The sequence below is a fragment of the Scophthalmus maximus genome, chromosome 18 (genome assembly GCF_022379125.1).
Source record: "Scophthalmus maximus strain ysfricsl-2021 chromosome 18, ASM2237912v1, whole genome shotgun sequence".
Lineage (NCBI taxonomy): Eukaryota > Metazoa > Chordata > Actinopteri > Pleuronectiformes > Scophthalmidae > Scophthalmus > Scophthalmus maximus.
The window spans coordinates 13128143-13254659 of NC_061532.1; the positions used below are offsets into that span (position 1 = coordinate 13128143).

Consider the following 126517-nt stretch of genomic DNA (forward strand, 5'->3'; position numbering starts at 1 on the left):
CTGCGAGATTTGCTGAGCAAATCTCCTAAAGAAGCGTGAATCAACCTTTAAGTGTAGTGTAATCACAATTATTTATTATCAGGACTGCCCGAAGCCTCGGGAGTGGCGTCAATACAAAAGGGCTGAACTTTAACACCCAAGAGAGCTTTATTTCATCGTCTTGCTGACAGGTTTGAGACAGACAATGACCCCCTGCTATTGTAAAAATGTTCGCCTTTTAATTCCACCAGAGCAACACCACAAGGTGTTGTTTGACACGAGACCATAGGATACAGTGTGTGCGGCTGTTACCACGGAGTGCACTTTCACTTTGAAGGGCGATTTTCATGATTGGTATAAGCTGGCGGTGGCACGCAGGGCAACATGCGGCAGGGAGTGCTGGCTGAGGCATGTTGAATGTCAGGGAAGGGGGCTTTGGCTCTGTATGATAGGATTAGGAGCCCGATAATAAGGCCTCTTTGTGTGATACGGCATTCTCTGAGACATGACCTCATCCCCCGCCTTAGGCCTGGCCAGTGCACTGCAGTCGCAGCACACGCTGCTGCCAGCCTTGCCCAGATGGGTACCCAAATCTAATAGAGAGCCATTTGGAGCTATAAAGCTCTGGCTTATTGGAGAAAAAAGAACCCAATGGATGTCTAATCTCCCCTATCTTTATATCTCATCCAACTCATCATATTAATCTGTCATGCTGTGTCTATTTCTACTTGCAGTCAGTCTACTTCTGGTTTGGCTATCGCTGTGATTCACACGGTGTGTCTCTGCCCAATGCCCCTTTTTATTGTTCCTTGTAAAACTAAGAGCAGTGCTGCCCCAAAAAAAAAAAAAAATCAGACGTAACGCTAATCAAGAAGAGGAAGTCTTTAAACCTATGCCCTTGAATCATAAACTGATCTTATCTCTCGGGACCTATCTTTGTCAGCAACAAGTTATATAAACATTGCGTGTTAACTCGGCTTGTGAGGGAGGAGGGTGTGCTGTGGGGCGAGAGCCCAGATTTCCTGTTAAAGTGTTTTATGGTCTGCCACCCCCCCCATAGCCCTAGATGCCCCACCCGATCGATAGGCGGATGGATTGTAACGACAGCCCCCGACCTCACGCCTAGAGTTATGCCCCTCGTGCTGACACACGGCTGATGAGGTCGGCAGAAAAAAAACGGAACTTTTAGCCTCTCTGTACTGTGGAGGTGTAAAAGCTGACACATGAAAGTAATGACAGATAGAGGCGGTTGTCGTTGGGAACGAAGGCTGCCAAGAAGCTGCGGATTTATCTGCGACCAAGATATTGTGTACAATAAAGTATATGAGGGCTTGAAATGGGGTCGAGTGTCTCAAGTTGAAGAATTAGTCCCTTCCAGTATTTGGTGACACCATCGCTGGTCTAACTGGCCACATGTATTCAGCTCTTATCACCGGTGGCCTCATATATTCTGAAAGGTTTTGGCTCTGGATCAAGTGTAAAAAGGGTTTTGAAAACTTTTTTGCTTCGTAAAATGTTCATGGGTATTGTACTTTTGTTGAAATTTGAAGAACAATCCAGGTTTTTCAGCGTCGAGAATCCTCCCTAGAAATGGAAATGTGTGTGTTGTCCGAGTAAAGATGATTAAAAGTGTATTGCCCTTTAAATGCTGTGTTCCCTAATACTACAGATGTAAATAACCCTGTAGTAGCAGTGGATTACACAAAGTAACTTACCCTTGATTTGAGCTTTATCTCATTGGAATCCCTGTACAATGTAAAGTAATTAAAACCTTAATGAAATCAGCCTTACTGAGGTATTTGGTTCTAATTTTCAGTTTCCAGCAGTCTGGATGAGTTACGGACCAAAGCAGCACACAAAAAGACATTAGAAACTCTATGAATAAGCCATGTAAAGAGAGAGCAGAGAAAGCAAAAAAGGGGGCAGAGGAGGATCTAATGAAAGACAAAAAACGGGAGGCACAAACTCCATCTTGTAATGGCTACCGCTTCAACCTCTGTGTACCAATAAATCCTCAACTCATTGTCGGACTGTCACTTTAGTCAAAAAGGAGGGAGGCGGGAGAGGGTGGGAGGGCAGAAGAGAGAGAAGGGGCAGTCCTGGGACAGAAAGCGTTACCTTTCACTTGCTGTTCTGTGTGGGCCGGGTTTGTGGGGACCACCGTGGACCTTGGTGTGGTCCGTGCCGGGGTGTCGTTTTGCAGATGGCTGCTTTTGTTCCGGGCCTTGGTTTATTCTTTCTGTCACTGGCACACAGAAAGGATGTGGCAAGTTATGTACAGGTTGCTGCTGTGAGCCGTTGTGTCATTTCTCCGACTTTCACCGGCCGAAAGTGCAAGTCCCACTCATCCATACACAATCACACACATTTGCCTACATCATTTGTGTGCAGGTAAAAGAAATTCAGTCAAACTCCATTGTATATCTCATCGCCGTTAATAGCAGAGCCGCTTTGCAGGGAATTAAGGGTTTGAGAGGGAGAAAAAGCAGAGAGTCATTTCCCCCTCAAAACCGCAGGCGTAAATTAAGCTTTTCTCCGAGCTGAACAACAGAGCATGTAAATCAGGTGTAATGTCAGCATGTGAATGGCTCTATTCATTTCCTTTTGGAGAAAAGCTGCTTTCGCAAGAGTTTGAATGATGCAATGACTTAAATTAATGGTGCGCTGTTTTCTCTCTCTTTTGATCTATTTAACAAATGCACCTTCTATTAGAAGCATTTTGTTATGAGCACAAAATGGATGAACATCTTATAATAGTTACTTTACTATGTGTCATACATTCAATAACTATATACTTTCTCTGTTATCTACCACACAGGGTTTTCTCAATTGATCCAGACATTGGTGTCCCCCCCCCCCCCCCCCCCCCCCCCCCCCCCCCCCCCCCCCCTTGCCCTTACCATCGGTGTTTCCCTCTAAAGGAGGCAATGTGGGGAGAGATCCAGTCCTGAGGAGTCGAACCCGTGCCTGTACCCCTGCCCCTGCTGACCCCCTCTTCACATTCAGTGGGTCTGCGGGGGGTTTAGGAACGGCTTTGCATGCATCCCCAGTGCCACAGCGGCCCGGGAACTTTGGCTTCTGGTACAGCGCAAACATATCAGTGGTTGATGGTGTGAACTATGAGCCTTTTTCCTTGTCTTTTATTTCACATATCAGCATTATAATCCCACTAAATAAGACCAGATAAATTACATTTAACCAACACAAATTTAATCTGGATGGATTCCTATTTCGACTACAATACATAGCGTGCAGTTATGTATGAAGGGACTTACGTGTTCCAGTGGAGAGAGACGAGTCCCTGAACCTGGCCTCGAATCAGGAGCATCGAAATTTTGAGCATCAAGACTGTGACGTGGAGAAAAAAATGGCTGATTACATTTACACGTCAATCTTGGAGCCTGACGAACTGATAAAAGGATTTGAGGTTGAGTTAGGGACCAACCTAAAGGTAGATTGAGGTCTGTTGACATGATCTCCACGAACAGAGCTGTTTCCAAAGAGTTGCCTGTGTCCATCTCTGGGAGTAAATGGGCGCTGGGTGGTCTGAACACGCAGGGATTGTCTGGCTTCAGAGACAATCTCTGCACTTGTTTTCCTCGAAGAGTTGCGCTGTGGAATGAGGGGGCTGCAAATCTCACGTTTCCTCTCCATAGAAGCCATTTAGGCCTGTGTGACATTTGCCAAAACGGACTGCAGATGACCTCAGTGGTTTGACTTCATTATGGTTACAGGATGTATCACTTATGAGAAAAAAAAAATGTGGACAATGCCACAAGAGAAAATTAACATTTGGTGAGATATACGGACACTTTCCCCTTTAAAATTAGCATCCCCACAATGTAAAATCACTTTAATACAAGTTACAAGTCTTGTATTCAATATGAAATAACATAACATTTAATCAATGCTGTCTACATGTGCCTACTAACAATTCCCCCTTTAAATATTTCCAATGAAATGAGGATTGGGGAACAATCATTTTTAGTGGTGAATGTAGACTAGACACGTATTTTACATAAAGCACTATTTCAATGTGATGTGTTCATCTTCTCTGGATTTAAATGACAAAGAAAGAAGGAAAACATCAAGTCACAAGGGAGGCAAGAAATCGTAATAATCCTATCCTCCCACCGGCCTGTGGAGAATAATAACTGATAATTTGGTGTGGAGCTTTAGGGTTTTGCATTGGAGTTTTAACATCACAGGTTTTTTTTAACTGGGAGGTACTAGGTGAGTTATGACTTTATTAGATTATATTTGGGTTGTTTATTTGTTTGTTCTTTACAAACCCACAATTTTGATATTCATAAGGTGAGATCATTTATCAAACATGGTTCTAAAAAACCCTATGACACATTTTTCTAAGCAATGATGCCAAACTTTGACTGGCTCCTACTTCTCAAATGTAGATGACTTGATATTTACTTGTTGTATAAACCTATTCCATTCAGGCTTCAAACTGCTGGTCGAATTGAAGCAAGTCCGGGAATATATATCAATCAATTTCCCAATATAATATGGGAAATTTATTTTTTTAGAAATTATTACAGATTTTATTGGCAAAAGTGATCAACTGCAAAAAAATTGTTGCAGGCCCAACTGTCAGATGACTGTAGTGGAGTATAACATTTTCTCTCTGAAAGTTGGGTATTAAGTGGCATAAACTTGAGATTAAAGTTTAAAGTAGTGCTAAATTTCACATATAGTTGATAAATATAACACCAATGTATTCATTCTTTGGTCACAGGTTTCCTGATGGATTTTAAAAACAAGTCCAAAATGCAGCCTAATAATGATTCCGATGTTGATTAATTCACTGTGGTAAAAAAAAAAAGCAACGTAATCTAAAAGATAATATTCCTGTTTTCTTTAGGTTAAAAGTTACATTTGGTTGATTTGTGAGCGGACGAGAGATAAAGTCCCCGTGCGCGTTCACGCTCCGTCTCCATGGCGACCAAATGCCGCGGCTGTAGCTTGGGCAACAAACCCCGACAAAATCAACGAGAGTAACCCCATCGGAAGGCGAGCTGAAGAGTTTATAATGAACATATTAACAACATGCAGGTTAACGACCGATCTGTAGTAAGTGTGCGCAACGTTGACATGAGGAGAGGGAGAGGAGCTGGGACACAGAGAGAGCTCTGAAGGAGAGGCTGCCCACCAAGTCGACAGGAGACCACGACAATCTGCAAACTTACCGAGTACACACACCGACTGGGTTGACAATAGTCTGGAACAGCTCTTACTCGAATATTTCCACACGGATTCACGGGCGTCCACACGGAAACGGAACATGTAGACATGTGTTCAGTCGCTGCTCGATTCAACCAACCAGTGCCTGCCGGGAAATTTGAAGTGGGGGCGGGGTGACATCGCTACTCACTTTGAGAGTCTGTGTATTAAATAAATACATATAGTGCAATTTCGTTCAGGTTGTTGCCAAGTGTCGTCTCGACTCCTGCCGTGGCTGACGACGTTACAGCGCGAGATCAAAGCAGCCACTCAGAGGAGGCTGGGGGAAATTAGCCAATCAGAAATAAGTTCCTTGCTGTTGTCAGGTAGAATTCTGTATCTCTACCAGCAGAAGAAAAAAAAAACTTTTCCACCAATCAGAGCCGGTGATAGCTTTTGCTCTGATTCTGATTCTGATATCATTGACCATTTTCATCAACAAGATCACGCCGAGTTAAACAAACAAACAAAAAATTATGAGTCATTTCATACAAATCGTACATAACTACCATGGTTAGCTCGCACTTCCATGTTTCTCATGAGACCGACTTTGACCATCCTGAGGAAATTACTCTTTAAAATACTGTAAGACTTTGACCAATCCCTGCCATAAAATGTGGCTGTATCAAACCATGATCCTATGTCCACACTGAAAAGTAATATTTTGAAAATTGCTACTGTTTATTTTAACCCTCAAACCATGTTTTCCTATTTCTGGTTGGCCATGTCACCTCGTGTAATAATGCTTGTCAAACCTCAACCCTGTAATGAACAGTCAAGTTATATCATATTTTTTTCAGGACAACCTAGGGTACCAGAATATCACATGAATGTTTAAATAGTTATATGACCATAAAGACAAAAGAAAAACAAAATGGAAATTGAATCTCAGAGACATTCATTATAATGACACACCAAACAACAATGATGAAGATTTTTCCCTCTTGAAATCTGCTCTTTGAAGCCTTGGCTTTGAGGGAAAACAATCTAAAACATCCTTACTAATGCAAATCAAAAGTTATGTACATTTTTCTACAAATCAGTCCTTTGGGTTTTTTTAACCCCAAAAGTCACTTGCTCCATTCTGCAAAGCAGTTCCTGTTTGGAGTGTTAATAGTAGTAGTATGAGTGAATAGGAGGAGTGAGAGGTCCTGTTTTCAGTGTAAAATCTTTGTTTTTTCTACCAGTCGACAACACAGCGTCTGATTGGTACAAGTTTGTAACAAAGTCTCTGATTGGTCAAGGGAATCTAAAACGGACGGCTAGATGTCCGCTAACAACAGCAGAAGCCTTTTACGTCTTGAAAGACGGGATTAAAATGATCATTAAAGTCACTCAATGTTGGATTTATCATCATGGACGTGGTGTACAAAGTCTCTGCAAAGACACTGAAGTTCCAGGCCGCACGACAAATCTTCTGAAAGAGCCACGATCGAACGGAAGCCCTGTGTGGAACGGCGCAAGTGTTAGCTTCCCACCAAAACAAACCGTAAGTTGCATAAACTGATCAAATGTTATGAGGACATTTCATAACATGACACATTTTCTGTCGCATACGACAGGTTCGGGCTCAGACAGTTAATAATCTTGACACCCCAAAATGCTGAATAATCACATATTTAATGTCTCTTCCACTCTTAGTAACATTCACTGATCAAGAAAAAGTGTGTAACTCCCAAAAAGTAAATGAATCTAAAGTACAACAAACACACATTAGTGAGCATTTTCCAACTCAAAAGGTCACCTTTTTTCACTGTGTATTTATCTCACATTACTGACAAATGATTTTAGTGAGAGAATGCACCACATACTGTTGGTATTTGAGAGAATAACATGATGTTTGACATAATTTGTTGGTTGAGAGGAAAAAATCTGAGAAATGGGGAAAGTTATTTCTTTATTTGCTGTAATGTCTGCGGCAACATGCTTTCATACACTTCAGACGTCTGCAAGAAAACTATTGATAACAGGCTATTGATGATTGATTGCAGAAAAAATTACAACGATGGTTTCATGTGAAAATATTTGTTCTTCCTCACATTGCTCTTCAGCAGCAGCTTGAAACAAAACGTAACTGTCAGTAATTCCAATTCCAATCCAGATTTATTTGTCACTTCCATACTACACACTCAAGCAAACACGGGAGTGAAATACCATTCTCCATGGACCGTTGTGTACATGGCGTACATTTTTAAAATCACAGACACGTAAGACCACATTAAAATAATAGTAAAAACACAGACACATAAAATGAGCGGCATTAGATAAAAAGTGCTGATTCATGTGCTTACACCTAAGAAGACAGTTAAAAGAAAGTGCTGATGCATTTGAACATGCTAAGTGTACAGTAAGTCATCAGTGTTAAACTTCTAATAAACCTGACACACATCAAAAGACTCCACAGAGGAACGGAGAGAGATATCAAGCAAATATTTATTGTGCATCTCCAATCGTTTTACTGACCCTATATTTTAGGGTTTATTAAGTTCTGAGTCCTGTCACCCTATACGACTTTCCAACCGCCATACGCTTGCAGTCAGTATAGTTCAGTTGTTTTCATATACTATTGTTGGGAGCAGCAGTCGTAGCTGTAGTCTGTTTTCACCTCCTCTAATTCATGAAAGAAATGCATAAAAAACATACCAGGTCGTCCTCCTTAATCCTGTGAGCCATTACAAAATGAGTGACCTCAGTCAAACACTGGCCGAAAATGTGCTCCAACAAAAGATACAGAAAAAAGTTCATCATTAATTATGTTAGTTTCATATTAGCAGGATACACACAAAATTACGATCAGCTAGAATATGACAAGTTAAATATTCACTCGGCATTCAGGTTCGCCCGCCATTTTGTAGCTGCACAAAGTGTGACGTTGTTTTTGAATGGGCACAAAATGGCCACAGACTTACGTTGCGTTCGTCGGCGAGTTTCACTATTGGTAGTTGCGGTCCACTGCAAGTTGGTCTTTGATGCAACATCCCTGCTCCGCATGAAACATCAATAGTGGCTCCCCCCCTCCCCTCCCCCCGACACATACTGTAGCTGTACAGGAGAAATGAAGACCTCCGGCTTTTACTTCCTCCGTCCATTCGACGTAACCGTCCCCGCTCTCCTCAAGCCCGGTGCAATGCAACTCAGTTGTAATCGCAGCAAAGTAGTAGAGTTTTGATCGATATTCATGGATACACTCAGAGTTCATGATGCAGAAGTTCATTCATTCAACTCACGCTTCTCTATAACTCGTCTAGATGGGACGACCACTTCAAACACCAATCTGCTCTGTCTGGATTTGCTTATTCGTCCACTCGTAAACCCCTTCCCCCCTGGCTTTTTTATTTTTTACACTGTGAAATATACATCTGAACAATCTTCTGAGTCTCTGGTTGGATTTAAATAGCCTTACATGCTTCAGTCTCTTGGATACAGTGAACCTGATTGGCCAGGAGTGCATGCCGGGCATGCCCAATCACAGGGCATCACCATAGAGCTTACCAGCCAATGGGAGGAGGAAGGTGGTCCCTGGGATTTCATTGTCACTAAGGGGAGGGGGAGACATACTACCCTGCCAGGACAGGTGGCACTAACATGCTAAGCAGTGGACTCTGTAGTCATCAGTGTGTGTGTGTGTGTGTGTGTGTGTGTGTGTGTGTGTGTGTGTGTGTGTGTGTGTGTGTGTGTGTGTGTGTGTGTGTGTGTGTGTGTGTGTGTGTGTGTGTGTGTGTGTGTGTGTGTGTGTGTGTGTGTGTGTGTGTGTGTGTGTGTGTGTGTGTGTGTGTGTGTGTGTGTGTGTTTGAGATAACCTGTGGAATCTGAGGAAAGAGAAGCACAAGGTGAGATGAGGCTCCTCTGACAAAGAGCTACACAGTCCCATTGCACACGAGCGCATTGTGCACCCACGTCACCGTTATCGAAGGTGCCCACGTCACAGGAATGACTGGGGGTTGATTTGTGAGAGCCATCGTCCTGCTTGAAGGTGCTGTGTCTCCCTGGCAACCGGCTCCATCCCTGGCCAGAAGCTTAGACTGATCTAGAGCACTCAGCTCACAGGACAGGGGCTCCTCCTCGCTACTTTCACTTCATCGCCATTCAGTCCTGGTTTGACCTCTGCCAGGGTGCTACGTTTTCCTCTCTCCTTCTGTCTTCAATTGTTTCCTTTAACCTAATTTACCCCCAAAGTAGTGATTTCTTTCCCTCTAATCATTTATATTTCTCTTTGCCAAACCTTAATTTTTTTGATGGTTCATACATACATACATGCATATTTACATACAGCGATTGAATCCTTAAACCCCTTTAATGTAGTGCTGCATTATCAACTCTAGATTATTTTCTTGACTAATGTATAGTGTAAGGCTTCCACTCTCAAATTTGATTTTCAAAAAATACGTGACAGCAGATTCTTGAACATGAAAATAATAGTTTGTAAAAAAACAAACAAATCTTAACACAAGGTCTACTTGTTGGGTTTTTCCAGATCACTATGACAACCAAGAAAACTCCATCCACTAATGAAAGCCCATAAGATGTGACTGAAAATGCCACAGAATTCCTGGAAGGGGAATCTTGCTCTTGCTCATTTTTTTGTCTAATAATTAGATATCTTTATTTTTTGCTCAGATTTGAATACTCTTCGTAACTTAAATATAATTTCATAGTGAGTTTTTGTTTTTTTATACATAGGCAATGGGGGGGGGGGGTCGTTTTACAAAATAAGATTCTGTCTGCTGGCTCTTGTACTGTACAAGGCCAGAGATATTCTAATGGGACAGAGGTTATTCTGTTTTCCTTCACATGTCTTATCTCCTCATTTGCAACATGCAGACTTTTTACAACTCTTCAGTCAGCTTTTCCAACAGTGACACAATAAACAGCCTGAGTAAAGCAGAGCAAAGTTTTAATGAGCCAGCAGGTTGACGTTAGAACATGACATGAATCATCGATGAGTCGATCTTGGCTTTTGCTCGCAGTCAGCATGTAGTCTGCTTGTTTCTGACTGACACACGGTGCAGTGTGCGCTGACATGAAAAATCAAAGTGCGCACTTTCCTTGCAGATGCAACTTTTCTACTAAGTCAGAGAACCTGTGATGAAATAAGGCTGTTCAAAGGAAGTAATCAGAAGAGTTGTCTCGTACAGGAAGGACAGGAAAGAACATTGTGTATTCTGCATATTTTGTGCAGATAAAAAGATGATACAGTAACTTCTCATTTGTGACAGCAAGCAACTTTCTTTCACTTGATCAGTGGTGGCTGTCAGTTTAATTAGAGAAGTAAAGGCAAAAGGGAATATAGAATCACTTCAAATTATAGACAACATTTTCTTTGGCAGTAATTTTTTTTTTTTAAATGTCAGGCAGTTCATGTCATGAAGTTGAAGCATTTCTGCAGACTCTTTAGTCGGAGGCAGAAGTGGGAACAGAGCCAGACTCTCCCGCTGTCTGTAAAGACTAAGAGTTAACTGACACTGTACACAGACATTTAAATAAGGCACACATGCCGCACAGACAGCCGCTGTCATATCATTTGTCTGTGTGCTTAGAAGAGCAACATATGGCGGTGCAAGTGCACACTGCTGCATCACAAAATAGAATGTAAAAAAAAACGGAAGATCAAGTTATAAATCAATAACAGCTATTTTAATTTCTTCTCCTCTCTATTGCCTGTTCACCAGTGCAACACTGATTATCCCATTGAACTTTTTTCCATTTATTTTTATCAATATTTATCAGAGGGACAATTCTCAAAGTGAGAATCCTTTGCATCACTATGTTTTACTTATGAGCAAACATTAGCTAGTTAGTAAGTAAGCAGGTGGTTTGTCTGGATGGAGCATGTACCTTGAAGAAGGCAGATGAGATTGTCAGTAAAACTTTAATCCACAGGCAGTGTTTGCTTTGACAGAACTTTTAAATTATCACCTGAATTCAGAAATAAAATGTAAATTATATTTTTACCGATGTTCCACAAAAAAGCTTGTGTCCAATCTGTATGTACAATGATAAGTTCAACAGCTGCTACCTGTAGCTTTATCCTACAGACAACAGAGTGGTATCATTGTCATCTAACTCTTAGAAAATAATAATACAATAAGCGTGTTTCCCAAAATGCTTCACTCACCATGATACTCTATGCATTAAAACATTTTTCATCCAGCGTTATTATCTCATAAAGATTCTATTGCGGAGTAAAATTTGACATTGGCCCAGAGACAGACTGCTTTGTGTTTCCCCTGAGATTGCCATCACCCTGACGGATCCCAGTGAGGCGTATCCATCTCATTTTGAATGCTCATCAAAATGCAGGCAACTCAGCCCAATCTTGATGGAGCCTATGTCTGTTTCTATGAATAGATATGTGGGCGTGTGTCCTGACCTGTCTGACCTGTGCGTGTGTTTCGCTGCGTTCCTCCCCTGCATCAGTCCTCCCGGCGCTTTATTCGCAAAGGCCATCTGACCAGACATAAACGACCTCAAGACACACATATTCCCCCGCCAACTCGTTACACGTCTTTTATTTATCTGATTCTCACACAAGAAAAACGATTAAAATATTTTTAAAAAGTGAATATCAGCATCTGTGTCCTGCGCTCTCACAAGAGGCTGTTCTCAACAAGTACATGAGGGAGCTGGTGAAGGCCATCGGCGCCCGTCTCCGCTCTTTTTCAGGCTGGGTTGTGTTTATCAGGGTCACACTTCAGTGAGTGCTCGCGAGTGTCTTTTTGCAAATGCACGACAATAACCAACCTTCTACAGTTACTTCAATGCCTTTTTGCTCTTTTCGTTGTTATACAACCAATGGTGCAATCACGCTCTTTTATTATGAGCAAATACATGGTGTGTGTTAACGTTCATAGCATCATGGCCATTCATCATATAGGAAAAATAGATGTTGGTTTTTTTTACCATAAACTATTATAATTCATTATTCTCATGATCGATTAATCTGTTGATAATCTGTTGATTATTCTTGAATTGCAGATTAACGGTTTTGTCTTTAAAATAAAACATCGGAATATCCTGAACATGCCCATCATACTTCCCCATTTGCCTGGTTTGGCTTCTTCCTATTTCTTGTTTTGTTCAACCAACAGTAGGAAAACCTGAAGATATTCAGTTTATTATCGTATATGACAAGTAAAAGCAACAAATTGTCACAACCAAAAGGCTCATATTGAACAAATTTTTGGCAATTTTTTTCCCTCCAAAAAAACAATGATTTGTTCAATCTAGAACGAATCTAGATTTGCTGTCCTGTTGCCATTGATGCACAGGTATCACTATGAATATTCATTGATAAATTATTCATTTCATCCTTCCTACATCTCTGGAATACACTTTTTACTTTTAATTGTAAAATGCACTTGGCTAATGAGAGACAGAGCTGTCGTGGTGACACAATGTTCTGGTAATAAACCTGTGAGCTGCTCCCTGCGTGCTTGGTGATTACTGCTGTCATTGTGGAATGTTGTTATAAACATATTTACATCAGTGCCTCAGGGCAACAACTGAGACAGATGCCAATATAGACTTGTGTTTCAAAGAGCGCTGGTGCATGCTGAACCGGGTTGTGCAACTCTAAAACATAACCTCTTGACCCCCGCACTCACAAACACACACACACACACACGCACACACAGAAAGACGGCCTGCTGTACAGTATCTACTGCATGTCATTCTGCAGGGGCGTTTTATGGAGCTCCACAGTCACCTGCACTATATGAACTGCCAACTGTGCTCTATATCACCGTCATCGCTTAGGTCTCCTTGTCCTGCCGACTCCCCTCCCCCAGACCTCATCTCCTTTGTTCCACCGTGAGGATCATCCATCCCTCTCGGGTGATATCTGCCAATGAACGAAGACACCATCACAACTGCCCATGTCACTGTAGCCTTACATTAAAACCTTCTCTTTTGTTCTCTCGGTTTTTCTCCTGCTGTATTTCTCTCCTTCCTAAATTGTGTCACGATCTCCCCCTGATTGATGGTGATGGGGACTTCTCTGTGTCTGCTCACACACTCTTATCTTGCACGCAAACAGGCAAAAAAACAAACATACACACGCTCCAGATCAAACATTTAATCAGTTAACAATCTGCTAAGATCTTTGAGTTGAGAGACGACTGCAGCAGCATTCATTCCTAACCATAAATATTCAAAAACACATAAACCACAAAGCGTTGACGGTTGTGTGCAAGCTCACATATTTTGCTCTCATGCAAGGGGCTCCGCACTCTTGGTAAACAAAGTCAGAGACCAAAGCCACAAGTTTTACATGGACACACACATGAAGATATAAAAACATAGCTGTACAAAGCCAGAACGCACACCCACACTCATAAACACATATGTAGCACATATGGGAAAGAGGCCTTTATAAGAGGAGGGTGTTGGAATCAGTCACAGTCACATAAGCTTAAACACGTCAACATGTGCACGCAGACACAAGCACGCTGTCGCACATATGCCGAGACTTTGGGACATAAGATGGACAGGACACAAAATGCTAATTAGAATCATTTCTCAGAGCAGACTGAAAAGAGCAAGGCAGTGTTTGGTGTGTTAGGTAGTGTGCTGATCACATGTGACAAGTTAACACAGGCCGTGTTGGTGTCGTTTTATATTAACGTCTGATCTACGCAGGGTATTGCCACATAAGCCATTTAGATGTTTCTGAATTTTGAAGGAAACACATTAATGATTGATAAGAATTCACAATGGTAGATTTATGTCACATTGGGCGCTGACTTCTCCGCCCTAACGGCTCATTCTTTATGGTAGATTAGTTCCTCTTTGTCTCGCCAGCCAACTCACCATCACCACCATTACTTAACATGTGGAGAAAAACAGGGGAGGGATGGAGGGAAAGATTGAGACGGGGAGTAATGAAGCTATGTATGTGCTTTCCCTGGTGGATTTAATGGTGAGTGCGGGCCGTAATTCACCCCGGACACGCACGCGAGCACAAATGAGTGCACACCCATACATGTTTGTGCACATACACACACACCCACCCACACACACACACACACACACACACACACACACACACACACACACACACACAGACGCCTAGAGCAATACTTTTCTCTCTCTATTTCTTTGAGTCTTTGTGTGGGTCCGACCCTTCATTTAGGCCAGTGCAAAGAAGATATATGGATGTGTGGAGTGGAGTGACCTTGACATTGTGTGTGTGTGTGTGTGTGGGTTGGGGGTGGGAGAGGGTGGAAACTGACTGTGCACCAAATGGACCCATCTATGAATCATTAGATGAGTGCACCAGCGCATCGGCTTTTAAAAAAAAAACTGTCAACAATAACAGCAAAGCGTCCATATAATACATTAACATTACCACAACGGCAATCGCTAGTCATGGAGTGATATTTAGAATATGTAGCTATAAATTGAGGAATGTCTGTCCGTCAGTCTGTCCGTCTGTCTGTCTATTTCCTTGTCAGCTGCTCATCTGAATGGCCTCCACCTTTGCAGGTGTATTGCTAAGTGCCTAAGTGGACAAGTTCCCCCTCAAGTACAGTGCCTTCAGTTAGTCTGATGTAATTTCAAAACACCTAATGTTTTACAGCTAGATTTAAAACAGGAACATTTAGAACAAAGTGGGAATTCAACACAGTTCCAGCTGAATTTCACTGGTGAAAATGATAAAACAAAGTTGGACCTAATCAACTCACCTAGAACAAGCAGAAAACATAGACATGAGTTATGGGACCGCTGGAGTTCTGCAGGCCTGTAGTGGAAGTTACCCACTGTATGTTTTTAAAAATGTCTAACTTCAGCAACTCCTAGTGGCAGAATCATACAGGGCTGTGTTTGACCGCAGGGCACTGTTTCACATTGGATAATTTAATTCTTCCGTGAATAGAGAACAACCACAACAACAACAACAACCACTCCTTGTGTCATGTGTTCACTATACAAATCTGGGCCCAGCACCTAATTGAGTTTAACACTCATCAACACAATTTTGCCTTTGACTAATCTGAATATGACATGTATTTTCTTCTCTCTGTCTGCAGCGGCGTGAAGCTTGTGAGAAGGTTCCTACTTTAAAGGGGGAGAAGAATTCTGCCGTATTATTCAATGGAGGCAAACCAATGAGGAACAGAAGTAATGTACACACACACACACACACACACACACACACACACACACACACGGGATGGTCATTAATCTAAAGTAATGAGCACACACTCTGCAAGATAACACATCTCCATGTAGGTCAGTAGTGGATGATGCAAGACACAGTATAACACATGTACATATAGACACTTCTCACTGTATTTTTATAATCTCCACACTACTCGAAGTCAGCCCTTTCACCATAACGAAGAATTGTTTGCCATAAAAATACAGTGCTGTTATCGCGCTCCGTGACCCGATGCACAGACATGTAATGTAGTCACATGCAGCCACATACTACAGCGGGTGGTAATGCTCTCAACCTCTAGAGGGTGGTGGGGGATGGGAACACGATGGGGGTTAGTGGGCTTAAACAGCAAATGGATGGAGAGCAAGCTGAGCATGATGCCCGCTCACATGAGGAAATAACACAGTAGGGTGTGTGTGTGTTTGTGTGAGGGAGCGTCTACTGTCCTGATGTAAAGGAGCAGATGAGGGTTGGACAGGCAGCTTTTCTATTTCCCTGCCTGATTGTTCCACCTCATCTCCCTCTCTACTTCCAGCCCCAGCATCAACCTCCTCCTTTCTGTGTGTCGGGCAGTTATTGAAGTAAAGTGGGGTTGACAGCGGAGAAGTAGGGAGAGAACATACGCAGAGAATTATATAAGAAAAAGTGGTGTGAGAACGGAAGAGGTGAAGGAGGCGGGAAACGGAGCAGAAGCTTAGCAAATGACAGGAAAAGAGATCACATGCATATAGATCGTTTGATATGCATATTTTGATTTCTACGTGTTCTCACAGAATCGACCAACAGATGTAACGAGATGAAATTACATCACATCAGATTTCAAATTACATCACTCCTTCAAACCTCTCACAAGTTCAAAACAAATCAATGGGACATATGAAGAGCATCAATCAACACAATGATTTCCCCTCCTCTAACAGTCCACTCCTGGCGCATGAGGTTATCCAGTTCAACCCCATCAACGGTCAAACCCCCATCGATTGAGATGGAAAGAGTGAAATCGTTTCAAATCCACGGCGGTGCTTCACCGAGGGTCGTAACCAGAAAGAGCGGGAATTTTCCGTCAACCTATTCGGCTGTTCTTCATCCTCCATCCTCCCAAGTTTTAGATGAAGATTTCATTCACACTTGTTTTCTCATGTTTTTTTTCCCCCTCAAAAGGTGCCTGTGGAGCGACAGAGCGTGAGAGGCTCACGCTCCGCAGCATCCACATGCGATTTTCTTCCCCCTTCACTTTCAGTTATCACGGTATTTGATGTGAGAGAGAGAGAGAGAGAGAGGTGGAAAGCTACAGAGAGATCAGGCAGGGGATTCAACAACACAAGATGAAGCAGTGTATTGTATCGCAACGGAGACGCCACCATCCACTCACATAGCGCCGAAGAATCTTTTTGATATTTGATGTGTCATCACAATGAAACTGAAGAAAACACCTACACCAAGAATATTGCAACTGATTTGTGAAAGTAAAACTCAATTTGGGAAGACACATTTCAGTCACTGGGGAAAAAAAAGGGAAATACAGATTGATATTGTCGAAGCACTCAGCTTCAATTTGTTGGGTATTTAAGAGATCACACATTAAACATGGAACAGTTAAACATTACCTTGATTAGAGATTACCATGAATTGAATTGAGAATTGAGATGACCTTGTTTTCTTAGACTATCTGACAGCAATGATATTAATCCTTATCCTTTTTATTTCTTATTTTTTGCTCTGCTTTTCCATCATCTCACTGTTCACTGGAACAGCTTTGATTTTGTACAATTTAAAAATCAGTAAAAGAGAAGATGAAAAACAGTGAGCCCACAGAACCACATAATTAACAGAAACAGAGAACGATCTTAGAACTGGACTGGAGGACAACATTTTCCTCAGATCGTCACAGACAAATGCAAACTGGGAGAATAACAGCAGTCAGTGGAAATGAAGAACAGTACAGTAGGGGCATGACGCCACACACTGCTCCTGTCCTTAAAAGACCTGATTGTCTCTCTCTGCTATCGTATGGGTTCGGTTTTAGAATTTGCTCTTGAGTTTCACCAACTGGCCATGAAATTGTGACAAGGCTCAGTTTAAAAACAATCACTGGGAGCTGAGTTATGAACATAATTCTTAACCTAGCACAATGATGGGCATTATTTGTAGATTCCAAATGAAGTGAAAACGTCTTTATATGCAGCAAAATAAGTTGCCAGCTTGTTTCTGTCCCATGTCTCGTTGGTTGGTTTCATGTCGTTTCATGTTTGTTTGCCAACCAGCCTCATCTCAACCCACATTTTCAGGGGTTTTTTATTCGCCCCTGCCTTGTTCCATGTCAGTGGGTCCCTATTTGTAAATGTCATCTTTGTTTTAATGCGGCAAGCAATTAACCTGTGCACCTAAAGTACATATTTAAAAGTCTATGGATGTAGATTTTGTCATTTTTAAAATATTCCAGTTTCAACACCCCTGCTGCCCCTGAGTCTTCTGTCTCTTCCCTTTTTTATAAACCCAGCTTCGTTCTCACTTACCCTCCTTTTTCTATTCCTGTCCTTTCATCGCACCTCACTTCAGCCTATCATTTTTCACACCGATATCGTGGCTCACATCCTCACACATTCGAACTTGTGATGTGCCCATATGGATGCGCGTACTGTAAATCCCAAAGGGAAAGGAAGAGAGGGAACATAGCAGGCCTGTGATTGTGTTGGTATAAATTCTTCCCTAGATATTTTTCTTTTCCCCCCACATCATTGCATGCAATGTGTGTAAATACATGTTCGATGATTGATTGTTTTTAATCTGCCGGTACATGCCTGTGTGTGAATCTGTAAAGACAAAAGGGCTGCGTGAAGCACTGTGAAGCGATCTGACATGTTCTGAGTCTGAGCCGTAATCTGCCATGATGACGCCGATCACAGCCTGTGAATGGAGGTGCTGCGGGACAATGCTCAGCCGCTCTGTGCCAGTGTGCCATTACAGAGATGACATCATTCCACTGCAGCACTTAGCGCCTGCCTTGCGCGCACACACACACACACGCGCGCGCACACACGCACACGTACAGAAGTATCATGCTCACTCCTCAGCTCTCAGGTCTTTCCACTGTCATGGATCTGTCCTTGTGCGGCCAGCAGCAATTAGCATGTGTGTGTGTGTCTGTGTGTGTGTGTGTGTGTGTGTGCATGTAAAGTATATACGTACATGTATATGTACAGGTGAGGTATCAAGATCAGACAAGAGGCGAGCAATCAAAATTAATATCGTCAACATGTCAATGCCGGGGGAGGAGCAGCCCACTAATGGCCATATCCCAACAGATCCATCACGGCTCACATCTTGTTTACACTTTGAACCCCACACCACATATTGATGACTCATTGCTCATTAGCCAGCTCAGTCCCTGTGTGTGTGTGCGTGGCATCGAGTGTCTCCGTTTCAGTGTGTATGTGGTGAGAAAAAGGTAGGGATAACAAGTATAGATAGATAGATAGATAGATAGATAGATGATATGAATGAAAAAAAATACGGTATTGAAGCATGTGAAGGCCTGGCATGAGAGCACACAGACATCATACATGTCACCTGTTATGCTGTATCGAGCTTGTTTTATCTCCACGTCAGAGCCGACTCGTCGTCCAACCTGTCATCATGACTAACGGCACTGGAAGCCATAAGCCACAGTGATTTCCTCATCCTCTGGTCTGGCCCAGGCAGTATTGTCTCTCCTTTTTTTTTTTTTTTTTGCTTGCTTCAAATGGCAGAGTTATTAATGCTGAAGGCCCTTGTTATGGTTTAAACAGAGTTTGCTGGATGTGCTGTCTGACCGCATCAAACAGGTCACGTGGGTCATATACCTTTTTTAAATAGGTGGGGCGAAATACTGTCCGTCAGCGCATGGAATGGGATTAGGAGACAGAATTTAGTCATAGGTCGCGTGGAATCAGAGAGGATTAGAGACGGACGTATTACAAGGTACTACAGTGATTAATATGGTGGATGGCTATACTTTGCATAGCTTCTTATGTTTATTTCATTTATTATCAATGTTCTCAGTAAATGTTCCAAAAAATGAACACTTAGGCGAGCACTTGTAGATGCTTTGTAGTCTCCTCACCTTATGTATTTGAGCTCCGAGTGGTTTCATTGCTATTACTGCAAGCTTTTAACGTATAATGGTGCTTTCTCACGATATTATACGCTGTATGAACATAAAAAATATACAAAGACTCATGTCTGTGTGGAAAGACTCACTCTTTGCGTTATTTAACCACACTGTCGTCCTGTGTCTCTGTCAGGCAAAAGCAAGCCGACATGTAAATACGTGACCTAATGCATTCACCTATGCATATTGTTATTATTTTGTATAGACTTTCTATTTTATCTCTCTTTTTTTTTACTCTAGACTCCGTCTTCTATTCTTATTGTATTTATTATTCTGTGTCAATTTTGAATTTCCTCGACAGGAATCAATAGAGGTTCATCTTATCTCATCTCATCATATTGCTGTCATGTAAAAACTGGTGTTCGTTCCTGATACTCAAACAGCTTGAATTTATGAGGACACCGGTGATATTCAAACACAAATATAAAAACACGTTCTCAAACAGTATGCTGTCACACACGACGTGCACCCACTCATTCATTCGCACGAAGAACATTGCTCGGTTATATCATCCAAGTGTTGACATCTGGGGGAGGCGCGCAGTGCACTCCGAGCACAGGTTAATTGCTTGCCGCATTAAAACAAAGATGACATTTACAAATAGGAACCCACTGACAGCGAACAAGGCAGGGGCGAATAAAAATAACCTGAAAATGTGGGTTGAGATGAGGCTGGTTGGCAAACAAACATGATACGACATGAAACCAACCAACGAGACAAGGGACAGAAACAAGCTGGATACTTATTTTGCTGCATATAAAGACGTTTTCATTTCATTTGGAATCTCCAAATAATGCCCATCATTGTGCTAGGTTAAGAATTATGTTCATAACTCAGCTCCCAGTGACTGTTTTTGAAGAGGTTGAGCAAGAACGGAAAATGAGCTGAGGCTCTGAGGAGTTTCCAGCCAGTCATCCAGTAACCTTACTGACCTCGCACAGACTTGTGTGACTGCAGCCAGGCCAGACGTGTAGTCAGTCAGGTGACCATGCCGACTGGGAACTGCTGTTGAAATGTGGCTTGGGTCTTTGTAGTTGTGGTGAGCCTGCTCTCTCAGCCATAAAGCATGTTTGAATATTTTGAGTTTGCAGTCAACCCTATAAGCCTGGCATTGCCAGTTGAAAGGAACTGGTTCCAGTTTGTTCATCCTTTCTAAGATCTCCTCTTCCTTAAAGACTGCTTGAAGATAACAAACAAAACAGAGAGGACTTTTTGTTTGTCTGAGTTTCTGAGGCTTGTATATCCGAGCACCAATGAAAAGGCCACATTGGTAAACCATAAATACCTGTTGCATGTCCTGGGTTCTGTAACAATGACAGTGTGGTTATGAATGTACCATACTGTATATGACAACAAGGAGTTGTGTTTCACAAATCATTGTGCTGTGACTATACAATGATGCGTTTCTGTAATTGTAGTCCCATAGTAGAGGCTCTAAGTGAATGTGAATTATTTCCTGCAGCTACTTCTACTTTTGAAAAAGGCAAATGTATGTTTTGCAGCTTTGGTATAACCTTTTACAGTGTAGAATATGGCAACATATCATATTCTTCACATACACAAGTTTGCAACAATGATTAAACATTAAGTCTTGATTAGCAGATCAACAGCCGGGATTTGAGAAACACTTGTCACTCAACACCCTGTCATTAGTTTGAATTGCCTCAGCAATTTATCTTTTTATTTGTGTGCCAAGAAACTGTCATATTTAGATGATAAGGCATATCAGTATCAGCCTTTAAACCCTCCCACTATGTGAAATACGCAGAACTTAAATTCTTCCTCGATAAATTCCCCAGAAGTCCCAGGAAGCATTTTGAAGACATGACCTCAGTGTCGTCAGTGGGAGCAGCGTTCCTGCTTATTAAAAGTACATGAACTCCTCATGAACAATGAAAAGTACATGCTGTGCGAAGATCATCAGGCAGAGTGATGAATGTTTTATTTTATCTTGTGTTTCTACCAAACGTTGCAGAAGGAACCGTTGAGTGAAGATGACCGATCACCTTGCTGCCCGTGTTAAACTGTTGAAATTACAAGCGCAGAAATCTGCCTAGATAATGGTGGCGATAATGTGTTAATGGGACAAATATTTTGGTTGATAGCCTGTTGTTTTTTTTATGCGGATCATGAGATTTCATTGACACAGTTGGGATTTGTATATTTTGCCTCAAAAGATAAAACAGATGTTTCCATAAAAGGGTGCAAACTGAAGATTTCCTTGAAGGTAAAGTGGTCGTGCGTTGGTTGTTTTGGAACAGGGGAGATTGAGGCAAGGAGAGGAGCGGCCCAGCCAGGGTTTTGGCGCAGTGGCCTGTAGGAAGTTTCAGACACGCAAGTAAAAGGCTTTGTAGGCAAGCCTGACATCACCCCATTTTCTGACTGTTCCCCCGCTCTCCCTTTCGCAACAAGCAAGAAGAGCCCAGCCCAGTGTCAGGTATCAGGGGGTTGCTGTGTGTCTGCTCTCGTTTAATTCTGCCTCGCACAAAACAAACATTGTGCAAGAGGACTTCTAGGAACTTGGAAAAAAGAACATGGTGTTGTTTAGCTGTTTGCATCCCTCCAGACTGACAGGAGAGAGAGAATTATGCTTTAGAGGGAGTGTGAGGTTAGATATGTTCAGCACAAGCGTTCTGAAACACACACCGTTTTGGAAAAAACAGTTGGCAAGCTAACTTGTGAATTAACAGCACATGTAAGGCGGACCGACGCTGTAACAGTTTCCTTTGCTGGGCTGGAAATTCCTCTTCTTCTACTTCTACCAGTTCTAATACTTTTGTTATTTTCTTTTACCGCAATAAAATGAGTTAAGACAAGGACACGGAGAAGGGTGTGTAGCCTCACCAAGCTTTATTTACATGCGCACCATTTCTTATACAAACTAGATTACAATTCAAAATGGAATACACAGGAAAAATACCCACTAACATCAAGTCGAGAAGAGGCAAGATTAATAAAGGGGCAAAGTTCAGAGGGCGTATGGATGGGAGCTGGACTGGGCCTCTTAACAAGGATGGAAATGGTTCAAGATGAAATAATGAAAAGTAATGAAAAGGAAATGTCCAAAAGGTGATTAAGGTATCTAGTGGTATGTCTTGTCTATATATTTTTTTGCTTTTCTTAACATTAAAATGCACGTGTCGTGCTGCAGGTGTGTGTGTTGAGCACAAGAAGAGAAAAAAAATCTGTTCTTCGATGAAGTAGTAGCACTGACAGACCGTGTGGAAGGCCTGCTCCACCATGACTAGGCATAACCCCCCGAAAAGCCACAACATTTGAAACTGAATGTACAAAATGTTAACAAACACAATCCTGTGATTGAGATCCCCTTTGCAGTTTATCAGGGATCAATAACCCCCTCTTTAAATAGAAGGGATTACAGCATTCCCTGGATTCACCTTGTCAGTCTTCACAGGAGGATTAAAGTAATATTCAGTACAGTCAGTGCCGTTGAATTCCAATGCTTAGCAGTTTGGGTGATGGCTCAGGATTCCCCCTGCCACCCCCCCCCCCCAAAAAAAAAAATAGATGGACATTTTATATGTGACATGATGTAGGAAATTCCAGCTCATTGCCAGATGACGCTTCAACCACGTTGTCAAAGTCATAACTTACCGCTCACTTAAAGCACCGGGACGTGAGCCTACTCTACTCCACGTGGAATAAAACAGGTGTGAAGTCAAGGAACGTCCGTTAATGAGGCTTTCCCCTGTGTCTGCGTCAATGTACACACACTGGTAAGAACATGCCCCTTAACGCAGGAGGATGGTTCAAGTGCTGATCTGTAAGCTCGCTTTTTTTCTTTTTAGAAAATCCAACAGAGTGTGCGTTTTGAGTGCTGAAGATACAGGGTTCCTCTCTGTATTACAATTTCTGTCGAGGGACGGCACCATTGGCAGGGTCGAGGGGGCACAGCTATGTCATGCACTAAACCCCAGGTAGCACGGTAGATCATTCTAGCCAACCATGCACGCGCGCTCCTCTCCCTTGGCCTCAGTGTGATGGACACTCATCTGTACACTTTATACACCGCTGGGCGTACACTTCATGTCACCACCCCAGACAGAGAAGGGGTACCAGTGTCTCCTGATGCTACAACAATGGTGTGTTCCAACATTAAAAAAAAAAATCCGGTTCAACAATTAAACCACTGGTAACAGTGTTCCCTTCTACCTGGCGCACAAAACGTTGTTCATTATTTCTTCAACTCTACCTTTAGAGGTATCACAAAATCCAAGGGTCAAGTACTACACGAGTAGCCTATATAAAGACATACAGCGAGTATATATGCATTTCACACAATTCATAATGCATAAATACATAAATGCATACGTGTGCTGTATGCACCATGAGGGATAGTGAGGGATAGCACATTCTTGTGAGATTAATTCAACAGAAATACACGTGACAGACGCGCGCACGCACACACACACATTCACTCAGGAGTTGCAGGAAGTCACCTGCAGAAGCACCAGGCGTGTCCACGAGGGGATGTGTGTATGTGTGCCACAAGTCCGACATGAGGAGAAAACAGCCAAGACAGCAAAACCAAAAATAACAGGCTGCGTGATGTCCGACGTTTGTCTCGCTTCCTCCGCTCCATCTTGACGACCAAAAGGTTCACAGGTTACAAGTTCACAAACACAAAGCACTACTGTTCTTTTTTTTTTTTTATCACGAAATGTTAAAATACCATTAGAATGTGACTTGATGTTACTTAAATGGGAAGCCTCCCTTTCCCCCCCTGAGTGATTCTATATATATGCATAACAAGCCCCACAAGCTCATTTCAAGAAAACAGCAGAGCTTAACACAGATCCCTGGTATTATTGTTTTCTATCTATTTGTGTAATGTGTTGTGTTGTGTGTGTGTGTGTGTGTGTGTGTGTGCGCGTGTGTGCGTGCTGTGATTTGGCTGCCAGCATATCCTACTGTTTGTTTCAAGTAATTTGGCAATATACAGAGTTAGCTTATTGTTTTACTCGAGAAACAAATGGCTTCCGGAGGAATGAGCCTAAAACCCCGCTCTCCCCGCCGTCTACTAGTTCAACCGTGCCGTGCTACAAGTGGCTGCAGCTTTGGGCTTCTGCAGGTCGTGGGTATAAACAGAACAACAGATGAAAAACAAAAAAAAATGCACGGCTTGCTCTTAGGACAGGATTCAACACTGTTTACATAGCACCTGTTATGGTGTGGAAATGTTCACAACACTCGGAGACAGGTATTCATTTTGGCTACATCATATGCTGTGATAAACTACCTCACCAGAAGTTAAGAACACTAAGGAAAGACTGACCATACCCCCCACCCCCCCTCGTTCTTGAACTTCCCACTGCCCTGCGCTTTACAAATATCCATGAGGTTTTCTTCCTATAGTCTTTTTTCATTTTATTTTTACATTTAGATATACGCAAAAAGATAACAAATTAATTTTGTAGTATTGAGCTAATTGTGATCTAACCCTCAGTATGCTTATAGTTTAAGTTAAATTCAAGCAATTTGAAAGAACTAAACAAGTCGTGCATGGCGTCATGTCAAGTCATTTTAACGACTACGGTTCTGGGGTCTTGCACACTGGGCCTTGTCTGTGTACGTCTACATGTATTGGATGCGTGGCTGCTCAGTGAGTAACATACTCCATTTCCATCTTTTCAGTTTATCAATACACCGGTTCTTTTGGTACAGACAGATGTTTGATGCAGAAACAGTTATGATAAAACAGAAAAATCCCAAAAACAAACACTGAACATTTAAAATCACTAAGTGAAAACAGAGGGATTTTTTTTGTCGACATAACACATCCCAGGATACCCCGGGATCAGATTTACACCACATCACTTCTTGATATTTTTTCTCCACTTTACACATATCTTTTTTTGTCTTCGACAGGAACAACTGCACTGTGCACTCCTTCCCTCTTTGCTTGATATTTAGTCCTTGTATTCCACCTGAAACCCCTTCTGATAAGCAGAGTCTCTTTGATATCGACAGACTGGGTGTCAAAGGAAAAATTGCATAACTCTAAGGTTTGTGACTTTGTTGTGATTGTTTGACGTAGCTTTCTTTCCTTTTGTCGTGGTTGTTTCACAGGAGGCTTTCGGGGCTTATGTGCAGCACCTCTAGAGTCTGTCGGAGAGCTCACGGTTCACCAGTGTGGGCGCAAAGGTACAGCTCTCGAGAGGAAGTCTTCTTCTGTAAACATAGGGTTTGTATTTTACGTTGTGCTGATGGCAGGTTTGGCAAAAAGGATGTTTATGTCTGATCTTCTCTTGCACTACATAGTTCAGACCTGGAGAGAAAAAAAGAGATATGACAATAATACGTGAGTATTTGTGCATCCTGCTCAGTAGATGCACTTTTTTCTAGGGATATCACGTTGAAACCTTGCATGGACCGAATCCATTTTATTAGATGTCGAACAAAGCTTGCTAAATGAGAAATAAACTATTAGCAACTGGAGGAAAATTATAGGAAAGGCTATGTTGTTTGGTGAATAGATGGAGAAACACATAATTTTGTTCTTAGTGGTCTTTTTTATGTAAACAGGACAGTGAGAGTAGTTTATGTACTGGACAAAAATGTGATGGCGTGTCTGTAGTTATTAGACATATCCAATATGACATGCCATTTCATAACAATTACAACACAGAGAAGCCTAGACAGCATGTCAGTGTATGAATGTTTCCCCTTATTGTTAAAAAGTCTGTATTATACTCTCATGTCAGTGTACACACATTGTATTCAGTTCTTCACAGAGAACTTTGCAAATCGGTATAGGATGCGGCCTGGATCGGTGCATCCCAAGTTCCTACATCCAAAACATTGATGGAACCTTTTTTCAAATGCCACATGATTTAACCATATATGCACACTCAAACATACACACCTGCTCTGCTCCTTCCCAGCCCGATGTTCTCAGCCAGGTACCCAGCTCTGAGAGGTCTGCTTGGTGAAGTTGCCGACTCCGTTCATGTTGGCCAGAGAGTCAAAGTTAAAGTCCAGACCGTCTGCGTCCATCAGCTCATTCCTGATGATGGAGTCCATGTCACACTCCAGGCTGCCACTGAACATGTCCAAGTCCAGATCTGTGGGGAAACGGTCCGGACAGATGCCCCCACTGCTGCCGACTGTTCCATTCAGGAAGATCGAGGTGTCGATCTGCATAGAGGAAGACCCATTTCCTCCCAAGGGTGAGAGCAAGAGCTGCTGCTTAGCATTAGCCAGAGTGTTAGCCTCATTGGCTAGGTTCAGGCCTCCGTTTAAGGATCTCAGGGAGCTTTGGTTATGGTTGTTACTCTGCAGCATCTCACCTTGGCTGCCCTGAATTCCTCCAGTGGTCCCAAATGTCATTACAGGATCACTGCGGAGCATTAGGCCGCGGCGGGAGTTCTGTGAGATGACGGCAGCCGCGCTGGCCTGTGACATCAGTGGGTCAGACTGGGTCATCATGACATCACTGTGGCTGAGACTGTCAGAGTTGAGCAGGTCTTGTAATGTCTGGTTGCCAAAGCGAGACATGCTGATGCTGGAGAAGGAGGTCTGCTTGTTCTCCTGGATGGTCTGCATGGGGGACGGACGCAGAGAGGAACTTGTTGTGTGGGGGCCAAAGATGGAGTTACTGTAGCCATTCCCTACAGCGTTAGAAGAAGTGTTGGAGGATGGAGAGGAGGTGGAGGAAGGTGAGACTAGCCCGCTAGGTTTGGACCCAAAACTGAACCCTGGGGAACCGTTTGGAGAGGTCTGGCTGGAAGTGGTTGGCACCAGGTTGATGTTGTCCAGCAACTCATCCATCAGGTCATCCGTGAGTCCATCCGTGAGTCCATCATTCAGGTTCATCGTACCTGCCAGGTCTGCCAGGCGGGGAAGCTCAGCCGGCACGGCTTTCCCATTGGTTGTGGTGTTGCCTGGAGACAGTGCTCTGCCAGGACTGGAGTAGAACATAGGCGAGAGAGGGGGCTCATCATCAGGCACCTCATCTAACTCTGGGTTGGCCAGAATTGGTGAGAGACGACCGCTCAGAGTGCTGGCATTGGAGTTAGTGCGGGAGCGGAAGTCTGTCCAGGCATCAAGGTCCTCACTGCTGCGTGACGTCGGGCTTCCGGGCCACTTAGAGAGACCTGAAGGACTGTCCCCACTGCCTTCACCACCTGCAGCGGCTGCAGCTTGCAGGGCGGCCTTTTTCTTGGCAGCACGGCCACGGGCGGACTTGGTGTACTTGTTGCTGTTGTCCATGGAGACGGCGCGGCGGCGAGGAGCCTTGCCACCCTTCCCACCCTCAGGGTTGATCATCCACCAGGAACTTTTCCCTGTTCCTTCATTCTGGACGCGTATGAAGCGGCTGTGGAGGGATAGGTTGTGTCGGATGGAGTTCTGTAACACAAGAGAGAAATTGGGGTGAGCAATGTGTGCAAAGCGCTTTTGAAGCAATTACTCAAACAAAGACTGTTGTCATTATTGATCTGTTGTATTCTTTCTTTCCTGTTGCCAATGAAACACAAATATGCCTCATCAACTCCCAACAACACTGATCCATGAACCACCCACTACCTCCGATTCTACAGCAGTGTAAACAGTCGCTCTTGGTGACTAGACACACAAACAAAGCAAAAGGCCCATTGATTCAATTCATCCACAAAATATTGACAGTAACTTGCAGCAGCATTTAGTGGTGATGCCTGCATTGTTCCCACTGTTGCTTTTGTCTTGTGAGTTATAAAAGAGAAAAGAGCAATAGCATTCTATCATCAAGCGTCTGCCCGATTATGAATGATAAATACAAAGAGCCAGTGTTGCATAAGAAGCACATTCTATGTCAGATTACGTGCGTTTGTGCATGCCTGTGTGTGTGACTCATCGCTGGTGCGTATTGATCAACTCTGAGCTCCTTCGCTGTGCGAGCCCAAGTGGCTCATTCTAGGGGAACTGGTGCACATGACAGCCCCTGGTAATGATCAAGAGTTTGACTCACAACACAGAGCTCAGCTGTACATACACACTGAAGGTCAAAACTGCGATAAAATAACCCTGTTGAATCCTTCGTTGCCTCACTGATGGATTTGTTTGCATGCAGAGCTATCAGAAGGATGATCTTTAATATTCTACACACATATTTAGCATTTTTGACACACATAAGTCCTGCTAGCAGCATAGCTCTAGGGAAGGCAACTACTTGATGCATTTCATTTTGCACAGGACTTCATGGTACCTAGAGGGTGAAGCCTACTGACTTTGGTGATATACAATTGTTCCTCTTGCACTTGAGGTAGACATTTGTGGTTGGAATGAAATGTCTCAACAGCTACTTGCCTTGAAACTTAACACATATTCATGTTCACTTCAGGATGGTGGTTTGGTTCATGACCAAATATCTCCAACTGATGACTTCCCATCAGCCTCGGTTGTACTTAATGCTAATTAGTGTGTTGGCATGCGAAAGCACAGAACTAAGATGGCACAGATGATACCTGCTTTACACCAGCATGTCATTTCTGTCATGTTGTGTGCATGTTAACATGCTAATGTCAGCATTCAACTCAAACACCACAGTGGCTATGTGCAGCCTCACAGAGCTGCTAGGATGGCTTAAGACTTGTTGAGTTGTATTGAGCAAAGGGCGATTGCTAAAGAGGCAGATTGTCATACACAAACCACACTCTTGAGTATGAGTTATGTGAATATGTAGGAAGCCACATTACATTGCATTCTTAGCTGGCATAACAGCTGTTAGGAAAACAATGGGGTTTGTCTTGTTTTGAGGAGTCAGTCGGGACCAAGCAGATATTGCAGTTTGATGTCACTAAATCGGGTTATATAATAAAACCACAATAAAAGACACAATTACTGTTTCATGAAGCACTATTTAAACAATAGTAGGACTTGTAACTTTTATTGTCGTGCAATTATTAAGGGTTTCCATTTGCACAATATAAACATTATTCACATGACATGTTTACACATTTCAGTCACTAGTCTTCTTCAATAAATGATTAGTGCAAGTTAAATGCGGAACTGTATGTTGTGAGCACTGGATTTTACTTTTTTTTTTAAAGTGTTGAAATTCCAACTTTATATCTGTAAATAACACCCGTGCACATGGTCATCTGGTCCACGCCCCTTCACACACACCGACACCCATAGCAACACACACACACACACACACACACACACACACACACACACACACACTTTCAGCCATCTGGTTACTCAAGACTACTCTCTCTTTTGCGTCCTCCTTCTTGTGCCCCACAAGCCACTGAAGACATTGTTGGATTCATTATTTTGCCTCAGTCTCCTTCACTTTCCATACCCCCTCCCCCCTTCCACAGTTTCTGTTGTATCACAAACACATAGCTCTTATGGGTCCAGAGGGACTCTGGGGCTATGCTATATCCTCTCATATAAACAACCCGACCGCCATCCACAACATGCATGCAATTCCTTGTCTGTTTTCCTGCTATGTATATTTTTACTCCCTAAAACAGAACAGATTTCAGGGTTCAAAACAGCGAGGGCCAACATTTTCTCGTTTTTTGTGGGTATCACAATATTGTTTTCCGCGAAGCAGTCCCGTCTTTCCCGGGCAACAGTTTAGAGACAATTTGGTCTGGATTGTTATTTTGGTCAAAAGCAGTTCAATCAGAGAGGAGACAGAGTGGGTTTGAGTTACATTTCTGAACGCCAAGTTGGCAAGTTTGATCTCTGGGACAAAACTGAACCTCTGACCCGCTAATGTGAGTGTGTGTGTGTGTGTGTGTGGTGTGTGTGTGCGTGTGCGTGTGCGTGTGCGTGCGTGCGTGCGTGCGTGCGTGCGCGTGCGTGCGTGCGTGCGTGTGTGTGTGTGTGTGTGTGTGTAGTTCAGCATATACAGTGCGTGTGTGAGTTTATTTGTATAGTTATATGGAAATTCAGTTTTGAATTTGTAGCCTCTTGATGCTTTTGCATTTGAAAATGCAAAAGTCGTTTCTGCAGGACTTTGTGCTGTGAATTAGCAAATCCATAAAAAGTTGCATGTAATTGTGAATGGTGTGTCTATGTGAATGCACGTTTTCAAAGTGAGTGAATGTGTGTGTGTGTGTGTGTGCGTGCATGTTCTGTGAAATGAGGTAAGATGAGAATAGATACCAGGGAGACCAGTGTTTATCCTCTGCCAGCATCTCTTGAGGCATGACGTAATGCTGCTTTATTACTAAATATTTTACAAACACGCACGCATGCACACACACACGCACGCCCGCACACTAGCTAAATGTTCCCAGCTGCCAGGGAGATGTAAATAACGGACAGACTTTGTAAAGGAAAGAAGAGAACTTCTGGTGGGATGAATGAGAGCAGAATGAATGGAATGTGCGTTTCCTTCTCCTGCTGCTGTAAACATTTACCTGCCAGAACCTGACACTTCATCAATCCTTCTCGCTCGCTTTCGTCCTGCACACTCTTTATCCAAGCATCCCGACCACGCTCCCCTCCTCCAACAGAGCCACTTGTTTAATCTGTCTCTTTTCCGTGCCACTGCTCGTCTCCTTCAAATGTCAGGTGAGATAATTGTAACTCGATGTGATGGAGCAGCGATAAAAGGAAGCGGGACATGTGCAACTGAAGCACAGGCAGTTATAAAGAGAAGAGGAAAAAAAAGGTGGCAAGTAAAAGTGTGAGTGAGAGATGGTGAGAAAGAGGGTGAGATGTGGATGATTGCAAGATGAAAGAAGGAAACGTGTGTGCTATAAATCAGTTTATTTCAGATCCTCCGACTCACTTGCTCACAAACCCTGTAATGTTTATTCCCATTAGTCTGGATAAAACATTTTCCAAGATATGTTTTCTGGAAATACACATTTTTCAACCGTATTTTAATTTTTTTTTAAATGTTGAGCACTGGTATGGAGCAGAATGAATGTATGCCCTGTATGGGTTTGTGTGAGTACATTGCACCTCTCTGTGTGACACTGTGTGCTTACTACTGTACTGTGGCTCCTCTAGGGTATTCCCAAAGCCCATTAATAAAAAACAGCTCCCAGAGACAGCAGCTCTGATTCATAACTCCTACTATGCAGCCACAAGAGCTAAATAACACACATGCGCTGCTACAGCTCGCAGTGAGAGCTTCCCAAGGGATAATTACGCTATTCACGCTGCCCGGCAAGTTTTTTCTCTTTTTTCTTCCTCTTGACCTTATATTTCCCTCCATTTTTTCTACCAATCCTCCTTTTTTTATCTAATATGACTGTTTTACCGCTGAGACAAAAATCAACACATCTGGTCTGGCTTCCATGCAGCCCCCGAGCTCTGGTGGAACATTTCACTGTTGTGTCATAACAAGCCTTTAAAGAATCTACTAGAATATTATGTACAACTTACAGCGTATTCCCTCATCATAATATTCAAGATGATAGAAGAAAACATAGTAGTCATCAGTTTTTCTCTTAAATCAACTTTTAAAGCAGAATACTTATAGTAGTTGGCACATCAATTGCTTTATAAAAATAATTAAATTTTTTACAGTTTGAGCTGAACTAATCCATCCTATCTGATATGAAATGAAGGGGCCTACTGATGTTTTCTGTGACTGTTAAGAAACTATAAACTGCACTGTGCTGGTCTAAATCCCCCCCATGAGACTGGTTATCCAAGTTCACCAGGGTTACATTTTCTGAAGCCAACTAACTCAAACTAGCCTGACGAAGCTGAACTTGCTTTGTGAGATGGGCCCCAGCTGTGTGTGTGTGTGTGTGTGTGTGTGTGTGTGTGTGTGTGTGTGTGTGTGTGTGTGTGTGTGTGTGTGTGTGTGTGTGTGTGTGTGTGTGTGTGTGTGTGTGTGTGTGTGTGTGTGTGTGTGTGTGTGTGTGTGTGTGTGCGTGTACGTGCATGCGTGCGTATACACCAGCTGCAGCCAGAGCTCAGGAACACAGAGGCCTTTTTGTCCATCGGCAACATGTGGGAACAATTAATCACTGTCAGCAACCACGCTAGGAACTCTCTCTCTCTCCTTTGTCTCATTATTCTCATTTTTGAAGGTGCGTAGGTGGGAACTCATATGTTTGCATTTATGTAAATGAGAATGTAGTAGGTGTGCGTACGAAATTTTAAGGAGGTGTTTTAAAGAGACTTTTAGTCGGCTCCAGGGGATTTAGATCAAATTATTACCACAGATGCATGTTGTAAATGTATAGAAATTAACACCCCCTGGGTGATTTAGAAGCAAATTCCCCTGATTGGTCCAGACGGTTCTAAGGATGCGTTCTAATTGGTTGTAACTGTGCAAGATTCAGCGGCGGTGATTGGTGGATGTGAATTGGTTTGCGTCGCCAGGCAGTGCACAGAGTGGAGGATCCAGACTGTGTTGCAAGTGTATTTCATCACCCAGCTACAGCAACTGAACTGAAATGTATGAAGTGGCTCAGATTCACCCTGTCAGGTTATTTAAGTTTGTGCGAGCTTGAAAGAAACATTTGTTTTTTTTTACTGGTCAGCCCATACCTGACACGACCTTCCCCCGCCTCTCGGAGTAAGGAAATACACACTTGAACACAAAACGCAGCGCACAGCTCTGGTGCCGTGCTGCAGGTCAGAGGGTTACAGTGTCATGGAGTCAGGAGATAACTCGGAGTCAAAGGTCATAGCGCTTTGAGGTTGCAGCTCTCGCCTCATACACGCCTAGACCCTCCCCTTTTAACCCCGTTTCACTGCTTTGATTGGACAAACTCTGTGACCTGAGCCTCACACCTCTGGTGTACTTAACCACCCGCTGACACCATGTGCATGTGTGTGTGTATGTGTGTGTGTGTGTGAGTCCTGGCCAAACATAACCACACTTTATCAGCCATTATGTAAACCAGCACTAATTTGAGTCTAATGTCAACAGTGACCGCTGCCGGGTCAAGCAGACAACTTTGCGCAACATTAGTTACCATTTAAGACGAAGAACCGTCAGTGGGCGCAGTCAGAATAACGCTTGTCCGTCACTTAAGTGTTCTTTGTTTTAAGCAAATGCAAATAAGATTAACTTTGTGCAAACAGGTGACAGGTAGCGCCCTGGCAAATGAAAAACAAATAAATGACGACTAGAAAATGTTCTCAAGGCAAACATAATGGCCAGACAAAGACAAAAATATATAGATAAATATTAGAGAAAAACAGTTGTGATTTTCAAACAACAAGAGCACAATATTTTTTTTAAAGATTTAACAGGTTGCATTTGGAAAAACGCCTTTTCTCTCAAAAATGTATCTAACAATAAACAAACAAACAGAAAAAGAGCTTGTGGTATCTTGAGCGGCAAATGCACAAACACTGAAAACGGAAAAAGTTTTCATTTATCTAGGGAACACAATTGAGTATATGAGGATGTGTAACTGGTCTTTATTTGAAAAAATCATCTCATGAAAATTGAAATATGCTTCTGGACTTTTTGTGATATGCTCGAGGTTAGTTAAGGGGAAGCATATTGAACATTTGGCTATTGTCTCAATGTATGCCTTCGAAGATTGTGATAATAACTGTGGCAACAGGTGTGTATGTAATGCATACAGTACGTGCACGCAGAGACGAGCTGCATCTGTGCATTTCACGGAGGAGGGGCAATGAAAGTTTTGCGAGGGGTGAGGTGGAGGCACAGACAACATGCAGGTCTTTGACACGTATAAGGCAGTTTATAAATAAACAGTCCGGCTGGTCTTACCCTAACGCTGCTGAGAGAGGATGGTTACACACACACACACACACACACACACACACACACACACACACACACATTTGGTCTGGGTTCCAGCAGCCCTGAGCTCTGGACTGCAGACAGAACATTCCATTCTCCTCAATCATATGTGCGTTTCCCGGCCAGCGGCCGGGTGTCTCTCCCAGATTGTGTGTTTAACTTTATATTTATGTCTGTGTGCGTGTGTGTGTGTCTGTGTGTGTGTCTGTGTGTGTGTGTGCGTGTGTGTGTACGCTGGACGGGGATCTGGGGCTTGGCAGAAAGAATCCTGTTACACCTCATTCTGCTTTTATTTCTGCTTTTTACTCGCCCTCCGCTCTTCTTTTTTTGTGAATAGATTAGGGTTTTCGCGGTAGCGTGCACACACTCGCACACGCCTAAATGTCAAATCGATTCAGGGAGGATATTTTCTTGTTTTGTCATGAGAAGAGTCTCATATACAATTCATAAAATCTTAATGAGATTGATAAATCCATAATTATAGTGTGTACAGCAATATCAAGTTCTCGTTTTAGAGTTAAATTGCTGTTAATGTGAACACACGCACGCACGCAGGCACGCACACACACACGCACACGCACACACACACACACACACACACACACACACACACACACACACACACGCACGCACACGCAGCTTTCCAGGAGTTGTGACGTTGTTAAATCATAAAAAGCCTGCTCTTGTCATCGCCGAGACCTCTCCACTGCAATGTCAACCTCTACCTCTCTTTCTGTTTCCCATCTGTCTTCCTCTCTCCCTCTCTTCTCTCTTTCTTTGCCTGGCTCCAGTGTATCAAGTGTTGTGTAAAGCCACATGCTCAAACAGCTACTTATTTACTCTCTCATTTCCTCCAATCAGTTAGCCTGGGGTGGGGGAGATGGCTGACCCATCCCACCTCAGAGAGCCAATCAGTGTTTGTCTGCGCAGAGGCATGGTTAGTCACGTTATCCTGGGGAGGTTCCACTGGGTCAGTGTGTTTTGATCAGCGCTGGATGGTCACCTCAACTCCTACAGTGCTAAGTACAAAAACACACACAAACAAACAAACAGTGGACGGAGGCTTGGGGGATACGAAAAGCAAGAAACAGCACGTGAAATACAGTACATCACTAGATATTCTCATGATTTGGATTCAGGAAAAAAACCCAAAAATTGTCTTCCATGCAAAAATTGATGAGGTCATAAGGCAAACACGCGTATTCCACTACAGTTCAGCCCGGGACGTCTATGCTTTGCTTCGGGGACGACACGGAACATCCCTGCTGGGTTTTATCAACCCCGAGTTCCAGGACACAGAGTCCTGAAAGCTACGGAGGAACTGCTCCTGCCAAGAACACACACACACACACACGTGTGTACACTGAAAACAGATCTTAGCATCTCAGCCAAGACAAATGCGACTTATTCAGACACATGCTGATTAAGTTTGCAATACGTGGGTCAAATGTTCTGTCTTGGGACATGTCATAAACTTTAATGTTGCAGGAGCAGGCATCTGTTTCTATTTAGTAGTTTTGGATGATGCATTGCTGTAATGTGCTGTGTATTTAACTTCAGACTTAGGCAATCTAACACATAACGCCAATAATAATCACAACCATAATATTAACCTAGAAAAAAATAGAGCTCTAGTTTCAGTATCAGTATCAGTTTCAGTATCAGTATCGGTATCGGTATCAATACCCGAATTCATATCTTTTTTTAAAGCCACTTTAACCCGTCAAACCCTTTTGATGTGTTGTACAAATAAAAAAATATACCCAGGACATTTCTGCAACACAAAAAAACAAACCATCTGCCAGCCTATAAATACAACCAAAGGGAACATAAATATATATTTGGGGGATAAACTGCTGGTGGATTTAAAACCAATTCGCTGTGTGAACTGAATGTTGTTTGGGTTTTTGCCTTTGGGATTGGGTTTACAGATCCTCTGGCCCGACAGGATGATGACGATGGTGCCGAGGTGACTCGCAGCCTGCCCTTTTTAAGAACTTAAACTATTTCAACATCTGACATCTAAAAATAGAGACGGATCAGGGGGCAAGTCTGCACGCGGCGATTATCGTATTCATCCTGGTATATGAGGGCGCTGATGACGGACGCGCGGTGAGAATGAAGGCGCGGTGGCGTGGTGGTGCATAAGAAAGACAGACAAACCACCATACGACCCCACTGGTATGCATTACAGAGCTTTTCTGTGTGAACAGGTGATTAATGAGACCTTCAAACTGGAGAGAGAGAGAGATTGAGAGACAAAGTTAGATAAAAAAAAATACAGAGGAGAGAGAGAGAGAGAGAGAGAGAGAGAGAGAGAGAGAGAGAGAGAGAGAGAGAGAGAGAGAGAGAGAGAGAGAGAGAGAGAGAGAGAGAGAGAGAGAGAGAGAGAGAGAGAGAGAGAGAGAGAAAAAGAGGGCTCTCTTATTATTAGGATTAACAGGGTGACTACATGATTAATTACATCTCTGTGTGATACGAGAAGCACCGAGGGGAGGAGGGATAGAGGGAGAAGGGGGTAAGGGCACAATCATTCATAACTATATCAGGAAGGGGAATGCTGCTTTTCCTGTGGGATGACACGGTGCAGGTGACAAGGAGTACGTTTGGGAAATGAGCCTGCCAGCTACACTTCAACCCTCAGACCCGTTTCAAGGGCAATAGAACGGCAAAGTGGGGGGGGGGGGGGGTCAAGATTTGAAAGTAAAAGTCCTGTTCATAGACATCGTCAGGTGGTCGGAGTGTGTTCTACGCAGGAGCATTTCAAGGGACTTCGGGGGCCCCAGGTAAAAGGGATCTGAGGGGCCAAAGCGAACCGCTCCATCGAATGATTCTTTACTCTCAGACTGATCAACAAAGTTCATACTGTGCACGCAGCAGCCACCGGGGCTCATGGGCGCTGTAGTATTTACAGCTTGCTCAAGTGTTAAACTGATGCCCCAAAACTGAGCGTACCACTCCTCTGGTATAACCCCATGTGCAAAAGGTTTTGCCGAACGAAGAACTAATGGCCTTGTTCAGGGTAAATAAATAATTTACTCTATGTCTATGTGAGGGAACACTGAGAACCTTCAAAGTCACAATTTCCCCACTTTGCCACTCAATTTGCTTCAATAATGGAAGGGGAGGAGAGGAGAGGGTAGGTCGGGGGAAAGAGAAGTGTTGGGACACAGGGAGGAAGTGAGGATGGGGAAAAGAACATGCTGTTTTAATGGGTGTTGCTTGGGTCAAGGGTTGACTGAGGTTTATCGCCTCCCTTAACACCGCGCTGCCCTGTGCGCATGCTTTTGTTTCCACTGAGCACCGGATTGTGTTCTGCCAAGAACAGAATTACACTGGACGCATTGTAAGATACTGCGCTATCTCTGAAGTTACACAGGTATCAGAGAAGTAGAGCTGCAACAGAGAGATGTATCCCATCCCTCCTTGCAGGTTTTTCTTTGCCTCATAAATTCATGTCTGGTATCTGGTCTCTGGCTGTGAATCTCCTGCGCACACAGGAAATGACAAATCTCTTTCATGCTGACTGTTTTACATAAGATGCTTTTGCTTTTCTGATGTTTCCATTGTCTTCAGTTTTTGAAATACGCTAAATGGTAGAAATTTCTTATCAGTAAAATATCATTATAAAACTAATTATTAAAGTCAACATTTACAAACCAAAACTGTCTTTGAACCACCAAGAGAGCTTATTTTGCAATATTCACCAACAATGAAAAAAAAAACAAACATTCAGGGACATTAGTGTTTCCCATACTAGGGTCTGCATCCCGCTCAAGGAGTTTTAGATTTGAACCTTTTCTTGGCCCCTCAAAATACTTTAAATGGATATGGTTTAAACAGAACTCTTTCTGTTGAACTTATGTCCACAATAGATCCATAACGTCTGACACGCGGGCCCCAAGCGAGACGTTGCTTCATTTTAAGGGCTCATGAGGCAAAAAGGGTTGGGAATCGCTGCCTTACATAACCTCCAGGCAGTCGAATGTAAAAGATTACCTTGTGCTGATATGTGGGGCAGCAAACGAAAACTGCTTCTTGTTGCAGTCGTGGTGCAAGTTTATCGTATATATTTCTGAATGCCCACGACAACGAACAAGATCCTGTCCTCCACTCCTCATTCTCGGTGACTCGGAGAGACTCTCATTGCTGACAGGCTTATGCAACACAGCGACAGGTTGCGTCATTTTCAACTCGCACCGTCACATATTTGTGTCTATTTGCGTTGGCCAGTGCAAATGTGTGGCTGTTAACGTCTCTGCCTTGACTTTGCATGTTGAACGTGCCAAAATTAAAGCCAATGAAACATCCTTCAATTTATGTAACACAGAACAACTTGTTACAGTTAGCACTGCTGTGAAAGTGTATGAATATTCACAAGGAAGTCATGTCTTCGCTCCAAAAGACAGACACACACACACACACACTTTTGCCACTGACTCTCTCTCTGCGCGTTTTTGTGTGTTCATCTTTTATCATTACTCTTGTCAACTTGACCTGCCTTTGCTCTGTGTGCGTGTGTGTGTGCGTGTGTGTGTGTGTGTGTGTGTGTGTGTTTGTGTTTGCGTGCGTGCTGCCTCTCTGATCCGTTGTTTCCACAACACAGCCCGCTCAGTGGCTCGTCGATGTGTCCAGGTTACACCTAGAGGACGTTGTTTGGGTTGGAGAAGGGTCGACTTATTTTCGAGCTGTTGACGTATGCGGTTTAATAACCTCTCAAACCTTCAATTAACTCCGCTGAAGGTGAGCTATGATCTCATTGAAACAGATTACGGCGATAATAGCATTACACATAATCATGTTGGCTGACTAAACACTGGGCTACAAATCTAGTTTGAGCTCGATTGTTTGGGACCAGCGACACGCTTTTTCCCATTTTGTGTGTATTCATGTGCGTGTGTGTGTTTTGAGTTTTGGTGCAGCAGTGAAGTTCACATCTGGTCTGGATTAGTGTCGGGGCCCCACTGGTGTTCATGGGGCTCTTCACTCTAATGGTGCTAAAAGCAGATACAGTACACAGGGCGTGTGCGCACACACGCACACACACACACACACACACACACATACACACATACAGGCCACTGATTTTTACCATATGTTGTACCATGACACACACTTCAAGACTTATCCTGATTTATTACAATTTGTGTTTTATTTTCTGAGTTTTGGTGAACCTTTTTTTTTCTGCCAAACGCTCAACAGTGTGACATTGCACTGAAAACACATCTGACATGGCAACAAACACGAGCAGTCGGGCAATTTTTGAAAAGGAAAACGTTTTTAAAAAACAAACAAATTGTCCACCGTAAACATCGATATCGGTTTACAGATAGACAGACAGACAGAGCTTTTTTATAGACTGTAAAGTTAAGTCTAAGCTGCTGGTCATTTAAACTTATTATGGTGAATTATATCGCAGTCGTTTTTTGCGTTTAATCTTTCAGTATCATTTTGACCTTTGACTCTGCTGTTTTAACACTGAGCCATTGTAAGACAGGTGAGAAATGATTGTGAAGAAAGGTAGACATTGTTTTTATTTCAGTCCGTCTCTCGGGTTCAGAGTCAATAGGTCAGTTTAACTTGCCTGCCAAGCACCTCTGCACTGTAAAGTGTTTCTGTTTGACCGTGTGTGTGTGTGTGTGTGTGTGTGTGTGTGTGTGTGTGTGTGTGTGTGTGTGTGTGTGTGTGTGTGTGTGTGTGTGTGTGTGTGTGTGTGTGTGTGTGTGTGTGTGTGTGTGTGTGTGTGTGTGTGTGTGTGTGTGTGTGTGTGTGTGTGCGTGTGCGCGCGCCTCAAGCTCTGCTGATGTCAGCACTTCCAGGGCCCCTCGGCTCTCTTCCTCCTACACACCAGCTGAGCAGCTGGAAAGAGAGTCGGAGTTGGAGGTGTTGGTGGTGGTGGTGGTGGTGGAGGTTTTTGAACTCATCCACACTGACACAGTGTTTCTGTGTCCTTTACGTGTTTGTTTTAGCACCGGGCGAGATCTTAACCTTTTGCGAGGCAAACACCCGATGGCTGAGACAGGCGCACCCAGACATACTGTCGAAACACACATCCACCGCACACACACGCACACACACACACACACACACACACACACACACACCTTGGGAGATTTTTCTCCCAGCAACAGCGAGCCTCTTCCTCAGCTCCCCGAGACCCTGCCCCTCTGAGGAGTCACATGACTTCCTGCTCTGAGACAAAAGAGAGCAGCAGTTCGACTTCACTCTCCCTCGCCTCTTTTAACCTGAGTTTGACCATTTCTTCACACGCACTTCACATTTTGTTTTGAGGACTGTCACAAAAAGTTGGTCTGACTGTAACCGACACTTTAACCTTAGCATGTTTCCTGGAGACACATCTACCAGACGTCACTCTTTCTAACAGCGGTGTAAAAATAATTCACGACAAAACAACTGAAATCGCGAGAGCCGAATCCCAACTCCTCCGCTCTCACTCACTCTGTCTGTTTCCCCACTCGTTTTATTGCATCACTTCCTGTCAATCTGGTCTCACTCTGTTGTGCTGACAGAAGAAGAGGATCCTTTTCACGAAATCCTGGTTTCTAGAGCGACGCTATTGTTTCATGGCGGCGTAGCCCAGTTCGCCCGTCTCTGTGCGAGCCCATGCGTTTTGTCGTGTCCAATATAATTATGCCTGGTGACACGTGTGCGCTGCTGCACGGGAGTTTGCATGTCCCCGTGGTTGTGCACGGACAAAAAGTGAGTGCCCCGAGCTTTTGTTTATGCAGGTCGACTTGTGTGCGCGTTAAGCTCATTAATCAATGCCCTAGGAGATGATGACGATGACGATGATGATGATGGTGGTGGTGATGATGACATGGTCATGTTCCCAAATTGGACACTGTTGTGTCGGCTCACTTCTTCACGTCCTCCTCACTCTGGTTCAGCCATCGGTGTACTGTACTGTGCATGTGTGTGTGTGGGGGTTTTTTTCTGCTCACACTGTGCCGCTTTTCAAGTTGACATTATGCAGGCTTTTTTCTGCACTTGACTTCTTTTCATACAAGGTTCTTAAAAACAGTCATGCTATCGAATGAAGACTTAGATCTCAACCTCCTGGATTCAATGAAATGTTTAGTGACTTAAACCGCTATCTGTGTGTGTGTGTGTGTGTGTGTGTGTGTGTGTGTGTGTGTGTGTGTGTGTGTGTGTGTGTGTGTGTGTGTGTGTGTGTGTGTGTGTGTGTGTGGTTGTTAAGAGAAAGGACATGAACTCTAAACAAAATTTCAAACCGCAGACGTAGGAGGACGCGCTGAGGAGCACATACTGTAACTTGCCCGCGCTCTTCGGTGCCTCGTGGCTGTTTTTCTACTTCACTTTCTCACATCTACCTCTTAAATAACAGAAAGCACCAGTTTTTAGACTGCTTGTATGACAATTCGGCTCTTTAAAATCTTTTACTGCAAAATATACACAAATTCTGAACAATAATACCCCCTGAAAATGTAAAAAAAAAAAAAAAAAAGCCCGGAGCAACTGTGCTGCCGGGATACTTCATTATAGTCTCTCGTGGAATTTTGTTTAATTAAAAAGTACACAGATTGGAGTGACAGAAAGTCTGGGGGAGAGCTGGAAGGGTTATTATGAGCCAGGCTGAAATGAATTTCCAAACATGCATCTTTGTCCAAACAAACCCACCTCTTCTACTTCTTATTTGCCTACACATTAGCTTTTTTTTTTTTTTTTTGCATAATGTACAACCAATGAAATATTCAGCCAAGAGATGACGCAAATCAAACTCATTATTTATCTTCATACACTGACAGCAATCGTTATTTTTCATCGCCTGGCTTCACTACACAAACCTCCTGTCTGTTCTCGCTGCTTGAAGTGGACTCCAGTGCCATGGTGACTCTTCTGGAATTTCATTATGGGAGTTTGAGCAGATGGTATACTGTTATCAAGTCTCCCTATTTATTTTGGGCCCGAGTGTAGTGTGAACTTAAATACCCCCATGCTATGGGGGGGTTATTTGGGGGTACAAGTATGGGCATCAGGGCCCCAGTTTACCCCGAGCAGAGAGGGTTCAGTGGGGACACGAGAGGCCCTCATCGCCTTTCCATCACTCTTCTCTTTTGTCCTGGCTCTCTCAGGCGCTCACAGCTTAGTGCTTTAGTTCATACATGACAATACACACACACACACACACACACACTTGCGAATGTCCAGGGCAGCCTGGTATTTCCTTACACCCACTCGCATGTTGTACACACCGATGAGGACGCACACAAACACACGCACAGTCGAGTGAACAGTGGCCCCTGATGAATCGCAGTGTCCCCTCCCCACGACGTCACCTCGCCCTCCCTCCAGTCGAGCTCTTTTCCCCACACGCAGCACTCTGTATTTATATTACCCCGCTATTAATAGACCACCGGTAACCGCACAGCTACCCCCTCTGTTTTTCGGTGTGTGTGTGTGTGTGTTTGGCCACCACAACTTCAGTTTTCTTTATTCGGCCACTGTTAAAGCTTGAGTTTTGCTATAAAGCTTCCTTATTTGGAGATGGAAAGCGCAAGTGTGTGTGTGTGTGTGTGTGTGTGTGTGTGTGTGTGTGTGTGCGTGTGTGTGTGTTAGCATGACAGGAAACATTGGCCTCACAGAGGCGGGTAATCGGCTCATCTACTCTGCGGCTGACAGCATTACCCAGCAAGTTGCACCAGTGACATCGGTGCACTTCCCTTGACCTCACCTGGGTGAAGAACAAAAAAAAAAAGAGACACCGCAGGGCTACAGAGCATGCACAATAACATGTCTGCATGTGAATTGAAGTTTCTTTGTGACCTCTTCCAAGGGAGCATTCAGGAGGGATGGACGGAGACAGAAGGGTGTAGCTGTTGGCTGATCTCTTTAATCTACTGCACAGACTCATGAATGGGTGCATTTTTCCCCTTTCTCATGATCTGTCTGTCCTCTCTCTTACGGCTCCCCTTTTGTGGTTATTTTTCCACCCACTTTGTCCCTTTCCCTCTTGCGCTGACATTCTCTTATTGTCTGCTTCTGTATTTCCCTGTCATCTCCCACTCCTTTCTCTCCCTCTCTGAAAAGGTCCTTTCGAAGTCAGCTCTGCACACAGAAGCTGCATGGTGGCACTGGCTGGCCGCAGGCCAAGACTCGGCTCTCTGGCTCTTTCTCCTCGTCTGTGTTGGTTTCGCAGCAATTGCAATCACACAAGCTGCCCCCTTCCCCACAGTTCGACTCTCATCTTACCACATCTCTTTTGCATTTGTTTTTTCTACCTCTCCTTTCCTTTTCTCAGTGGCGACGGAGTGGGTAGAAAGTGTGAGATCTGGAAGCCTCAGATGCTTGCTTTCACACACACACACACACACACACACACACACACACACACACACACACACACACACACACACACACACACACACACACACACACACACACACACACACACACACACACACACACACACACACACACACACACACACACACACACACACACACACACACACACACGCACACACACACACACACACACGCACAATGTCAGGTGAGAGTGGAGCTGCAGGGCTCAGCGCTTTTGAAAGGGGAGTGTCTGATCACTCTTTGGGGCTTGTGTGTGATCGGAGAGGAAAAACAGGGAAGAAGAAAGGCAAAAGGAGAGCGCTGACAGGCCTCTCAAAAAAGTCGGCCTCTTTCCAATCGTAGGCTTCCACATGCTAGTGGGGGGAAAAGCATGCGTGCACATCACACTGACCACAGAGTGCATGTGTGAAAAGCTTACCTCAAAGCTGAGTGGCAGGCCTTTGAACCAAACTCACACCATGCACGAAGATAATGGAAGACTGGCCCATCAATGCCAGTCACGTACGAACTTCACACCGATTCAGGCGGCGAATTTAAAAGAACTCGATTAGTCCAAAACTAATCCAGCACCAAGTGAAACGGCGGGCGACGCAGGACGTGCCTCTTGCCTGCACGAGAAGAGTGGGCGCAGGTGCCCAATGTGCAACGTCAGAGCAAAATGCACAACTTGTGACTTTTGCCACCATGAACTCACATGCTGACCGTGCCCCGGTCACCGTGGCGTGGCGCGTGCAGTCAGCAGGCGCAGCCTTCACGACTGACTGAAATAGCCGGACTAAAGGGGAAGTTGTGTTGTGACATTGGTTGCTCTGTCTGTCGCTCGCTCGCTCGCACGCACGCACGCCCGATCACGAGATCAAGGAGGAAGAAAGAGCGGAGCCGGCTCCAGCTGTGCCCTTATGTTGCGCGACGCAAACTAATTGTTTCTCTGATTAATACGATATGTGTGTCTTGATCATGTGCCCTTTCTGCCGTGTATGATGCACACAGCATCGCTTTCAGGAGCAGTGATCCTTCCGGTTTCTCAGTGCGGCGCATAATGATCAGACTGTGTGTTTGAACTTTAGAGGTGCCTGTGGGTGGATTCTGTCCCCCTGCTCTCCATCAAGATAACTTGTTTGGCTTGGACGGACAAGAAAGTGGAATCAATCTTCTCTTTAAACGCGGCATAAAAGAAAAGGGAATATGCGTATTTCCCCAAATTTCCTGGTATGTTTTATGTGTCAATTGATGAAGCAGAGCACACTGTGTGCGTTCCATCGTCTGCATTAACAGACTCCGAGTAAGCTTGTCCACTGTGTGTGCGTTTGCGTGTGTGTGAGTGTGTGTGTGTGCGCGTGTATGCATATGCATCTTTTGTTGTTTTTAGCATAGTTTTCCCAGAGTACCCTGGGGTAAAAAGCCTGTCGTCGTCTGTCTGGTGTGCTATTCCACGCTAAGTGGGTCAGTGGCTGGCTGAGTAAGAGGGTAAAGTCAGGCTAAAGTCACCCAGTGAGTGGTTGTGTGTGCGTGCGTGCGCATGATTGTGTGTGGGTGGGTAAAAAGTCGCCTACATCCACCATAATGAGTTCAACGCTGGGGCAGAGTGAGAAGATGACAAAGACAGATAGAGACGAGATTTGAAAAAGGAAATTGAGAGACCAGACAGGCGGGAATGTACATTACCTCACGCGGGCATGGCTCCATCTAAAATGCACCGAGTGCTACTGTACAAAATGACGGGTTCCTAATAAAAAAGACAACGCAGATGGGCGAGATGTGCAGATAGTGAGACAGTCAGACACGGAGAGGGAGAGGGAGGGCTGGTAGAGAACACAAGCTGCTGTGGGGTGCTTTTTAATGTGAAGTGTGCAGACAGACTAAGCTGCAGAGGGAGTAGTAAAGTGAAGTGTACAAGACTTTGTTTTGTCTGCTTTTCACAGTCTGCTTGTCTGGGTTGGACTACTGTGGGCAATGCCCAAGGAGCACCACTTACAGTGGGATCCTACTGTGTGTCTGTGTGTGTGTGTGTGTGTGTGTGTGTGTGTGTGCGTGCGTGTGTGCGCGCTCGTGTGCGCGCTCGTGTTTCTATGTGTGTCGGGGAGCACTTAGGGTCGAGTAAGCACTGTGGGAGAATTTGGGTTATCGTCAATTATTCACCGGTGTAGCCGAGTACAGCCGAGGCTGAACTCACTCTGGCATAAGGAGCGAGGCGGGTAGCCGAGGTAGGACTGCCGTGCCTATCAACGGGTTAACTGTGTCAACAAAGTCATAACCCCGGCAGATTAGATAACCAAACACTCCTCGATCTCGCTTGTGGAGCTCGCTCTGCGGTGACGTCCCTGCGATCTGTGTCGGCGTGGCTCTTCACACAGCGGCCGTGGGGGCCCAACACATGCAGGGGGGGTTTGAAATGGAAGTCAACCTCCCCATCTGCTTCCCTGGCGTCCCTCCTTCATGATACTCTCCCTTCCTCTCTCTCTCTCTCTCCCAACCCACATTCAAATAGAGAGAAAACAAATACCCTTCTCTGCTATATTTGCCAGCAGTTGTCTGTTTGGATAGTGTGTGACTGACTAACACACTGTACTATTGCACCGTTGAGTGCAACAGGGCCACTACATGTTAACTCATTCCCTTCCCCCCACCCGTACTCCTCTGCGCGCTTCCTTCTCCTCCCCCTCACCTCCTCAACTTCCCTTCCTCTTTTGACCTCGCTTCTTTATTCCCCCCTTTTCCTCTCTCTTGCCTCAAGTGTCTATGGGTTTGGAAGTTGGAACGAAGCCAATTAACACAACAGCCGGTTCGCCAAAAAAACCTCGGTGGTGGAGGAGGGGGAAACGGAGAGGAGGCGCACATCGCTACACACTGACCTACATACACTTCCACCCAGCTGATTGAATCCTACGTCGAGGCCCGCGGCCAATCACAAGTGGGGGTGGAGAGCCAGCCAGCCAATGGCATGGGCCGCTCTCCGAGGAGCTCTTGCACTGTCTCCATACAGTTTTCGGTAATCACACAGGGTCAGAGAGAATGAGAGAGACAGGGAGAGAAAGAGAGAGAGAGAGTGAGAGAGAGAGAGAGAGAGAAAGGGTTGAGCTCGACAGACGAGAGACGCGGAAAAAGCGAGCGAAGGAAAGGGACAGAAGGGGGGTGAGGCTGAGGCTGAGAGACCAAAAAAATAGAAAAGGCGATGCGTGGAGGCACATCGGGCTCAGACGGACTAAAATAAACGGCTGTTGCATCCTTGTTTGCTCTCAGCCGCAGTGTCTTACGCTGCTGCACCTGCAGGCAAATGAATGTTAATACTGGCTAATGCTGAAGAGTGGATTAGTGCCCCATATCTGTCCTTGCACCTTCCCTCGCCCCAAAGCCCAACCGAGCCTTTTTCTGTCCCCACAGAAATAACTCCTTATTCTCCTGACAAAACCAACAATATCAGACCCCTTCGTATCCTTTTTTGTTATTCCTGCTGTTCTCACAACACCGCAGGACTCAAGGTTTTTGACGATTGTCGTGTTTTTACTTGAACTTGAAATTGATTTTATGACTCGTGCGAAAAGCGTTTGAAATCCTGTGATTCACATTTAACAATGCTGAAAGCGACATGATCTATTTTATTATTGTTTTAGCAATTACCCAACTCATGTCTTACACAGTAGCAGTTAGACCTCATATCCCATTAGAATTAAAGGAAACAAATTGCATATTGATTTTTCATATCTGTTCTCTGGCTTGTTTTTCTCCAGAAAGTAAGAGAGAGGAAAAATGCACATGTATGTGGACTTTGCGCCAGATAACACAATCAATAAACGTGTACAAAATTTACTGTAGACTGACCCTGACAGGAGAAGCACTGAGCTCGTTTGAACACGGCCTGTCGACAGAGATACCGAGATAACTTTAACCTGCAGCAACACACAACACACACACACACACACACACACACACACACACACACACACACACACACACACACACACACACACACACACACACACACACACACACACACACACACACACACACACACACACACACACACACACACACACACACACACACACACACACACACACACACACACACACACACACACACACACACACCCACCTACCTTTGACAGCGTGATGCCACCACACAGAGGATGAGGGCATCCCGGGCAAGAGGCGAAATGGAAAGTTCAACATGCAGCCAACTGAGCCCGGGCTCTTTGAGAGAAAAAGCTAACATAAGCGTTTATATGTACATGCAACATAGATATTGTATTTCTGTTCTATTCTGTTCTATTTCCAAAGGGTTATCATTTTGCTGTGAAGGCAAAAAAAAAGGGAAGGAAGGGGGAAAAAAAGTGTCTCCAAAGCAAGACAATAACAAAAAGCCTAGAAAAAGCAAACAGAGGGAAAAAAGAGGGGGCAGCAGGGGTGCGGAGAGGCAGCATGAGGCACACTAACCTATATTTAAAGAGACGAGGCTTATAGTGCTCCCACACTTTGGAAGTGATGGATTATGGGAAGTAGAGGGAAAGCAAAAAGCTGTGATACACTGTCCAGGGACGAGACGGGATTTGAATCATTTGGGTGTGCAGAGACAAACACATTTAAACGCACACGCACGCACGCACACACACACACACACACACACACACACACACACACACACACACACACACACACACACACACACACACACACACACACACACACACACACACACACACACACACACACACACACACACACACACACACACACACACACACACACACACACACACACACCTCCTCCATTTCAGATCTGTATCGGGTTCACACATCCTGATGCACGCGCACATGCGAAATACACACTGTACATTAATCAGACTAAAAGCCTTTTCAACCGCACAGTGATGTCACTGCGCGGCGATAATCAACAATCTCTTCCCCGAGGATGCAGCGGTCGGCACAGGTCCGTCTCACTCACGCTGGTTCGTCCACACACGCCCCTCGCCGCCCCCATGGCCACCGCCCTCTTTCTCAGACGCGAGCTGAGCCTTTCATGGGTGATGGGTCTTCATGAATAATGCACACATTGACTCAAGTGCTCATATGAAAATGTATTCCTGACCAATATTGACCCGACTACTTGAAACAAAAAAAACACGAGCAGCACTCAACCTCCTATGCTCTCTCCAGTCTGAGGGGTCTGGGATAATTATACTGTATGTTGTGAAAGTCAGGGGGGTGGAGGGGGCTGACGCGACCCTCCAGTCTGAGCGTGATACCATAACAGAGAAACAAGTGTTGGGGCCGCACTGGGGCACGTTGCATTGCTCAGGTAGGTGTGTAAAGGAGGTATGTTTCAGAAGTTGAACTTGGTGGATTGTCAAAAAAGTGCTTGAGATTCTCTCCTCCTCCTGGAACGGCCGTTTCCATGATTGACCGCAACTTTTTGAAACCAACAATCTGTCAACGTCGCTCACGTCACACGATGTTAGGCCAAGTGGGTGGAGGTGAGAAAAGATTTGAGGCCGGTTTTTCACCACATCATCAATTACGGCTATAACAATTTAAAAACACGTTTGCCTTCAAACCTTCAAGAACAAACTAGGTTGTATGCATGAAGCATGAAGAGATGATGCGAAGAAAACCCACTTAATAAATTGTGCCTGTGATAATGGTTGTGATAAAAAAAAGTTCCAAAAATTCTACTGAAGCTCTTCATGTTGGAGAAGCTGTTATCTTCGCATTTTCAACAGCGAATTTCCCCTCCGACTCGAGATTATGAGGCACTGATGCTTTGATTCGGCACCACCGTTTCCACTTTTCCATGCATACTTTTAGATGATCAAAAATGTTTTCGGGATTAAGAGAAGAAACTACAGCTAATACACGAAGGCTCCAAGAGATGAAAAGTGCTGTATATCAACAGTTGTTTTTTGTGGAAACCGCATTACAGTTCTTCCCCGGGGTGGATTGCTGTTTTCTCCCTTTAATTATCCACGGTTACAGTCGCCTATAGTGTGCTGAGTCTTTTGCGTCGATACATGACAGTGTAACAGGGCGGGACAGCACATACTGTCTGCTCGCTCGACTCTCCAGCCTGGTCACATGAGCTCCAACACTGTACACACCCCTCCCACACACACACCACTACGTTGAGAGAATGACAGGGAGGGGGAAAAAGGGGGGAAACTCTTTTTCCCCCTCCCTGAAGGTGAGAGGCCCACTTTCTTCAACTCAACTCTTGCTCTAAGCTTTAAGTCTCCACATGTCGTGGTGACCTGAAGGCCTCTTCGAGAAAAAGCAAAGTGTGTGTGCAGGGAAAGTGATGATCTCTCTGGGGGAATATGTGCAACAACAGCTGAGGCCAGGGCTTTCCCTTTCCCTTTTCATTGCAAGCCCAGCCCCCCTCTGCATACTGTACTACACACACACGTGCCTATATAATCACAGTGAGCACAAAGCCTTCACTCTATCAGGGCCCCTTCACATTCTAAATGCCGGGAGCGGAGAATGGAATAAGAAATGTGCACTGGAGAACGTCTCCCTGGCTGTGTGCTGCTTGCAGCGAGTATTACTCCAAATGAATGAATGTATGTAAATATATGTGTATACTGGTGTGTGCGTCTTTCCCTCCAAGTGTGCACGTGTGTTTACGTGTGCTTTTGGCATTCTGTGCCTTTGCCGAGGAGCCGTTTTGAGACCCTCCCTCCGGGTCTTGAGGTCAGTGTCTCTGGGTGTCAGTTACTCTCCTCAGCAGCACCAGGGGACTAAATGATTGATGGACAGATGGCTCGCCGGTTGGGATGAAGGTCGCCGTGGGAACGGAGGGACGAGCTACAAGTCGAGAGGAATCACACATGCGTACACCCATAATGCTTACAAACACCACCACACAGGGCGAAGATGAAGGAAGATGTAAAGAAGAGGATTTGTGTGTGTGTGTGTGTGTGTGTGTGTGTGTGTGTGTGTGTGTGTGTGTGAGTGTGTGTGAGACAGAGAGGAAGGCTCTGTGTCTGGGTAGAGCGGTGCCCAATGTGCCTTGGGGCTTCGGAGCGATTTCATGCCCCCATAAGCAATGACATGCACAGACCCAGACACACACACAGACACACAGACACACACACACACACACACACTCTGCAGGGCATTCTCTCTGCCCAACTACACACATCAAATAAAGAAAAAGCATTGCACTTGGCGGTGAGAGACGGGGAAAGACGGACCGCAGAGTGGTCTAACTATTCATGAAGCATACTCCTCTCCTCCAGCATTGCTGGCTCAGTGTGGAAAGTCTTCGGTAGCCAGAAATCCCAGCGTTTTTGTTTACATAACAAACAGCCAGGTCTCTTGCCGTTCCTTAAATTTGTCTGATGGTTTTGGCGTCAGGCCTCACTCACATGAAGTTCCTGAATCTCATTATCCCCCGCAGTTAGACATTTTTTTGTTCGTCAGAGTGACCTTTCTCCTCCGCCGTTGGATGTTTGGATGCTTCTGTATTCACACGAGTCACATGATAGAAACGTCACCAACACACCCACTCGCTCGCTGTGAATTCCGCGGACAATGACCTGCTCTGTTCACACGTGGGCTCGATGGGATATTACACAGACCTTGTACCAGGGTGCTGGTGGCGTAAAGTGTGTCCAATGTCCAGTGCAACTTGTTTGGACATTTCTCCGCTCTCACATACAGCTGCTTGGGTTATGTCTAGGAAAGTTCAGGGCTGCAGGCCCCCTCATCAGCAATGGTTCCTTATTCAAAGCAAACCCTTCAGACGAGGACATAACCCTCAGCAGAGTTCAGTGCCTTGTTCAAGGTTATTTCTACAGAGGCTGCTGAGTTGTTACACAATTCCCCTTTGCTATACACCCAGCTAGTCTAAGGATATGACCTGGTGACCTCGTTCTCATATCCTCGGTGTACCATCAATGTTTTAGACCGGACCATCACATGCAGCACTCGCCTGTTGCATTTCAGCAGAGCAGGATAGGTGAGAAAGGGTGGAAGAGGTTCACTGCTTTCAATTCATCAGCTGCTCGGACACAAGCCATAGGTTTGAGGATGAGAGAGGTCGTACGGAAAGCTTTTCTCTCTGGGTTTACTGGGCCAGAAGTCGAGTTATGAACTTTCCCTTTGTCAGCCTTAGGTAGATATGCCCAAGCCCACAACCATGGAGTCAGATTTCACTAAGTCCACAGTCTCAAGCTCAGCCTTAAAAGACCTGAATTCATTCGGAAGACGCCTCTGTCAGCTCTTAAGCCCTCAAGTCCGATTAAAAAAACTCACCCACATCACTATTGAAATGTAAGGCTCTATTTTAAGGATCTAGATACGTGGTCTGAAGAGCATGGGGCAAGTGCATTAAGGGCGTGTCCAAGTCCACTTTTGCTAATTTAATGTCAGAGAGAAAGGGCCACTGGACCTTGGCACACAGTTCAAAAGGTTTGTTCTTAGTTTCTTAATTAACCATGGCAGTGTTTTACCTTTTGACGGAATGAAATGCCATCTCCCATTCCCGGTGAAAGCCGGGTGACCTCGCACCTTGGTGGATTTCTATCATGAGGGCAGATTTGACAGGTCGTGAGAGAGAATGCTTCTCTGCAAGAGGAGGCTGATCTGCGCATGTGCAAAGTAAAAGAGCGCAAGATGCGCGCGAGGCCATCTGCTATTTGAACAACGTGGCAACTGTGACTACTGGGAGGACAGTGTCCTTACTGGTGTAGGTCGAGTGAGTTTGTGCACTGTCAGCAAACACACAGGGACGTGCTTATTAGATCGACCGGTATCTGCTGCTGCTGCGCTCTGCAGACACTAATCACCCCCCCCCCCCCACCCTCCTATCCCCCACTCTCTCTTATAAAACCCAGGTGTGCAAACACAAGGGTTTACCTAAGTCTCATAAACGATAACAGATATGATGAAGGGAGGGGAGAAACGAAAAGGAAGGAGCAGCTCCTCAGAGCCACGGTGACCCTCCTAATCTGGCTTGTGACCCGGCCTATTTCAGAGGCCAGGAAAACCTGGAAGTTCTTGCACAAATGGAAGGTCATTTACTGCCTCGCCCTCTTGTAAGTTGATGGTGGTGATAAGACCCAAGTGCTGACTTGCATCTCGTATCATAATTTGTAATCAGAAGGTCACAGGCTCGAATACTGGTACGGGGCATCCAAAAATCTGAAGGATTTAAAATGGCATATCTTACATCTTTTCATATAATTAAATCAATATCTGTTAAGTCACAATCTACAAAAGGAAGGTGCAGCCACAGTGACCTGTTAGACAAAGAGCTGCAAGTGACAGGCTGCAAACCTCAAACTTCTCAGCGAGGCATCACACACACACACACACACACACACACACACACACACACACACACACACACACACACACACACACACACACACACACACACACACACACACACACACACACACACACACACACACACACACACACACACACACACACACACACACACACACACATCTTAAGCGTGAAGTATACAAGACGAACAAAAGGGATTTTTATCTTTTGCATTTGTGCAAAACCTTTCATCATGTTCAGACTCATACAATGAGCAGATTTGAGTACACCAATGCACATTTACAGTATATGTACACTCACACACACATGCGCTTTGGTGTATTTTCAGCAGCTGCCATCAACCTTGTCTGTCTGTTTCAGTGTTCAGCGGCTGGAGTAGGCTCAACAATGGTTTGCCTTCATCCCCGCCCGCCCTCGCCCACGCCCACGCCCACAAAAAAACACACACACACACACACACACACACACACACACACACACACACACACACACACACACACACACACACACACACACACACACACACACACACACACACACACACACACACACACACACACACACACACACACACACACACACACACACACACACACACACACAGAGTCCAGGGGTATATTTCGTGACTTCATGAAGAGTGGGATTAGTGCTAAGAAGCTGGTGTGTGTCGGACCTAGAGGCCAAGTGACAATGGACTCCAGCTACACGCAAAGATCTGAGGAGGCCTTGAAAGCTTCCACACACACACACACACACACACACACACACACACACACACACACACACACACACACACACACACACACACACACACACACACACACACACACACACACACACACACACACACACACACACACACACACACACACACACACACACACACACACACACACACACACACACACACACCATTCCCTCGTTCTAACGATGCATGGAGTGTCTGAGGATTTGTACAGCAAAAAACATCTCGAGCCGGGTTTAATTCCCACCAGAAACCCAATCGCTTTGCATGTGCGACTCTCGGCTACAGCATTTCACACAGAGTCGAGAGAATCCTGTGTCCACACAGAAAAGCCTGTGGGTTGAACAGGTGGCTAGCAGGCCGGCTGCTCGGTGGCACAGCCAGTCTTTGCTTATCAAATCTGGGAGTGCCGTTTCAGTAGGTGGAGAGCTTCCATCTGCGGCTCGGAGCCTGTGCACTGGCTACACAAAAATGCAATGATCTCTTTTTCCACGACAGACTGAGCTGTGGGAATCAAGTCGAAAACACTTGTTGATTTCTCAGAAGCGCTTTTCACTACTTATTAGAACTCGAACTGGAATTACTTGTCAAAGAAAATGAACCATTGACAATAATTGTTTCAAGTCAAAACACCAAATATTTGTTGGTTCCAACTTGATGGTTGAGATGAATTTCAACTTTTCTCTGTTTTATTTCATTGTAATTGAATATGTTTCGATTTCGTACTACTGGTCTGACAAAACACGCAATTTGAAATTGTCACCTTTGGGCTCTTGGGAAGTTGTCTTATCTGCTCTTATTGTCTGTTTTTCTTTCATACACCCCCTGGTTTGTGACAGAAACAAAAATGAATCCTTTCCCGTGTGCAACAGGATTTTTTTTTCTCTAGGAAGGACCTAAATCCACGGATTTACAGCTGCCACGTGAAAAACCCTTTATTATTGAGACCGGGTTGGAATCGTGAGAAAGATGCTAATCATGTGACTCTAAGCACCCTGACTCAACTCGTGTTTCTTGTGTGTAGCTCCACTTTCAGCCAAAGGTACTATTGCCAGATAACCTTCAAATAGCTTTTATGATTTGCATGGTTGTTGACTTGCTTGCATGACAAAATAATAGTATTATATTTGGCAAATGTGATTTTGGCAATCATCACGTTTCTTTTCTTTCGATATGAAGTTACAGTGTTTATGGATGATGAACAGGTAGAAATAAATCTTCCCCACATACACAAACACTGACACCATATATCATACCACTCTGAAAACAAATCATTATCACCTATGAGAAGTGTATAAATGTACGACTCACACATACTCACATGAGAGACAGACAAAAACACAAACACACACACACACTCACACACACACACAATTTCCTCCCCATAATATGTCAGCAGCACATCTCTCTCACCCCCCACCCCCCCATTCCCCTTTCTTCTGTGACACAGAAAATGCTATTGTAGTCAATTAAATGTTAATCGGGGAAAAAGTAGCGCAGCCCGGCCCCTCGCAGACTCAGTGATGCCGGATAGGTGGAGTGGTGTAATTGAAAGAGACAGGCTCAGAAAGAAAGAAAACAAATTAAAGTTTAAAAGCCAAGAGTCGCGCTGGAGAGCCAAGCTCAGGGACGATAACTTCAAATCAGCCACGGGCAGATGACTGTTGACCGAGTTCAGATGATGATGGGGAACAGAGAGAGAGATACTCAGACCTATTCCTGCTTCGTTCACCTAAAATACCAAAAAACTGATCTTAATTTTGACTCCTACCTCAAACAATAATTAATCATATATGAAAACGAGGCTTGTCGAAGCACACACACATACAAATGATGTATGTCGATGTGTGGTGGCGTGTGTGTGTGTGTGTGAGAAGGCAGGAGGAGGCGAGGCAAGGGGCCCACCTCAGCAATGTGGTTATCTGAGAAACTGAGAAGCAAGGCCAGAATGGGAGGTATGTGCTGTCTAACAGCATCTGCATGCGTGTGTGTGTGTGTGTGTGTGTGTGTGTGTGTGTGTGTGTGTGTTTGTGTGTACGTTGTATAAAGACAGGGGGAGGGGAAATACACTCAGCGGCTCACTCTGTTATCAGCTGTCACCCGAACTTCCCTCAACCTGCTCGACAAGTTATCAGTTGCTATGGAAACAAACATGAAAGTAAACACACACATACACACAATTATACCACCACTACCACTAACTATACTCCACCTGCATGCTCCACCCAGACGTCACAGAACGCTCCGAAAATGTTCCTGTTGGTGTGAACGTGTCTGATGCAGACAATCTCCTGCTGCGTTCGTCACACGTGAACTCTGGAAAATGTCTGGAAATTTGGATGCAGACATTTGCCAGTGTTCAGAGAAAAACTTGGCAAAGGGGGCAAGTAATTATTGATTTTCCTAGATGTTTTATTTATTTTCCCAATGACAGACGGACAGTATTTCCTGGAGAGCAGAGCACAGTTTCCAGTCAGGTATTCTCCCACAAAACTATAACTTTCGATTCTGCGTCACCTTTCTCTATAGGGACATCAGGGGTAACGACAAAACGACACCGTACTTAGAAAGTGTGTCGTGTGCTTTTCCTAGACGTCAAAAGAGATCTCCATCTCCAGTATATCACCTCTGTGTTTTTGAGTTTTCTAGGGAATTTTTTTGTCATCACGTTGCATTTCTTGCCAACTTGCAGCGCCAGCTGTTGATGAACTCTTCCACCTCCAGCTTCGCTACAGTTATTTGGCTGAAACACTAGTTTCGAACACTAACAGTCGGAAGAGATCAGTGTAATCTGATGTTGTGTAAACTGCGGTGTGAGGGTGTTTCGATAGCAGGTTCTGGAAAGATAATGAAACATATCAGACAGTTCTTCAAGCTCGGGAAGCGAGTTGAAATTAATGTTCTGGGAAAATTCCTCTTTAGATTTGTTAGGATGCTGGCTGGGTAAAATTACAGCATCAGCATAACCAGACACTCACCATTGCTCATAAACTTACAAAATGTGGTATTCTGCCAGAGCAGTTTGATGTAGAAGATAATGTTTTAAGGACAAGTTTGCTTTTATGTCTTCTTGCTGAGAGTTAAAAGAGAAGACTGATACCAGATTGGCGGGGTCAGTTTAGATTAGGACATAAAAGACAGAGGGGTGCAGCTAGCCTTCCATCCATCCATTTTCTGGGGTTGGATTGTATTGGCAAACTGGAAAGATTCCCAGCTGCTCCTGGAGAATCATGAGATGTTCCCATGCCATTGGGGACATATACTTTCTCCTACATCGAAGTCCAGTGGCTCCTGCTTCAACACCCTATGTGGATAACTATGACCTGGAGGAACGAGAATCTCCACAGAAATCTCTCCAGTGAGTTCTGGGTCTGGTCCCTGGTGGACGTGACCTGAAAGCCTCCAAAGAAAGGTGCACAGGAGGCATCTTAATTATATCCTCTTCACCACCTCAACTGGCTCCTTTCAGCACGATTGAACAGTGGCTCTCCTCCTAGCTCCCCACCTGTCCTTTAGGCTTATCGAAGACAGCCTGCGGAGGGACTTTGGCCACTCCCCAGTGCTCATGACCAAAGTTGAGGGTGGGAACCTAGATCGACTGGTAAATCTGAAAGCTTTGCCTTCCGGCTCAGCTCTCTCTTCACTACAAACGGCCCGGTGCAACGTCCACATTACAGCCAATGCCGCAACGATCCACCTATAGATGTCATGTTCCAACCCTTCCAACCCCACCCCACTAATCTGAAGCGAGAAACCCACCGTTTTTTCTGGCAGAGAATCATGGCCCCTGCATCAAACCCACATCTTTGGCATGTAATCAGCGTGTGAGGTACTTTAGATGTTATCAAGGACTACTGGGCATGTACAGGCAGCTGATGGTATCTGTTTCACTGTGTGCATGAGCATGTTAAACACATACAGGCAGACATTTAAAAAAAAACAAACACAGAGAATACATCCAGTGACCTGTCTGCCCCCAGCCCCCAGGGCAGCTGGGTCACACCAAGGTCTTTAAGAATGTTTATCTGATTCACAATCTGCACACTAATAATCCAGGATTATTCTGAGCATGGCAATTATTGGAATTTGATACGGGTAAACAGCGTCTTTCATTTGGATCATGCATCTCACTCGGGATTTTTATGGCCGTTTATGGACACCTCTGTGCGTTGTACACACACGATGCAAGGCTAGGAAAGAGATGCATGCCGAAAAGTAAAGCCCACATTTCTGGTCGGAAGGTGAAGCTCAACTTGGATGACAACAGGTTTTAGGATTTGCACAAATTTCAGGAACAAGGTTGAAGCAGTGAGGCTTTGTTTGCACAGTCGAACAAGTCCACCACCGCGGAGTATATATGTAAAATGGAAGATTAGTCAAATAGTCAAGCAGCTTTGCCTTTTTTGGAATACGGGCAAAAATTGGAATATGAAGCATCTCGGAAAATGCTGCGGTGTTACCATGCACCATGGGCACACAAAGACGAGAAGGAGTCAAGGGAGTATGGAGTGTAACGAGATGAGAGGCCCAAGATTTACCTCCGTTCATTAGAGCCAACAACAGATTTCAAGAGTTGCACTTCAAAAGGAGCAGCAGCGAGCTGCGGGGAGACGACTTGTTTTCTGCTTGTGTTTTACATCCAGACAAATGAGGGTGCTGGCTGGAAAATAATGAGGGATGGCATGAGAGCGGGAGAAAAGAGAGTGGAGAGAAAAGAGTGCGAATGATGAAAGCGAGACAGAAACTGTGAAAGAGGGTTAGCCTTTAGCCGAGAACAGGCTCTTAAAAATTAATGTAGTGATCTGAATTCATCCCGAGCGCATTGAATAATTGAGAGGAGTCTTTGAGGAGAACAGACCGTGCGGAGTATGACACGGCCGGGTTGGTGAGGATGCAGGAAACGAAGGCAAAACCAGTCGGAGGCAATAATCTGCTTTTCTTTCTTTTCAATTCCTTTTTTTTCTTTTCAAGTCATTTGTACATGCCGCACACACAAACACTCGAACACTCTACTACTCTAACAGGGTAGTCAACTAGATTACCACTGTGTGTTGGCATATTTAAAAAAAAGACTGGAATGTGGTATGTATATGAATAGGTGCGCACACTGTTTCCCAATGTTTCCAAACTGTACGCTAAACTAATTGCTAGTGCAGGAGAGTGGTATGTGTGTTTTCATCTAACCCTTTGCAGGAAAGACAATAAGTATGTTTATATATTCATTAATGAATACATAAATCATTGAACCTATGAGGCAAATCTTATTGGTACTGCATACAATGATATTCTAGATAATAGCATGATAACCAACATTTGAGTCGTACAGATCCCTCAACTCCGCTGGGATGGTGACTAGGGGCCAGTCCCACATCAGGGATGACCTCACGAATGCTTTTGGGGGATGAATGACACCAACCAAGGCCCAGAACCTTGTGGAAGGTCTTCCCAGAAGAGTGAAGGCTGTTGTAGCAGCGGATTCATGCCCGAGGCTCGGGAAGAAGATGGTTAAAATGCACATATGGGTGCAATATTATTGTTATCCACATTTTTTTTTTGGTGCGTGTAGCGTAATTTTCAGATGTGTAAAATCTAGATGCAACAAAGCTCCTCAGGCATTCTAAGGAAAAAAGGGGTCCATTGGTTGAAAAAAAGGAACTAGAACAGACCCGGGGGGTTTTCCTCCATGTAGAAGTTGACTGCTCCGATCTTACGAGGGTGCCTGGAGCTGGTGGGTTCCCATAACCTGTCGCCCCTTCACCCTCGCACACCCTAAAAAACCCTCCACTGGGAATCACAGCCAGAGGGCAGTTGTAATACACCAATTTAGCGCAAAGCCTGTTAATTTACTCCCTCAGCTCTCCCCCTACCTTCTCCTCCTACTGTCTTAATGCCCCCGACCCCCTCCACTCCCCTTTTTATTGCCTTTTTTGCTTCAGTTCCTTGGCACACGGCCAGATCCATCTGAGAGGCCTCCTGGTTGAGTACCTGAGCGCGCGCGCGCACACACACACACACACACACACACACACACACACACACACACACACACACACACACACACACACACACACACACACACACACACACAAACACACACACACACACACAAACACAAACACACTACACATTCTGTAGTGTTATAAGAATGTCATCTTATGGACAGCCCGGTCCTGTAACAACAGTCACGGCGGACACACACAGGGATCTTATCGCCCGCATAACGCGCATTTCACTCTGCAATGATGGACAGCCAATGAAAAGACTAATGATTCTTTTTTTTGGCAACCCCTTCTCTTTTGTCAACCACGTCCCGCTCTGATAGGAATAATGAATAATTACAGACCCACAGAATCGACACTTTCAGCTTCTGAGGCCATTAAAATGGTAATCAACGTGCCTAGTGGGCTTAAGAGGCAATGTTTTTCAGAGGCCTGTGGACAAAGTCAGATGGGGGGGAATGGGTAACAGGGTGGTGGCCTCTTTGTATGTGTCTATGTGTGTGTGTGAAGGATGTGCCATGAACGTGTGTTTCTTTGTTGGACTCTGCTGAGCAAAAAGGTGTGTTTATGTCTTGTGATGGTGACTCACTGATTTGCGGTTTTTAGGAGAACATAAAATCCCTGGAAATACCCATCAATTAAAAGATTGATGTGCTGCTCGCTGCATCCTGAGGCGGCTTAAAGGAAAAAAGTAATCGACTGAATTCTGATATAAGTCCCATGTATAGATTAAGAAGTCGGCTGCAGAGACCCGGTCCTATAACCCTGGTGATAAGCCTGAACATGACCAGGCAAATGCGCCGTATATGTCTGTACATGTCCGCCTGTGTGGGAATGTATGGCAGGTTTAAAAACAAACATGGCCAAGTTCATTTGAGCCCCAGAGAACTGTATGTACTGTGTGTGTGTGTGTGTGAGCATATCTGTGTTAAGTGTCACTGAATCATAACTAGTTCTTGGCCTACGATGGGCAGCTGCTGGGAACACAGGCCTGTTACAGCAGGGTTAAGTATCACAAGAGCACAAGGTTCCGTGCAGCCAGGGATACTTGCACGCACACACACACACACACACACACACACACACACACACACACACACACACACACACACACACACACACACACACACACACACACACACACACACACACACACACACACACACACACACACACACACACACACACACACACACACACACACACACACACACACACACACACACACACACACACATTGTGTACTTGCACAATAATACACACAGGTGCACCTAATCTCTTCATTATGCAAGGACACACAAATGTGAAAGACACACACACACACACACGCACAGCATGTTTACAGGGGCTATTTTGAGACGTAGCCCATCACTCCCCCGTCATACCGAAGCTTCTCTTAACACATAATATCAGCAACTCTAAACCAGACCTGACCCTCCAGGCCAAAATGCGGATCATTAAAAAGACGGTGGTTGTGGCTGTATTGTTCGAAAATTTCGCAACATGCTGTCAGGTTTTCCCTATGAGAGTGTTCGGCTGAGGTCATGAGCCACCCACATCCTGACTCCTGTAATCTTTTGATTGGTGTGACTTAGGGGATGACAGCATTAAACAATAGCCACGTTCAATAAACATATTCAATTTGGTGTTCTGCTCTTTTTTTAGGTTAACGCTTTATCATGAGAAATATAAATGTGTATAATTTTTGTTGGTTTAATTTATCAGGTGACGTGGCCCATGGTGTGTTATAGACCCCGAAGCGCTAACACAATATCTTTCAGTTCAGATACAAACTTTTTTTTATCAATACTTTAAGTATAGATGTGTTTTCCCCTAAACTCCTTTTGTCATTTCAGAAAAGAACCCAAAGTTCTCAATTGTTAAATGTCTTAAATTGGCCAAATCATGACTTGAATAAGGATCACAGAGTAGATTGAAGAGAATATTAATTTTAGCCATATGAGCCGTTTCTGACACTCAGTGTTACAGGTGTATTTAATTCATTACAAAAAAAGTACTGAGGTTCGAAACCCAGGCCTAAGAAACACAGACTGTACGTCCAAATCAGGTTTGACATTGAGTTCTTTGTTATGTGAGAACAAGTAAACGACTGAACAGTATGTTTCTATTAAAAGCACATTCAGTGGCTTCTCTTTGTCAAAGACAATCTAAGGCGATAAAAGATTTCCCAGTGTTATGCTTGGCTGTTTCAACCCAATTTTACCAGGGCTAATGGTTAACTCAAAGCGATATGAAGCGGGATGACGTAAGCGGGATCCTGGGAGAGGAACCCAGCGGGATTACTGGGATTTGCTCAGCAAATCTCCTCAATAAAGGTGCTCAGGCGCGCACGAAACTGAAGGTGCTCAAAACCCGGCCCCTGTGTGGAGGAGAAACCTAAGAGTCTCTGAGAGTGAAATGCGGAGCTGAGGGGCTCTGAGGTAAAGTCCCCGTACAGAGGTGTAGTCTTCTGAACACCTGGCTCTGCAGGCCGTCTTCGGTTCCAGGGGCTTTTGGACAAAAGCCTCAGCGCAGCCTGTGCTGTGTTCAGGAACTTAAGTGCAGAGGAGCCCTGCTTGTCATTTTGGTGCTGTGGAGATCATCTATAAGAGCCTCTGCTAATGAACATTTAAAGCTGTATGGTGTGACACAACTAGAGTCTGCAATGAAAAGAGTCTCTTAAAGGTAAAGTAAAAGAAAAAAAGAAAGACGGTATAAGGCTGTGAGCTTGCAGCCGACATTTATTGACAGACCATGCGTAACACTAAACCGCCGGCTGCCTGGCCCTCATGCCCGAAATTCCAGGACTGAACAGCCATGCATGGCAACGGTGAACTTGGCCTTGACTTGGTGGGGCTACACACACACACACACACACACACACACACACACACACACACACACACACACACACACACACACACACACACACACACACACACACACACACACACACACACACACACACACACACACACACACACACACACACACACACACAAACACACACACACAACCCCCCTCCTTTGCTCTCAACTGAACCATATCACAAAAAAACTTGAGAAGCCCTGACAAAATGTGGCCTACAGTACATGCTCCACGCCCGGCCCTTCAGTTTTGCGGTGGGTGTTAATCTCTACTCCTCTGACCTTCTTGCGCCTCCCCCTTACACTCTCTCTCTTTTTCGCCTGGGGCCCCATGTGTCTTTTTGGGCGACTTTAAAAGAGGCTTTCCTCTAAACTCCTCGCCCAAACTCACAGCGGCCCCCTCGGGTTATGTAATCCCCCCCCCATGGCAGGATCAGCAGTCTGGGCAGTTGCTGTACCTGACCCAAGAGACTGACACATCCCCGCCAAGGTTTACATAACAAACGATCAAACAGGGCAAGACCTCTAAAAAAAAAAAGGGGGATACAACCATAAATCCATTGTCACATCACAACTCAGAGACTCAATGTACAAGTGCACCAAATGGAGGTTTTCACAGTGGAGGTGAGAGGTCTTGTTAGGATCACGGTTAAATCGTTGTGTTTACATTCAGCTCCCTGTCCCATGAATGGATCAGCTGCTGTTCAGTAAACTGCCTTATGTAATTGTCTCGTTCCCTGAGCGTCTTAAACCGAGGGTGGTTGCGTCACTCAAACTGGGCCACTGTGTTTCCAGACGAACCGGTTGCAACGTTTGTTTTTTTCCAACTGCCCTAATTGCGAGCATGTGACTGTGGCCTTGGAGGAATATTGTGCACATAACTCATCAGAAACGTCAAAAAAAAAAAAATACAATAGAAGAAGAAGAAGAAGAAGAAGAAGAGAGGGGTCATTCACCTGATGTGAATTCAATCAGACTTGGAATAAAGCTGCAAGATATCATGTTTGGGTCCAATTAAAAAGATCCTCGTGTGATTGATGACTGTGAAATGAACTGCCTGATGTGATTCACCCCCTCTTCCTCATCTCCCACAGTTTTCTGACTGATCTGAAATGTTCCATTAGAATGATAATGGAAGCTTTAACGAGTTGCCGGGCTCGTCCAAACGGTCGCTCGTGAATAATAACAATAATAATAATAATAGCAACGATAAGACTCGGGAAGAAATGTGGCGCGCGCCAGTGCCACTGCGCGAGCCACATGCTTTTTGTTTTTGTTTTGATGGAGGAGGGAGGGGGCGACTCTTACCTTCCATCCCGCGGAGCTGTTGCTGTCGCCTTTGTCCTTGAAGTAGGGGATGGACCTCACCATCCAGTCGTAGATCTGGGACAGTGTCAGTCGCTTGTCCGGTGTGCTCTCGATGGCTTTGGTGATCAGGTCGGCGTAGGAGAGATTCCCCCACGCGTTGCGGCGAGACGACGCCTTCCTCGGCGTCTGCTGGGCGGCCAGGCCGCCGGGGGTCAGCGCGCCGGACGCGGCCGACGGCGAGTGCGTGGAGAGCGGGGAGCCGCCGCTCTCGTGGCCGGGCGAGGAGAGCGACCCGTCGGCGGCGGGGCTGCTGCTGCTCTGGTCCTCCGCCGCCCCGCCGATGGCCGTCGGCGTGGCCCGGTCCTCCTCGTCGTCCTCCTCCTCGGGTATGATGTCGGCGTCGTTGCCCTCCGGCTTCTCCGCGTTCGAGTCCGGCCGCGGCAGCGGCCAGGTGCACGACCGGGGCCGCTTCTGGGGCTCGAAGTCCGGGTCGATGGCCACGTCCAGGTCCGGGATGGGGTCGGCCAGCTGCGCCTCGGCCATTGTGTCCCGCTCAAGTCGCAATCGTTGCCCCCCTCCCTCCCTCCCTCCGTCCCCCCGCCGCCAGGTATCAAAGTTACAAGAGGAGAAACGGAGAGCTGTCAAAGTCGCGTCCCATGAATGCGCGCTCCCGTCCTTTGTTGCTATTCCACGCGTGAGAGGTCCCGACGGGCGCAGCGGCAACTTAGTTGCAGGCGCCTGTGGAAGACACGGAGGAAAGAGTCAACCACTTGAAACACTCCGAGGCACACACAATGGACCAACACTGCTCAACGACACATGCAATCACTCTACAATAAACTCCATTAATATAAACTCCCCCCCCCCCACACACACACACAAAAACCAGGGGTTAAATGAAGCTGCTGCGAGCCGAGAGAAAGTCCTCGACGGGCTGCGGGAGGTCGCTCCCATCGGGACACGTTCTCATGAAATACCTTTTCACGGCCAGTCGTCCGAGCTCGCTTGTAGCCTCCTCTTTTTTCTTCTTCTTTTTAAAAAACAGCAACGACAAAAAGGGAAAGAAACTAGATCCCGATTTGTCCACGGCCACTTTCCGATGCCAGGTACCGACTCCTCTTCTTATTCTCTGTGGCTCCTCGAGGGCGCGCGGCGAAACAACAGACACAGACACACAAGCCGGTGTCACTGGGATATAACACTGCCACCTCACTCGGGCTTACTACTGTATCTCGATATGCGCTCTCAACGCTGCGCTGCACACGCGCACACACACACACACACACGTGCACGTACGCACGCGCGCGCGCGCACGCGCGTCGACCAAGGGCCGGCCCCCTGGAGCCTGTGCATGGGATCGCCTCTTAAAGAGACACTACGGTCCTGCAGTCAGGTGGAGGCCGGGACACGTCTTGACATGTCGCCGATGGCCACTGGCGCATTGAGGGTGAAGAGAGAACTCATGGTAGCTTTCATTAAATATAATATTAATATTAATAAGAAGAAGAAGAAGAAATTGATGATGATAATGAAAAGAGACAAGGGGTGTTTGCATGCACAACTTTAGTTTGGAGGAATATCAGATAGCTTGTTTTGTCCCTTCGTTTAGACAGTCAGAAATTCAAAGATAACCTATTTAGTAAACCGGGACCAGTGAATCTTGAAACATTTGTTAAAAAAAAAAAGAAGAATGAAAAATTGACTAAAATGTTCAGTCTTAATTTTCAGTCAGTTTTTCCAATAGTCCCAGTATAGGGTTAATATTTTACCTCTGATGAAACATTATGAAATGACCTGAGTGGTACAGGGTTGTGGAAATATACTTATATTTCCCTGCACGATCAACAATAGTACATGTGGTGTTTATTCCAGTTGTGTTTGATTTGTACTATAGCTTTATGTCATAATGTCATTTTGTTTTGACGGGCTTTTGTATGTTTCTGACTTATCGGCTCTCCACACAATAAAGACCCTTGAAACATAATAAACCACATCGACGCTCTGATTTCAGGTTTAGCCTCCTCTCACAAACTCACTCCCATCATCCTCTTGTTGCTTCTGTGTGAAGGCAGATTGCCCCTTTAATCACTAGCCAGGCTGTCAATCACGCTTGTCACGGCGCGCGGGGCCACGCCCACCCCCCGCCCCCTCTTTTTCCTGGAGTCCAGGGTGACGTCAGCCCGTTTATTAGCCAGAGATAAGGCGAGAGAGAAATCCTGGATGGTTCTCCGTCCTGTAAGCGATGCTCTGCACCTCCTCCTCCTCCTCCTCCTCCTCCTCCTCCTCCTCCACCTTGACTGGATCAAAACAGCCTCGTCCTCTTTGTTTCACCGAGGACTGCGGGACGTGCAAGGTGCGCGTGCTCGTCGTCCCTGTGCAGGAATGCGCGTTCACAACTGACCATAACAAGATATACATCATGGATTTATTGTGTCATTATCATTAAGTGTGTGTGTGTGTGTGTGTTTTGACACATCACAATAATCTGTTACTATTATAGGATTTTATGCCGTGATTTGTTCACGTGCTTTGCTTCCACTGCAGTGTATTTATTGCTAAAAGACTAAACGAAAAAACGAAAACATAATCCAATATATCACCGTTTTGTGTTAACCCTACATAAACTCACAGATGTGCTCTCCAAAATGGAATAACTGTATAGAATAACTCAGTCCTTTGGTTCACACCTAATCAGACATAATGGTGCAGGCAGCATCAGTCTGCGGGCTGCAGTGCGATACAGGATTACATGGACATAGTCAGTCTAGACACACACTATTGTGAGATTGTTTTGTTTCCTTCACATCAAAGAGAATACCTGATGCAGCAGTTTGTGCTCCTGCAGAGAACTACAGAGGTAACTGGCCCGCTGGGTGTGCAGGGAGAGGTTAGTAGTGTGTGTGTGTGTGTGTGTGTGTGTGTAGGGCAAAAAAAAAAATCTCAGGCAGAGATAAAGAAAAAAAAATCTTAATTTCATTTGCTGTATATCAAACTAAATACAGAAGTTGTGTGTGTTTACTTTGCGATCAGTGACGATTAAGGTACATGTGGCATTAATTTGCCTTTTAATCCCATGATGAATCAAATTCACAGATGAAGACCCACACAGGGTTAAATCAGTCATTTGTTAAAATCCCCCAAGAAAAGCCATGCAACTAATGGATCTTAAAATAAATATTCTGCAGTGCTTCTGCTCCTATAGAGTGTATCAACTTTCCCTTTTTATCTTTTCAGTATTTCAACTATTATACTTCAAGATCACCAGCAGTATTACCCATTAATGTCTGAACCTTATTCTTTTTTTCACATTTAGACCACAACGCTGACTTTTATGTATACTTTTTTTTTAACTTGGTACAGAACTGGACCTGCTAACATTTATATTATATATATATTTCATATATTTACCAATTGTCATATTTGATTAGACACGTGTTGATCTGTGACATGTGGAAGAGGGGAAGCGTCACACATGTAGCTTTAACACCTGCCTGCAGTATCTGTGGCAGCAACTTTACCTGCAGTATCTTTGGCAGCAACTTTACCTTAAATGCCCCGTTTGGAGGCCGTGACTGTGTTGTACAAGGGCACACATGCAAAACACACTCACACACAATTCAAAATTTTTATTTCTGAACCTCCACTTCTTTCCGCGGGACAAATATTACCTAGCAACTCATAATCTCCAACAGGTTTGAGCTGTGTGACATGAGGTTGGCGAAGTGCAATCCAGTGGCCTGAAAAACGAAATCAGCAAGTGTGTCTCAAATCAAGTATCAAGTTCATGTTCGAGACTCCGTAAATTCTGGTATTGTCAAATTTGCTCTCTCAACACACACTCAAGACATTTTAGAATATTTTGGGTTGTCAAGTCACCTGAATGTAATGTTAAAGCAGAAATGTGTCAAGACACCACACGTATTCTTCTTCTGTTCCCATTTCAACGTGAGACAACAAGAGAGAGACAAATGGTTTTCGATCTATCCTACCCCTCCAAGCCAGCGTTGTTCATCCAGTTAAGACTATCACAAAGTATGGCAGCCATCTGTGTTTGTGTCTGATCTTCCCCCCCCCCAACAGCGTAATGCTCTGATTGGATTAGGGACCTCAGCATAGGGTGTGATTGATTCTTCTTTAATTGAGAGTTATGGTTGAATAGACTTGGGCACTTGCCAGCGACACAAGTGTGTTTTTTAAAGATACACATCATGTGCATGAATCGGGCTTGACATGGAGCCGTTTCACTGCCCCACGAGTCTGATGAGATTATAGATTTATTCTGGGGATGTTGTACTTGCTCCGTGACACCGGCTGCTTGGACGCACCACAAACTCGGTATCTAATGTAACGGTCATGGCTGAGATAATGTAGGTGCTGCTGACTGTGGTTGTCAGGCGGGCTGGTCCAGGCTGGAGTGGTGCACTAGGATGACCTCATCCTTACATGGACGCAATAACAAGCCCTGCAGCATCTCGCTGCCCTCTGCTGCCACCCACAGGCACGCAACGGAGTTACAAATCACCACAGAGCAAAAATCTCTGTCTGTACTTTTATTAGAGGTTTTTATCTTATATTTATACATCTAACAATGTATTTTATCATTTATCTTAATATGCAATTTTCAGCTTTACTGTCATGGTCAGTTAGGGAGATGTCTTTTTCACACAAACTTGGAAAGAATGATAAACACACAATTAAATATAAGAATCTTAATAAGAAAACATTTAAATAGTTCCATGTGCAAAAGCTGATGAAATGTGAAAAATATCAAATACAATTTTTGGTTGCAGGAACCTCGTCATTTAAACTCCAAGAAAATTTTCTTGATGACTTTAATACATAGATTTTTTTTAATACGGGACGAAATTCCCTCTTCGACGGAAACAAAGAACAGTGTCAGAAATAGCAAATGTAGTTTCATGTCCTCGTCAAAATAAAGACTAGTATAGCTAGTATACGTGACATACGGTTAGCTCAGAATTTTCCTGTACACAGAATTCCGATTACAAACAATCAAAATATGGATTAATATCACGTAAAACATTTTAAATTCATATCAAGTGTCACAGCGTGAGAATATTTTACCCTCTTCACATTCGCCACCAGAGGGCGGTAGCCAACTGCTGTGAAGGACACTTGGCCGCCTCGCTACCCCTGAAGTAAGCATCTTTTAATGCTTTCACACATGTTGAGGTTTCTATACGATTTAAATTTAAATAGCTCTTAAGGGGGACAGTCAGAGTACGTATCACAGAAAATGACCTGAAAGTAAAAAGATATAACACACGTGCATAAGATGAAGAAGTCAGATCAAAAGGACAGCAGGCATCCATTTTTACATATTCACTACGGATATCAGGTCATTCCTGGATGTGCTGGACCAAACTACTGCTAATTCCTTAACACATTTAGCATGGGTTGCCCAAAATAGCTGTTTTCTGTTTCTGCTAAATAGAACCTTTTGCTTATGCAGCGTCAGTAGTTATCGAGGTACCGTGTCGTCTGGAGGTATATAATTATCCTGGCAGTCAGAATCGGGATGTTACGTGTTTCTGTGCTCTGTGCTGCGACTGCGGGCTCGCTCCATCCAGTAGGACTCAGTTTGCATCTCCACCAGTCTGGATACCGTCCTCCGGAAGGCAAAGATCTCCTCCTCGGCCGTGAACAGAGTCAAACGATCGGCTGCCTCCTGAAAAAAAAAAAAAGAGCCAACGCCAGGTTTAGCAAGCTTATGCACTCAAATCCAATGTGAATACAGAGGAGAGGTTGAGAGCATCGGAACGGACTGGCAGATGTGCGAGTGTGAAGATAGCAATAATGAAAAGGTTCTCAGGTTCTCAGTCCTGAAATTATTCAAAAATTAAATAAAACTTTTTTGTTTTCCTGACATGAACTCTCGAAAATGTCCAGAAAATTGGACTTGAGTTTGCCTTTCACACACCCAGAACGCAGAAAGATATTGTCTGGGTCAGACAACGTACGCAACAGCAGGAAAATTCCTGAAACACTCAGGCGAGGGGTGGTGAACTGATATGTGATCTCACTCTTACGAAGAAAAATCTGCAATGTGATTTTTTCCAAAGCTCTGGTGTATGTTGATTTTTAAGCTTCCATTCATATTTTTACTGAAGATGATGTTTTTTCCTATTGCTCTAACTTCTGTTGTAGCAGACATGCTTCGTACCCCGCTGAGGCCCAGGTCGTCCAGCAGCTGTCGGTCCCGCTCATCGTCCCCTCCCGAGTGGATGAACAGTCGGTCCACAGGCGCCGCCGCGAGCAGCACCACCCTCACCTGGGACAGATCACAAATCCAGTTTGTTTATGGAGGTAAGTTACTGTATTATTAATGATTAAGAGTCCTGTTTCCTGTGATCAATATTAAATGAGAGCATTTATCCATGTATTCATTGCCACAATGAAGCTACTTATATTGCTGATCCATTTGAAGTGTTTTATTGCATTCCTGAGACGAAGTGTATATTGATTTTTTTTTTTCAGAATCAAATTTCTTTCTTTGATTCAATATAGAACTAAATTGATAAAATCAGAGGATCATAGCATAGGAAGTCAGCTAATATGAGGTTAGCATGGTAGGTATATGTAAATATTTTTTATATTTGAAGTTTCAGTGGTTATATTACCTTTTGTTAGCAAATTTTAACATTGTACTTTAAATGGATAACAATACCATTTACATAGAAGTAAATTCTATTTTCATGTTTTGGTTTGGGGTATTTTTGTTCAATGCTACAGCATACAGTAAGATTTTAGACAATATTTTCCTTCAAACTTTGAGGCAGAAATGTGGGTGAAGCTCTTTTCTGACAATGGCCCCCAATTTCTTAAAGAAATAGTTTTCCAGTTTCTGTGTGGAAGATCTTTTTTTTTTATTTGCCTCAACCTCATTCAACACCTTTTGGGACAAAGTGGAACACCAACAGGGAACCTGAATGGGATAAAAAATTGCCGCAGCCAGGTTGGCGGAGTCTGTTACGGCAGCGTATCCTTTTTTTAGGCATGTAGTGGGGAAATGTAAGTATGTAAGAAAGAAATATTTCCAAGTAGGGAATCAAGAGGCAATGCAACCATCCCTGGTATGTCAGCCGAATCACCTTGTTGTCGTAGAAGTTGTCTATGAGGGTGGTGAAACGTCTGGCCTGGTCCTTCAGCGTCAGCGTCAGCACTGGAACGTGGCGGATGAAGACGGTGTCAAAGAGCTGTGCCATCTCCAGGTAGTCACTGGCCCCCAGAGGCTGAAAGACAACAACTTTAGCAGGTTACACACCAGAGTGAAGTCGTACATGAACTTTCTAATCGGCAGCAGCAAATCGCAATGCAGAGGCTAAAGAGTAGCACATATGTACAGCTGCATTAACACACGCTCAGACATGAAAAAAATGCCAAATGTAGAATGACGGCACTCGGTGCAAAAGATTCAGCCTGATGTCATTTTAGTCCCCGTCCTTGGTTCTTTGCCATTCAGGATGATGGCTCTCAAAAGTGATTTGGATGTGCCAACATATGTCAAGAGAAGCCTTGAAGCTGCAAAAGCTCACGGCTATTCATCAAACTTGAGACTTTAAACACACACACACACACACACACACACACACACACACACACACACACACACACACACACACACACACACACACACACACACACACACACACACACACACACACACACACACACACACACACACACACACACACACACACACACAGTAGATTACTGTACCACACTGCTTCATTTCGGGGCACAATGGGCTCAACTATTCACAAAATTGTCAATAGACTTGCTTTTTGACATTGAGCATAAAATGGGACCGAGATGGAAGGAGAAGGTGATTCAGTTTGAGAGCGCAGGCTTGGACAATACGTACGCAGAGGAGGGAAGAAACAGGAGGTAGAGGCAATAAAATGGCAGCAGAAGTGCTTTGAATCTGAGCAGTTTTGATTAGTGATGAGTGGATTTTTGTGAGTGTGAGTGTACTCGGTTTGTGTGTGTGATTGTGAGTCAAAAGAGAATATAGGCATCCTGAGTCCTCAGGTGGTCCAAAATTCATACAGAGTATGAGTATACTGGAATATCTGGGGGTTTGAATTTAGCCAGAGGTTCGATCCCCATGTTAAGGGCCTCTCTATACTACAAAAATAAAATTAAGGGAGAAACTGGTGAAGTCAATGCTACTATCCTGTGTTTACAAAGTTCTTTGCAAACGCTCTTAAAAAGAGTGATATATAGCTAGAACTGTGATCATCTAAGGCTATAAGTATCACCGTTAGGAATATGTGTTATCATGCAACTCTTGCGACAGCACATAACTAACTTGGATGAAACACTCACTCGGCCGCAAAGCTCGTCAAAAGTACAGTCGGCGATGGAGCCGCAGGTCTTGCCCAGAGTCACGTCTCTGCCCAGTACTGTGAGCACCCGAGGACCTGTAACTGTGGAAACGCACACACCAGACAACAGTAGAGATCCCCGGTCACACACTCAAAATCAACACATTAAAAAGAAATCTATCAGTTAATCTCAGAGTTATCAGTTAATCTCAAATTAATCTCAGACAACAGAGGCAAAATCATTCTCATTTTAACTTACAAAGCAGAAGTGAAGTTTTAATTGGAGTTGTTACATATCAAAAATACAAATAATTTATTCCTTATTCTTTAATGAGGAAATGTGCAGCTCATTTTACAAGCATTTAAATAAAACTCACTTTTTATTACTTTCGCCGAACTAGCCATGTTGTTTGTCACGCCACGCCTTACATAAGGACACGTGAATAATTCTGACGTCTCCTTATGTAAGAGGGCGCTATTATAAAAAAGTGGACACATTTCCTCGTAAACGTTACCTTTAACTTCCTTACCGCTCTTTTGTGTGGAGGCCAGATCCTCGAACATTGCATCCAAGAAGGCCTCGGCGCCAGGCTCCCCTGTGCTGCACAGCACACACAGCACACGCAGTGAAAAAATAATAGGATATGAAATTAATAACTCTGAAGTGGTCACATCAAACAGTGACATCAAGAAGAGCACAGCAGCAGGAGGAGGAGGAGGAGGGGGGGGGGGGGGGTACTTAGCTTTTCACTCCTTGTGTGGGAAACAGAATATTAGGCTCTAAACACGGGCATTAGCCAGTGAATGCTCGTCTAAATTAGATTTTAAAGTGTGTGTTTGCGCCTGTGTGTGTGCTTGTGTTTTAACTCCAGGTAAAAAGGGAGCAATGTGCTCTATTTACATACGGTGAAAAGACGAACGCACTTGAAAGCTCCACTACACCGATGAGCAACAGCAGTGTCATTCATGCCGCTTGTGCCCCGTGAGAGTGTGTGTCCGTGTGTGTTTTCCCAACGCCGTGTATGAAAGGAGGAAAATAGAAAACTAGCTTTTAAAGCTCCACCATTTTCCCACATCCTATTGATTCCTCTTTCATTCTTTTCATAGATCTCTTAAGATAATGTGGCTCTTTATAAATCTGCCAGTCTGCTTCTCGCCGGGTATCCGTCCCTTTGCCTTCTCTTTCTGTCCGTATGAAATCAAAACGAGATGATGTGCACAAACATTTCCTGTGTGCGTGTGTGAGTGTGTGAGTGTGTGAGTGTGTGTGTGTGTGTGTGTGTTGTGGATGCGGGTTAATAACTCTCTTTACTCAATGCACAACATCTGGACCGAAAACAGAGGAGCAAATGGGGAAGATATTAGTGTGTGTGTGTGTGTGTGTGTGTGTGTGTGTGTGTGTGTGTGCGTCCGGCGTGCGTGCGTGCGTGCGTCTTACAGGTAGTAGAGTTTGCCCGATGCAACCTTGTCCAGCCTCCTGTAGTCGATCCCACTGTTTAGGCAGATGGTGTGGCAGTAATTCTGTACACATGTACACACAAATACACAGAAAGACAGTATGACAAATCTGTGAAAAGGACAACAAATCTATACAACGTATGTTTTGGTTGTGTTTTTCCTTCTTACTTGTTACATCTCTTCTTAATTTAACAATCCACCATTTTATTTCTATTTCTCATTCAAAACATTTGCTTACGTTTACATAAATATATATAAAAATACTAATACTGATACTTGAACTCTTGAACTAATTTTTCAAGCCAAATTTAGAAAGAAAATCCAGCTTCTCAATTGTGAAAATGTGCTCTTCTTAATGTGAAAGTAATAGCTTCGGGTTTTTTCAATGGTTCATTGAACAAAATCTACAATTTGAAGCTATAACCTTGAGCTTCAGAGAACAGTGAGGGGCGTTTTTTCCTTTCAGCCAAATCGGACACATCTGAGCAACACTCGTAGTGGCACACGGTGAACTACATGAAGATAGTATTTGAAAATATAAATTTGTGCACAAGAAGCTGCCAGATGATTATGCCATCTTTCATGTTTAGATTGTTGTCCCACCATGTCTGAATCTGTGCTTGTACTTGTGGTCGGAATTCTTGAATTTCTAGATATGATATGATATTTCAGATGTTTTTTTTAACTACGTTCTGCTATATTTTAAAATGGTTTATTTTGCTTTGCTGTTCATCTGCCAGTTGAATTGTGGACAATAGGAACTTGGAGTCACCGCTTCCTCTCAGTATAGATAATAAAATGGACTAAGAGCAACCGCGGAGGGCAGTCGACGTCTCACTCTTCCTCTGACAGCTCCGGGATTTTTGTGTCACTCGTCGAGATGATCTATTGTTCTTGTAGCCGTTCAAAGCTCAGACTTTCTCCGGATAGTGTAAAACGTCAACAGGATTCATGTCAGTGAGTGCAGCACAAACTATAATCATCTCAACTGCTCCATCAAAGAAGAGAAAGGAATTGCGTATCATCCCATCCGAGCCATCACCTAGCTGACTAGAGTATGTCGGCGACAGCTCCAGTAAATTATGAAATCAGTGAGTTTCTGCCACTGGCCCTCTTAGGCTGCAGGATAATTAGTAATCATCACAAAGCAAGGGGACGGAAATACTCTATTCTTCTCCGCTGTCAACTTTTTATCTCCGTGTCCGCTCACACAAACGGGGTTCCCACTCTGAGCCAATTGGCTGAATCAGGCTTAATAACAACCTGACAAACTCGCCCTCCCCCACGCACAAAAGGGAGGTGTCATTTCATCAACCTACTGTGACCCCACCAACGGGTAAATAGTCCCTCAAAAAAGAAAAAAGAAAAAGAAAAATCTTGTCACTATCGCCGCCACATCATTAGAGTCTCAGTTTGTCTCTTCTCCTGCCATCTCCTGCTCCCTCCTTTTGTGAAGCGTCTCTCTACCGTCGGCGGAGACCGCCGATGCATTTCTCGACGGAGGAGCGAGGCACAAATAAGAGAGAAGGTGGAATGGAAACACAATCAGCGATGATGATTCCATTGGTTATTTATAATCAGATGAGGCTGAAGCCTCGCGGGGTCATTACTTGATTATCCGTCTTGAGGGGATTGTCAAGTTCTCACTCCTCCAAGATTTCACCCTCCCCCGCATCGTGCCCCCCCACCCCCCCGCACAGACTCCGATCTCAGACAGTCTGCTTTTCAACTTCATCTCATCTCCCTGTCACTGTCCCTTTAGCCCCTCTCTGTAGAAGACAAATGTATTTTTTTCAAAGCATAAATGGCTAACTGGTTCACTGAATTGCTTTATATCTCTTTTTTTTATATCATTTTCAAAGGGTTAGGGTTATAATAAATAGTATAAATGAATAAATTTGAAGACATTACTTTAGACTCCAGGAGGTTGTGACAATCTTTCAATATGTTATACACATCTGTATAGTATAAAAAATAAATTGATAAAATGAAATAACCCTTGTATTGTAAATTAATTTGAAGGCATGCCTTAATATTAGATATTTGTGCCTGTGGTGTGAAAACTAGTCCTAAGTGTGGCTGATTCCAGACAGAGAGAGATGACAGACATGAGAATCAGCGTCTCCTTAGAAAAAAGTCACCCAAACACATGTAGGTCCAATCACGCCATTGTCCGAGCTGTCCTCCGCTCTCTCTGGACAGCCGTTTAGCATAAAAACAGAGTGGCTTTTTTTTTTTTTGGTGGTGGCTGCCTCAACTCCCCTCTGTGCCCACTCCCGCTACGACATATCTCTCTCTATCCTTCACTCCTCAAAAAGTTGCTTTTGAGTTTTTCAAAGAGCGCGGTGCCATTGAGCTGCAACAAAAGCCAAGGATAGCTGACTATTGGGCCCTGATGAGGTCCACTCCCTCATTACCCGGCAGCAGAAAACATTTGATGCTTTTTTTTGTTTGGCCCCGGAGAATTGACCAGGCCTCAAAGAAATGCAGGGTGGGAAGGCTGAAAAAGAGACGAAGGGGGGGAGAGAGAGAGAGAGAGAGAGAGAGGGAGAGAGAGAGAGAGAGAGAGAGAGAGAGAGAGAGAGGTTGTCATTCAATCAACCGTGTGTGTCTTACAGCCTTGTGTGGAGGGACACTGAAGAAAAGAGGGAGGGAGGTGTGGAGGGGTCGAGAGAGAGAGAGAGAGAGAGACGGGGGAGAAAAGAGAGAAAGCTTAAAACACACTGCCTTTATGCCGGCAAGTTCTGGACGACTCTTCTGACATCAAAGTGTTTTCACTAACTGGGGAGCTGCTGAGTGTGTGTGTGTGTGTGTGTGTGTGTGTGTGTGTGTGTGTGTGTGTGTGTGTGTGTGCGTGCGTGCGTGCGTGCGTGCGTGCGTGCGTGCGTGCGTGGGGGGGTGTCTCTGCCGGTTTTATTCATTCTTGGGCAGTCGGGGGTTTACGTGACAATGTGAACACCCTAATTACACCTAATGATCTATTCCCTTAAAGTGTGACCGCCTTGGGCCAGCCGTGGTTTGTTCTGCGGGGTCGTTCTCACAACCTCCCCCTGCCTCGGTTGCTCCTCTTGGGGAAACATCTTTTGAGTCGGAGGCCCCACCTTTCGTGATCCAGGACCCCACTGGACCCCCCACCTTCAACCCCTCTCGAGCTCCGCCGAGGGGCCAAACCCGACCCAGAACTCTGTGGATTCAGGTTGCGCTTCCTGCACCTGGCCAACAGAGGCGTCACATGTCGGCAGCAACACACAGACAAGAGGAGTCGATGACAAGTAGCCGAGCAGTAAAACAGACCAGCACTAGAAGCTCGGGCTTCAAGATTAAAAGAGAAATAGTTCTTCTTTTTTTTTTTTTAAACACAGCGACAACTCCATGAGGATTTAGCATTCTAACTCCTATTGCACTGTCAAGCTGTTCAAAAAAAGTTTTTAAAAAAAGAGCAAATTTATCCGATTTTTCTCATTAGCTCAGCTTAGTCACGATAGTACATAAACTGCTTTTATATAATGAAAGGTATCCAAAGTCATATTAAAATCAGTGATTATGATAAAGTGATTATACAAAGAATTTCCCAATATAAAGTTGCCACCATCAATTATATATTACTGAGGTATAAAAACACTCTTCGGTAAACAAGTCAGCTGCCAACCTCCATATCGACATGGATAAAAAGAATCACAATAAAACAGGGGGAAAATAAAATCAGTTAGGCAGCAGGAAGTAAGCCAAGGTAACTGGATCAATCAAAAATTTAGACAATAAATACAGAGCCAGACTGAGTTCCTTGTGTTGAAAGGGAGAAAATTGATTTGTCATTTTTCAATCCATGTCTTTTATAGAAACAATAGACACAGAGAAGTACAGTCTGCCCTCGCAGCACACAGGGAGCTGTCATCAAATATCAAAATCCATTTTGATTTGACCTGGGTTTGAAACGACAGCCGGCTCCTCAGAAGCAGAACAAATTTTTTTTCCCCCCAAGGTCTTCACTGGAGGACCACATCCCTCTCATTCATCAGTTTTTCCTTTCTCTATCATTCTGTTTGGATTTTTTCTCTCTCATCACCACCACATAGCAGTTAGAGCATGTACAGTGACACAAAAAAGGGAGGAGAGTGGATTAAAAGAAGGGTTAAAAAAACAGCATGAAACCCAGAGATGCTCAGGGTTGTTGTCATGCGCCCCCTCGCCCCCCAACACACCCCAGACCCTCCTGCAGCACAGTGCGCAACTGCAATTGAACAAGCGGAGGTAAAATAAAGTCACTATTCTGCTACCGAAATACGGAGACCTGACCTTGGGTGAGTAAAGCCAGTGAGCAAGAACAGGGTAGTGACAGAATAAAGAGCGGGAATAGAGGAGTAGAGAGAGGATGGCTGATGAGAAGTGAAGTGGAGAGAGAGGACAGTCTCGGATAGAAAGAGTGTCTTAGTTACAATACTGGCAGTGTCCATTAAAAAAAGCCCTTAAACCCTGTATTTCACCGAACGCTGAGCTTTGCCATGGCTACAAAGAAGAAGAAAAAAAAAGAAGCCTCAACAACTGAATAGATTCCCTGATGGAGTCTAGAGTGATGCTAAAAAGGACAAGAAATTACAAATGACTGAGTGAATGAGAGAAAAACCAACTAGTAAACATACTAAAAGCTTTTTTTTAGAAGAGAAGAACTTGTCCATGCCTGGCAAGTGGATCTACTTTAAACATTGGCGCTTGATCTGACTTCTTATTTTTTAAGATTAGGGAAACTGGATTATTTAGGGGTGCTGCGGAAAAAGAAAGGGGTCCCAACTAATCAGAAGTCAATGGTTAAATAAAGACCTCAACCCAGGCGGCCAGAGGCGGTGGATTAACCTCTACCACTCTGTCTCAGGTGATAGGGAGGAGAGGTCAGAGGCTATTTTTTTACTTTTTAACACCCTCATTCTCTTCGCTATGGAAACACACTCAGGCCTGCGCATAGAAGATCGGGCTGCGTCAGGAAGAGGGACCCACACAGCCGGGTCCCCGCAGGCATTAATTCAATCTATTAAGGGTCAGCTAGTTAGCAGCGTGACCCCGCTAAAACACGCTTCAACTTTACAGAACGGGCCCCACTATAGAGAAGGCACCGCACCCCCCAAAAAAACCCCGACCCCAAAAACCAGATGGTCTCACAAAAGGGAACATGGGACCCTGAAAGAGAGGAGGTAGTTGCAGGGCAGAGAGGGACAACAGGCATTCAGGACCTTGATGAGGGTGGATTAGAGAGAGGGCAAGGGTGCTGCTGGGTGACTCCAAGGCCTCCCCTGTTGTGGAGCATTTACATTTGTGGGAACCGTCTGCGGCCTGAGGTTTGTGACGAAACAGGTGACAGGTAACAGGTACATGTAATGGGATCATAGTGACGTTGCAACAACATATTCATCATCGTGTCTAGAGTCTGACCAATAGTGGAGTTTTGAGGCCAATCGGGCCACTAATGATGTCAAGGAGGCAACATATCAGTTAAGCATAATCTATTAGTTTATTCATTCTTTAGACTTGGTGTGCAATGGGAGTTTTTCTTAGTAGTGGTTGTAGTAGTAGTAAAAAGTATTTCTCTTGACACATGACCCCAAATCTGCTCAGATGTGACCACATTTATGTGCAGATCATTGTAAAACAGTTGGACAATCTCTGTATAAATTATGCTTTATAAAAGTGGTATTTTGTTATTGGAATATTCTAAACAAATATCAGCATATCAAGTCTCAAGTCTCTAAAACAGATGTTTAATATAAAAAAGGGTGATATATTCAAATTGGAATCTATATTAAATCATGATTTAAAAACTGTTACTTGCAGTAAGACATAAAAATTCAAGGAGCGTTATGGAGAGGTGATTTTGAGCTGAGAGCATTTATCTGCTACTTTGACCTGAACCTGCTGAGAGTGTGACTCAGCTCACATGTCTGTGTCATGTACCTACCTACATATCCATTAGGCATTTATTCAGGATGTTAAACTAGTTTCCCTCTGCGGTTAAATATATATTTTTAATAAATGGTTGAAAGGACACAGTTTTGCATTCATGGTATAATGTGCTGCAGTGGGATGTTGCTTGCCTTTTACCATTTGTACTAAATACCAATAAAAGGTGCAAGAATGCTTCCCTCCTCTGTTGCAAAATGCAGGACAACAACATTATTATGCAACTATTTATTATCATGATCACTCCAAACGCATCAATGATCATCTGAGATGCAGGCAGGCATAATGGCGCTGCCTGCTTAAATTGCAAAGTAGATTTTTCGCTAGAAATGCTAACTGCCATGTGTCGCTTCTCTCTCCCCCCCATACTTTTGAAATGCAAGCAGCCTGGGTCGGTCACTCAGCCCGTCCGCCCACGTCCCATTCACATTACCTGTACTCCCTCACGCGCTTTCCATCTCTCCCTACCTTTCTCTCGCTCTCGCTGCGAGCCTTTCAGTGATCAAAGACAGCTTTGTGACACTGTGCGAGGCAACCAGGAAGCAGACAACATAAAACCACTGGAGAGCAACTTGCAAAAAGACATAGACACAGAGACACACATGCCACACACGTGTGTATGTGTGTGTGTGTTAAACAAATGAATAAATTAAAAAGACAGAGGGATGACTTTGTCTCTACCTTCAGCACGTCGATGAAAGGTAGGAAGGTGTCCCTCTGAAGTCCGTTTTTGTACAGATCTGAAAGAGGAGGGGAGGGCCTGTATTAGGGCTGCTGTTTAGCCTCCTAATAATGTCATTCCCCCGCCACAGATTGGCAAATAAAGTGTCTATTGATGAACTGAAGGATGGGTGGGGGAGGCATGACAAAAGCACTGGGAACAGGGCAGGGGGGAAAAAAATGGATTTCTCTCTACCGGCAGCGGCAGCAACATAAAATTCATTACATTCCCAAACAATGGTGGCGAGAGAAAGGACTGTCGCCTTTTCAGCGCGGACAATGTCCACAGCGGCTCGCTGAATGGAGGTTTCAATTAGCTCGGCTGGAACAAATTACATCTGAAGTAGCATCCCTGATAGACAGATAAAACAGATAGGGATTCACACACAAACACAGACAAAGACACACACACACACACACACACACACATTGATGTTTAAGCTCTCCACAGCTGCGAATGCAAACAAGTGGTCGGTGGTTGTTGTTGTTGTTGTTGTTGTTTGGGCTTGAGCTTATACTACAGTAGGACCTGACGCACAGATAATGCTCCTACACTGTAACGGACTGTGCTGTGTGGGAGACGTGATCATTGCCGGTCTTGGAGGTAAGGAGTCCGAACATATTCGGACATTCTCTCTCTGACGAGGGTTAGACGAGTAGTTCGACTGGACTCTCATGACTGCACAGCCAACGGGGGAAACTGTACATCTGGCTTGTTCTAAAGGTGACAAAATCTCCAAAGCTCACAAATGAATAGGTCCAACCTTTTTTGGTTTATTATGAAAAAAAATACTGAAGTGTAAAAAATATCTAAGTGGCTTTTCTGGTGTTCGTGTGCATGGTCCAGGTGCAGTCACTTCCTGAAAGAGAGTTTTAGAGGTACTAGGAGATGGATTTTTACGGGGGATCTTTATGCTATGCTAAGCAGCTGCTAACAAAAGCTTCATTTTTACTGTACATGACATAAGAGATATTGATGTTGTCATCTACCTCGCAGCATTAAAAACAAACAATTGTATTTGACAAAAATGCCGAACTATTCCCTCACACATGGAGCCAGCTATGGTTCATTTGATATTTCCCATGACACAACATTTAACTGCTATAAACGGTGGCAACCAGGCCACTTTCAATAAAAATGATTAATTCATGGTAATTGAAAGAAGCTCAGGGCATTAACATAAAGTGCACATGAACTCCAGTGTACTGAAAGTGTTCCACTCAAGGATGAGACACCGTTTTACCGCCCACTGATCCTCCTCATCTCATTAAACTCTATCAGTATATAAAAAAAATAAAACACTGCTTTAGACATTCTAGCAATAACCTATCTCTAAGTTCCCCCCCACACACATCTCAGGCTTTTTTGAAACCAGCATCTCCACATCAATAAAGGTGGAAAATGTAGGCCTTTCATGTCTAGTTGTCCCTTATGGCTTTCAGTGTTCCATTAACCAGCTAATTAATACCAAGTAGGCTCTCTATCAACTTTTCATGGTTTGGCGCTTTGTTCTTAATAGCTAGTAAATATCAGAGGCGCCTGTCTTTGTCTGCGAGAGCCGTCTTGCTGCCACCCACTTTGTAACCCCACTTAAGGTTTTTGGGACATCAACATCTTCCTCGAGAAAGAAAAACATCAGATGGCACATCATGCATTTATCTGCACCTTGATCACCGTCTTGCTTATTCTTCCCCCGACCTCACTCCGCCGGCTGCAAATGCAACTTCAAAAGCCTGTTCAAAGTTTGCGTCGTGTCGCTGCAGGGGAGAGCTGCATCGAATGTTCCTCGTCGTTTTCCCTCCTGTTAATTCTAGTAAGTAGGAAAGTAGTTGGTGTGGTCACGTAGAGCTCAATTGATTCTTGCTGGAGCTAAGCACTTTTGGATAAATGCATCAAGTCAATGATGTAGATGTAAAGTAGCTGTAAAATGCGCTTTTGTTACTTTAACTGTTTCACACATGAATTGAAAGATACCTTTTCCGGAGTTTGCCATTAACGTACTCTGTAGAGAACACAGCAAGGGATTTTTTTTCGGGTCAGGGGCTTTAACAACAGCAGGGAATATTTCTGGAAAATTGCGGCGAGGGGTGGCACCTGGACAAAGAGCCAATTTGCCCGGTGTGAATCCTCCGGAGACTTTTCCTGCTGTATTCTCACATGGGCTCACTCGGACAGTTTCCAGAAATTCTACAAGGGGGCTGGCAGGAAAAGTTCCGGAAAACATCCGGAGCAAAACTTTTGGACATTTGCGTTCGTACACATAACCCCTTCGGAAAAGTTCAGGAAAATGGCCGACCTTCAGTGCACGTCACAGACTTTGGGCTTTAGTCACAGGTTGCGGAGGAGAGAATGACTGATGTTCCGGGAATATTACTTGTCATTGTAGATGGAGGCAGAGTCTACCGTTCGCTGAATAGTTAAGTGGACCTTCAGGGCCGAGGCTATTAGTCCTTCTTGTACTGAGCTTTTTATTAAAGAAGAATTCTGAGCATTGATGCATCCTCGCAATAAATCACAAAAAGCTGACGAGTTAGCGGTTACTCTCTCAGCGACGTGCAGACTGCTGTGAGCTTCAGCAACATTGAATATGTTGCAAAACTCCTCTCCAACATACCAGGCTTTATTTTTCATGCGTCTCCCAGATTATGGTGATTTATAAGTCAAATGATTAAATTTAAAATAAAGAAACGTTTTACCAGATGCATGTTGTCAATTACATTTAAAAATTTCTCTAAAATTATTATGCGTTTCTAGAATAGCAGTCAAACTGAATATTTGTTTCTGCTACTACTAAGGTTGTAGTAGTATAAATATTTACCAAATTATTATGACAGAGACTACACAATAAATCTTTATGTAATAGTTAATGTTAAATATGTTTTTTATGGTTTCGGAAGATTTATTTTAAAATAGCCTTTGCTTTACATGGACTGACTGGCAAATTTAAAAATCAGAAAACAATGCCATTGCAGTGAAACTCTGATGATATCCATTTACAGTGTGTGTGTTGAGTAACAACATCAGAAGTGGTGAACTGGCTGAAAGCAAATGAGACGTACAAAATATTTTTGTCCTCAGACACTGGTTGTCGACGTACCATCTGGGGATCTGTTGGAGGTGGCCACCACCACCACTCCAGTCTCGAACAGCGTCTCGAACAGCTGCTTCAGGATCATGGCGTCAGCGATGTCGGTCACCTGAAGAGAACCAGGGAAGGAGAAGAAGGACATTCATGTACAGTACTGTATAATTTACCTTTTCTAGCCACACTGCTCATGTGTATGCGTGTGTGTCTGAGGTCAAACCATGCTATTAACACTCCATGCTGATTAGTGTCATTCAGGTGTGCTCATTCAATCCTTTGTGTCTGGTCATGGCCATTCACACTTGCACACATCCACGCACACCTAAACCACTTGAACTGACTGCAAATGGTCACAAAGCGCCTTTCTGCTGAGGACAAGTAGCTGAGGCAGAGCAAGGGGACCTGGGCTAATCAACTGAGCAGACATGAGAATGACTGAACCCAAGCGAGAAAACAAGAGGAAGAATAGAATTATGAAAATGGAGCAATGTGAATCCGGACTGGGGTTACAACGGCAGACAAAGCTTCTACCCCAGATGAACATAAAAAGGCTTTTTAAAATTTTTATTTTAAAGGTGTGTGCATGCGTGTTGTAGACACAAGGCGTTACCAGGTTAATACATCAATCCAATTCAACTGTCCATTGCCTTTTTCCATCTACATCATTTCCATGAGTCCACAATAAAGAACGGTCAATGACGGCACTGAAGCAAGGACGTTTGAGTCGCAGGCTGCTACATGAAGAGCTCTGACCTTTCTATTCGTAATGCAGAGCGCTCACTTTTGTTCTTATTCTCTCATCTCGCCCTCTTTCCCCTCTGTTGTTCTTTTGAACATCTAGAAGGGAGAAATCCTGTTACCATGCGATGCACACTAGCCAAAGCAGCATGTACAGTGTATAACGCGTCTGAGTGATTGCGCATGATGACGGTGAAATTGTAAAAGAAAATTAATCACTGCAAGATTTCTTTGTTATATAAAAAAATGACCTTCCATTGCAAACTTATTGCTGTAAAGATGGTATCAAATGTGGTGGAGAAACTTTATGACCCAGTAACGTTGCTGAAAAACAAACTATTCACATTTTAAGTAAACCGAGAGAAAAGGATGAAGTTACTTTTCTACCATTTAGAGGAAGGACATGTCAAAATTTTGCACAAAACCATTTACGATTTCAGATGTGTTGACTAGAAAAGGAAGTCTTCTCAGTCAGGTATCTGTCCCGCCTTCTCCTCTTACTCCCTCTTAACTATTTTTCTGTACATAACAGGCCCTTCTGATGGCCATACCCACAGCATATGCCTCCTTTCATACTCTGGAGAGCGTACTGCTTTTGCTTATTAGCCTCACTGCCCTTGCCAATACTTGATTAACATTTGTGTTAAAGCCTTGATTTCGCTAAGGAGAGGTGGCTAGGGGCATCAAATTAGTGTGTGTGCGTGTGCATGTGTGTTTAATGAGAAGCAACAGAAAGCCAAGGCTGTGTCTCTCTGAAGGGGCCCCCATTTCCTCCGACCGCAGGATTTTATTTTCATTTCAAAAGAATCATTTAAAAATGACCTTTTATACAACCTGAATTTGTTTATTCATGTGCCCTCAACATGGGCATAGTATGAGGGGCAATATTGATTGCCGAATGGGTAAGGGGAGAGGGAAAGAGAATGGGTACCCACAGAATGAGAAAGGTGGAGGGGACTGATGTAGCACTTGTGGAACACAAAAATAATGGCGCAATCTCCCGTCAGCCAATGCTGATATTTAAATGAGCATCCAATTACTCAAGCGGCTGTCAGTTTACAGCGAGGCACACGGGTGCCAAATTAAACCTCTTTTGATGTTACACCTCTCTATGTACACAACCTATGAGCAATTTCACAGAGGCCGCGCGGTGACTGAGGCCCTGAGACAATGACGCTGAAGCGCTTTCTTCTCACTCTCCTTCCCTTCTCGTACTCTTCCAATCTTTCCATCTCCGACCTCTCAAAGGCGAGTATTCATTAGGGGAGCTGGGTGGGGGCCGTAAAAGGAGGGAGGGGGGCTACAAATTACTGATAATGGCACGGCGCTAATGAAGAGAATGGAGAAATGTCATTAGCATTTAAGAGGATAAGATCCATCTGACCCGCCGCCGCCAGTCGCTTTCTAGCTCCACTCACTTAAGGAAGCAGAAGAGCGACTGATACCCAGAGCCTCATTTGCATGACTGAGTGGAGGAGGATGCTGATTGGTATAGACCCCCCCCCCCCCCAACTCTTCCAACCTCACTACCTCTTGTTTATGCATCACAAACAACGTGCACGTCTTCTTGTTTCCCCTCCATTCACCAGTAGCAACAGTCGACGGGCGAAAACAGCAAAGCAGGCGACGGAAAACAAAACAAATCAATGAGAATGCACAAACAGCACCGCAGTTTAAAATGTGAAAGACTGGTGGATGAAAGGAGCGGCTCTTGATCCTCACAGATGCATCGAGGGTGATTAGAGAGAGCAACCGCACCTTGTGTGACCTTTTGACCCACCGGTATTAACTGTAATGATATCAGTAAGGGGGAACAATATTGTGCTGCGGAACAGATGTGTTCTGATGATAAAAGACAGAAGCACACATCCATCTCTACAGCTGTGAATGGAAGACTACCTCACAGAGAACCGAGAGAGCTTCCGTAGTGACTCCCTCTGACACCAAAAGGGAAAAATAATGATAAACCTGCAGCAGTAATGGCTGAAAGGTGCCTTTTAGTAGTGTATATCTACTGTACAAAAATGATGAATGACTTGGTCGTAAAGGTTTGGGAGAAAATGTGAGTGTGTAAAAGAGCAGGAGAACATTCATTCAACTGTCCTCTTAAATTACATCTTTACTATATACTAGTACAGAGAAAGAATGTTTGGTTGCTCCTGGAAAGTCATGGTACAATTATACTATATTCAAAAAGGCCACTAGATGTCCCCAGTTCTTTTTGTGTGGAGACAAAAAGATGATGAAGCATCTAGTTGTCCATACAGCAAAGACTGAACACTGGTAAAGAATTTAGTTTGAGCACCTAATACTACACTTGGAATAGACAGTGGAACTTTTCTAAACAACTTTCTGACTTATTAACAAAAAAAAGTCAAAGATAAAGTTACCATTATTACAAAAAAAAACAACGACTATAATTACCCCTTTGCTTTCTGTATATGCTAGAGTCTTATATTCAGGATCTCTGACAAAGGGCCATCATTTCTGTGGGATCCACAAGTACAATATAATACACAGCACCTGAATACTGAACATGTCAATAAAAGCATTTGTATAAATATGTGTTGAATGTGTCCAGATAATTCTGAATAATTAGGATAAATATAAGCATCCCGTCCCATTTCCACACACACACACACACACACACACACACACACACACACACACACACACACACACACACACACACACACACACACACACACACACACACACACACACACACACACACACACACACACACACACACACACACACACACACACACACACACACACACACACACAGCCTGTAACACACTCGCTCACCTGAAACTCGTCAAAGCACAAGAGGCAGGTTTCGTTGCTAATCTCCATGGCAACCGGCGATATGGGGTCATAGGTGAACATATTCCCGAGCGTTCGTTTTGGCAGGCTTTGTTTCCTCCGGTGGATCCCTTTAAGCAGCACACAAACGTCAGGCACATCTTAAAGCACACCTGCATCGGCAGCCCAAAACCCACGGACAATACAGAATACAGCAATAATTTCACCTGTATGCATAATGGTAGACAATTAGCAGGAGGGTTTCAGGACAAACAGAGATAAATATAGGATCTCGAGCGAACGGAGTCAGAAAACTTCCACGAAGTCATTAAAAACAGAATTTCAATAGTTAGAGGCAGCGGAGTGGGAGGGAAATACCAACGTTTGTGGATGTCTAACATGAAGCCATTGAAGTGGACTCTCTTTTTATGGCCGTTTTCCACATGGGAGTAAAACAGATCCATAACCATGGTCTTCCCTGTGCCTGAGAGGGAGAGATGTTGAGAAAAAATGTTACTTTTCTTACTTATATCCTCATCTCATTCATCAAAAAAGAGGTTTATCACAGTAGAAAAAGCCATTTTGATTTGTATTTCTATGATAAAAATACATTTTCTTCATGTGGTCTTACCAACATCTCCATAGATGTAGAAGCCTTTTGGGGGTCGTGGAGTGTGACCTCCCTTCAGGGGGAAAAAGAAAAGGAAAATAAGATAATGACTGTGGTGAGCTTGTTTGATATCAAATCTTCTAACAACTGCTCGTCATCAAAAAATATAATTCATAACAGTTCACCCCAAATCATGAAGGTCATCCAAAATGAATGCATTGATTAATTCCTTCTCAAAAGCACAACACATTATAGCTGGTGACCTAAATAATCTGCGTTATATTCATTACCATATAAGACTGAATCATCCTTTAATAAACAAAGTATGCTGAGGCATTAAGCCACCACTACAGTGTGAGGTTTCACATTCTCCAGACTAGCCCACTGCAGGGGAGGAAGACAAAGGGGATCTAATCAACAAGACAAGCCAGGGTTCCCACGAAAGAAAAGCATCATCAGAGGAACAATGGGGGGATTTGTCAGACAAAACGGAGAGGACTGGATGAGGCTCCATACAAGATGGAGTGGACTTGTCTGTGCAGTCTGTTTAGCGCTGCTAATTGTGATACGGTACTGTTGCATTGAGGTGCTGCTGGAAGTCATTGTGCTGCCTGCCTCCTATCATCAAAAGATCCTTGCTTCAAAAAAATTTTTTAAAAGTCTTCTGTGTGACCGAGCTGAGAATATTGAGTAAAGCCAAATATCTCTAAAGAGGGCCCAAGCCACGTAAACACGTATGTCATCAGTTGAATTATGACATGCAATGATAACTTGAGGCATATTTGTATTCAGGAGGATAAATAACAGATGTATTACACACAGGGTTTGGCAACACTGAAGTCGCTGATACTCCATCTCAGTAACTGGGCAACGGCAAATAGCTTCGGCATTAACTCAGCACTAAATAGAAAGGACTGCCCTCCTAAAATTTAATTTAGAAACCACTTCATTGGGACGGTACTCAGTGTCCACTGCACTCGGTGTCCACTGCACAAGCAGGACTTGACTCTGGTAAATGCAGACAATGGTGGATTGAAAACTAAATGAAAAAACAAACTTGTTACCCATCCTCTCCCTTTGCCCTCTCCCCGCTCTTCCCCTTGTCTCTACCCCATCCACCCCGTCCGTCCACTGCCTGTCCTGTGAAATAGTGAAATATTGGAAGAGCAACAAGCCTTTCCTGTCTGCTCTGGCATAACAGTGTGTGACTTCTCCCTGACTTCCCAAGCTGCCCTCTGGCATGGTGGGGTAATTGTCAGTGATGGCTGGAGGCCATTCTGCTTCGGCAGAGTGGAGAAGGACAAGGCCATCCCTCAGCCACACTGTCTAGCTGAGCTCCGTGGCCTTGTCTCACCTCCTGGTGGAGGATATAGCCTGGCGCATGAGTGGAAAGTTCACATGCGGGACATGACCACTTTGGCTTGGAGACGACTTCAGGAAACCTATGTTTGATCATGTTTGACTACAGCCAGAGAGGCTGTTCCTCTCACGAGGTCAATTGATCTAGTGGTTTAATGAGTCCAAGTTAGGTTTAACTGATATAAGTGTCCTGTCCTGCTGGAGGCCGATCGTGTACAGGACGACTCTATGATTCAGGTCTGACTTGGAGAGTGCGGCTCCCACCAAACAATGGCCCATTGTTAGCCGACCAACCGCAAAACCACGCCACATTGGGTCAATATTAAGTCAAGTGTACTCTCCTCACAGACTTGGTCAGTTAGTGAGGACAATGGCGGCACTTTCAGAGGGAGAGGACAGACACCGAAAGGACAGTGGTATGACCTGATTCAAACCAGAATAATTGCATAAGACCTCCAGTCAGTGTGTATGTGTGTGTGTGTGTGTGTGTGTGTGTGTGTGTGTGTGTGTGTGTGTGTGAGAGCCGGCGCAAGAAATAAGGTGCAAAAGCAGAGAGGGGGGGTGTTGATAGCCTGACACCAAAGTATTTGTCAGAGTCCCGAATCAAAAGCAAAAAGGACAAGAATGGCGCAGACAATGGGGATCCCCTCATTACTGCGTGGGGATGGTGAGAGAGTGAGAGGGGTGCCGGGATGGACCCAGCGGGAGGTCTGCCCTGCTGCCTTCCAAAATCTCTGCCTAACCCTATGTGCTTGTGCCAGCAAACCAACAAAAAACACTCCCACCACCAGATACTAGACAGTCAGCTCCCCTGACCTAAAAACAACAACAGCCCCCTACATTACGCCGTTCCAAAACTCACATGCACAATGCACTTCCCAGACCCCTACCCTCCCTTTGACCTGAGCCCCACGGCCACCATCAGTGATACAACTGGGGTACAGTGCAGTGGACTCTGTGAAGTCCCCCCCCTCCCATATGTAAGATGTCAGTGGGGCTTTATAACCAAATGAGAGTCCAGATGCTACACTGTTTAAAGGCTTTAAACATATAGCGGTCACGTAAATGCCGAATCTGTGTCAAGAATCACTCCATGTTTTTCTACCACACGCAGCACTATTTCCACTATTTTATTTGAGAGGCAGAATACTTCTTTTTGAATGTATACACTTTTTGACTGCACTGATCGGGTCTCGAGCCCGCAGCCTTGGGTATGGGAGACCGCCGCGCTAAATCACGAGGCCAAAACCCCAGGCGCGTAGCATCTGTCGCTAGCGCGTCTTTTACGGTGTCGGGGAGTGATGTTAACAAACTGCACATGCTGTGTTGTAAGGTCCACCTTTTTTGTTGTTGTTTTCAATTTACAGAGCCAGTGCTGAGCCAAAAGAATTTATTTTTTTTCCGGCACACACAGAACAGACAGCTGGCGGACTGTGAGGAAATATTCACTGAATTTTACAAAAAGTGTTTTGGATTCAAATCGCTTTTAGTCGCTTTTAGTTAATTATATATTCAATCTGATGATGAACACTGTGTAAGGAGAAAGCTAGTAAGTGGACTTTGAATTTGGATACCAGGGCACTGGTCTTGATTATAAAGCAGTGGCAGTTCTGTTTTAATTAATTCATTACTAAACTTGAATTTTCTCTTTTTCTGTTTTCCCAATTAACTATTCGCTTTCCATCAATCTGTTCTACCTATTAATTAAATTTTACTGCTAGTATAAACACAGCCTTACACATAATATCTCCAACCATAGACTGAAAATTGTGTAATCCTCTTTTGAAAAAAAATCTCATATTCTTTTCTCTCTCTCCAACGTGACCCAGTACTAAACAGTGTTTAGGGGAGGAGGGTTGTTTTGTGTTCAGTAACATACGGTAGATTGACTTCACAGGTCAAAGAGACAGGAAGTGTTTCCAGTTGCTCTGGCAGAACTGTAGAGAAGGTCTTGAAAAGGTGTGTTCATGCTGCTCTGTAATGGCATTTAGCCAAATCCCTGTGACACACCAGGCAATTTATCTGCTGTGCCACTGACATTACATCTGTGGTGTGGTCTTGATCAACTGACTTGAATTTTTTTTTCCGGCAACATGCAGTCACGATCTCAAAAATTTAATTAAAAAAGGAAATCACCCAAAAGGAGGAGGATAACTACAGCAACTCTATACATGTTTCAATTAGATCAAAAACATTGTTATGGTGAGAATGATGAAATGGTTTATAAGATTAAGAGTTGCGATCTAAACAACTAAATAACCTTAACAATGTTCACTGGATTCTGGGGAGGGCCATTTGTCAGGAGGAGATTTTGGAGGACACTGATTATCAGACCACATCTTAATACAATACCTCAGCCTCAGTGTCACCGCCCTTGTTATCTGCTGTGGTAACGCCGGGGCCACCTTTTGACTCCAGTATTGGAGGAGGTGGCCTCAGGTGTGTGCTGTTGCTGTTCTCCCTCAGGGTATGTTGCAGCTGAGCCAGCTGCCGGACGACGTGTCTCTGCTGAGCGTCTTCCCTCAGGGAGCCACACTGAACCAGGCGATCGTAGTGCTCAATGGTTTCAGAAGAGGCACAGACATCTGCTGCTGCTGCTGCTGCCTCGGAGGAGGAGGAGCAGGCTGATGCGGATGAACTGCATCTCCTCCGACTGGTGTCACCTTGAAGCATGGGAACATAAAGACACGTGATCCTTCATCCTGACGCTTTGAAAATATCTCCATTCCATTAGAGTTGATACAACCGCGATTAGAAAGAGAGAACGCGAAGGTGACGAGTAATCGAGATGCTGTTGGTGATGTAAGGAAAGGACAGTTACCAAACCATGTGTCACCTGTAACACGCTGTGACATCCTAAATCTCACAAGAGACGCATCATAAAGTAACTACGACACAACGGAGAGACGCCTCACCTTTTCCCGCGCAACTGGCTGACAGACTGCAAACCTTCCTGGAGCCGAGGGCTGAGTCTTTGAGGAAACATTTCACGAAGCCTCTGACAGCGGAAGGCACTGTGCGAGCCGCCATGATGTTTTGAAACGTCAAAGCTTTATTGAGATTCCCTGACGCACAAACACTCACACACACAAACACACACATGCATACAAGTCGCACGGGCACAATAATGCAGAGGATTTTAAAGTGACAAGAGCTGAATTCGCAACATACCATCAGAAATGTTTTCATTTTTATTTTCATTTAAATTTGTTTTACAGTTAAGACCGTAAAGAGTGGAAACAAATAACTGCAACAATTTTGACAAAAATATATCCTTTGGTTTTAATGACTGCATGGTTTTTAATAGTTATTGTGTTCGTCTTTCACCAAGTTATTTTATAATATTTAAAATTATTTTGGAGAATCAAATTAGTCGCATGTCAACCAAACGCAGAATCAATTGTCTTTTCACACACAGCTTACTGTGACTGCCCATAACCGCACAGATAAAATGAATCAACTCGTGACTGGGGTCAAAGATGCCGATGCGCCCACTGACGGATTGTAAACAAACCGAGCAGCAGGTTTTTCAGCCAGCGTCAGGTGAGCCTCAGCTGATCGGAAGTGTCTGTGTCAGACGGAGCAAAACCGGAACTTGAGTGGTTTACCTTCAAAATAAACCGCAAAGTTACACTTTTTAGGTGAATGAAAGAGAAGATTACGTGAAAATGTATACATATAGATATAAAATTTAATTAAATAGGGGATGAAAACTAAAGCGATGCACATTTTCTACCATACGTTTTATTGCACTGACACGATAGTCGTCAAGTATTTTATTTTGAAGGTCAGCGGCGGGACGTTCATATTTGTATTCTGGCTAGCTTAACGCTAACCCTAGCTGCTAGAAGGACAGGGGAGACATGGCTGATACCATAGCTGACACAAGAAGGCTCTTCACCAAGCCGCAGAACTTAAATGACGCGTACGGACCCCCCAGTAATTTTCTAGAGATCGATGTGAGCAACCCCGAGACCGTCGGGGTCGGCAGGGGCAGATTTACAACGTATGAAGTCAGACTGAAGGTGAGCCTGCACTAGCAACTGCTAATGACGTTAGCTTGTGAGCTAGTTACCTGAGCTAGCTGCCGTTTTGAATGTGGTCGTAGAAAGTTAAGACTTCTTGACATCCAGACTGCTACAGTCTCAAAGACGTGACCATGACAACACCGTCGATATTGAATCGTGTGAATGATTATACGAGACGTTCAAGCGTTACTCGCGAAGCAAAGGTAGCATATGCTAGCTAGCAGGCTAGTGACATTCGACAGAACTAACAGTGATCAGCTACCTGGCATCGAGTGAACGTCAGTTACAGATGTTAGCCTGGAGTCGGAAGTTATGTGAGTATTATGAGTATTAATAGGTGAAGGGGCTTATGGTGATATTGTTAATCAGTACAGTGAACGTCCTCATGCTACAGGCATTTTTCTATCGCTCTGGTGAGGGTGGGAATTTGTTTACATTATAGCCTCTTCCCCCCCCCCCCCCCCAGGGTCGTGCTAGTGCAGCTGTCTGATCGGTTCGCATGAGAGTCGTGGCTACAGACCAACTGGAGTTATATAACCTCTGTATTAACTGTTAATAAATAACCCCTTTCAAAATTAAAGAAAACATTCCTGGGCAGTTCAGAGTTGCACTCCAGCCACACCCCATTCGCCTGACTGCAAAGAGTAGATAACGGTATTGTTCACAGTTAATGACCAACTACACATGATGCTCAGATGATCAGCTCCCACCTTCATATGCACACTTGGTATTAATACTACACTAGTGCTGGGTGGTGGTGGTGGTGGGTGTATTTTGTATCTTTCCTGGTTTGACTGATTGTTCATCTGAAGTCTTCGAAAGTTGTGTACTGTAACACCAGGCTAAAGGGGAACTACAGACAGGATGCAGGAGGCTCCCTGATGCTCTCCAGCCTAGCACACCTCCCCCCCTGACAACACATTTCCTTCCTCCTTCTCAATGGAAGGATATGCAGGAGAGTACAAATGCTTTCCTTCTCAAAGAGGTTTCTGACAACTTGGTAGTCGGTCAAAACGCTTCTGAACAAAAAACACCTAAAAGATTTTCGTCTAAAGTGCTTGTTGGATGTGACATATTGTAGATCGTTTTCCTGCACCGTCCAGAAATATGGCATTATTGAGCAATCAGTGCGGAGAGTAAATGTTGGACAAAACAAGTTGTTGCAAAACCCACTTCCTGTATATCGTCAAAGTCAGCTTAAAATTCATGTTAGATCATTCTTTTTAACAAGCGCCACGACTTAAAGGGATAGTTCAGTAATTTCTAAGTGGGGTTGTATGAGTTACTTATGCATAGTTAATATGTTACCTCAAGGAGATGGAGATCAGCGATGTCATTTAACGGAGTTTGGAGGAGAAGTGGAAGAAGCGAAAGTCGGAGCTCTACTGTTGCAGAGGGGACCACTGGAAAACGTGTTTTTCACCACATTTTAAAACGTTACCTAAAAGAAAAATATATCCATTCAATTGTACGCTAAAGGATGTATTTTTTCACTGCTTTAGTTTGCGACCAGACAGACTTCTGTGACAAAAACATCCTTCAGTGTACAATTAATGGATATTTTTTGTAGTTAAGCATTTAAAAAATATGTCGAAAAAGACATTTTTCAGCCATATTTCATTCAGCCAACTCAATGTTGCTAATGAAGATTTGTGGAACATGGTTGAAAACTCCGGGTGAAACTGTACATGGAAAAAAAAACCTTGGACTGAGAATGTTTTTTTTTCTTTTTCCGACTGCTGCTTCTGATGTCAAGAATGAATAGTTAAGTTAAAATGTTCAATTAAATTCTGAACTATACAAGCCTTGAGTTGTAGGCCCAAAACCAAGACAATTAAAATGTTAGTGAAATTAAGGATAACCACATATTGTTCTGTTTAAAATGACATTATTGTCATATGATCAGGGTTTTTTTTTCAGCCTTTCTGTCACCACTACTTCAGCCATTCCAGCACTCTATTGTGTGCATTTTTAATGTTCAGGCTGCACTTTGAGTCTGAAATTATTTGGCAGTCACTTGGCTCATCTGATTGCCTCAATTCTTATCTTTTAAATTGTCATTTCAGTTGACTGACACCCCTGTAGTTAGTGGCCTGGTGTATTTTAGATTTGTTCGCAGCTCTCAAGTATTTATAGTTTCACTGTACCTTAAAGAAATGGGCCAAAGGAAGAGAAGCCGTCTCCAGGCATTAGCATTGAATATAAGGTTACTGTACTTGATTAGCGTGTAATAATTAGCATATGCGTGTAATCAGCATTATTGTGCACCTCATAGCCCTGTCTGACCCTGCTTTGCATAAGACCACAGAAGAAGCGGTGCATCCCTACTTCCCAGCAAACGTAGTGTCAACTTTGCTTTGCTTCTCTCCTCCTCCTTTCTTCAGATTTTCTTTAGAAGCATTTTTAGTCCATCGCCAGCATTTTAAGAGCGTCAGCCTCTATTCCTGGGACTGGAATGCACAGCGTTTTTCGTTCCTCTTTTTGTTCCCATTGTGGTTTTGATATTACGTTCATTATCGAACCTGCTTGGATTTATTATCTCATTTTTTCTGTACAGTTTCTCTTTATGACTTATTCCCATGTCCCCTGTTCTCGCCGATGTTCCGGTATCCATCTGAAATGGAGAGAGCCCTTGTGGCTGCACTGAGACAGTCTGCCTAATCCCCTCATTGATAGAGGAGAAGAATGAAACAGCCCAGGGTGTGGGGGAGTTGGAGTGTTTATTCCCCGTCCTTACTCCACACCCCCCACCCATGGGAGGGCAGAAAGCCACCCCCTCGCCAGCCTTCATCCCATTGCCCACTTATCCCATTTCACTCCCAGCTGTGTGCAGCTAATCGCCTAGTTCGCAGTGCGGTTACCATAATTCCTCTGACAACTAAATGTGGTTTACTGTACAGCAAGGCCCTATGCTTTTCTGTGACATTGTTTTGTTGGCTCTGTTCTAATGAATGTGAGTTTATGCATTTGTCTCATGACTCATTTGTTGTTCTTGTTGAAACAAAGTGCTTAAAGACCTTAATATCATGTGAGAAACCAACTGCTTGCTGTGAGTCAGGTTACTCGGTCACTTGTTGACAGCCAGTCCTGCGTTTGGCATTTACAACCAATGGGATCAATCTACTTCTTTCTATCAGTTTTCCTTTTTTCTTTTTTTAGAGGTGGCGGCTAAGTTCATACTGAGAGGAGGCGGGTTTCCCATTTTGCCTGAGCGGACTTGTAATGTCCAGGGTTGAAACAATGGATTTTTGTTCTCATCTAAATCCCTTCATTTTAAGTGCAGTTCCTGAGTTTCTGCATCTGTACATGTTTGTCAAGTCCCTAATGGTTCCTTAAGTTATTCACCAGAGTCTTATCAAGTCACCTTTATGGTTTTATTCTTTTGTTTCTGGTTTGAGAGGATCTCCTCAAGCAGTAGTGTATGTGTTTGGACATTCGGCAAACTGTGTGTGTGTGTGTGTGTGTGTGTCTGTGTGTGTGTGTGCGCGTGTGTGTGTGTGTGTGCGCGTGTGTGCGTGTGTGTGTGCGTGTGTGCGCGTGTGTGCGTGTGTGTGTGCGTGTGCGCGCGTGCGTGTGTGTGTGTGTGTGTGTGTGTGTGTGTGTGAATGAGAGAGAGAGAGAGAGGTGGGGTGTTGGGTATTATCAAAATTTCTTGTCCTTAGTTGGTTCCCATCTCATCCAGAGAGCACATTCAGGGGAGTGAACTTTGGGATCTCACTTTGTTTATGGATAGGAGGACATAAAAGGCCTCTTATAGTACTGTCTCTCACTCTCACTCAGTCTTCTACCCCTCCTCCTCTCCACTCCCATAGCTTCTCCCTCTCTCTTTCTTTCTCTTTTCCATTTGGGCATTGGGGCGGGCGCCTTTGGTCATTAATAAAATGGAGAGAGATGGGGTATGTGTGTGTGTGTGTGTGTGGCGGGCGGGGGGGGGCTTGTCAGGCACAGTCAAGTGTAATCCAAAGTCTACAGCATCCTTTTCGACAACTATTTTAATGGAAATAGGGAACATATTGTATCAAGGCTACCATATCCTACTTGAAATGACAGTATCAAAAGTGGGAGTTGATACTATGGCAACAAAGCAGCTTTTTGCCAGCTCCGCGAGTCTAGGCTGTCAGGCCACAGGGGCCGGCGAGCAAGGGAACGAGTGAGAGAGTACGCGGAGAGGCGAGAGCAAAAAGACATAGCCTTAACGCTTTTGTCCCCCCCCCCCACTCCATTTTCGAATATGATGCAATGAGATGGTATCATGTTGCCATTTTTAATGCTGTTATTCTAAAAGGGGAGTATATGGGAGGCGTAAGAAGGGGGCATAGGGGGAGGTTTAGGATGTGCTCTCTCTCTAACTTGACTTAATCCATCCTGCTAAAAGCTAATGCATAGTGGCCTTGAACTATTCTCTCAGGAGATGAGTGATCTTTGTCCCCTCTCTCCGTCTTTCTGCGTCTCGCTGTTTTTTTAAGGGTTCTGCCTCTTTTCAACCTATTTTCAATGAGCTTTAGGTATTGTGTCCCTTCGCATTATGAGTCACATGCTCTTCCCTATGAAGCGTAGATTGCACCTTGCACACTCCAAATGGAAAGTAAACCTAGGAGGTCTACTTTGAAAGATCTACATCTAGCTTTATGCTCCTTTTTTTGAATGATATGGGAGTTTCTCTTTTTTAGGCCTGATCTTGATATATATAACAATAATTCATCATTTGTGTTTATTTACCTTTTTTGTTTTTGCCCCTCTGCCAACTTTACTTTTCTTTCACCCTTCACTTATCTTTTCATCCCGTCCAGTAGAAAGGGAGAGAGGCAAATATGCCTTTTTTAGACAAGTCATGAGATGCCAAGACCTGGCCCGGTCTAGGCCGGTCCTGTGTCCCAATCACCTCAGGGGCCAGTAAGTTGAGACACCCTGGCCCTGGCCTCTAACCAGCCATGAAGAAAACAGAGGCCACGGAAACCTGATCTTTGACTCGTAGAGAACTCACGCACCGCCTTTTTCTCTGTGTGTGTGTGTGTGTGTGAGAGAGAGAGAGAGAGAGTGAGACCTCTCATTTTTCAGTTCTGTCGTTTTCGTTCCTCCCCTTGTCCTGCAAGGCCAATCTCTTAATCACAGGGTTCGAGGGGGGAGAGAGGATTGAAAGGCCAGGTGACTTTCTTCCCTTACACTCTCCCCGCTAACCTCATTGTCTGGCGATGGCTCGACTGTGTGTACAAACAAGCTCTGAATGCGCTCGGGCAATTATATTTTACGTCGCTAACTGTATGACTTAACACCTGTTCATGTCTACCCCCGTGTACGTCAGTGTGTGCTCGCGCACAGTTAAGTGTTCTCTGTGTGCGCGTGATGGGATTAGAGTCACGGCGGTGGCAGATTACCTGTAACTGTGATCTGTTGTGGTGGGGATTAACTTTGTGGCGCTCCATGCTGTGAGGTAACATGACGCAGCAGGGTGAGAGGAGAGTGAAGTTAATGCCAGAGCACTGGGGCGATAAAGCTAAGATAATCCACTTCTCCTGTGACCTGAGAAGGAGGAGGAGTGAGGAGCTCGTTGACAACTTCACCTGGAGAGAGGAGAACTTGAAATTAGTGGGGAAGGGAAGGTTTTAGGGCCGCGGAGTCACATCAAATCTCAGTGGGAAAGAGGGAGTGGCAGAGACCAAGTGAGTTTACTGGCACCTACTCATTTATAACCAGTGTAAGGGCGTACTCCTATTATTGTACCTGTCATCTCAACCAGACTATTTCACCCGTGTTAAGGATTTCATCAAAGTAAATGGGACATTGTTGAAAAGATATTGGAAATGATTGTTTACAGTAAAGTCTGGTTCCAGTCTATTCTTTGATTTCATGCAGGCACTACAAAGGTCACAGAAAGACCAGGTTACAAAATGTTTCGTTTGTTTAGTTGGTGGTGGGGAAAGCTATATTTGCGTCTGAAGCAACATTTGCGGACATTTCCGTTGTCGCATACAGCCCCTCCAGGGAGGTTCAGGAAAATGTCTGGACTCCAGTGCATGTCACTGTCCCTCATTTTTTCTTCCTCATTTTGTTTTTTTAATTGTAGTGGGCAAAACACGAGAAACACATGACAATATGTAGCAGTCCAGCTCACACCGCTGCATACTACAACTTACAGTAACAAATATACAGCTAACTTATTACTACCTCCCTGACTGTCAGTACAGTGGCTCATTTATTATTTATTAATAATCTTTATAAAGGTGGAATTTACGTTTTAAACTGTTGTATTTGATTGCGTTGCTAGTGACCACTGGTTTTCTATTTCAATCATTCCAATCATTTATCATATATTCCCATCATTTATAAATATTAGAATATAATTTTTTTGCTCTTTCCCACCAAATCTGGGTGGGATCCACAATTTTGAAGACCGAGGAGAGGACAAACAAGGAAAACAAATGCCTGTGTTTTCCCCATCGAAACACCACAAGAGGAGTCTCAAGGGCAGAAAATCTGATTTATTATAACAGAGCAGGGGAAATAAAGTGGGGGGGGGACTGAAAGGGAGAGACCACTCCTGCTCCCCTCCCTCCTCAATTAGTCCTGCACAGACCAGATGAAGCTCCCAACCTCTCCACTTTTCTTCCTTTACACCCCCACCCTTTTTCGTTTTTGCTCAGCCATTTACTCAGCCTTCTAGTTAAGTCTCCATCCCTTTTACTGCACACAGTCACAGTCATCTGCTCATCGATCAGTCTGCTGCTCACACTGTATTCATGCTGCATCTACTCGCTCAGTCGCCTTGCTCTTGTGATTCCTCCTCCTCCTCCTCCTCCTCCCATGAATTCTGACCTTCTCCGAACGTGGCCTGCCAATGAAATGCTCATTCACCCTCTCCTCGTCTGTACATTGTCACGGGATGGCCATGTGCTGCCAGGACTAGTGAAGAGGTTTGGCATTGTGCTGTGACATGCTGTTTGTTTCAGTGTTTCTCCCGTCAATGTCGAAACATCCCCTTTTAAATAATAAATTTGCTCTCAAGTGCTTGTCAACAGCAACTTAGAACCAAGCACACATCTGTGCACTGGTATACACGAACAAATAGCGCAGGGGGTGATGGCAAAAACATCCGCAGTGCAACAGACCTTGGTGAGAAAAACAGAAGTGAGCTTTGCTTGGAAGCCAGTTTGTCTGTTCAGTTTGGTTCAATTTTTTCTTCTTCGTTTTAATGAAGTCAGAGTAGATAATGCAATAAATGATTTTAGTTTTTCTACAAGTTACTTGGCACAATCAATCCTTATAGCAAGTTTATAGTATTGACACAGGGAGTTCAAAATTTTGATTTTGTTTGTAGTTCAGTTGGCTGATATTAGCCCTTCACAGACATAGAGTTCGTTTGCTGATGTGAAAACTTTTATGTTACATAATGAAAATGCAGAAAAGATTTGCATTTATGTTTCTTTTTTAAAATATAAATATATATTATATATATTATGTATATAAATATAAATAGTAGTTAACTGTAAACTGTATGTAAATGTATTTATCATAATGATTTGATAACGATAGGAATCAATGGCGAATTTATATCGGTGGTTGTATAGGTAACAGAAATATTTTACTCAAATACATACTAGGAATGTATTTATGGTCAACCGTTCAATCACAACATATATTAACCCACAGGTAACCATAGCAACATGACTGATAGGTCACCAGGTGACTCATATGGATGAAACTGAACCTAATGGTTATACTTATTACACGTGTGCCTGAAATAACATCATCAGTTCAATTATGCGAAAGGGAGGCAGGGATTCACTTAAACATTATTTTCATAATTGATTCGTCTGTAGGTTTTTCCTCTTGATTAATCGTTTGGGATATAAAATGTCAGACAACCCTCATCATAGTTAAGTGACTGATGTCTTCAAATTGCTTGTTCTGTCCAGCCAACAGGCAGAAAACATACAAATATTCAGTTCATAATCTTCACAAACTGAGAAGCTGGACAAAATGTTAGTTTTTTTTCTGGGAAAAAATATTGAAATGATGAAGTGATTATCAAAATGTTTGGTGAATTTTGAATTTTCTTCTATAGGGAAATTGTGAGACAACGCTTGATGTTTCTGATTTTAAGCTCTGACTGAACCTGGATTCACAGAAAATGATTCTTCACTTTGGTTTTAATGAAAATGCCTCTCTAACTCAAGGCTGCTCCTTAAAGTTTGCAACTTGTGTGTGTGCGTGTGTGCGTGCGTGTGTGTGTGTGCGCGTGTGTGTGCGTGTGCATCCGCAGACTAACCTACCCATCTTTAAGCTGAAGGAGTCTTCAGTGCGGAGGCGGTACAGTGACTTTGAGTGGCTCAGAGGGGAGCTGGAGAGGGAGAGCAAGGTGAGACATCGAGGGTGACTCGACACGAAGCCTCTTGAGCACTTGGTTTATCACATCACTATTGACCACATCTTCCTGTGTATTTATTCAGGGAGTCATTTGTTGAAAAAACCCTTAAAGTTTGTGAAGGTGAAGATGTCACCTACATGTATTTTTTTGTCCTATTGATGATGCAGCCTATAAACTGCCTTATTTTTCAGCTTCATAAAATTATTTTGACCCAACCACATTGTACAGACTCACTTAAAGATGGTTCTGGTGTTTTAATGTCTTCATTGTAAGTACTAAAGGCCTGTTCAACTGCTGTTCTATGATTCCGCTCCGTTAGGTGGTCGTCCCTCCTCTCCCAGGAAAAGCTCTCTTCCGGCAGCTTCCGTTTCGAGGGGACAGTGGAATATTCGATGACTCTTTCATCGAGGAGCGACGACAGGGTCTGGAGCAGTTTCTCAACAAGTAAGCCTGTTTGTGTAAAACTATTTGTTCTTTACAATTTATTTTTTACTCTTCCTTACTGAGGCGACTCTCCTAAGAACAATGAAAAACTTTGTGCAATAAGTAGATTCAACTTTTTCACTTCTCTTCATATTGTTAACAAACTGAACCCGCGGAGACGGGCAGGTCTTCTTCTCACTTTCCTCCTTAATTCTCTTCCATAATTACCTTGCAAAAGGACAAGAATAACCTAAGAGGACTCAAGTGTGCACTCTACAACATAATTTTTCCCACATTTGTTTTATTGTTGATGTGTAATTTATGATAATTGCAGCTCAAATTACAGCGCCTGGTTCCACGGGATGGTGTGTGCACCTCCTGCTTATTTTTGATCCAGCATGTCCTCGTTTTCAGCTGCGGAACAATAAAAGTTATAGTGTGACTGTAATTATTTGCTTTGATTGCAGACTTGGCCATTATCTTTGTTTCATGTGCAAATGCATCAATGTTTCCTGTTGGAATATTAAGTGTGCAGGCACAGTTGTGAAAATTAAAATCCATAAATATGTTGGGTTTTTTTTTAAAGAAGATGAGAAAGTGTTGGCAATTAAGATTTCCCCTCTCTTTCCTCCGATGAGTAAAACGCTGCTGTTGATCATATCATTGTTCAAACTTAATACCGGCAGACGTGGCTGCCAGCATTGTTTTAATCTGTGATTGAGAGCATTGTGAAGAGGAAATCTTGAGGAATGGTAAACACGATTGTTGCAGTGAAACCGAGGAGGAGGAGGACAAGACATATTGTCAGTGTTTGATTTTGCCTCAAACACAAAGTAATTCATGCTTCAGGTAAAAGAAAAGAATGCACATCCCCACTTCAAAAAATCAAGCAAGGCCTTCGGATTTCAACATTCTTCTGCTTCAATGTCAACATTTCTAAAAAAAAAAAACTATTAAATTGAGTTTGCTCGGTGCAAATCGTGATCTTTCCAGCGGTTGCCCTGGTATTTGACCTGTCAGTGTCTGCTCCTTGAGCGGCTTAATTTGACGGAAATGTTTCCCTTTTCGGGGTTATTGCATGTGTGCAATGTCATCATGTTCATCTGTTCCGGGAAATGGACTGATTGGCAAAAAAGAGAGAAAAAAAGATGTTTTAGGGTCTCAGGTGCACAGACTCATGCACATTAACCTTCTTTTGCGTCATCCAAAGGGACTTTAAGGGAAGCCCAATGTCAGGCAGAGGAACACAGTCCGAACAGTACAGTATTCTCTAGATGTAGTGCTAACATGCGGCTGCAATTTGGTACAAAGTTCAGGTTACTGTGAACTAGGATTTCCGCTGTTAGTGGAGTTCGATTGTCAAAAAGTGAGATGAGACATGTTTTTAGTTTTTTTGCTCACAGGAAGCCCTGGCATATATTTATTCTGCGTTGGTGGCCCTATTCCCTCCACAACTTTTAAATGACACTCTTTTTCATTGGAGGTGAGAGGAGAAAAAAAAAATCATCATTTTTATTATAGCAAAGAAGAAAAGGTCGTGACCACAGCGATGCACGTCCACATCCATAAACCAATGGCTGTAAAATGTAAAATTGGCTTTGTGACTGGGATGAATATCTGTCGTGCTAGAGACCAGTTTTGCATGTCGTGTCTCCCGTGTGATGCATACGATCACAATCACAATCAATACATCTTGTGTACAACAAGCATTCTAGATACCGCCCCACTCCTAGTATGGATGTCTATAAGGTGAACTACAGAATAAAGACAATAACGCACCTAATAATGTCTTTGACTGCTCTGTCTTTTTAAGAAGGTGAGTATAAGAGAAAATATCATAGTGCACTTGGGTTGTTCCGTGAAATTAAACTTTATGGACACTGTAGAATATTAATATGGTACCTTAAACCTGGAGAATATCATTTTAGTTTTTACTGCTCTCTGTCACTCTAGTATTTTAGAAAACTCTCACGTGTTCACACTTACACATTACAAATGATTCTTAAATTTTTTTTTTTTTTAATTTTCAGGATTTTGTGTCAAAGGACACGTTTATCATCAAGCCTCACCTCTCAAACTTTACTCAGGCTTCACTTTTGCCCTTTGCTCTTCTGTGTGTGTGTGTGTGTGTGTGTGTGTGTGTGTGTGTGTGTGTGTGTGTGTTTCAGAGTGGCCGGTCACCCCCTAGCCCAGAACGAACGATGCCTGCACATGTTTCTACAGGATGAGTCTGTGGACAAGACCTACACCCCATCCAAAATCCGACAAGCCTGAAAAAGAAAAAAGAAAAAAAAGATGGCTCTGCTCGGCCTGGTCCGGTCTGGCTCGACCCCGCCTGGCCTGACAACCCAAAGCTCTCTTCACTGCTCCAGGTTTCTCTCAGACAATAAACATTTAAAAGATGACTTCCCCTCCTCTCCTCGCGTCCCCCCCCTGCCAAAATATTTCACTGCCTCTTTTAGTTTAATTAGTCACCCTGATCGGTGTTTGTTTTCACTTTCTAATTGGAGTCAAGAATGTTCTACATTTAACTGTGGTTTAAAGTAATTTGAAGTAATTTCTCTTCATGTCTGGAAATGCCACTAACATGAATATACTATGTATTTATCATTTAGCTATATGTCTTGAATATATTCATTTATATCGTAACATTGAATAAGACGTCTTTGTACGCGAAGCTCTTGTAAAGACCCACATTTCCCATCTATATACGTCCACTACACCATAACTAGCAACGAAACACACACACACACACATATTCGATGGGCCTTGACTTTGAAATCACACTTACTTGATCTTCTCTTCAAAAGGAAGCACGTGTGTGTTTGTGTGTGCGTATGTGCATGTGTGTTAACCAGCACCTGCCCAGTTATCACAGTGATTTTCTAGCAGGAAAGACGTAATTTACACAGAGGGAACTGCAGTATTTCTACAGGCTATATACATTTTGAGATTTGTATACTGCTGTGCCATTTTTGTTTATTTTGAAGATTTTCCAATAAAATAGGTGAAACGTCCCCCGAGCACAAGTACATCTGTTGATTCGGATTGTTGACCCGTCTTAACACTCCACACTGGATAGTCAAGATGCCGAGGCCATTACAGCTAATCCGTAACCTATTTCCATTAAAAAAAATGTTTTAGAGCTATGACTGAGTCTCTTAAAACTGCCCTAAATTTCGATTTTCAAATAGTTTGCACTTCTTGTAAAGGGAAACAGCATTTCTTAATAATACAGGTTTAATACAGGCCTAAATAATTCATACAACCCTTTACTTGGCCCTTAAACATGTCTGTCCTTTATGATATTTAAAAACAACTTGTGTCACCTTAAAGCTTGTCAATAGGATTGAAACAAGGACTAATGGTTCCTGCAGCAACATCTATACATAGATTATTTCTGACCACAAGTTTGATGAAAACTTTATTCTAAGAGAAGAGGTGCTGTTCTGCTCTGCCAAATCAAATACATGAATCTGAAATGGGTTTTTTATGTCACTGTATACCAGGTCATTTGGTATTTATCATTTAAATGATCACAAAATCCTAGTGATTTGATTATTCCTCGTGTCATAATACATTATGCATTGAATCACGAGTTATGAATTGGTTATTAATTACTTAAGCAATTGTTTTATGCCTTAGCTACTGAAAAAAAACCATATTGCAGTTATATTAAGACTAAACAATGTAAATAAAATTTAATCTGAGAAGAGCAACACAGTTATTTGCAATAATGTGAGGTACACACACTCTTTGTGAGCGCAGCTTTTAGTTTTACACGTAGATTATATGAAGACAGCTTTAAATTCAGTGTATTTTATTCTCTTGGTTACAACTCTAAACGTATTTACAGCGGAATAAAAACATCACAGGTCACAAAAACATTCCCAAGTGCTGATTTTTTTTTTTTTTTTTTTTTTTTTTTTTACTTCTTTTATCCAGTGTTAGTGTCTAACTTCACAAAGTCGACCTAAACATTTTAATGCTGCGCCTCGGAACAGGACACACAACAGGACAGTAACCACATAAATACAAACACCATCTTCAGATTAATGTAGGTTTACAGTCAGAAGGGGCGGGGGGGGGGGGGGGGGGGGGGGTGCAACGCAAGCATAGTCTTTAAAAGTCTTTACCCCCCCCCAACCCCAAAAAACATTTTCATAGAGTTCCCACCTCCACATCGTTGCCCCGTGCGTTTGGTTTCAGCACCTGATCGAGGGACAGCGACTCACATCCCCATCACATTACGCATGCGCCATCTTTTTTTTTCTTCTTTTTTTTTTTTGGTTTTCCTCCATTGAGATTGAACACAGCAATAAAAAGATTGAATTGGTCATCAAGCTCATTGGTCTCACACAGACACTCGAACAAAACGTCTCAGTGTACAACATTTCTTTGTCAGACAAACTTGGCAGGTGCTCTCCAGAGTCTTCAAGACGCTGCGGGGCTGTTCGCCCACAACCGCAGTTTTCAGTAAAGTCAATTTCTAGAATGAAAAATGACAGGCTAATCCTGAACTAGAGCAACTGGCGACAGGCCGACAGCCGAGGAGACGTTGTGCTGCTATGATTTGACGTTCCGTCGACTGCATGGGTGGCGCTCTGTGGCCCCCTTTCGGCTCGGGTTCTGTTTTTCCAGGGCGCACTGGACTGGATGGCGAACATTTCATATATCGCTCGACTTGTACATGTCGGAGAGGAGCCTGGTGATGGGCACGTTGCCGATGGTCTTCTTGAAGAACACCTCCTCTATGGTGGTCGGGTTGACGGAGCGCAGCGCCGGCAGCAGCAGGAGCAGCTTGCCGAAGCGACAGGGCTGAGTCGGGTACCTGCAGAACAACATCACCGGCGAGGTAAGGATGAGGAAAAACACACAAACCGGCCTCTTTCTCCGAGTCCGCGTGCAGCCTCTCCAATTAACGCACATCTGCGCCAAACATGCTGCCAATTGAAAACCGCTGCACCTGCATGTGCAAGATTACAGGACACGACAGCGTGCTCATTGCCTCATTAACTTCCTAGTGAACTCGGCCGCTGCCATAACGCACAGCACGGTAGGCTGTTCCACGTCATCGTGAATGGCTGCTGTCGAATCTCACCTGGTGTGTATGTAACTGTTGAGGGTGAGCTGCGCCTCGTCCTGCAGCGCGGCGATGGCGCTGGCGTTGCGAAAACTTCTCAATTCGGTGCTGCCGTGCGTAGGAACTGTCAAACAGAGGCCGCATTTTAGAAGTGAGTAACATGAATAATGGTTGCTGGAACTTTTGCCTTTTTTAATCGCCTTCCCTTCCTGCAGCTTTTTTTTTGTCCAGACCGAAACGATGCCACTCACCAGCTTTGAACGTCACGATACACTTTAGACAGGCGAACTCCGTTGCGTCGAGGCGCATCTGCCTGAACCGGGTGACCACCTCTTGAAGTGCTTGGATCTCCGAAATGATTTTATTCATCCGCTGAGACTCCGTGTTTTCGGTGTTCATCCCTGAAAAGCCATGTGAAGAAAATGCCATTCGTGATTGACTGTCCTGCGCGTGTTTACGCATGAATAGCTCGCGAGGCCTGCTGTGGCCAGTGCTCAGATACGATTCTCTGGTTCCTCGTACTGTGCTTACCAGAAACGGCGAGCAGAGTGGTGGAGTCCACGGGAATGGCCCACTGCGCGATGCCCAGCACAAACAACTCCCTCCAGGCGTCCTCCAGCAGAATGAGCTGTGGAAGAAGAATCGTTTCAGTGTTAAACTACAGTGCAGAGCAGGATGAAGCACCCTCGCCATTTGGATCATGTAAGTACCAGTAAAGTACCAGTCCAGCAGCAATTCGTGCGTAAAACTTGTTGGAGGTTTTTTATTCTATATTGCTCACTGTTCCTTTTGGTATAAGGCCTGTGAAAGGCCCACGGGCTCCAACATCACCTGACACAAAAAAAACTGTAAACTATATCTCGTATAATATCATAGAACCATCACATTTGGACCAAATCGATTACTGACAGCTCTTCTTGGCTCCTGTTCGCGTTTTTTTGCAGGATAACATTTGAACTCCTTGTTTGAAACTCTTAAAAAACGACTCCCTCCCATGCCCATGCATCCAAAGTGTACATGTACCTGGTCGGATAGAGGCAGCGTGGAGAACGCGGGAACACTTTTGGCCCACTTGATGCTCATGAACAGGAGGCGCGCCGCCGACTCGCACACAGACTCCGTCGCCACCTCGTAGAGATACATGGGGGTGCCGCTGACCTCGTGGGGATACTGGGGGAAGTGAATACATTACCATCAGCATCACCATCGTACATCATACAACAATTATGTGTGATACTGAAACTCAAGTCACACAATTGCGCACAATAATAATCATCAGCGTCGCTGGTGCTGGATTTACAGTGAGAAATAAAGCCTAATTGGCGGATTTGTGGCTCTTAGCAGGCTGTTTAATCGTGACAAGAATTTCAACTTCTAACCCCTTTACCAAAAAAAAGGAAAACTGTAATCCTATAATAACATTTGGGAAGGATAATGCAAATACCAATGGGATGTCGTAAACTATTAAGGACTCTGATTTTGAAAAGTGCTATAAATAAGCCCTGTAAAGAAAGCATATTCAATACATATACAATGAGATTTTAGTAGTAAAAAGATGAAAAAGTGATTGTTAAAAGTGTAGCCTACCTTGGGGGTGGGCTGCGCCAGACCCACGATGGCCTGTCTCTCCGGCGTGGTGGCAACGGCGCTCATCTCCAGGTTGTGGGGCTCCAGTTGCGTGACCGTGGTGAAGAAGGGAGGGCCGGGCAGCGAGGATCCCGAGAAGTGGGTCGACGACCCGTTCACCTCTTTGTGGCCCCGGAAATACAGGGCGACCTGTTTGCGGATGGTGGACGTCCGGGGCCCCCTCTCGTGCTGGACGGCTGTGAAACGGGACACTACATTGAGCACAGAGCGAAGAAGAAGAAAGAAAAAAAGATCTCTGCAGGAGTAATGGCTTAGTTTGTCTAATGTTTTTTTTTTTAAAAACGGATTGTGTTTATTCCCTCACTGTTCCTTAAAATGCATGCAGTAATATCCCCTTTAAAACAATTAAAGATTTGGCAATTATCAGCTTCTCCTCAGCCCTGATGAAAAGCCCTAATAGCCCCACCCCCCTCAAATCCAAACACCATCGCATGGCGTGTCTACGGCCAACGTGATAATTCAAATATGCCCATTTACCGTCTTTATTCATGTTCACTTCCAGACACTTCTTCAGACGGCACGCTCGGCACTGGTTCCTGTGAGTTTTGTCCACGGGACAACCGCCCTGTACACGGGAAGGGAGAAGAAAGAGAAAAAGGGGGGGGGGGGGGGGGGGGTGTTATATAGCTTCCAAGCTTCCGTGACTATTTATCTGCCTGGGAGGCCAATCTGCAGGTGAAAGATCGGGGGCTATTATCGTGTTAGATATCGACTACTCCCCTGCCGCTCCAAGTCCCCGGCCTGATCCCCGGGAGGATAAGTACTCCATCCCGCCCTCTGGCTGCCTAAATCCTCGCCTCTTCGAGTCATCACATTAGATTGGATTACACCTGATATATTACAGCATGCGAGGTGTTTAGCCCGCAACACTTAATGGCCCCCAGGCATGACACAATTAAGGCTCATCAAGAGAGGACTTAACTCGAGCGCTTCGAGAGAAGAGCAAACAGAAATCCGCGCGTAAATATTCCAAATTCTGTGCGTAAAGCCCCAGGTTCTTTTTTTTTCCTTCTTTTTTTTTTGTGGGAGTCTTACAACCAGCGCGTGCATATCTCCCTGGAGATGAACGCAGTGCTTGTTGCCTGGATATCACTGGGTCAGTGAAAGAGATCACTAGACGCCTATCAGTACGACGGAGTTTGATTTTGAATGTGTCTCTCTCTCTCTTTGAGTTTTTCCTGATTGCTTATACGTCAAACGTGCCACATAAAAAAAAAAAAATCAAATATATACTCACTTACAGCAAGTCACCACGTGCCAAATGCCAGTGTAGGCCAACGTAAAAAAAAGAATAATAAATGTCCTCGTAGGATATGAATATATTGCGAGGAGGCCTCACCTGAGAGCCGGATTTGCAGACGTAGGTCCTGTTCCTGCGGATGCTCCTCTTGAAGAATCCCGAGCAGCCGTCGCAGGCGTAAACACCGTAGTGTTTCCCCGAGCTGCGGTCGCCGCACACTTTGCACGGGATGTCCAGGATCCGACCTGCATGGGGGGGGAAAGGCCCGTATTTCAGTTGAGTGGACGACCAAGCACTGGGGAGAGACTCGAGCTCAATTTTTTTTTTAAAGAAAAACAAAATCTCATGAAGGCAAATTGGGATTATTGCCTCGGAAATGCAGAGGGACATTATTTGACATACTAACTTTTGGGGGAAATCGTGCTTATTCGGAGTCTTTGTTTTTTTTCTCCCTGTAATAATTTTTTTTTCTTAGTTTCGCAGTTGTTTACCTATTTGTGGATATACAGTAAAAGAGGAATTCGTTTGACACCCGGGGGAGTTATGGCCCCAATCGTCCCACAAACGAGTCGTGTTTGTCGGACAACCCCACAAAACACACACAACCACACACACACACACACACACACACACTGGACTGCGCCCCGCGCCTCGTCCGACCATGGGAATTCACCGCGCGCATTTCCAGAATAAAGTCCGGTGGGAAGCGTCATATCTGAGCCCTCTAAGACAATGGCCCCGGGGGCGCACAATGGAGACATTAGGGGAAAGTGTTAACTTAATGATTTTCCCCCATTGAACCTCGTCTGACTGCCTGCATCTCGACAAGCTGCCAACTCCCCTTCATAATGGGACTCGACAGCTGCTTTATCCCGCAGGTCTATAGGCCCCGGGATTAGGGAGTGACACTGCACCATGAGAATAATGCGCACCAACTCGTTCCACCGACTCAAATGAAGTGTATGTAAATCGACCCCGGTGTAGATGAAAAAATGTGATTTTTGTTTTCCCTTTTTCTTCTTTTTTTTTGGGGGGGGGGGGGGGGGGGTTTTGTATTCAAATCAATTAAAAAGAAGCATATTTGTATGCATATGAGGGAGCCTTTTTTTTTCAGGAGGGAAAATCGTCTATGTAATTACACTGACGTTTTGCCACCTGCTCATTGATTCACCAGTGACCCGTCAAAAAGGGTAGCATGGGAATGACTGCACAGCGGCGGAAAAACAATGACTTCAGGGAGAGTTATGGGGCTTGGATTGGCAGATTATTAAAGAATCGGAAGGCAGTAGGGATATTTAACGGCGGGGCCACAGTCGTGTAATTGCTATGAGATAGAGACGGAGCCTTGTCTGCAGCATTTATGTCTGTTGAGCGTCTTTTTGTGCAGGAGTTGGTCTGTTAAAGGTCATCCTCGAGTCAGATGCATTTCAAAAAAATAATCGTATGTCATGTCCTAATTTGTGAGGTGAATAATCTCCAATGAATACAATTGACAAAAGTCATTGAACGCATTCAAGCCACTTTCCTGTGCGCATTGCCCAAAAAAACTAAAGTTTCACGCGTAATTAAATCAAAGATGAACGAAATCGGGCAACAACAAAAAAAGCACAAACAAATGTGAAAGTGTGTATTTGGTGAGAGTCGCTTGAAGAAAAAATGTCGCTCGATTTTTTTTTTGCTGTGTATGGGGGGGAAATGTATTTAACTTCCCGCAGTGGGGGTCCAATTCGTGTCCATTGTGTGCAGTAATTGCTTGAAGATATATGGCATATTCCATTAACGTAATCACCATCAAGGCAAGAACCTGCTTGAAAGAACTAGAAATTACGTTTTTTTTGTGTGTGTGTGGGGGGGGGGGGGGGGGGGCGAGAGAACGACATGTTTCTACACTGACCACCCATAATGTGGGTATGAACTTGAATGACAGTAGCTGGAAAAAAATTGTGTACGAGTGAATGTGTTTTTATTCAAATTCGAATGGATAGAACACAAGAGATTTAGAACTTTTTGACTTTAATAAGACATTTTTTGGGGGATGTGGTAAAAAGAAAAAGAAAAAAAAGAAACATTAAGTAAGTAAAGTAAAAGAATAATTGCCTGTCTTTCAAAACAAAACAATGAGGCTACTTTGGGCTTATGTTATGTGTGATTGCGTTTGAATTAATTATGAGGCCTTGTTGAGGGATAATTGCAAAGGTTAAGGAGAAAAAAAAAAGTAGGACATCCAGTGCAATTTAACCGAACACACAAACTGACGAGACGTTCTTCAACATCACAAAATCTCCACAAATTGAATCTGAGAACATTTGAGTACGATCCGAGATTATGATTTTTTTTTAAACTGTCGTGTGTAGAAACGCGTGCACGCGCACACAATAACGCATCTAAAGACATATAAGTGATGTTTTGAATGTGTCCAAGTGAGTTGACCACAGTCTCTTGTAGACGTCTTGAAATCCAACTAAAAGTAAATAATCCTCCAGATCACTGCATCGTCGCTCCTCTAAAAAGAGACATGACTGGGAGTGAAGTTGCAGGCAACAAGTGTCATCAAGTGGGACGCAAATGGAAGCTCTCCAACTATACTCAGGGCGTGGATTCACTTTATTGTATTTCTTTCACCTAAAATGTGCGAATTGCTTTACGAGAAAATACATATTTTAGTCTTTTCTGGCCCGAATCAGCTTTTAGACTCAAGTTTACGCAGCAAACATGTGCGTGTGTGTGTGTGTGCGTGTGTGTGTGTGTGTGTGCGCCCTGAAAAAGAAACGACAGCTATTCCCCACGGATCACTACTCACATTTCTGTATCCTCACGAGGAATGAAATTACTTAATTATTGCATCCAGGTGGGATGAGAAATGTCACGTCCTGCAAGTCAACGTATACGAGCACATTCAACAGTTTTATGTTCACTTTTTTTCTTTTACTTTCTTTTAGCTCCACGCCTGAGAAAGGCCTTTTATGTAGACGACTTCTTCTAACACGCCGGGGGCTACTCGGTGTTCTCCATGGAGCTCCAGGGACCGAGAGAGAGAGAGAGAGAGAGAGGGGCGACACTTACTTGATTTGACATTGAGAATATCCAAACAGCCACTTGTTGAGACGGCGGGTTTGCTCATCATGGATGCTCGATTTAATAAAACAGTTCAGATGGAGAGAGAGAGAGAGAGAGAGGGGGGAAAAAAAAGTCCTTTTCCTTTGAATTCTTCACCCGCAGCGACGAGATGAGATCGGGCGAGTCCAAGTCCCCGAGTTGCTCAACTTGACAAGAGTAAATCTCCGATCGGAGCGAATCCACGTTAAGATACTCGATGGCACATAGTATCTCCGACGGACCTCGCCTGCCGGCTTTACACGCAGGGACCCCTTGACGGGCAGAGAAGCAGGGGGCTGGGGGGCTGGGGGGGGGGGGGGAGCGCAGCCCCGGGACGGACACAGATTAACGGCGACAACAGAGCTCCGGGTCGGGCGCGCAACAGCCGGTTGCACAAAGTTAGAGTTGGAGTAAAACGCTGCCCGGAGCGCGTCCGGTGCGGTGCCAAAAACCGGAGGGAGGGGGAAAAGAAAATTGAATGACGGAGGGAAAAAAAACCCCTTTAAACCCCCAAGACACGACGTGACTTTGTGGTGCGAGTTCCTCCAAATAAGCCCCGGGTAATATTTATGAGGAGTGTCAGGGGGGGGGGAGGCTGGAGGCTGGAGGCTGGAGGGTGGAGATCTCCACTTCCTTCATCCACTTGGCTTTCTACTTCAAACTCCACGCCTGACGTCACCGGCGTGTGTGTGTGACTGGTGGTGTGAATGCGTGTGCATGTTGATGGGAAGTGCCTTGCTCGTGGAGCTAGAGAAAGGAAGAAGGAGAGGAAAAAACACGTGTTGCATACGTGCGTATTTTCGGCAACATTTTACATTTGCGTTTCGCTCCGTGTTTATTGATTTGAATTTCTCTGAAACGGAGACCTGCTCTATTTTTTTCTCTCTCTCTCCTTATAAACACAGAAATATTCGCGTCTGGTTCGAGGAGATTTCAGAATAAGTGCTTGGGTCAGTTCAGGAAGAGCCTGCAGGGAGAAATAGTGCAGTTTTCTTTTTAAACATTAAAAACGAACTGGATATTTGTTTTATCATTACAGACTTAATCGATTGCATCAAACTATTTAGACTATTTTTAATATGCTGAAATATGACTTCATTGACCCTTTTTTTTAAATTGCAGCATATAAATATGTTGTCAATGCTTTGTTTTTTTTACCTTGGTTATTGATCGCTGATCAGTTCATTTTGGTGTGTTTGGTGGTTTAACCTGTTGCACGTGTTTAATAGATTCAGTATGACTTTCCATCGATGTCGTTTCCCTTTTCATTTTAAACATTATAGATTATTATGCAGCCTATTAATAAAATATTAATAGAGTGAAATGAACAAATAACAACATCTAAGCTGAACATAAACTGTACTGCCATAGCCTTAGTAGTTGTATTAATAATAATGATACTTTTAAAATGCACTAATTATAGTGCATTTTTTTTGTTTAACCTTTCATATTTAACAGATTCATACATACATACACAGTAGACTGAACATTGTAATTTAAAACACGTCAAGTTATTGCGTCAATTCTAGAATATTCTTTACAATAAAAAAATATGTTCAGACTTTTAAAACCCTGTCACTTTTCTAACCAAATAATGATAACAACAATAACAATGATGATGATAATGCTAATAATGCTAATAATGCTAATAATAATAATAATAATAATAATAATAATAATAATAATAATAGTAATGATAATAATAATAATTCGATTCATTCTCTTGACGTGGTGCGTAAACAGGTTCTGGTTCGGTTCACTGTCCTCCCTGTGGTCGCACACCTCCCTGCAGCCCCCCTGCAGTCAGTGACTGTATTCCGGACACCGGTACTGCACACACACACACACACACACACACACACACACACACACACACACACCGTGCAGCTCGGCTATGTCCGTACAAGGGGTCGTGGGTCGGGCCGCGGGCCCCGCTCACTGACACTCTGACCTTGACAGCTTGCCGCGCTTTCACCGGGTAACTCCAGAAATCCATATTCTGTTTTTAATTGTGTTCATTCCCACGGTACACTGGAGGCCATATGGACGCACAAAGTGTCGATTTAAGCGGACAGGGGCGAGGCGGAGAGGCGTAGTTAATTGCAATTAGCCATTGTTGTGTCTTTCAACCTACCCTTTAGCTGAACAGTCTACGGCTGGAGACTAACAAGGCCGAAGTGAAATCATTATGATATTCCTTTGATTTCCCCTGCAGAGACCAATAGAAAGCCTTTGGTCGAAGGTTTTTTTGGTCATCGCCTATAAATATAGTGCCACAATGCCCCTTTTTTATATTAAGGACACTATTTTCTAGACTTTGTTCTTTGTGGGTAAGGACCACTGGATCAAATTGGCACAATATGAAACAGTAAACTTCCCCAAAAACGTTTCCACATAGAAAACACAGGACATCACGTTTCCATCCTCACAGATCAATCGCATTATTATTATCATTATTTTTTTTGTCAGTTATTTCTAGAGTGTGTGTAGTGTGTGTGTGCGCGCATGTGTGTGGGTGGCTGCTGCCGGGGGTGGGTGAATGGTGAATGTGTGACATAATCTCCTTAACTCGTCCTAATCCTCGTCATTCACTGATAGCCTTTACACAAATATAACCAACATCATGGTTGCCGGGGGTTGCCTCTTTCACTTTTTTTTTTTTGCATTAGTGACTCTGTTCTCCTCCAGCAGTCAATGAAGCGACGCTGACAAACGGGCAGTGGATTGTGTATCTGTTTTTTTTTTTGGGGGGGGGGGGGTGCTCTGCATCAGTATGCGGATACTTGACACTACATAGGATGGACATTGACAACGAGAAGACGAGTGAGAGCCCGAGAGAAGTCACTACAGAGTAACACTGGGAGATCACGTGTCTTGTGAATATTTTGACGTCCTACAATGAGGGGGGGAAACTTAAAAGAAATTGATAAAGACAGGTGTGTATTTGGGATGGCGTCATGCTTATACCCCCTTTACGCACGAGTTGATTGGAGTTTTTTTCCTCCTTTTTCCAGCTCTGACATAACATTTAAATGACAATAATAACTAAATAACTAAATAACTAAATAAATCCGATTTTTTTTTTTACAGTATATATTCAGATTAGTGTCAATCATCGACTGGGCGCCAGAGTTTAAGCATCTTTTTACGCGCTTGCCACCACTTGTCGCGCAGGGGCCCCCTGACCGACCAGGCGTGAACCGATTGGCTTTAGAGAGAAGTCACTGAGCACCAGGGAGCAAATAAAGGGGAGCAAATAATCAAGGCGAGTAAAGGCCCAATGCAGCATCCTTCAAAACGACCGAGGGGATCGATGGTCAGACATCTTCCAACCCACAGACAGACACCGCCGGCGTTGAGCTCAGACAGGAGACGGTCGTCTCATCTGTAGAACGGATGACCACCGGATTCAATGTGAGCCGAATACATACTTCATCAAGAGTCCTCGACATACCTGCCTGAGATAATATTTGTACTTGGTAGCGTTGGATACGATTAAACTTTTCAAATAAGTGTCAAATATGCAGCCGGATTTCAGCACCAGGGACAGCTCTATACCACAGAGGTCAGTAAACAGATGCAGGTCACCTGTCCACGAGCTCGCCCCTGGAGTCTTGATTCATAAGAAACCAATGCAAAAGGACAGTTGGCATCCGATCGGGACTTAGTGGTTGCATTTAATTTATCCATCTTTATTGTGCAATCTGATTTCAGCTCCCCCCCCCCCCCCACAGTCAGCACTTTCCCTGACTGACTCCGCTAATCCACTAATTGCTCTGATCCTGACAATCACACAGACATAGGTTTTAAACCAATCAGGATCCAGTATTGTGACCGTCCTTTCATGAGAAACCTTTAGATTTTTTACAGAAACATTGGCACCACCATCTTATAAATCATTGTTTATAAATGGTTTGCAAGTATTTAATGACTGTATTAAAAGTTAATGACTGTACTAATGTTTTATAGACTAGTTACAAGTTAGTTACTAGCTGACAAAAACTTCTGGGTTGCCAGGTTGTTAAAATAATACAAATACGAAACATCTGTACTTTTTCATTATCAATGCCATTAATGATTCTTACAAACCCTTGAATAAATGGAGAATGTGGTACAGAACATCAAATAAGCAGAATATTAAGATTAATGTGTTCCTAAGTTATGGTTATGATAATCCAGCTGTGCAGGTAAACGATCATACTGTGTTTCGATTCACTTACATGCCAATGAGTCTGTGTAACCTCCTCCTACCGAGGACACTGTGCCAGAATATTTCTCATTTCATCCCAACTTTTAGTCACTACAGTTTCTCTTTATTTCACCAAACATGAGGACAAATCCATTTTGAAATAACCAGTTGGCAGATAAATAAATACTTTTGCACATAATTCTCCTCAAGTGTAAAGACTGTGGCTCAACGACTGACGAGCTCAAAAATGCGTCTATGAAAGTCAACAAGTGGGTGTTTTCTTTCACATGTGGCTGCTTCATCAGTTGCTGAAAGCTTCACCCTGGACGTGTCCGTGCCATATACTTCGTTTATACAGAAGCACAGCATAGCAGTTACAGTAAACCCACCTAATTGGATTTCCAAAAGTCCAACTCCCTCGGGACTACCACTCAAATGACTTTACTCTTGGTCCACCATCTCCTCCACTGGTGTGTTATCTCGATCTACACACCTCTGCGTACACACCTCCACACACGCACACACACACACACACACACACACACACACACACACACACACACACACACACAAAACCACCCAGGCCCAGACCCAAATCCAGAAACCCACAAGTCGGTGCGGTGCGGTGCAGTTGGACGCTCTGACAAATCTATTTGGGGCAAATTGTCAGTGAGAAACTTCCGCTCGAACTGCCGTGGACAAAACTGACTGTTGGGGAGAGCAAATCCCGCTGCATGAGGGTGGGGGACAATGGGGGGCGAATGTGTTGATGTGCGGCCGGTGGCTGGGGAGGGACAATGGACGGATTAGTCAGTCCCCTGGCTGACTGATTTGAGATGGCTCCTCTCAGCCTCTCACCGTGGGGAGTCCCATTGTCCCGCTTCTGATTCCCACTTCTCACAAACTCCAAACAAAAGTCAATCTCTTTCTCAAGGAGGGGGGGGGGGGAGGAATATCGACCCGTGTTTCAGCTGGGGAAAGTGACTCAAAAAAACTTATTTGTAAGAGATGGCTGACTCCCTAACTCCCCTTCTACTCTTTATGTCTTTTTTTCCCTCCGCGCTGCCTTCATCCTCTTCATTTGCGGGTCTTTATTGCCCGCTGGTTTCGGTGGATAGTGGGACGTTGAATGATCCGGGGTTTTCAGGCTCGAGTGGGGCTGGGGGCACCTGTTGGAGGCTTAGAGGCGGCTTTGCGGGCCGGGGTCATTAATATTAAAATATACAGAGATGCCATCACGGGCTGGTCTGAAATCGGTCTGATGTCGCCCCTGGGTTCCCTCTCTGGATGGATCTCTGCTTTCAGTCACTCGTGAAGAGCCTTCTTTTCTGTTTTTTCCCCCCCTGTCTTCTCTTTTTCTTTTTTCCCCTCCCTGAAAAGACTCGTTAACAAATTATGACAGCTGAGTAGAGGGGCTTAGTCTGTTCACACTGCAAAGACAAACATGTGAGAGCCAAGGAGCCCGCCATGTGATCAATGCATCTACAGTTCATTTAATATTCTGCCTGTGCTGTGTGAAAAGTGCCAGGAGTTGAAAAAAAAAACCAGGTTTCAGTCATGCAGAGGTGACTGATGGTATACGTGGATGAAATATAGTTAAATAGATGGAGGCATAAGCTTCTTCTGTGACTCTCTAGGAAACAACTGGAAATGAAGTTGACAGTCCCTTTGGATAAGTGTGTTCTTGTAGGTTCACAAATCAATTTAGGTCAAATTTTAACGGATAAACGTGCCGAAACAGACCTGACACACTAATCACATTTAGTCTGTCACAAGTAACGGTAATAATATAACATTGAACAACATTTATTATCAGGCTACAGTGAACAGTCATCCACTCTGCTCTGTGTATGCACATTATCCAGTGAAATAGGGTGACGCACATTGAAATTAATCTCTGTAATTACATTCCATGGTTCTTCTGTTACTTTATAAACACCTTTAAATATTTTTCTTTATTTGGATGTATATTACAATACATGATACATTAGTTATGCATGTTATATTGTCCATCAGAGCTGTTAAACATGAGAGGACGGTCTCTCATCCAGCTCAGTTTTTGCTTAAATATTTATGTTTTTAGATTAATCTCATTTCCAAGTTTGAACCGACTCAGGCGTTACATATTGAAAAAATACAAAACAAACCTTTTTTTGGTTTATTATCAGTTCACGAATGAAGATTTTAAGAACATATACTATGTTCACACAACTTTATCTATTGTTTACAGGGCAGTGCTCTCTGGTCTGAGGCCTCTTCGCCGTGGTGAGAAAGGAAACTTGTGATGAAATATTTGGTAAGTTAATGATTATGCGTACTAACTTATTATGTTTGGTGGCATCTTCATTAGATTCATCCGTGCGGTAATCTGTACGCAAAAGTCGTGCATAACATCTTTCCTTTCATTTCAGTATTTTGCTCACACTGTAATAAAATGAAATTGTCCATGTCCTTCACGTGTACATACATACAGTATAGTACAGTCCAGTGCAACACCTCCACTGTGATCTCACAGCTAAACCAAACAATACATATATAACTGAGGATATTTATGATATCATAAATGCAGATGTCCATGTTACAAAATGACTTTTAGGTTTTTAAGATCTCCTGTCTTTTAAAAAAAAAGCTATGCTCGGAATAATAATTTGTGCCTGATTATACCCCCCGAAAATGACTGTCAATATGCAAATATTCGGTATTTCAGAACTTTCCACTGAAGGTTTAAAGTTTCTCCTGGACCACGACCGGCTCCCAAACTAGTTTAATGTGTTGAAAGTCCTGCTCCTTCATCCATGTTGAATTCATTCAGGTGAGCTCGGGGGGGGGGGGGGGGGGGGGGGGGGAGTGAAAACAGCCTTCTAGTGTCAAACTCTGCAACATTCTGCACATTGAAGGTCCAGCAAATAAGATAAAACAACATTTATAAAGACCACTCCATGCACTGTATATGTGACACACACACACACACACACACACACACACACACACACACAGAGTAAATGACTGCAGCAGCAGTGTGAACAGTGGTTGCGGTCGTCAGACAGATTAGCCACAGAATGGCCGTCATCAGCTCCTTCCACGGCCCCGGTTCACCTGGAGTCAGTCTGACAGTCATGCTGCCGTTCGTCCGGCTCTGTTCAGCAGTCAGTCAGTCTGGCTTCCGCCCCGCTTCTCCCGAATGTTATCCCGCTGGCTCCACAGGTTAAGTTCAGCGGTCACGGTCTGGGGGTCACAGTTTCCGCTCGTCATTAACCCAAGGGGGGCCCCCCCGGTGCACATGGAGCTGTCATCAAGACCCTCACACTCACCTCGCGGGTCTCAATACACACCCACACGCCCGTGAGACACAGGGGAACTGGCGATTCACTGACAGAATCAGGGCGCGTGACCTCGTCTGTATTCAGACGGAGGTCTAATGTGCAGGGTGAGTTGATCTAGGTCAGTGTATATAAGTGTGCGTCAGGTGACGTGATGAGAATATTGATGAGTTGAGTGGGTGAGTGCATCGTTTTACGTCTGTGTGTATATATTATAGCCTGGCTGATATCACTTACCCACTGGCTGACACATGCACTGATGCCAATGTGTTTGCAACAAATATTGGCTGGTATATTGATCTGGCTTTAGCTGTAGCTTGTAGCACCTTGCACAGTTAATTAAATCCATTTCAACTTCGCTGCTAAGGTTTTTTCGGAAACATTTTTAGATTGAAGAGTCAAGGAAGATTAGAACTCTGAAGTTTTCAGGTAATGTGTATATAAGTATAAGTATGTATATGCGACAATCTGAACGAAAAAATAGTTGAGTCAAAGTGCTACTTGGCTCTGAAAGCACCTGCTCTTGGCCGGTTAGGTTGGTTAGACTACAATCCACAAGTAACACAATGGATTATCCCAAAAAACTCCAAACATATTTTGCTCTACTGAGGTGGAGAAGTTAAAAAGCCAATTGTAGCTACAAGATGTTAAAAAACAAATAATCATGGCACCATACACAGAATAATATCTGCTGTTGAACATGCGAGAGGAAAGATTACCTCATCTGGTTTTTAAAGATTAATCATACAAGTGGGAATTTGTGCAGCAACTCTCCGTTAAGTACACCTGTAGAAATTCAATGAAGTGTGAACACATCCTATATAGGGAAGATATCATTTGTTTAGGTAAATATATGATAAGTAAGTCTTTTTACCTGTTCATAATGAACTGAACAGGTAAAAATGATCAGTAGATCAAGTGATTGATGAGTAAAGAAAGGGACAGGTTGTTGTGTGAAGGTAGTTGTTTTTCTTTTTTTTGGCTTTGAAAGATAAAGATGAGGCGTGATGAAAGCAGCCGGGAGACACGGGGTCTTTTAGAAACACCCAAACAATGATCGGGGCAAAGAGGCACTTGTTTTTTTCTTTCTCTCCTCTCATATTCACCACATATTCTCAATCGACCCAACCCACCACCCAGCAGCTCTGTGCTTTCCCATCCTCAAATTCCCTCAAAGTTTCAGATGCTCACAATTCCACAATGCCCAGATGCTGTCCTTTAGCCCTTTACCCCCCCTCAACCCAGAGCTATCATTCATAACCTTTCTGTGGAGCTGGGAGTGAAAGAGGTGGGATAAGGGAGAAAGAGGGGGAGCGGAGAGCAACATGGCAGCTTATTTAGAAGACTTCCTTTATTGGAACATGTGCAAGCAGTTCACTCACAAAGGACTTAAATAGGATATTTTCTGTTCCCTATAGTTGCTTTCCCCTTTTAAGTGCCGAGGCAAAAAAAGTAAGTTTACAACTCCCTCCTCAATGGGGGCTCTTCACTCTCAGGTTGCGGGGACCTGAGTGACCTAGGAAAGTTAATTAGGAGGCGAACAAAGAGCGAGCTGGAGCAGAATGCCTCGCCTCTCCTCCAGCCAAAGATGTCATCCATTAATTAGGAAAATCTTTAAGGTGGCCTTATTGAATTTACAGAAAGCCCTGTGGTTGGCGGGCAACAGTTTTTTGATCAAGCCCTGACTCAAACAATGCCTTTCTGGGGGTTAAAAAAGAAGAAGAAGGGAGGCGATTGGTGGTGGTGGAAGAGAGGGAGAGAGAAAAAGAAACGTATGGGTTGGCGGCGCGGTACAGTTTAATGTGTGTGTGGGGGGCGGGGGGGTGGCTGCCGATTGTGACAGCTCAGATTCACATGGGTATGGGGGGCATAGTTTGGGGATGATGTCATGCAAAGGCAACCTGGGGGCTTGGGAAGTAAAAAGGAGGGGAAGGGGGGGGGGGGGGGGGGGGGGGGGGTGCTGAGCTTGAGCCACAGGGGCCACTCAAAGTTAACATCGCTGCCTGCAACTGGGCCAAATCCTTTTCTTCTGGCCCAGGAGAGGCTTTCCTGAACGCCAAGACCTCCACCACTCCTCCTACTCCCTCGTTCACAAATCACGGCCTGCCTTGAAGCTAACCCCTCGCTAACTGACTAGCTAACTGCCTCTTTCTTCCCAGTCTTACGGCCTGTTCACCCCTGGCCCACCACGAATAAATACAGCCACATAACAAGGAGCTGAAACGTTGCTCCGCTGCTTTTACAAACTTTTGGCTTTCTCAGTATCGCCTACTTTATCTCCTCGTCATAAATCTTCTGTCTTTAAAAACACAGTTAAGGACAAACTTCAAAATGAAGATATTTTTCCATAAATCAAAAAAGAAAACTAAAATATTTTGTCATTGTCAAATTCTCTTATATACTTCTATTTTCAAATAATTTGAATGACCTTTATGGGAGCAAAGGGTCAATCTAAACATCTACTTTATTTTCTGTAACAGCATGCAAAAAAAGCTTTTATGGATACGGAGAATCTGAGCACAGATTCGCCTTTAGTACACTTTTAAAGGGTCCCGGTGAAGACTCTGGTGTGTCCACTAGTGGTGCCGTGGACCAGTGTTTTGTTGTGTTGTTTACACTGTGTCTGCTGCTCTTGCGCAAGCACACACACACACACACACACATGAACTCTGAGAGCACTCATGTGAAGCATGTGGTGCACATTTCTAAAGGATTTCAATAGTTCTGTTGAGGTAATAATAAGCCACAAAAGGCAACAAAGCACCAACGAAAAATACATCAATCGTGTTACATAGACCATGAACAGTACAAGACAATCAACTTTGTAGAGGAAAAAACTCCAGAGAGCATTTTTTAATTCATGACATAGGTAACGTTTCTGAAGTACTCAGTAAAACTAATATCAAAAAGTGAAAACATTATCACTGCCTTACAGGCAGTCTCAGAAAGTTATTTCATTTAGTCTTTCGTCGTGAAAGAAAAAAAAGATAGTCCATGTTTTCCCCCTTCAGTGCAGTTTTGAAAAGATTTGAAAAGTGATTACAACTTATTGGATTAAGTTCATTTGGAAAGACGGGAAAAAAAACAAGCAAAACCACTTAACTTGACCCATCAGGGACTAACTGCGACTGCATTGTGCTGAATTAAACTGCATCATTGTGGCTGACAGTTTGATGTGAGGAACGAAATAAGCCGTTTTAAATAAAAAATGCCATTCATTCATATCACATTGGCCTGATTGAATCAATTGTAATTAACTAACACCAACTGTAGGTCACAACAATCCGCATTTATGCACTAAATCACCGGAGCCAGCGAAGAGCAAAAGAAAACACACCTGTACCGTCCAGATGCTGAAAGTCTCATGCATGTTCATGCTCTATGCCTGTCAGGCTGCTCTGTCCATGCATCTACTGGGGCATGAACCCCTCGTCCCCTCCTCGTCCCGCCCCAGTGGGGGACTAATTTGAGGGGAGGGACGACGTGTTTTGTTGCTTGTCAGAAACAATCACTCCCAGCCCATTACATTACAGCACGTCGTGCATTCATTGCTGTAACACACTGGGCTCTGAGAGGGGGAAGGTGGCAGGCTCTGAGAGAGAGAGAGAGAGAGAGAGTGCGGAGACATAATGGATTTACTCATCAGAGAGATAAAAAAGTTTGATAAGCATCTGTTGACGAGAGAGGCTGATGAACATTTTTCAGATGCCACAGATGGCCTTTTTGGAAGTGGGCATGCAGGTCAAGTTCCTCTGGTGTTTTTTCCCTCTGAGATGTAAGATTGAAGCGAATAACAACTTTATTTCGAGTTTGCCGCCCCCACCCCTCTCTTGTCCTCTGCACCAGCCCACCCGTCCGCTCTCTGTTCTGTTTGGGCACTGGAGGTTGTCAGACTGGGTTTATGTCCAGTTCACTGGAGCTGAAAGAAGTCAGTTTCGTGTCTTGTTATGGAACAAGACGTCTCTGCCTCTCAGGAGTGATGAGAAGCGAGTCTGGGTGAGCAGGGCGATCAGAGAGCGGGACCATCCTCCGGAGGCGACCAGCAGTGAGGAAGTCAAAGCGGCTTTTGTGTCGCTGCTGTCGGCTGCGTGTTTGGTAATTATCCCCCCTCCGTACGAGCACGGACCAGGCCTCTCCAGGAGCGATCCCAGCCCAACCGGCCCACGGAAGAGTGCACAACACACCATCAACAAAGATTAACTTCTCACAGTGCTGCGGAGATGCCTGATTGAGGGAGACATCGCAAATACATGAAACCCTCTCTTGTGTGACGTGCCGGTGATGAGCAGACTCTGAACAGTCAGACTGTTTCAGCGTGTGGACAGTGACACCTGCAGAACCAATAGACTGCAATATCTGTAAAGCAGTCACAGTCCGCATGTCCATCCTTGCTACCTGTCAACATTATTTTAACTCTCATCCAGTGGCAGATCTGCTACTCCGTGTAAAATTGCTTAAACACAAGTAATTCAATTCAATTCAAAATACTTAATTCGTCCCCCATGGGGGCAATTCAGGGCAAGTTGGTGAGCAAACAAAGTGCACAGACAATTCATCCACACACACAAAAGACAAGAATAAATATTGACACATTTTTAAAAAACTTAATAAAAAAGAGAAAATAAATCACATTAGATAGGTAAAGTTATATCAAAGATACCACTTACGAAGCATTAAAAGGTAAATCTACTTTCAGTATCAAAACTAAAAACAATGCTCATTTTGCAGAAATATCTGCCCCCTGTGACTGAAACTTTATGATACATGGCAGTTTTGTGATTTTTTTTGTTTTAATGCATCAGTGTGTAAATGGCATTTTGCTGTTGGCAGCAGCAGTGGAGCTATAGTTCCCTCTTTGAACCTGGAATAACAGCCAGCCGCAACTGTTATTTGATTAAAAAAAACACATGAGAGAAGTTTATTGTCTTTGGTGGACCTGCTCAGAATAAGCATGTACAAACAGCTGGAAACCTCTGGGTTGACCTGAAGCAAACTTTGCGTATCTAAACCTGAAAAGTAGTTACACTTGTCCAGTTACATGCAGTGGAGTAAAAATTACAATCTTCAGAAATGGAAATACTCAAATAACACATTGGCAGCCGCAGTACTTGTACTACTAGTTTTTTTTCCACTGCTACCTTTAGCTACTTATATTCATTGTGCAAACCAACTAATCTATGTGCATATTCCAACTTATGTCACTTTCATCAGCAATGTTATTGTCAGGTCGAAGCAGCCTGTCCCCTACTATGATCTTTCCCCTCCTCATCATCAGCACCAACACTGCCATTACAACATCAGTGTCGTCGTCTCATCTCAGCACCTCTTCTGTCATCACTTTACTTCTGAACAAAATAACCTTATAATCATTGCCATCGCTTTCGTCATCAACTTCGCCGCTGCCATTATCATACACATCGTACTTACCATCACTGTCCACTTCTCAGCCTTGACGTCATCAACAGCTTCACCGTCTTATCTATCCTTACTCTGACCATCATCACCACTATCATCATCATCATCATCATCATGCCGTCTTAGGTCTTACACTGAATACAGCTTTTCTTTATATTTCACATTTTTTCAACCAACAAAAAAACCTTTATCTATAGCATTTCATTTGTGGGGGAGCATCTGATTCTTCCATTAAAACTCCTTCATTTAAACTCGACTCAGATGTGTCCCCCTTTCAAAGGCAAAGAATGGGCCTGCCTTGATCTGCGTCAATTGTCATCCCGGGGCTCAGGGGCACTTCGGCGGCCAGTATAGCGGGCGAAGTCAGGGCTAATCCCTGGAAAAGGGGAGAATCACGGGAGAGGAGAAAAGCAACAATAACCAAGTCAAGCGTGTAAAATGAAAGCGAAATCTCTATTATCACTCCCCGCGATTCCCAGCAAAGTTGTGAAAATCAGGGTTAGTTTGTGATTCGAGTCAGACGCGGAGGGAAGAATATGGGGGTCCCCGCGGGTTGGGAGACTCACACGACGAAAAGGGCAATATTCTGGAGAAAAGGGGAAGAAGAAAGCCCCTCTCCCATCCCGACATAACCATTAAATGCAGTCTGACTTTATGTTGTATAGAGAGGGGGGAACAAGAAAGGAGGCACAGTTCTCCGATGAAAGAATGAGGTTTTTGGCGGATTAGGGACGGCCCGAAGGATGAAGAATAACTTCTGCATAACTTTACAGCTATTTTCTCTCCCCACGCCAAGAGCCAAGTTTAAGGCTCAACTGGTTTGAGTTAACCCCTTTGTGATTTTTTTTCCCCAG

General features: G+C 44.0%; 5 protein-coding genes and 1 long non-coding RNA gene across 8 annotated transcripts in view; 2 read left to right on the forward strand and 4 right to left on the reverse strand.

Moving 5' to 3' along the window:
- The window catches only part of armc2 (armadillo repeat containing 2), a 16591-nt gene extending 11124 nt beyond the window's left edge, over positions 1-5467 (reverse strand). The window contains exons 1-5 of one of the 2 annotated variants that reach the window (XM_035617821.2): positions 5181-5467; positions 3425-3722; positions 3255-3327; positions 2880-3057; positions 2098-2224 (exon numbers count right to left, since the gene is read on the reverse strand). In XM_035617821.2, coding sequence (XP_035473714.2) covers positions 2098-2224; positions 2880-3057; positions 3255-3327; positions 3425-3642 — 596 coding nt within the window. In that variant the 5' untranslated portion in view covers positions 3643-3722; positions 5181-5467. The remainder of the gene's footprint in view (positions 1-2097; positions 2225-2879; positions 3058-3254; positions 3328-3424; positions 3723-5180) is intronic. The other variant, XM_035617820.2, reaches the window with a different exon arrangement.
- A 1104-nt stretch (positions 5468-6571) lies between these two features.
- Positions 6572-18242, forward strand: LOC118290251. Its single transcript, XR_004786376.2, has 3 exons — positions 6572-6703; positions 15243-15333; positions 16294-18242. It is a non-coding gene; the product is annotated as an uncharacterized LOC118290251 (long non-coding RNA).
- A 4107-nt stretch (positions 18243-22349) lies between these two features.
- On the reverse strand, positions 22350-65081 carry foxo3b (forkhead box O3b). The gene is made up of 4 exons (XM_035618500.2): positions 64760-65081; positions 63783-64520; positions 26410-27893; positions 22350-25812 (listed from the first exon to the last, which is right to left on the reverse strand). The coding sequence occupies exons 2-3, from the start codon at positions 64323-64325 to the stop codon at positions 26439-26441; spliced, it is 1998 nt and encodes a 665-aa protein (XP_035474393.1). The 5' UTR covers positions 64326-64520; positions 64760-65081; the 3' UTR covers positions 22350-25812; positions 26410-26438.
- Positions 65082-68317: 3236 nt separating this feature from the next.
- On the reverse strand, positions 68318-92390 carry afg1lb (AFG1 like ATPase b). The gene is made up of 13 exons (XM_035618501.2): positions 91773-92390; positions 91210-91520; positions 87520-87571; positions 87271-87372; positions 86892-87019; positions 83356-83455; positions 80219-80277; positions 73569-73651; positions 72661-72731; positions 72132-72232; positions 70895-71035; positions 69967-70074; positions 68318-69471 (listed from the first exon to the last, which is right to left on the reverse strand). Exons 1-13 carry the CDS (start codon positions 92056-92058, stop codon positions 69325-69327), a joined length of 1689 nt encoding a protein of 562 aa, XP_035474394.2. The 5' UTR covers positions 92059-92390; the 3' UTR covers positions 68318-69324.
- A 282-nt stretch (positions 92391-92672) lies between these two features.
- snx3 (sorting nexin 3) lies at positions 92673-104690 on the forward strand. Its single transcript, XM_035618504.2, has 4 exons — positions 92673-92882; positions 101146-101241; positions 101570-101694; positions 103842-104690. The coding sequence occupies exons 1-4, from the start codon at positions 92721-92723 to the stop codon at positions 103945-103947; spliced, it is 489 nt and encodes a 162-aa protein (XP_035474397.1). The 5' UTR covers positions 92673-92720; the 3' UTR covers positions 103948-104690.
- Positions 104691-105923: 1233 nt separating this feature from the next.
- Positions 105924-113354, reverse strand: nr2e1 (nuclear receptor subfamily 2, group E, member 1). 2 transcript variants are annotated; one of them, XM_035618502.2, is made up of 9 exons: positions 112707-113354; positions 109743-109888; positions 108881-108968; positions 108344-108594; positions 107780-107926; positions 107288-107384; positions 107008-107157; positions 106775-106880; positions 105924-106504 (listed from the first exon to the last, which is right to left on the reverse strand). In XM_035618502.2, the coding sequence occupies exons 1-9, from the start codon at positions 112765-112767 to the stop codon at positions 106342-106344; spliced, it is 1209 nt and encodes a 402-aa protein (XP_035474395.1). In that variant the 5' UTR covers positions 112768-113354; the 3' UTR covers positions 105924-106341. The 2 variants fall into 2 exon arrangements, with proteins under 2 accessions (XP_035474395.1, XP_035474396.1); XM_035618503.2 differs by having other exon boundaries at positions 108344-108579; positions 112707-113350.
- Between the last annotated feature and the right edge of the window lie 13163 nt (positions 113355-126517).

Bases quoted from the DNA above. Each gene is read 5' to 3' on its own strand.
- foxo3b (XM_035618500.2), bottom strand. From the start codon at position 64,325: ATGGCCGAGGCGCAGCTGGCCGACCCCATCCCGGACCTGGACGTGGCC. The intron at 27,894-63,782 runs GTAAGAGTCGCC...CTTGTGTTACAG, and splicing joins ACAGCTCCGCGGGATGGAAG to AACTCCATCCGACACAACCT.
- afg1lb (XM_035618501.2), bottom strand. From the start codon at position 92,058: ATGAAAATAAAAATGAAAACATTTCTGATGGTATGTTGCGAATTCAGC. The intron at 87,572-91,209 runs GTATTGTATTAA...TTCCCCCTGAAG, and splicing joins GCGGTGACACTGAGGCTGAG to GGAGGTCACACTCCACGACC. The intron at 87,373-87,519 runs GTAAGACCACAT...TCTCCCTCTCAG, and splicing joins CTACATCTATGGAGATGTTG to GCACAGGGAAGACCATGGTT.
- snx3 (XM_035618504.2), top strand. From the start codon at position 92,721: ATGGCTGATACCATAGCTGACACAAGAAGGCTCTTCACCAAGCCGCAG. The intron at 92,883-101,145 runs GTGAGCCTGCAC...GTGCATCCGCAG, and splicing joins CGTATGAAGTCAGACTGAAG to ACTAACCTACCCATCTTTAA. The intron at 101,695-103,841 runs GTAAGCCTGTTT...TGTGTGTTTCAG, and splicing joins CTGGAGCAGTTTCTCAACAA to AGTGGCCGGTCACCCCCTAG.
- nr2e1 (XM_035618502.2), bottom strand. From the start codon at position 112,767: ATGATGAGCAAACCCGCCGTCTCAACAAGTGGCTGTTTGGATATTCTC. The intron at 106,881-107,007 runs GTGAGTGGCATC...TCTGTTTGACAG, and splicing joins TATCGTGACGTTCAAAGCTG to TTCCTACGCACGGCAGCACC. The intron at 106,505-106,774 runs GTGAGATTCGAC...GTTGTTCTGCAG, and splicing joins AACAGTTACATACACACCAG to GTACCCGACTCAGCCCTGTC.